Below are 121,896 nucleotides of genomic sequence, written 5' to 3' on the forward strand. Positions count from 1 at the left end.
AGACTCAGATGATACGTACAAGCGGGGTGGCCGGGGAAGGGGGGTCAAAGCCAGACTGGTCTGATTTCAAATGTGGGCTCAGGCGTTCACCTGTGACCCTGGGCAGTCACTCTTCTTCTCTGGGGCTCGATTTCCCGATCTGGAAAATCGGCTGAACGATACGCCCGCTTCGCAGACTTGTTGAGGGTTCAGTGAGATTCTGCTTCCAGAGTGTGCTGGCCAGTGCCTAGCTAAATACACAGCAGTGGATGGCTTTCATTACCTGCCTTTTCCTCCTCGCCCGCCCATCCCGAGTGCCATGGGTTGGGGCTGGGGAGGTTGGCATTAGAGGTGGGCAACGTAGCTGGAATTGCCTTAGCTACGTCTCACTGTGGCATCCCGTCTCTGGGCCTCGCTCTTCCCCTCTGCGTAGTGAGGAGTGGGGCTCAGCGACGTTCTAGTATTGTGTGGCCGCTGGATTTCATCCTGCCATCTTGGGTGGGGGCGGGCAGCCCAGTGTTTGGCATTCCAGGAGTCACAGTCTCTAGCCAGGTGGACACAGAGTGGGTTTCCAGACCCCCCCACCCCCGGCCCCAGGAGAGACCTACTACTTTCCGCAGCTGAGGGCCCCCGGTCAGCCTATGTTCTCCCCACCTCCCCAGTTTCATTTGCCAATCTGAGAGGCCAGTGCTGGGCCCAGCCTGGGCTTCTGGGCTCTTGAAGGGGCACAACTCTCTCCTCCAGGAGCTTGGCAAACACCCCTAAACAACCGGAGATGGACAGCAAGTGGCACCACGAACCCCTTGGGATGGTCAGTCAACAAATGTTCACGTGCATGTATATTTCTCCTTCCTTCCTTCTTTCCATTATCCATCCACACACCCATCCATCCAACCACCCATCCAACCACCCACCCATCCATCCATCCATCCATCCATCCATCATTTACTTCCAGCCTGACCCTGAACTTGACACTGGGGACACAGCAGTGAGAAAGCAGACTATCCCCACTCAGCCTGTTTGGCTGCTGCCCATTCTGTGCCTTTCCACCAAACTTGTCCCTAATATCTGTAAGGCCTGGGTTACGACTACAAATGGGAGCCCTGGCTTCCAGCCCGCCCTCCTTTCTTTTTACCTCCTTCTCTTCACGAGTATGGATGTGGGCAACGCAGCCCAAATGCCCAAGCTCTGCCACGGCCACTCCCTACACACAGCCACTGTGCCCATCTTTTAGGTCTGGAGGGGCTTCTACTAGTCACGCAGTGCCCCCGCTGGAGGGTGGGACAGGAAAGAGCCCCATGCAGCCTCAGGAGGGGGCTCAGCACACACAGGGCAGGGAATTCTGGAGTCCGGGTACCCAGAGCACGGACTCGGGGGACGGGTACAGGCTCCACGTCCCTTTGACCTGCAGCTACCCTATCCCGGGGGAGGAGCACAACTGGAAGAGGGCCAGAGAAGAGCCATTAATTGTGGGGCCTGAACAGGGGTCCCCATTGCCCGAGTCTGAGAGTGACACTGCCCTCCACGGCCCTTCACAGCCTCTCAGGATGGTAACCCAGGGCGCCTCCCGCTCTCATTCTCTCTCCGTGCCTGAGCAGCCTTGCCTGCCCCTCTGGTCAGGAATGAGTCAGTGCAAGAGCCCAGCAGGTTCCGTCTGCTTGGGGGTGGGTGGGGTGTCTTTGGCTCCGCGGGTTTGCCCAGAAGTAGGGTGAATCAGCGGCTGCCCCAGCTCTGCCTGGCTGCCTGGGGTTTGTTAGGAGGACAGATCGGTGCAGTCGGTCTGACGGGAATCGCTGAGACACCAGGCCGGTTTCCTGTCTCCGCGGGTCAGGATGTGACCCCGGGCCCCCTCCCGGAATCCAGGCTCCGGCCTGCCCTTCGGGGACCCGGTGAGATAGAGCCCCTGCCCAGTGGCCCCCTTGTCTGTCTGCCGCAGACCTCTCTTCCCCGAGCCGCTTGGCTCCCTCAGCTCATCGGCTGTCCACCCGCAGGAAGTCTGAGGATTCAGACGCTGCGCAGGGGTGGACGGGACAGCCGTTTCTGCGTGCCAGGGTTTGAAGAAGGCGGCCACAGGTCGGGAGGGCTCGGGCTGGTTGCTGAGATAGCCGCCCCCCCCCCCCAGCCCCCTGCCAGCTCATGTTTCTGGCCTCTAGGCCTTTGCTCCTGTGGGGCCCTCTGCCTGCAATGCCCTTCACCCCCCCTCTCTGTCTGGCTAGACGCCAGGAGCCTTTCACTAATGCCCCTTTCCCTCCACAGCCCCACGTACCCCTCGTTGCCGATCCCATTACTCAACACCCGGGGGGCTGATGCCCACCTCTGCCTCTCCTGGCTTGGGATTGGCTCGATGGCAGGGGTCACGTCTGCTTTCTCTCTGCACCATCAATGCCCAACGCTGGCTGGGCACAGAGCAGGCACCTGTCGACGGCTGGTTGTCGGGCGGTGGGGCGGGGGGGGGGGGGGGGGGGAGCTATCAAGGACCCGATCCCTGGGGGCCTCCCCAGGGAGAAAGGTGCCTTCTGGGTCACAGCATGGGGTCTGGTGGGATTCACGGCCCCTACCTCAGCCACCTGGTAGCAATAACCTTTGGGGATCAACTTAGTTGACTGACGGGACGATATTCTGGAAACCATAGCATGCCCGGCAAGATTTTTACAGGTGAGACACGGAGGCCAGAGAGAAGACATTATAACAACAAGCAGTGCTGCTGGGCAGGCCTGCACTCAATATTTGCCTGCCCCACCCCACTGGATTCTCACCGCCCCCAGAGGTGCTGTCATGGGTCCCGTATTTCCCATGGAAAACCAAGGCCTTAGAGAGGTAGCCCGAGGCCATGCTGCCCTGAGCTGCGAAGCCGAAGTTCAATCTGAAGACCGGTTCCAGAACCCGCGTGCTTCACTGTTGCATCAAGGTCACACAGCAGTGCGTGCATTCATTCATTCATTCATTCAATCATTCATTCACTCAGCAGTTATTTGGAATCTGTCAGGCCCTGGGCCAGAGCCTGACACTCTGATTCTTCGGTGAGTCCCTGAGCCCAAGAAATATGTGTGAGGGGCTCCTGGGTGGTTCAGTCAGTTAAGCATCTGACTTTTGGTTTTGACTCAGGTCACGATCTCACAGTTCGTGAGTTCGAGCCCCACGTCGGGCTCTGTGCTGACAGCGTGGAGCCTGCTTGGGATTCTGTCTATCTCTCTCTCTCTCAAAAAGAAAGACACAAACATGTAAGAAATAGGTGTGTGGGGCACCTGGGTGGCTCAGTCGGTTAAGCGTCCGACTGCAGCTCAGGTCACGATCTCGCGGTCCGTGAGTTCGAGCCCCGCGTCGGGCTCTGGGCTGATGGCTCAGAGCCTGGAGCCTGCTTCCGATTCTGTGTCTCCCTCTCTCTCTCTGCCCCTCCCCTGTTCATGCTCTGTCTCTCTCTGTCTCAAAAATAAATAAACGTTAAAAAAAATTTTTTTTTAAAAGAAATAGGTGTGTGTGTTGGAGAGTGAGGGGAAGGGGCCCCCTCTGCAGTCCAGGCACCGTGTGGGGTGCTGGTCAGTGACATCCAAGGCTGGAGTGCCAGTCTCCTGAGCCCCAGCTGTCTCCACCACCCCCTCAGACAGACATGCCTGGCAGTCCCGGGGCTTGCAGCGTGGCTTCTTGGATTAAAAGCCAGACGCCCCAGGGACTGAGTTTTCTGAAAGAGGCAGAGGGTGACGGGAGATTCTGTTGCCGTGAGCTCTAGGACGGCATGAGTGACCCTGGCATTCTACCGTACCCCTAAAAACCCTCCGATGACTGTCACTGCCCACGGGATAAAGACCAAACTCCTTAATATGGTGACAGGGCCTTCTCACCCCCGCCCCCATCCCTGCCCCAAAGGTGGACAGCAAGCTCCCACCACGGCGAACCACATTTGGACCCTAACCACGGTCCTTACCTGCCTGTGCATTCACTCTGCTCTGCTCTTCCCTAACGCCTCCTTCGCTCCATGAGCTCCTGACCATCCTTCGTGTTGTTGCTTCCTCCAGGAAGCCCTGACTAATCCCACAGCAGTTGGAGTATCCCTGCCCTGCTCTGCCCTCCCCAAGAAAGCGCCAATCACCCGGATCCTGGCTGACTGTCTACACATCTGTTTCCCATAGACCGGGCACTTGGCAGGGGGCTTTTCTCTGACTCTGGCCCCTCGTTGAAAGATTAGGGTTGGGGGAGCCCAGTCACCCAGAGGAGGTACAGAGACCTGATCATCAGAACAAACAAAACGAACTTCTAGAGGGCAATCTTATTTTCCATATCATCACCAAACTTGAAAAAAATTACAATGGCTACGAAAACCCTATAACATGTGCTTGGCGCTATCTTGGCTTGGGGATTATCGAGGCCCACAGTCCCGGTGGCAGGCAGGGCGGTGGGGAGCAGGCCCCCCCCGATATTGGTGGTCTGGGCACCCTCTTATCACCACACAAATGCAGGGCAACTTAACAGTTTCAGGGGCAGCTTGGCCGCAAGTTCACTGAGCTGACACCACTAAATCGCTTTCAGGACCTGAGGCCACATCAGCCAGGTGTGGCTACCAGCCCAAGCAGGCCAGATGCCCACTGAACGCACACCCAACTGGGGAGCCAGGCGACAGCCTAGCGTGGGGGCTCCCAGAATCTAGTGTGAACTGTGGCCTGGGGCATGTTGCTTTGCCTCTCCAGGCCTGTTTCCTCCTCTGAAACGTGGGGGTAATAACAGACTCTGACAGATGGGCCCTTGGGAGGCTTAACACACATAAGATGTTGAACTCAGGTCCTGGCTCTTAGTAGGTCTCTAACAGTACCTAGCACACAGGAAGCCTCACACAGAGTCTGGCACAGAGTTTAGCGCGTAGTAAGCATTCGGTCGGTGTGTTATTATCATTAGGAGGGACTTAAGCTAATGCTGGACCTCAGGAGGGGTCTCAGGAGGGACGCTGGGCTCCAAGGTGGCATCACCGGCCGTCCAATCTCTGTGGGCTGCCTGGCCAGGTCATAGATGTTCAATGAGGGACATTCCAGGGAGGGGGATTTGGACTCCGCGGAGGGAAAGCCCTTCTCAAAGCCCAAGCTGCCCGGAGGGGAGCTCAGTCCACCGAGAAGCGTCAAGATCCTCACCGCTGCAGGTGCACAGGGGGTGGCTCACCTGGTTCGTCTCACTGCTCACGTGGTTCTTCTCCACTCAGTGGCCAAACCCCCCTTCCCACCTGGGTCTTGTGGCATCCAGCAGACCTCTGTGATGCTGGCCCCAGAAATGTCATCCCTTACCCACCCTGTGAGATGCCCACGTGTCCCTCCTGGCAGGGGCCCTGGTGAGGATGTGACCCACTGCTCCAGGGACAGCCGCAAGGAAGGCTCCCCTCATCCCCTTGGCCCCGGGCCTTTCTCTGGGGCCCCACCCAGCCCTGCCAGCAGGCGCTTACCCTTGAGGACTCCAGGAAGAGAATGTGGACTTGAAGGGTAGCATTGGGGACCTGAGCCACGCAGCCCTCGGGAACCCGACTCGTGACGTATGTCACCTCGGCATCCACAGGCTGTAGGTCACAATGGACAGTTTCTGCAAGACCTGTTGGGGAAGCAGAGCCAGAGAGAGCCCCAGATAAGAATAAGGTGGTGACAATGTTCCCACTCTCTGAATGCCTACTGGGTGCTTGGCACCGGCTGAGGGCTTTATTACCTTCTCGCAGCTACCCTACGAGGTGGATGTCATTATATCCGTTCCACAGATGGAGAAACTAAGGCTCAGAAAGGAAAAGTCTCTTGCCTGAGCTCACAGTGCTACTAGGGGTTGGGTTGACGGAGAAAATGCAGGATGCCCAGTTAAAGTTGACTAAAAAATGATTAAGTTTTAGAAGTATAAGCATATCCTAAATATGATAAAATGGGACACATATTATTATTATTTTTTAATGTTTATTTATCTATTTTCGAGACAGAGAGTGAGTAGGGGAGGGTCAGAGAGAGAGAGGGAGACAGAATCCCAAGCAGGCTCTGCGCTGTCAGCACAGAGCCCGATACAGGGCTTGAACTCACGAACCATGAGATCATGACCTGAGCCGAAATCAAGACTTGGACGCTCAACCGACTGAGCCACCCAGGCACCCCGGGACATATTTCCACTAAAATTTTTTTCATTGTTTACCTGAAATTCAAATTTAACTGAGCCTCCTATATGTTCATTTGCTACATCAGGCGACCCTTGCTATGTGGAAGGGCTCACACATGCACGCAAGCCTCCAGGCGGGCTCGCTCCAAAGGGAGACAAGGCCCGAGATCAGGAGAGGAAAACCTTCCCTCCCGTGCCTCGAGGAGGCTGGGAGGAACGAGGCAAGGAGGGTTGAGAGTCTCCTGGCCCCGAGGGACAGAGGGAGCCAGAAGGGCGGCCCAGGTTCAGACGGCGGCCCTGGGAAGTAGGCCTGGGCCGCAGAGCCTGCCTCTGGGCCGCCCGGAAACGCAGGTCCTGAGGGAAGGGAATGGAATTTCACCCTGACCCAGCAGAGGAGGAAGAGGAAATGAGGCCCCTACACCTCGTCCTAAGGAATGTGCCGGGGAAGGGGGGGCTCCGGAGGAGGGAAGGAGGACAGAGAAGGGGAGACTGTTTGGAAGTTTGTGTCTCCATCTTGTCGCGCTCACTTCCTGTTTTCTTGGAGATCAAAGATGGGCGCGGAGGGACTGGCCGCACGTCCAGCCGTCGCCAGCTCAGAGGAGGGGGGCTAGGGAGGCTTCTTCCGAATCCCAGGCTATTGGACCGTCTTTGTCTAAGCCAGCCTTGCTGGGCTCAGGACCCCCAGGGGTAAGAGAAGGACTCAAGATGGCCGTCCCTGGTCACAGCAACACCATCCACCGGCAGCACGTTGAGAAGGAGAAGCTCAGGACGAGGACGTTTGGCTGCTATGGGGGCCCAACCTTATACGTCCTTGCCCTGGCCCTGTCCTGTGTGCAAGAATCAGAACGAAAGCGTCATATGACATTTTGATTGAAGGCAAGGTCCCTGGAGCCAGGCCGACCTGGGTTTGAATCTCTGGCCTGCACTTACTGGCTATGTGGCTTTGGTAACGATTTCACCACTTTGGACCTCATTTTCCTTGTCTGTGGAACGATAATTAGAACCCACATAACCCGTAGAGGTTGTTGGGCAGACTCCATGAGACAGGGCATGTGGCACTTCTTTTGGTTATAGTTATTTGAGTGACTTCTGTCACTGGAGAAGAACGAACTGCATGAGGAGGTTGGGGTGAGGTGGAAAGGGCAGTCTGCAGGTGAGGGACCTCTGACAGGGAGGTCACTGGTGCCTCAGGCCAGCAGACCCCCTCTCCCCAGCAGATGGGAGGGCTGACCCCACCTCCTGCTGTCCCACCCCCTGGTGGCCCACTAGGTCCCTCAGTGCTCCTCAGTGCTCTCTCTCCCACTGCCTATCAGCAAACACAGACTTGGTCCAAACCCTTCCTATACAGATGGGAAGACTGAGGCCCGGAGAGGCAGGACGTGCACAGATCACATGGCACATGGCTAACCAGGCTGGGCCTTGGACCCACCTCTCCCCACAGTGACCTGGGGTCTGGCCTGCAGATTAACGCGGTGCCTTCCTCCTTTCCTTGGGACTTTCCCTGCCCCCTCCCCAGACTTCCAGGAACCCCAGTTCCTCCTGGATTGCCGGGCCACCCGGGGCCACCTCCTCCATGCCGTCAGCGGGAGAGGCCACAGGCCTGGCCATTATGTAATGATCAGATAACGGGCCAGGCTGGGAGATCAGATAAGAGGTCCATTTATTTTGGGGCCTTTTCGAATCCTGGCTCCCCCACCCCGCAGACGAGAATGGGGAGACAGGAGGGAGTATGACGCCCGGGCCTGTCTCCCGGAGCCGGAGGCGGGCCCAGACAGAGCTGAAAACAATCCCCTGGCACCAAGGGAAACGCCAGGGCCTCCCGGGACCCGGCTTGGAGGAGGCGCCACTAGGGGTCCGGGTGACCCGGCCTGAGCGAGAGACCCAGGAGCCACTTTCCCACCTCTGTCCCCTTCCTCCTCCGCCCCACCCATGAGCATAGAGCCACCTCGGCGCTTTCCAGATGGCCACCCCGGCACCTCGAAAGGCCACAGAGAATAATAATGGTCGAGAAAAGCAACTCCAGAGTCAGACAGCCTGGGTCAGACCCCAGCTCTACCCCTTAAAAAAGATGGTCACCTTGAGCGAAGGCCTAACTTCTCTGAGCCTCGGTTTCCCCGGTTGCAAAACAGCTTTCATCGTGCTTACTGAGAGCCAGGAACCATTTTGAGGCTGCCCAGAAGTTCATTCGTTGGATCCTTGCAGCAGGCCTAGAGGTGGGTACCGTTATTGTAACCACAGGACGCATGGGGAGATGAGATCCGCAAGGTGCAAGAGTTTGCCCGAGGTGGCCCAGCTATTAAGTGTCAGAGCCCTGTATTTGTACCGCGGGCGATCCGGCTCGTGCACTCAGCACCCACTTCCCAGCCGTGTGAAGAGCCTGGTGCCCCGTAAGCACTCTGAACACACTAGCTGTGATTATTTCATAATACTGGGGCAGAGCCTTATTGACAGGCTTTTCCTCTTCCTCAGTCACCCATCCACCCTTTGCTCCTTTCAGGGTCCAATTACAGCCTCACAGATTCCCCAGCTTCCAGCCCAGCCACCCCCCAGTGATGCCCCAACGCTCCCTTCTCCCTTCTCCAGTCTTTCCCGTGGCTCAACGCCCTCAGGGTCAAGTCCACACTCTACAACCTACCACGGAATTGACAAGGGCAGGGATGGGATACATGCCAACGTTCAGGTCCCGATTCTGCCAGCTCCCAGCTTCCTTTCCGTGCCTCAGTGTTACCATCTTCACAACGGGGGATGACGGTAATCACAACACCCTCCTCATCCACTTGCTGAGAAAATTGGTCAGAGGACGCCTGCCCGCTAAGCGGGCTCCTGATGCGCGGGGTTGCTCAAGACTGGGCAACTGCTCTCATGATTATTTATGCCCACTGGGGAGACGTGAGCTTTTCCTCCAAATACACCTCGTTCCCTGCATCAGCCGTGCTCTTTCCCAGACCAAGGGTCTTCCCTTATTGACCTCTTGGTCGACTTCTATTCAACTCTCAGAGCCCTTTTGTGACGGGACCAATCCAGTTACACTCTCGCTGGATGGGTCAGTGTAAGGCCAGGAAGGGAACCAAATCTCCCCTCCTCTCAGGCAGTATCGCACAGTGGTTAGACCCAAGGCTCAAGCTCCAGCTGCTCATTTCTGGGCGGTCGCATGAGCAGATCTCTCCACCTGCCTGTTCCCCAGTCTCGTCCGCTGTCAAATGGGGGCGACAGGAGTGTCTGCTTCTTTGGGCTTCTGTGAAGTTTGAGTCTGATGGGACAGATCAGGCATAGTTCAGCGTCTGGCACAGAGTGAGTGTTGAGTCAATGTCAGCAGTCACATCTGTCCCTTCACCCCTGTCCCTGTCCCAGGGATCAAGTCAGCTCCACCCCAGATGATGGTCCTCTTCAGGCTCCGGGGCTGATGTCCCAAAGCTGGGGCCGGAGCTGGATCTTAGTGTCACTGTCTGTCTGGCTGAGATGACAGAGAATCTCCACGGTCATGTCCCCAGGGTCTCGTCCTCTGACACCTGGCTCACACATCTCCTCTTTTGCCTCCCGGCAGATGGGAAGCTGTGCTGGAGTACAGGCTCTAAGGGATGGATATTTATGGTCTCTGTCCTGCGTCACTAGCCCCCTCTCCAGAGAACCCCAGATCCCCGCACAGGTGGTAGGCAGCACAGGGCTCCGAGTCCCATCTCTGTCCCAACCCTCAGTGTAGGCTTGTCCACACTTCGGAAACACTCTTTGATCCCAGCCACCCAACATGGACCTCGAATCCCAGCATCCTCGCCTCTGGGACTCTATCCAAGTGAAATACTCCAAAATACAGGAAGAGGTGCATGTACCAAAAACGTGCACGGCGGTGGTATTTATAACCAGCCTCCAAGGGGAAACCACCTAAATATTCAGCAATGAGATTCACCAAACGACGGGATGGCACATTTAAGGGGAAGAACATTCTGGAAACACGATGGGGTGGTTATGGAGTCTACATGACAACATAGAAACCTTCTGGGGCATAAGAAGGGTAACCAAGACTCCCAAGTGTTGATTCGTTTGCATGAAAATTACCTTAACAAGCTAGACAAAAACTAGTAAGCAACCCGCCAGCATGTTAACCACGCCTACATTAATAAAAGAACTCAGGAAGTGATTTTTTCCCCCTTATCTATTTTCTTTAAGGAGGAGCCCGAAGTGAATATATAACTAAATTGCCCTTTAAAAACCTACATGATGGGGCACCTGGGGAGCTCAGTTAAGCATCCAATTTTTTTGTTTGTTTGTTTACTTATCTTTGAGACAGAGAGAGAGAGCATGAGTGGGAGAGGGGCAGAGAGAGCACTGTCAGCACAAAGCCTGACGCGGGGCTCGATCTCACGAACCGGGAGATCATGAGCTGAGCGGAACTCAAGAGTCCGGAGGCTTAACCAACTGAACCACCCAGGTGCCCCAAGCATCCAATTCTTGTCTGTAAGACAATTAATTGCGTAGAGAAACCTTGTGCTGGAGAGCAGGGATGTGGGAATTTTATCCATGCATACTGTGCGTTATTACTGTTTTCTTCGTCTTTTTTTTTTTTTTTTTAAGATTTTCTTTTTAAGTCATCTCTACACTCACAACCCTGAAATCAAGAGTCGCACGTTCCACCGACTGAGCCAGCCAGGTGCCCCTATTACTGTTTTATTCTTACAGAGATGGAGTCATGGCCATTTGGACATCTAACGCTGCGTCCCAGACATCTGTCCACAACGGTGTATAGATTTAGCTTTTTCTTGGTTTTGGCTGCATGGTATTGCACTGCATAATAATTCATTTGATAGGAAAAAAAAGATAATTCATTGGATAGGACCCAGGCTGATGGACATTTGGGTGGTTTCCAGTTGGGTTTTTGTTCCAGGTACCTGTGGACCATACAGTTGATTTTGGAGTTGGACAAATCTTTATGGAGTTGGGCAAACAGCTCCATAGACCTGAAGGCTGAGCTGTTACACAAATTATGGTTTTGAGAGATTCCGCCAAGCTGTGTTTCCAGAAGGCTGGACCCATTCTTGGACTCGTTTTGGACCCATTTTTACCCTCTCTGGCCTGATTGAGGATGTGAGGGTCACTCCCACCCCATCCCCAGCATGGAGATCTGGGTTCTACACCTTAACCCAGGCCCCCCATCTGCCTTCCATGGGCCGCAGATGGTAAATGAGTTGAGCTGGATGGTTTGGAATGTCCTTGAGCCCTGTGATCACCAGCAGGGTGCTGGTACCTGTTCACAGGAGCAGAGTGATATAAGTCATCCGTTTTTCCGACTGGCTGTTAAACACAGCCATTATTAAAAATTAAATTTTGGGGTGCCTGGCTGGCTCAGTTGAGGGAGCGTGTGAATCTTGATCTCGGGGTTGTAGGTTTGAGCCCAGTTTGGGTCCCAGGTCAGATTCTTGGGGTTGGGATTCTCTGCTCCCCCTCTCTCTGCCCCTCCCCCACTCGCACTGTCTCTGTCTCTGTCAAAATAAACAAATAAACTTAAAAATAAATAAATAGGGGTGCCTGGGTAGCTCAGCCAGTTAAGCATCTTGACTCTTGATTTTGACTCAGGTCACGATCTCACGATTTGTGAGATCGAGCCCCACATCAGGCTCTGTGCTGACATCCTGGAGCCTGCTTAGGATTCTCTCTCTCCCTCTCTCTGTTCCTCCCCTGCTTGTGCATGCACCCTCTCCCTCTCTCAAAATAAATAAACTTTAAAAATAACAATAAATAAAAATAAAATCTTAGGGGCGCCTGGGTGGCTCAGTCGGTTAAGCGTCTGACTCTTGATTTTGGCTCAGATCATGAACCCGAAGTCATGGGATTAAGCCTCGAGTTAGGATCCTCGCTGAACATGGAGAGTGTTTAAGACGGACTCTCTCTCTCCCTCCCCCTTCTGCCCCCCCCCCACCTCGCGTGAGCACGCTCTCTCAAAAAATAAAAATTAAAAAAGTAAAATCTTAAAAAAAGTAAACGTTATAAGCTTACAAATAAATTATGTATTTTAAATGGTAACAAATAGCAAAACTCATTACTTCCTACTTATTTTACTCCATTTTGCTAGATCCACGCTCTTGAGGTTATCTCTGTCCGTCCCATCTTTGGCGTGCCAGACAAAGGCACTTCTGGACCTCGCATCCTAAGTTCAAGTTTGGGGAGTTGGGAGCTTGAGTTCAGCCACGTGGGAACATTTACACCCTGGACATTGACAAAATGCTATCCCCCACACCCTCCACCCCTGTTGTTAATTATTTTCCAGCACACCCCTGCCTTCCATCCAGTAAAACCAGAGCCTACATGGATCTTTCTCGGACGATCACGAAGAAGAGAGTGTTATCAAGCTAGAAAAATGTGGGGGAGGCGGGAGAAAGACAGGGCAGCCTGGGGACCATTGCGCAGCTCGGGTAGGCTTCTGTCTGGGCTGTGTGAACTTGGCAGGTCACAGCCTCTACTACCTCTCCTGTAAAATGGGGAGATAAAGGCGGCCATCTTGCAGGGTTGCTAGGAGCTACATGGGGGGGGGGGGAGCTTGCTTAGTACACGTGGTTAGGAGCCACAAGCCCGAGGTCAAATTCATGCTAGGTCACTTAATGTCTGAGACAGTTTTCTGTGATCAGTGAGGCAGTGGTAGGCGTTAGGGGGTTTAAAATGCCACAGGTGGAATCAGGTGGGGGGGGGGGTCACTGCTGTGCTCTTCCCTTATGTTCTCCCCACCACACCCCCAGATCTTCTAGGGAGTTCCTAGATGCACCATGGGTGAAGGGGTGCCCACAGGAGCTGTCCCCTGGTTTTAGGCGGGCACAGAGAGGCCCACATGAGTGGGATGAGGGGCTGGGAGCCCCCAGCTTCTCACGGCCACTCATCTGGTCAGTTTCAGAAGGCCAAGAGCCAAGACCACCTGGAAAACCCCCAGGCTGAGGAACAATCACAAAACCCCTAGTCCGGGGTCGTGCCCCCACCCGGCAGCATTTCAAGGAGGCGGGGGTAAGTAGAGGCAGAGGGAGAGCGCTAAATTCAAGAGCATTCTGGGAGCCACTCACAGGCCCCGGAGAGGCGAGGGGCAGGAATTTAAAGCTAATCATACAGCCACAGTAAACAACACAGGACCCTCCAGCCTTCCCGAGAACTCTCTCTACAAGACTGGCCTCACCACCGACCATCCCCACAGCCCAGGAGGAGTTCTATTCCCACCCCCACTTCGCAGTCCCCCAACATCACACCGCGAGGAAGCAACCACACGAGATGCGAACCAAGTGCCCTAGTGCTGGGAATCCACACACCCTCCTTTCCACGGATTCTTCAGACAGGAACCTTAGGCTCAGAGAGGGCAGGAGACTCTCCCAGGGCTGCACAGCAAGCATTCTGGGACCTGGGCTTCTTGGGGAGAAACCGGACGTAGCTGGGAGGCTAGAGGCCAAGGTTGAGGTAAAGGTAAATAACTCATCCCTGTTTGAGACTTTCAGGGCTGAATGTTCGTCGTCTTGCCAAACCAGGATGGTTTGTCACCCTATGGTGTCCATCTGGGGCTGTCCAAACCCCCTCGGACGGCCCCACTGGGCATGAGCTTGGGACCAGGCCAGAGGCCGGGAACACTTGGGGCCAAGTCTCCCCACCCGGGGTCCCTGGACACCTACTTGTCGGTCTGAGGCTGCAGACGGCCAGCAGCAAGGCGACAACGGGGAGAAGCGTGCCGCGGTCCATGCTGTCCAGCTGGGGGTCTGTGCGCCGGGCCTTATCCGGTGTCCAGGGGCAGGGCTGCAGGCGGGCGTGGGGGCCGGCGTGGGCGCGAGCGGGGACCCAAGGGGAACAGGCGGCCGGAGCGGCGGCGTCCCTGCTCCAGCCTTCTGAGGTGGCGGCCGAGGGGTCAGGAGAAGTGGGCACAGGGGCGCAGGGCCGGGGGTCGCTGGCTGAAGGATGAACGGGGAGGGGATGCTGGGCTCCCGTGGACGGCAGCTGCGACACAGCCCTGGCCCGGGGGTGCAGATAGGAGCTAGGGTATGAGCGGCAGCGGTGGGGAGCTCCCGGCTCATCCAGCCTGGCCCGGGGAGGCAGGAAATGCGCTTCCTTAGAGAAGGGGCCGGGCCAGGCGGCCTGCCAGGCGGGGAGAGGAAGTGCCACGGGCTGTGTCGCTGGGTGGGGGGCCCTGAGGCAGGGGGGAGGAGGCAGTGGGGGTGGGAGGGCCCAGGCTCCAGGCTTGTCTCCCCCACACACCCCCCTCTCCCATCCCACCCTCTCCAGGGCTGGTGGGGCGCCTCCGGCAGCCCCCCGCCGGCAGATGAAAATAATCATCCTGAAGCCTACCCAGAAGACCTTTCCGGGGCCGGGCCCTGGCCAAGGAGGCTCAGCTGGAGCTCCTAGTCCCGTGAACTCCGTTGTTCCCATTTTGCAGATGAGGAAACAGAGGCCTGATGTGGTGAGATAACTGGCCCAAGAAGATGGTGGAGGTGGGATTCACACAGGTGTCACTCAGCACCAAAAGTGGCTTACATATAAGCCTTGACACTGGCTCGTCATCCCCTGTTTTGCAGGCAGGGAAACTGAGGCCCAGGATAGGGAAGGAACACTCTCCCAAATGGCGGCTGGGGCTGCCCCCTTCCACGGGTGGAAAAATGCTCCAGGGACAAGAGATAGCCCCAAACGAAAGAGGGACCCTCTGTAATGTCCTTTCTTTTTAAGTTTTTTTTTTTTTTTTTTTTGAGAGAGAGAGAGACACACACACACAGCGCGTGAACAGGGGAGGAGCAGAGAGAGAGGGAGATACAGAATCGGAAGCAGGCTCCAGGCTCTGAGCTGTCAGCCCAGAGCCCTATGCAGGGCTTGAACTCACAGACCGCGAGATCGTGACCTGAGCCGAAGTTGGACGCTTAACTGACTGAGCCACCCAGGTGCCCCTGGAATGTCCTTTCTGAAGTCAGATGGTCCTGGATTCAAAACCTGCTCTCCTTGCTCTGAGCTACGAGGCCTTGAGCAAGTCTCCACAGCCTTTACCCTGTTTGTAAAGTGGACGCAGCCGTGCCTTCCTCACCAGCCTGCTGTGAGATTTTGGGAGGTCAGGGCACTACAGCGCTGAGCCTGGGCCTGACTCAGGAAGTGCTCCCCCATCGGTGCTCCCTGAGCCTGGGAGACAATCCCCAGAGCAGTCCCTTTTTCATCTTGCAAATAGTAAACGCCAACTGTGTGCTCCCCATGGTTTTAGTCACAGGTAGCCCCTAGGGTCAGGCCAAGGGAGCTCAAAGAAAGCCTGAGCTGCCTGGCCTTTGAAGGACTGGGGGAGTAGGGGGTAGGGTGTAGAAGAAATGGGTAAAGAGGGTACATGGGGCAGGGGACCAATGGCAGAGAGGGGCACAGAGGCAGGAAGTGGTTGGACAACTTGTGGGACAAGCAGGGAGTGTGGTTGGGACAGGAAGCCTGGAGAGGCAGGCTCTGAGGGGGGCAGTGGGGGGGGGGTGCTTGAAGGCCAGGACTTGATCCTGAAGGGTAGGGGGAGTCATGGAAGGTTCTGGAGCAGAAGGTACCGGCTTTGAGAAGACAAATTGTGGGGTGTGCTGGCAGGACCCACAGAAGGGATGGGGCCAGGAGGCCTTTCTGTTTATACTTGTCCTGGGTCACAGATGGGGAAACGGAGGCCCCGGGAGGGAGGAGAAGCCAGGAGCCCTGGGGGCCTCTGGAGGGAGAGAGCAGGAGTGTGGTTGTCTCTGAGGAACTGACACAGGGGCGTGGGGAGTGTGGGCATGGCTCCTTGGGCAGGGATAGGGGGAAGGTTCGCTGTCAGACCCCTGTAGCTGCCCGGCCCGTTTCTGGTGACGCATAGGTGTGGGGTCATGGGGGACCCATCCGTGCCCAGCAGGCAGGAAGGCTCTGATGGGGAAGATGGGGCCACCCCGAGAGTGACCACTCCTCTGCCTGTCCCGGAGGGTGCGGAGATGGGGAGGTGGGCACCACAAGGCCAAAGGCGGCTGCGAGGTTTCCCCAGGCCCTCGGAACAGGAGTCTGTACCCCAGGGACAGTTAGTTAATCCAGCCCCAGGGGCTGAATTCCCCAGGGCCCCAGGCTCCGCCCTAGGCGGTCACCTTATCAGCTCTGAATCCTCACAGCCACCCCTGGAGGCCAGTGACATCAGACCATTTACGGAGGAGGAACCCAAGGCTCCCTGAAGTCTGCCTGACCCTCAGCTGGGAAGTGGACACCTCGGGACCGCCTGGCTCACCTCCTCCTTCGCTGAATGTGGAGAAGACAGATGTCGCTGCGGCTGTGGGTGTCACAGGGCGATGGCCATCCCAGGCCGTAGCAAGGACCCCAGGGGAGGCTCTCCCCAAACCTTCCTCCTTCTCACTTCCTCCCTTCGCTACACAACCCATCTCCACCCACTTTATAAACAAGACCCACTGGGTTCTCTAGAAAGCAGGAGAGGCTGCAGGCAGACACAAGGAAGGACTTACAGGAAACTTCCAGGGACAGAAAAACCTACAGGCGGTTATGGAAGGGCCTGGAGCCCTGGCCCCAGAGACCTCGTGGAGGAAGGAGGAGATCGGGACCCCCAGCTGTGGAGAGGAGATCACCCTGAAGTTCCCACAGCACCCCGGGCCTCCCCACCACGCCCTAGTCTGTGTGGGATTGTGTTGTCTAAGTCTCTGCGCTTGACTAGAAGCCCCTTGTGGGGGAATTTTGATGCCTCTGCACTGCTGTGTCCCCGGCACAGAGCCCAGGACCCTTTGGGCCTTCAGATATATTTATTGAAAGCCCGACGTATCCAGAAAGATAAGGCAGGGGCGGGGGCTGGGGAGGCATAGGGAAATTGAGGTACAGAGAGGCGGGCCTTGCTTCCTGTTCCTCAGTGGAAGAAGCCAGTCCTCAATCTGGGTTGCCTGTCCCTGGAAAGCTTGACGGTCATATGGTCTCACACCTGGGGACAGACCTTGGGTTAGCCATCCTCCGTTTGCCCCCAGATGTGTTCTCCATCTCGACGGACACATCTGCTGCCTCCTGTTCCCCTCAGCCCTGCACAGATCACAGAGAGGAAGGCAGAGGGGGCCGGGCGGGTAGGATTCATTCCTCGGACGTTTTCCCTGCTGGATCACTCCGCTGAAGGCCACAGCGCTGACCAGGCCCTCTCCAGGCCGAGGGTGGTCATGGCCCACACTGCCGCCAGCCCTGGGCTCTGCCCCGTCCCTCGTGGTTTCCCCACACCCTGTCTACACCTGCGTAAACAGACCCTCCATTAAATTCTCAAATTATCCCATTGGAGCGTGCCATCTGTTTCCTGCTGGGGCTCTGACTGACACAAATGCGTTCAGGTGCCGCCTAGCCACACGCCAAAGAGACATGTGGCCAATGGCCAGGCCCCTGTGCCTCAAGCCTACAATGGGCAGGTGCACAAATTCTGCTGCTTCCTCCTCCTGGCTGGCTGGGAAGGCCAGAGCTGCAGGAAGGGATCAGCACGTCTGCCTTGGCCACCAGCCACAGGAGGAATTTTAGGCAATCCCCAGGGACCCCCCCAGGCGGCTGTCTGTCTCCAGCATCGGCCGGGAGCCAGGGGCTGTTGGAACACCCGGGCCAAACCCACAAGGACAAGGGAGAAAGTGGGTGCACAGGAAAGAGAGCACGGGACTGGGGTCAGGGTGTGCAGACTCTGTCTCCGGTGGCCTCGGGCAAGACTTTTCTATGCTCTGGGTCTCAGTTTCTTCGTCTGCACAAGGGGATGGCTGCCTGCCGGCCTGGAGAAGCTTGAAGCCCGGGACAAGAATCAGAATCGCTCTCCCATTAACAAAGCTTGCCCGGCCCCGTACCAAGTGCCAACCTACTGCCACCTAACAGGCTGAGACTGTCACGTCTCCATTTTACAATGGAGGAGACGGAGACTCAAGTGCACATGACACCAGGGCTGGGGCAAAGCAAATCTGGGCCTGTAGTTCCTCCCTTGGCTTCTAGAACATTCCATCCTGGTGTTCTTCCCATCTCCCTGGTCGCCTTATCTGCCACTTGGCTGGTTCCTCCTGATCCTTACTCGGCCTTTTCCCTTCTCTGTTTACCCTCACTTCAGGGTCAGGTTTTCTCAAACCTTGGGGACCATGGTGTTGTGTCCCCACACAAATCCTGGGACTCGGGCTCAAACAATTCCAGCGTTTTGTGAACATACGTATATGCCCTTATGATACGCGTCCATCTTGTCTCGTTTTCTTTGAAACACTGATCACAAGCCACTCTGTTGGTTTCATTATCCACCAGCAGGTCTTGGCCATAAAAGATGATGCCTTAGATCCCCGCCTGTCAAGTGCGGCCCTAATATCTCCTGAGAGCTTCTCTCTGGCCCTGACCCAGACCTGCTGACTCAGAACCTGCATTTTATCGAGACCTCCAGGGCACTCATGTGCACATTAAGCTTGAGAAGGGCTGTTCTGGGCGCCCTCATCCCGACAAATGGCTTTAAGTACCATCTATATACTGATGGCTCCCAGCTTTCTATGTCCAGCCAGAACTCTCCCCCGCTCCCCCCCCCCCCCCCCCCCCCCCGCCCGCCGCCACGAGGCTCCAGGCTCCTGGATTGTGAATAAGCAGCTCAGACTTCCCGTGTCCAAAACCACGTTCTCCTGATTCTCTGCCAAGCGCTCCTGCCTCTGTGTCTCCATCTTCAGAACGTGACGATTCCGCCCCCCTCTCATTGCTCAAGCTTTGAGGTGAACCTTGACTCTCACACCTCTCGTCCAACCTACAAGCAAATCTTGGTGGCGGCGCTCCCAAATTCCCAGTGTTTGGGGGGTTCCCACTACCCCACAGCTACTGCCCCGGTCAGGACCAGAACCTCTTAGAATATTGTAGTCACCTCATGGAGCTCCCTTGCCCCCGCCCCCCCCCCCCCCGCCCCCACGGCTTACCCCAGGCCATTCTGCACACAGTAAAGGGAGGCTGTTAAAGTGAAGCCAGATTCCAGCCCTTCTGCTCCGCCCCCTCAAATGGCCAGCGAGGCTTCCCTGTCCCCTCTCCAACCTCATCTGCTCTTCTCCCCCTAGCCCCCCACACTCAGCCACCCTGGCCTCCCGTGCTGTTCCTTGAATGCGCCAAGCACATGCCCACCTCAGGGCCTTTGCACTTGCCATTGCCTCTCTCTGAAACACTGTTCCCCTAGATAAGCCCAGGGCGCTCGCTCCTCATTCTTAAACCACAGATCAAATGTCGACGGTCAGTGTGACACACTATACGGTGTTTACTTTGTCCGTCTCCCTCCCGAGAACACAAGTTCCATGAGGGCGAGGGCCTTGCTCTGTTCGCTACCAAACGCCCATCACTTCCATTAGTGCCCGGCCCATGGGAGGTGTTTGGCTAAGTACTGATGGGAATAAATGAATGGGCTGTGCATACGTTGTGACCCTCAGGTGCCAGGGGGTGGGTGCTGGAAGCATTCTGAGCCCAAGGACAGGGTCTCTGATGAGGGGGAATGACCCCCCCAAGGGTACGTGGTGGTCACAAGGGTCAGTGGTCCCGCCAGACGCTGTTGTGTTCCAGAAGACAGAAGTCCCTCAGAGTCTCCCTGTCATTCCCCAAGTACAGGTTGGCTTTTCTGATGAAACCCACTCCCCGTAGTCTGAAGAGCCCACGAGGACCACCTAGGAGGCGAAAGAATTCTGGGCCAGGATCCTAGAACCTCTAAGTTATAGGGCTCAGGGTTCATAGAAAGAGAAGCTGAGGCCCACGAAGGGGAGAGACTCACCCAGCACCCCATGAACCATGGAAGGCACCACAGGCAGGAGACCCTGAACCAGAACCCTAGGAAGAGGGAAGAAGCAGGAGAGGCAGGTGAGGGTCTAGCCCTGTGCCTCTGCTTTGCTGTGTGGCTTGGGACAAGTCACACCGCCTCTCTGGGTCGGCTTCCCCAACGAGGAAGCCCTGTGGTCACAGGCTGCACATGTGCAGTAGGGCTCTGGCCTCCCACCCTTGCAAAGCCCCCCCACTGTGGAGCCGCCAGGCCTTCCTGTTTACTCGAGGCCCCTCTCGAGGCTGGGAGGCCTCAGCCTTGGCCTCCTCTGCTCCCCGCTTCCTTCCTCTCCCACTTCAGCGCCTCCGGCCAGGCCCTCAGGGCCCTTGAGGCCAAGACTTAGGGGCGCAGTCCAGCAGGGGGGGCATCTGAGGCCACCACCCCCGCAGAGCACTCTCTCTCTGAGACCCTGAGGTCTCTGGCTGGTCATAATGTTCCGGCACTTTGGGACAAAGCTGTTGCCTGGAGCGTCCCTAGAGACGTGAAGAGTGTGACAGCGGCGACTGTCTCCTGTCTGGATCCAGTGCCACACCCACCTCCCTGCCCACGCTAGCGGATGAGCACTCGTGCTCCCTGACCCCAGAGACTCTCTCCTCCCCACCCCCAGGGTCCAGGCCTCCGCCGAGCAGGTTCTCCCTGAGCTACCCAAAGTGTGGGCCACGGACCAGGAGCTGAGCCTCGCTGCCCAGACCAGCCCTGCTGAAGCAGAATCAGCTTTTTAACCAGACCTGGGAGATTTGCTCGCACAGGAAGCCTGGGTGCACGCAGTTCTGGTCCCCTGCCTGTTGTTGTTGTTTTTAGTGTTTATTTATTTTGAGGGAGAGGGAGAGAGAGAATCCCCAGCGGGCTCTGCACCTGTCAGCACAGAGCCCGACATGGGGCCCGATCTCATGAACCACGAGATCATGACCTGAGCCAAAATCAAGAGACGCTTAACCGACTGAGCCAGCCAGGCGCCCCCACCATCCCCTCCCCTCCCCTCCCCGGGTTTAAAGTCCTTCCTGGGCCTCATCCCTTAGGTGTTCTTGTCTCCGAGGCTGAGCCTGAATCTATGATGCCTTTACAACTAACTTCCAGTTTCCAAGAAATTTAGGGGATGGACGAGAAGGTGGGACGACACCAGAAGGAAGCAAAGGGTGAATCTGGAAGGAGTTTTCTGCAGGACAACTGGTCCCGCCACGGGCCTGTGTCATCACCAGAGCAGGGCCATCCTGGTTAACAGAGGCCTGACAAATATCGCACCCGAATGCGGCGTGGGGTCCTGGGTGGCACCCTGATTTGAACAAAGATGCGTTTTGGGGACCATTGGGGCAAGTTGCATGTGGACTATTATATATTATGATATTAGTGTTAACTTAGTGTTATTGAAGCTCTGAGTTGTGGTTGGGTAGGAAGATGTCCTTGCTTTTTAGAGTCATACTGTAGGGGTGGAATTTTTCTCATTTGTAATTTACTGTAAATACGTTGTCAAAAGTAAAACAGTAATGAGGAAATATAGGGAAATGATAACAATTACTGTATGTTGGTGTTCACTGTATTATTTCCTCCAATTTTCAATTTGTTTACAATTTTTCATTAATGGGGCACCCGGGTGACTCAGTCGGTTGAGTGTCCAACTTCGGCTCAGATCATGATCTCACGGTTTGTGGGTTCGAGCCCCGCGTCGGGCTCTGTGCTGACAGCTCGGAGCCTGGAGCCTGCTTCCGATTCTGCGTCTCCCTCTCTCTCTGCCCCTCTCCTGCTCACGCTCTCTCTCTCTCAGAAATAGACATTAAAAACAAAACAAAACAAAACAAAAATCCTCTTTCTGAGACTCCCATTGCCCCTAGAGGAGAGACTGGATGCTTGGGTCGGCATTCAAGGCCCTGCAAACCTGGCCCCTCCGGGCTTGTCTCTTGCTACTGTACCCCCTTCTCGCCCGTATTCCATCCAACAGGCCTCTGTGACTCGGCAGAGCTGTTCCCTCTACCCTTCCGTGCCCTTACAGTGAAGAGGGCTCCTAGGAATGTTGAAGGCCCCACTAGAGAGCTCCAGCTCAAGGAACCCGCTGCCACCAGGGGACCCCTGTGCACTCAGCTGCTGAAAACTGATCTCAGTTTTGTGAGCACGGGCCCCCTCCTGGCACTGGAGGTGGGGGGGGGGCACATCCCAGCAGGCGGCGGCTTATGAGCCTGTCTTGCCAGCACGGCCCGGTGCTCTGGAAAACACGCACAGAGGACACCCTCAAAAGGAGTGTCTGTGGTAGCAGGGACCGGGTGATGGTCACTGGAGCTTTTACATTTCTGTGTTTTTTCAAGCCGCTTCTTGTTTTAAGCGCATAAAGTGATTCTGCGGCGAACAGTAGTTGGGGTCAGCCTAGATTGTCATTCACCTGGGACACACCTGGAGTGACGGTGCAGTAACTAGAAAAAAATACGCATGACGAAGATGCTTCTGTCAGGTGATCTCCGTAGCGCCTCGTCATCTTTGGAGTGTTTTCCCCGCTCGTTTTCGGCGTGTTTTCTCCGCGTCTCTTCCCCGCTGATCCCCGCAGCCCTGTGCTAGGTGCGTGTGTGCGTGTTAGCCCGCTTGGTCGGATGTGCCCGCTGCCGGAGGTGGAAGGTCACAGCGAGATCGAGGCCCCCCCCGCACACCCCAGCTGGCACGGGGAACAGAGGCCAGCAGCAGAGACCTGCCCTCCCGCACCCACCCGGGGCCAGAAGGCTCATCCCCCCACGACGCCTGCCTTCTCCTACCTCCCCTGTGCTGGCTTTACTTGTGCTGTTATTCTTTCAATAGACTCACCTTTCATAACTTAAATATGTTTATTTTAAAGGAAAGTTTAAATAACTAATGCAGAAGGGAGACCAGCCACGCTTGCCGTAAATAAAAGGGGACACACCTTGGGCCCAATCAGCCCCACGTCGCCAGGTGTGGCCCGCTGAAGGTTCTCTTGGCTCTAAAGGGAGTCGGTGGGGACTAGGACGGGTGTTAAGGACACGTGAGCACCAAGTTGAGCCTTCCTCGGTGAGGAGGTCACAGAGTGAAAGAACAGAAAAGGGAAGGTGCTTCTCCCCCAGGGATTTCTGGGGCGCCCCCGAAGCACCCCAGCCCTGCACCATCCCCAAGGCCACTCTGGTCTCGGCTCCCGCAGGCCCCAGTGACTCCCTCCCACACCCCCGTTCAGCGTGTTCTCGTCCTACCCTTGGGAGGGGAGGGGTGCAGGGGGCACGGACCCTAACTCAGATTTGGAAATGGGCTCAGAAAGGGCAGGCTGTGACCCGTCCGGGGAGGCACCGGTGGGAGGCCCTTCGTGTCTCGCCTCCTCAGGGAGGTGCCGCGGACCCTTCCATCCCGATGCCCTTTCCGGACGCTCAGAGCTTCTTACACGCAGGAGGCCAATTACTGCCCCCCCAGCCAGCTGACATGTGCCACCCCCACTGCCCAGGAAGCCCCCCACAGCCTATAACCTCACTGCCTACTGCACACAGGCCCCAGTGGGGTTCAGCATAGAAAACATGCTCAGAGACATGAGGGGTCAGGGCCAAGGCCGCACAGCAAGGGTTCAGAGGAACACAGGCCAGGGCCCAGCTCTGCCTGACCACAAGTCCCTGAGAGCAAGGACCCTGCCTCAGTCACCCGGGACCCCCAGACCCAGCATGCCCTGGGTAAGGAAGGGCCCTGGGTCTTCCTTCCCCTGGTACTAGGGGAGGGCAGCTGGCCGAGGCGGGGTGAGGGGCTTGAGGAGGACTGGGAGGGTGAGGGGCTGCTGGAGGCCACATCACGTGGATCAACTCCAGTGAAAGCAAAGAAAAAGGAATAAAACCGAATGTCCTTGGAAATTCCTTTAGTGCTTGGCTGTCCATGAAAACAGGATAAAGTGGCTTCCTCTGTCTGTGCTCCAGCCGGGCAGGGTGGAGGCGCTGAGCTCAGGCCAGGACAGCCTCAGGTCAGCACGGGGTGGGGTGGGGGGGGCAGCAGGGGAAGGGGCTCCAGTGCTGCTACTTGAGGGCATCCAGGTGGGTGCAGACTTGGGAGAAGACATTGTCCACGGAGCCTTCGGCATTGACCTGCAGGGAGACGGCCGGGAGGGCAGAGATGCTGGGGAGGGCCATGCGGGCCTCATTGGGGCAGGGGCTCACTTCCCCCAGAGGTGTGGCCTGACTCTCTGAGCCCAGCCACAGGGGACAGCAGCCCATCACGGAGCCAGCGGGGAAACCAAGGCCCGGAATGGAGGGTTGGCCCAGGGTCACGGGGATTTTGGCCAACCCAGGCAAAACTCCAGATTCCTGGGGCTACCCGCGGCCTGCAGGGGGCGCACCTTGCGTACGATGCCACGTTTCTCATAAAAGGCGATGACAGGTTCCGTGGCCTTGTAGTAGGTCTCTAGTCGCTTCTTGATGGTCTCCTCATTGTCATCCACACGCCCGCTGGTCTCTCCGCGCTTCAGGAGCCGCTGGGTCATGGTCTCAGGGCCTGCGTCCACATACAGCAGCAGCGTGGGCTGTCCGATCTGCGGGTGGGGCGGTAGTCACAGGGGCCCCATTCCTGTCCCCCGGGGGCCATCTCCTCCCCATCCTCCCATGCCCGAGGCCTCACCTGAGACCCACTCAGATCAGACCATCAAGCCCTTCCCCAGGGCAGCCTAAAGGACCTTCCTAAAACTACTCCTCTCCTCCAAACTCTCCCATAGCTCTCCAGCGCCCTCAGAGAGGGCCTCCCGCCTTCCTCACCTTGTGTTTCCCACTCCTTTGCTCTCCTGGCTTCAGTCACACCGATTCTCTGAAGTCTAGGCTCTCGTCAACCTCCTCCCAAGCCAGGCCTTCGCTCATGCCAAGAATCCTCATCCTCAATCCCAAGTACTTGCCTTCAGATTTGAGCTAAAATCTCATTCCTCTGGGGCAGTCTGCCCAGATGCAACCCACGCCCCCCCCACCCCGCCCACCGTCCCCAGCCCTCTGGGGCACACTCTTGAGTCCCCTTTACTTCTCTGCCCAGAATGTCTCAGGAGGCCTCTGGTGATTCACTTAGTGTCCCTCTCCCCTGCCAGTCCAGGAGCCCCTAAGGACATCAAGGCATCTGTCTGACACAGCAGGGCTGGACAGGACTTGACTGAGGGGTGACGGGCTGCCGAGCTCTGGGGGCTTCTGAATAACGTCACTGTTGTTGGAATAAGCCGGGAAGGGCAAGGAAGGAGGCTGACCTGTCCTCCTTCGGTGAGGCCCTGATGCCCCCTGGTGTCCAGATCTGAGAAGACGTGTTGCCGGGACCCCTGGAGCCCATGGCAGGGCTGGGCCTTTGCGCTGAGCCCACCACCCACAGTGGCGCCCCCAACAGCCCCAGGAAGGAAGGAGACTTTTAGTAATCTCATTTTCTAGATGTGGCCCTGAGGGTCAGAGGTGACGTCACACAGCTGGTATGGGTGGGTCATGACAGGACGTGCCTTGAGGCTGCCTAGCACCTGACTACAGGGTCCGTGGCCTCCCAGTCTGAAGGAAGCCCAGACCGCTTCCATTTCAAAGACAGGGCAACTGAGGCCCAGAGCAGGGTAGACACTTTCTGGAGGTCCTGTGGGCACTTCAAGGTCAGGAAATCCAATCTCCTTCCACTGGAGGAGGCTCAAAGTTATGGAAGCCCAAAGGTGGCCCCAGCCTCACAGGCTTGGGAAGTGGGGGTTGGGGGTCTGGTCCTGCCCCAGCCTGTCGGGATGCCTGGTCCTCCCCACAAGGCCAGGGAGGAGTCCCTCTGCCAAGAAAACTCCTTGAGCCCAGCCCCCACCCTTGCACTTGCTTGCAGCCCTGTTTCCCTAGTATGACCTGTGACACCGGAGGCGTGGGTGTATGTGTGTGTGCCCACGTGTGTGCGCATGTGTATATCCCTGTGTATCAGTGAGCTGTGTCCGTGTACGTACACGTATGTGCGTGCATGTGCGTTGCCAGACGTGTGTGCACATGTATGCGTGCCTGTGTGCATGTGTGTATGTGCCTGTGGCTTTGTGCTGTGTATATGCACGCACACGTGCGTGTGCTTGGGGCCTGTGTGCATATGTCTGGGAGAGGTGCCCCCACCCTGTTTTCCTGGTGGGAAGCTGTTCAGGCAACTCGGGGCCGTCATCCTCAAGGCCTACTTTTTCTAGGCCTTTCACAGACTCCCCGCGGCCCACGTTAGGAGACTGGACTCCCCACCCTGGCACTGGAGGCCTCCAGCCAGGCCTGAATCGCCTCTCCCACATCATCCTGGTTGCCCTGCCCCATAGATTCTCTTCTCCCCATGCCAGCCGGAGCCTTCCAGCCCTGTCCCTCCCACTCCCTGGCCCTCTGTGTTTGTAAGGTGCCAAGCCCCACTTTTGGAGGGTACGTTCTCTCTAATCTCCATTCTGCTCCTTAAGGCAGCTGCCAACTGTGTCTTCCCATTTTGCAAATGGGGGGGACACTGAGGGTCAGGGAGGCAGAATGATGGACCTCAGGCCTGTTGAGCTGGAACCTGAGCTCGGGTTTGTGAGCTCCCCAGCCTGTGCTTCCTCCTCTTCTAGACTTTTCTTCTAAACTTCTAGAAAGACTTCCAGAAAGTCTTCTCCAGTTTCCCTCCTTACCCCTCTCCCCACCCCAACCCCACAATCAGTGTCTCTTTGCCCCAAACTCTCTCTGGCCATCGTGGCAGCCCTCTTTCCACCCGACCACCCCACATCACAGCTCCCAAATGCACCCACCAAGTTGCACTTACCTTCCGCTCAAACTCCTCTCCCTGCTGTACTTCCCGAGGGTAGCCATCGATCAGGAAGCCTTTGGAAGTATCTACCTTGGCCACCATGGCATCTCGGAGCATGTCCAACACTGTCTCCTGGGGGCACCGGAAAAGATGGCGGGGTCATGAACCCCTCTCCCTCCACCTTCCTCTAGGCCTCTGCCCTAATAAAGAAGTTTCAAACAAGCCTCTCTCTCCAGGAAGCTTCCTTTGAATGTGAAGGCTTGACTGGCTGATTAAATCATTCATTCACCCATTCATTCATTCACTCAATAATATCGATGGAGCCCCTGTTCCCTGCCAGCTCCCGTCCAGGGATCTGAGGACACCACTGTGAACAAAGCAGGCCTTCCTCAAGAAGCTCACAGTGTGGTGAGGCCGGTTCATCAATTTCCAAACATGGCACAGGTTGAATGGGCAGAGAAGGGGTTATAAAATTAGGGGGTCTGAGCCCAAATCTGTGGAGCCAGGAGAGTCTGAAAGCTGAGGAGGAAAGAACATTCCAGGCAGGAAGGAATATAATGAGTTGGACGGGACAGAAAGGCCAGGGCAGCTGGAGGGCGGAGAGCTGGGGAGAGGGGGGTTGAGTGGGTGGAGTGAGGCTAAATGGGTCAGCAGGGCAGGGTCCTAGAGGCTCTGGGAGCTTCTAGAAGGAATTTTCTGCCAAGGGCCATGAGGACCAAAGCCAGGAGTGTTTGGAGCCAGGGAAGGTCAAGGCAGAGTGTCATGGGCTCTGCTGGCTGGAGCCCACTCAGGGCCACCATCACCCCCCACCCCACCGGGCCCACTCACCAGTGGCACCAGCTGTCCCTTCTCCATGATTTCCGACAGCATCTTGCCCCTGGCCGAGCCCGAGCTGACCTCGGCCCGCAGGAGGTCCCCGGTGGAGAGGTGGGTGTAGCCGTACTTCTGGACAATCTTCTCACACTGGGTGCCCTTCCCCGAGCCGGGCCCTCCTGCAAGCGCCCACCCGTTCAGAAGCCCCAGGAAATGGGGCCGCCGCAGGGATAGGGTCACCCCGCAGAGAAGGGGCAGCGCCCCAGGGTGCCACCCCAGGCCCAGGCTCCCACCGACGCCTGCAAAGAGCCTCCCTGCTGGCCGCCTTCCCCGCCTGCCTTGGACTCACCCACCACAAAGATGATCTTGGTTTTCTTCAGCTTCTCTGTGGGAGAGAAGAGGGGAGCAGAGTTCAGTCACTCGCTTGGCAAACGGCACCTCGGGAGGGACAGGCCTGGGCCGGGCCCTCTAAAGCCTGGAGCCTCTGAGGGGCTGGGACACCCACCCTCGCAGCCCCTCCCTGTGGGCGGCTGGGCAACGGCGGGTCACCTCTGGCCTTACAGTCTTCTGTGTTGTGGAGGTTTCTCACGCAGCAGGCCCCCATGGTTCCCGTTCTGCTGTGTCCCCTACCCTTTCCCTCCCAGACCCCGGGCCTGCCCATCGCCCGCCTTCCCTGGGCGGTACAAACGTGGAGTCGGCAACCACAACATACGTTGCCCCGGAGACGGTTGCCAGGGAAGCCGGCTGCGGTGGGCACAAAGAACCCTTGCCCAGAGTGGGAGGTGCGCTGATGCTCCCGCCTCAGCCCCGCCCTTAGAACTCAGCAGGACCACAGCCTCACCAGACCGAGGGAAACTGAGGCCTGCTCCAAGGGCTCCAGACCCAGAACCGGAAGCTGGGCCCTCTTCCCAGGCGGCCTGGCCTTCCCCTCTTCTCAGGGAGAAGAAGGTCCTCACTGTGTAACCTTAGGAAAGGAGTCCCTGGCCCTCTCTGGCTCTCTGTCCCTCCCCACTGACGAAGGCCTGGCAGCTCCCAGGGGCCCTCTGGCCCCGAGGCTGGAAACCCAGAGGAGTTATCTGTAGAACAACTTCTCCCGAGGGCTCCCATCAGCTGCCTGCCTTGGGCCGGCTACCACCTGGAGGTGGGGGAGGCCACAGCCCGGTGGCAGCTGCTGTTCGGAGCCCGAGGGGTGGCAGGGTGACCACCCGCTCGGGCGGCAGCAGCGGGCTCCTTTAAGGGCCACCCAGGCTGAGGCACAACGCCAAGGATGGGGCCGTGATGCCGCCAGGAGGCGGGCCTGCCAGGCTCCCTGCTGGCCCCATATCTCCCTCCAGGTCCCAGCCCATAGCAGCCAGGAGGGCCCCAGACATCCTCAAGACCCACCCTCTCTGGACAACGGGGAGACTGAGTCCCACAGAGGCGTTGGGCGCTGCCTCGTCCTTGTTAGGCTTGGCATTTACACACTTGGGGCCTCTCCCCAGGGCTAGCCTCCCCTTGCTAGCGCCCACCCTTTCTAGAAAGAGGCAGGGATTCGGCTCTATAAATACCGGTGTAGGAGGTGAGCTGTGGGGCCCTCAGGAGCCTCAAGGAGGCCTCATCGCTTCTAAAATTAATCCTGGAGCTGGCGCATCCCGTGAGATGCCTGAGGAGGATGTCGGAGGCTCCCAGACGGGCCCCTCTGGCAGCCCCAGAACCTCCCCCACCCCTTCCCAGAATGTCTCCTGAAAGCACACCCCCTTAACAGATGGGCACACTGAGGCCCAGACAATGAGCAGCAAAGAAGAGAATCACTACCTTCCATCCTGCTGAGGTCCGGGGAGCCGAGTCAGCGCTCTGCAAGACAAGGGCACAGGTGGGGCCGGTGAGGGGGGCTCTCCTCCATCCTGCCTCTGCTCCTGCCCAGCCCCACGGTGTGCCCCAGGCCCTGATGCTCCCAGCGGCACCGGGCAGCGAAGGCCCCCGGCAGGTTGGGTGACCTTGGGAAAGTCACCTTTCCTCCGTGTGTGTCCCCTGCCTCACCTGTAACAAAAGGGCGGCAGCCCCCTCCTGTCCACCTTTTCCCGCTGGAGGAGCCGGGTGGTGAGGGAGGTGCTGAGGGATGGAAACAGTGACATCAGCACCTGCTGGGCCGCTCCCTTTGTGAGTCCCAGAAAACAGGCGTCTGCCCAACACCTTGGTGATGCTCCCCCGGGGCCAGGAGGAAAGACTTGTGGAGGCCAGAGAGGGGGGACTTGAGCTGCAATACATCCCACCTGGGGTGGGGTTTGGACAAGGATGCTTAAAGGGACATCACGGAGGCCCGAGGGGGAGGAAGCTATAGGAGCTGCTCATGGGGGACACAGCCCTGTACAGCTGTCATGGGGGATCTCCGGCTCTCACCACCCTCCACATGGCCCCTGCCCCCTCACCCCCTCGAGGACCGTGTTCCTCAGCATGTGAGTCCACCCCGACCCCTCTGGGGACCCCACTCTGCTTCAACGTCCCCTCCCACCTACAGTTACCACCTACCCACCTCTGGCCTCCGTTCCCCAACCCCCGGCGGCCCTCCCCAAGGCTACCAGCTACCATCACAGCCACTCTTGCCTTGACCTTTGACGCCCGCCACAGCATTCCTCCCGCCTGGCATGCCCGCAACCCCAGGCCCTTTACTCCTCGCTCTCACTTTGGCTTCAGGTTCCCAGGACCCCTGCCTCTGCCCAGGCAGCCCCGGCCTCCCTTCCCAGCCCCGTGAGTCTACAGCCCCTGGACAGGCCCCAAGTCCCCACAGACCTTCCCACGTCCCCAGCTCCGTGCCCTATTACCCAGCCAGAGGCCCTGTCTTCTCTCACACCCGACTTCCACCCTGCACACCCACATCCCAACCCTCTTGCTCCCGAACCTCTCTGCAGTCTGTGTCCTCAACACCACTTCCTTGTTCCAAGCAGGGCACCTGGCCACTGCCCCGGCCTCCCGTGGGTCTCTCCATACCCCACCAGGCAGTCCGCAGGATTTTCTGTGAGAAGCATCAGACCACATCGCCCACCTGCTCAAAACCCTTCCACGTGTGGCTCCTTGGCTCCCAAGATAAAGCCTGGGCCCCTAACATGGCTGACAGGGCTCAGTAACCTGGCCCCCCCCCCCCCCCCCCCCCCCGCAGGCTTCACAGCCACCGCTTGAACCGCTTGGAACTTCCTCACCCACCATGACTGCGTCCCACCTCCAGGCCCAGCTACTGTTGCACCTGATGCCTGGATGCCTCTCCCAGGTGCTATTGTTTAGGACCCAGTTCAGGTGTCACCTCCTTCAGGAAGTCTTCCTGGACTCCGTCCTCCGCTCCCACACTGGCAGGTGCCTCCTTTGAACGCCCCCAGCATAGCACATACCACACGGTATCGGACCTCTCTGTGGAACTGCAGGCCTGTGTGCCCCACCAGACCGGGCCTGGCCCCAGGCTGAGCATAGGGCTGGGGGCCTCACTCCACCTCCCAGCTGTCTTGGAATGGATTTGAGGCTCGGCGAGAAGGAGAAACCTGCTCCAGAGCCAGGCTGGGGTCAAGCTCAGGGGTGCATTTTCTGCTGCTTTAGGCCTGGCACCCAGTAGGTCTTTCAGCAGGTTTATTGGCCGTCCTACCACTCATGGGCCATGAGTTATAGCCTTTTTCCTGCTGAGTGTGCTTAGGGAAGGGCAGATGCTGCCAATGGCCCGCGGCAGCTGGCAAGGGAGGAGGAGGGTCTCCAGTCCAGGGAGAGCCTGCAGTGACCCTGAGGAGTGGCCTCCAACCCACCTTGCCCTGCCTCTTCCCAGTAACCTAAGCCCCTCTGTCCTGCTGGCACCTGCCACTTCCTTCGTCCAAAATAACTTGAGTCGTGAGGAGGCATCACAGAGGCCAGGGGTCCAGGACGGAGTTGGGTTACAGGCTCAGCACCCAGACCTTATAAGGCCCCCGAGCCAGGCTGCAGCAACTCCTCTCATGACTGGGTGGTCTGCCGAGGGGCCTGGGGAAAAGGGGCCCGGGGGGACAGCGACCTAAGGGCTCATCGCTCAGCTGTGTGACCTTGGGCACCTGGTGTCCCCTCTCTGGGCCTGTATCCCTAGGCCGTGACCCGCTCCTGCTGGAGAGTCCTGAGTGGATCTCTGAGCGGTGCTCAGAAAAGGTGCCCCTAGGGCTCCCTTAGAGCCCTCACCAATCATCCGGGGGGCTTCCCGTCCCCCCCAGCGCTCAAAATGACATGGCAGGACAGCTCCTCCAATCACAAAGGCTGCCCCTGCCAGATCCTCCGGGGCAGGGAGTCAGGCCACAGCCCCCTTCCCTGGGCCCCAGCTGGGACGTGCCAAGGGCAGGGACCTGGAGCCCCAGCCCCAGGAGTGCCAGCCGGGACAAAGGGGCGACTGTCTAGGAGGCTAGGAAGGACGGCAACACACAAATCCCCGCCCCCCCCCCCCCCGCAGGGGCACACGCAGGGTGGCACAAACACCCAGAACAGAGCCTGGGGAGAACAGACAGGCAAAAATACACACGGATCATAACCACGGACACAAACACACAGCCGCACAAACCCCAAGGATGCCCCGACACACACAGGCTGGCGCCCGCCGGGCGCGCGCGGCTTCCCCACGCCCCGCAGAGGCGCCCCCCGCGCGCCCAGACATGCACACGGGCACACACTGACCTGGGGGAGGGGTGCGGCGGGCGCCGGGGCCAGTGGTGCCCTGCCCGTCCTCGCCGGCCGCCCGCAACGGCGACTATTTATAAGGCTGTCAGCAGCGCGCAGCATGCCGGGAGCCAGCGCTCCGCCAGGGCAGGGAGGGGGGAAGGAGGGAGGGAGAGCGGACCGGGAGGGGGGTGGGGGGCCGGACCGGGGTGAGCCCCGATGGGAAGCCACCAGAGCAAGGCCGGCGCCTCCCCGCCGCGCATCCCCCCCCCCCCCCTCGGTGGCTGTGCCTGCACACAGCACGGCACTTAACAGTTTGCAGAGGGCTTTCCGTTCCTGCCTGACCTCCGGTGTGCCCACATCTCGGCAGGGGAACAGGACCCGGCTTCCTGTAGGACAGCTGGGGAAACTGAGACCCGGAGAGAAGAGGCTCTTTGTGTAAAATCCCACAGCCGGTTGTTGGCAGAGAGAGGCCAGACCCAGCGCGGGAGGCAATCATTGCGTGGATTCTGGGGGCTTTGCCGGCCAGAACAGCCCTCCCCACCCCCAAGTACCTGCCCTCCTCAGATCCTGCCCAGGGACCCCTGGGCCAAGACCCACCTGGAACTCTCCGCCCCCCCCTCCGTTAGAAGGGGCCCAAGAACCCCCTGGAACTCGAACTCTCTCGGGACCCCCCAAAGACCGTCCATGTACCCATTTCCCAGCTAGTGGTTGTGTAGATTATATATATCAGCTCTGCCTCTGCAAAACTGCCAGGCAGCTCCCATGAGGTGAGCACGAGAATGTGGGACATTCAGAATGCTGAATGGGTCGTGGGCACCCAGATGGGGGACCACCAATCCTGATAAAAAGGACAGTTCCGGTTAACGAGCACTCACTGAGTCAGGCGCTGGGGCTCAGACGGGGTCCCTGAATCCTTAAGCACGGAGGAAAGTGAGGGTCATCCCCTTAAAATAGCTTGCCTGAGGTCCCCAGCGTGAACCTGAGAAAAATCCCTGAACACGAAACCTTATTTGCGGCTGAAAACGTCCTCCAGCTTTTCACACAGGAGCTACTGAACTGTTAAACTAGACAAAGGCATATGACTGAACCCAGAACTGTTGCACCCGCGTTCTTGAGAAAAACTGGATATTTTCCTAGTAACTGTCGTAATGCACTAGAAAATTGACGCACTGTAAAATGTCGTTCTCTCTTCCAATCGTAATGTTTGGAAAACAACTTGTGTGGTCTTCCTAATACTTCTACAATTTGCTAATAAAGACCCCCTGGCTTTTATTCCTCAAAGGGACACAATTTGGGTTGCTCCCTGAATCTGCGCTCCCCAAATTGCAATTCTCAGACGCCCAATAAATGCTTTTTATTTTGATTCTTCCTCTTTTCTCGGTCAAAACAGGTAGAAGTGATGTTTATTCATGGAGACCGGCACATAGCAGTAGGTGCTCAATAATGCAGCAGGGCAGAGACCGGGACCGTGCAGTGGCAGAACTCATGACCTTGAAGGTAGCAGCCCCAGATGACGGTGAGTGGAATTTAGAATTTGTCTCATAGGCACTAGGGAGCCATGGAAGGTGTTGGAGCAAGAGAGCGAGAGTACCAGGAGACTGAGACTGCCTCCGGTGGGTCATTTCTGAGCAACAACAGCCAGGATAATAAGGCCTGGGTCTAGTCCCAGCTCTGCCACCTGTGACATGAGACAAGGTCCTTGTCTCTTGCAAGCTTAGTTTCCCCATCTGTGGGAGGGATGGGTGCTGGGCCAGAGGTTCTGTCTTCAAAGTTGCTTGAAAGGCCCTCTCAAAAGCTGTCGGTGGCTGACTGCACCGGCACAACCTTTGGGGAAAGCAAACTGACGTCAATCAAAATTTTAAACATCCTCCTACTTTTAGGAATCCCACACGTGGGCACGAAATGTGTACACATGGGCACGAAATGTGGGCATGAAATGTGTCAGGTGCCAGAAGGGCCTGACTGATGGGACGGTGGTGCAGCCAGGCAGGGTGGGGTCATGGTCCTCGGTAGTGTCGGCATGAGAAAGGAAGCCAGAGGTCCGTGTGTCTGCCGAAGCAAGAGAAACAGGCAAAGAGCCCAGTGAAAATAATTCTAAACATGCAGGGGCGTGTGTGTGTAAAATCTATTCCTAGGGTTTTGTTTTTTTTTTTTTTTTTTTTTTTAACTTCTCTGAAATCGTGTTGTCTTATAATCAAATTGATGGTATCTTTAAGTTGATGAAATGAAGCAGAACAGAGGGGCCGGGGTGTGCACATGACCCTCCCTGGTGGGGGGGTGGGGGGCTTTCACTTTGAAAAAATTTACTTGTTTTTTTTTTAATGTTTATTTATTTGTTTTGAGAGAGAGAGTTGGAGCACGGAAGGTGCAGAGGGAGGGGGAGAGAGAGAATCCCAAGCAGGCTCCGAAGCTGTCAGTGCAGAGCCTGATGTGGGGCTTGATCCCATGAACCCTGAGATCATGACCTGAGCTGAAATCACATGTCAGACACTTAACCAACTGAGCCAGCCAGGCGCCCCTGGGACTTTCACTTCTTACTTAAAAGCTTCCATGCTTGCTTGCTTCCTTCTTTTTTGTATTAAAACAACCTATTACTTTACACATAAAACAATTTTAATATGGATGTACCTTGAGGACACAATGCTAAGTGAAGTCAGTCAGTCCCCAAAAGGACAAATATTGTATGACGCTACTTATGTGAAGTATCTAGAGTATTCAAGTTCATAGAAACAGAAAGCGGAATGGCAAACGGGGTGGGGCGGGATGGAGAAATTCAGAGTTGCCATTTAGCAGATTTTTTAAAACTTTTTTTTTACATTTGCTTATTTTTGAGACACAGAGAGAGACAGAGTACAAGTGGGGGAGGGGCAGAGAGAGAGGGAGACACAGAATCCGAAGCAGGCTCCAGGCTGTCAGCACAGAGCCCAACACAAGACTCCAACTCACAAACCATGATGAGATCATGACCTGGCCATTTAGCAGATTTTGAGTTTCGGACACGAAAGATAAGAAAGTTCTGAAGATGTTTTACGACAACGTAGATGTACCTAACACTACCCAAATGGATAAGTGGTAATTCTTCTGTGGTTTTTGCCACAATGAAAAAAATTCCATAATCTTAAAAATTGGGGAAAGAAATCCAATTTTAAGTACCTGTTTTATTCTGCATTCAAGTCTAAGCCATATTTCAGTCTATGTGAAAACACAAGTTTGCCTTTTGTGGAAGTTCAACGAGCTTTCCAACCTACCGAATTTCTGTATTTGAGTACCTGTTTTAATTATTCGTGTATGATCTGTGGATTTTCCACCAATGCTGGGATATTAAAGTGTCGGGATTTCTTCCCCCAGGTAGAACTTAAAGAAAGAAAAATGGAGGCAGAAAGGAAGAGAGGGAGGAAGGAGGAAAGGGGGCGGGGGGGGGGGCGGCAGGCAAAAATTGCATAAGGGAAAAATCTGGAAGATTGTTAACAGGATATGGGACCAGGAGATGCTATCTTGTACATTTGTATGGCTTATGTTACTTTGTAACATGAAAAAACAAAAAAAACCCAAAAAACATATAAAATGAAACCAGTTTTTATTTGTTTAAAAATATTTTTTTTAATGTTTATTTACTTTTGAGAGAGAGAGAGAGAGAGAGAGAGAGAGAGAGAGAGCAAGCGGGGTAGGGGCAGAGAGAGAGGGAGACACAGAATCCGAAGCAGGCTCCAGGCTCTGAGCTGTCAGCACAGAGCCCCGACACAGGGCTTGAACCCACGGACCCTGAGATCATGACCGGAGCTGAAGTCGGACGCTTAGCTGACTGAGCCACCCAGGCGTCCCCATGAAACCAGTTTTTAAAATATTTAAAAAATATTTTGGTTAAAGAAAGAATTCCAAGGCAGAAAGACAAGCCTGCTGGGGTGGGGCGGGGCGGGGCAGGGGGTGGAGTAGAGGAGGACTCTGGGGCAGCTTCCCGCAGAGGCTCACGCATACCCCAGCTGCCCCAGGTGGGCCTGGCTGTCCCCACTGGCCGAACACGGCAGGAAACGGCTGGAGTGGCTACTTCAGGAAGCACATGCCAGGTCTACAGCTGGTAAGAGATGGCCCCACGCCCAAGGAGGGGTGAGAGGTTGGGGCCTCAGTGGGGTGACTGGGAAAGGAGAAGAATGGAGGTCGGAGGGCCCTGAACCGCAAAGGAAGAGGTAGGTTTGGTCCTGGCACAGTGGGGAGCCGGTGAAGCTTCCAGAGCAAAGAGGACCGTGATGGGGTGGCTTTAGGAAGTTGGTTCTGGCAACGAGTGTGGACCGGTCTCTGCTGGGTCCCATCTCGGGGGGTGAGTTGGTGGAGTTGAGAGCCCCACGCCTCCTGCCCTCCGCATCCTCCGAGTCCTACCGTCTGATGCGAAGCTGAATGGTCCCAGGGTCCACCCCCAACAACTCACCCCCTCCTGATGCTTTCCTACTGCACCTCCCTTCATGCCCACCAGTGGGCAGACAAAAGGGCCTCAGTGTTCTGGGAGAAAGTCTACCTAGAAACCTCTGCCCGGACCCAGATCCCCAGCAGCCTTCGCGTGGGCTTGGAAGTAGGTGGTATTCCCATCTCCCCATTCTCATGCGGGGCCTTAGGCTCCCCACATAAGGACTTTGCAAGGGATCACTATCCCTCTGACAGGCCAATCACCACCATTACTGTACCTGGTCGGTCCCAGCCTCCTGCCCATCCTGCTGCTGCCACAGGACTGTGGCTTTGCCCCCCTCTCACGGGCACTCGTGGCCTTTTCCCAGCCAGCCCCGGGCAGTCTCCTCTCCCACCGCTCCTTCCTTCTGTGGACTCACTGTCTACTGAGGCAGGCTGTGGGTCGCCCCCAGCAGGCTGTCGTTCCGGCCGTTCTTCCCACCTGACATTCCCTCCCTGGCCAATGGCACCTAACACGGCACACGGCACGTGGCTACCCGTTGCGGGAGCGTGTCCGTGAGCGAGCTCTCGCCTCCCAGCTCCGGGGCCCACCATCCCAGCTGGCCCCGTGCCCGGGGAGCACTCTCTCCCGTCCCAGCAGGCCGCCCGCCCTTGTCTTACACGGTCACCCTTTGTTAGGCCTCCGCTCCCAAGGGCATCTTATCTGCCTAAACAGGTTGTAATCTGCCAGAGTCACCGACCCCCGTCCTCCTGCCAACCCGGAGTCAACAAACCCTTTTGCCGAGAAGGCGGCGGCTGCCTCGTGCGGTCTAGGACTCACCAGGCCCCTCCCAGGGCTGCAGCCCTGTGGCCTTCTTCCCACTGGGCCTCGCGGGAAATTTCCACTCCCTGCCCTCAGTGTCCCCAGGCCCTAGAGTCAACCTCTGAGCCCCGTCTGTCCTCTCCCCTTCAATGTGCTCTCTCTCTCCAGTGCCCCCCAGCTGCTCTCTGTGACAGATGTCATTCTCCCCCCCCCCCCCCCAACTTCTCCCTGCCAGAAGCACCTCCCCCAAACTTAAGCAGGTCTCTTCCTCCTCCTCCAGGCCTCAAAGGGAAGGGAAGGGAAGCACGTCACCTCTTCAGAGTGCCCTGTGTCATTGTCTCGTAGTCCTTACCACCCTCCGCGGCCTGTCTGGGACAGAACTGCCACACGGCCCCTCCCCTCCCTAGAACGTCAAGAGCAGTGTCTGGACCTGTCGCACCCATGAGGGAGCCAGGGCTCTGAGAGGGGAAGTGATGTGCCTGAGGTCACACAGGAAGGGAGAGGAGGGACTGGAAAAGCCAGGTGGGCTTAGCTCCAGGAACCCCACACACCTCCGGGGCTGCCAGGTCTCCACCCAAGCTGCAAAACGCATGACTCACTGGCCGGTTGAAGGAGCTGGCCATCCTGTGTATGAACTTCCAGGCTGGCTGGAGGGTGTGGGCACTGTCCTGAGGAAGCCCACAGCCAGGCCAGAGGGAGTCAAGCTGGATCTGAGAGACACAGGAAACGGAACCAGAGCTTAGGTGCATTTATTCTGTACAAATTGTTACAAAACCAAGTCTGGGGTAGTTGCCGGTCCCCAGCCCCCACCCCAATGTGCAAAGGCTTGCTGCTGGCCTCTTCCTTCTCCCCCTGACCCCTCCCACTCCACAGCCTCCTCCAGGAAGCCCTCCAGTCTTCCCTTCCAGGCTCTGGAAGAGCAGGGGCGAACCCACCCCACTGAGGTCCAGCAATAAAGTGCCTGATGTAGAGTGAGGGGACAGAACCCAGGCAACACAGCTCCTGGCCCCCTAGAGCCCTCCCAGGCCCAGCGGAGGGGAGGCCCTCGGACAACTACAGCAGCTGCAAAGGGGCTATGTGAAACCCCAGTTTGGCTGGGATTCCCCCCTTCTCAGCCCCAAAGTCTCCTCCAATAGGTAGAAATCCTCACTGCTGGATGGCAGAAAAGGGAGCCTGGCTCTTTAAGAGCCAAACTAATGGCAGCTGAGTGGAGGGACTAAGAAAACAGCTGAAGGTTTATCCCTTTCCTGTTAGATTCCCCCCAAACTCTGTGGGAGTTTGCGCAAAAATACCCTTAAGTTTCCAGAAGGAGGTGAGGAAGGGAACCCCAGTCCCCCAGGGAGCTGAGCCCCCCAGCCAAGGGTGGTGGCTGGAGGGGTCCAGTCTCAGGGAGGACAGACCCAAGGAGGTCAATGGGGAAAGTGGGAGGGGGTCTCAGCCTCCACGTTAGAACCTGACACGGGCAGAAGGGCGACCAGAGAGGGGGCAAGGGTTTTGTCCAAAGCCACTCAGGGCAGAGCCAAGACCCGGATGCTGGCTCCCACCTCTAGGATCCCCCACAACCCCCCAAATGGTCTGGCCTGCCCTCCAGACAGCCCCACTCCCATGCAGCTTCTCTTTCTGGCTCTGGGAAGCGAGGGAGCAACACAAAGTTCCCAGCTTCTCAGGACAGGACCTCACCGTCCCAGCCTCAGGGAGTGACTGGAGGTCCATCCTGGGGCTCCGGACCAAGGACTCATGGGAAAGCACATGTCCTTAGCCTCAGATAACTTCAGAAATACCCTGATTGACTATGCTCAGACCCTGACTGGACGAGAAATACCCCCAACACCCCTGATTAACCACATAGAAGCTCAAATCCCTGATTGGTCAAGAGATACCCCCGGGCCTTGGCTGGCCAGAGGATACTACCCCCGACAAGGCCCTGATTGGCCAGAAGACGCTCCGACCAGCCTTGATTGGCCAGGAGACGGCCCTTGGTTGAGTGGCTGGCAGGAGAGAGGCCTCTCCTGTGTCCCTTAGGAGGGGTCCACAGGCAGGGCGGCCTAGGTCCACGAGGGGTGGGAGAAAGTGATTCCATACAGCTGGGCCCAGGATGAGAAGACCCTCTTCTCCGTGATGAAGCGGTGGTGGTTGCCCTTGCGGCTGTGCTCATTCTGGATGTAGGTGACACACTCATCCGGTCCCTTGGGCTCATAGTAGTGGTAGGGCATGCGTTGCAGACGGGGCCGCTGGCTGGGGCAGAGCAGAGAGGGGCTGTAAGGGCAGGGTAGGCACTGGCACAGCCCTCGCCCTTTCCAGCCCCTGACTTGCTATAGGATTTCGGGGGATGGGGGGGGGGGGGGGGTTGGAATCCCTGCCCCTCCCTGGGCCTCAGTTTTCCCATCTGTAGAATGGATGTAGGGTGGACTAGGTTTATGACCATCCAACTTTTTTTTTTTTTTTTAATATGATCCAAACGTTTCCTTTCCTGAAGAGGGAGGCAGTGTAGGGTAGCGGTAAGAAGTATGGGCTCCGGAGCCTGGCCCCACTGCTTCCTGTCTGTGGGGCCTTAGGCCACTCACAAAACATCTTCCTCAGTTTTTCTCATCTATGAAACAGAAAGAGTAATGCAACTATCCATGTGGGTCACCATGAGGAGTACATGAGATAATGAATGAAGCCACGCTTGGTACATGGGCTTTTCATGTGGTCATCTCAATAATAGTGGCTATTAATATACAAAATCTGGACTATGGTTGAGCTGGGGAGAGGCCCCTGAGGCAGCTAGCCCCAAGGAGCTTAGATCTCTGCAGAGCAGTCTGAATACCCTAAGACCGAGGCTTCAAAGGCACCCCCAGCCAATGTTTCTGGGTTCCAAGCTGCAGCTAGTGACTGGGCGTTGTGTGGGGTGGGGGGCTCACCTGCAGTAGTCAGGGGGGACCATGCCATAGACGTGCACGTGGTCACACAGCTCCACTGCAATCACCATGGTGAACCAGCCGGTGCTCAACCACGAATGGGACTTTTCCCTGCGGGCAGAGAGGGGGCATGATGAGGGGTCAGGCAGGCAGGGAGGAACGGTCAACCCACCTGGGGTTTCCCAGAACTCCTCCCGCCATCAGGGCCCTCCCCCAACTTCAGTGACCACCCCAGCCCCCGCCCCGCAGCCCAGCCCCACTGTGGGAACACGTGCGTGCTGGCAGAGGACTTGTCTGGGCAGAGATGAGGGGTGTGGAGAGAGCGCCTTTGAAGGAACAGGGCACGCTGGGAATAGACTCCCGGGGAGACTGGTCACAGTAGGGCAGGTTGCAAGTGACCATGAGCTCACTAGACTCATGGCCTTGCTTGATGGAACTTGCTAGGAACAGCTGTGCCCACGCTAGGAGCAAACGCCTAAAGGGAGACTAATCAGAGAAGGTCATGCTGAGAGTGACCATGGGTTCACAGCAAGGCACGGGAGGTAGCCAAGGACCTGGAGCCTTCGCTGTCCACTACGGCAGCCAGTAGCCACATGTGGGCACACGACGTGTGGTTGAAATGTGCTGTCGGTGTAAAATATGCCTGGGATTTTTTTAGTATGAGAGAAAGAACACAGAAAATGTCACTGGTAGTTTTTGATACTGATCATATGTTGAACCGAAAATAGTTTGGATATATTTGATTGAAGGTGGTTCTTTGGAAAGTTTGGAAAGAAAATAAACCTCTCACAAGACTGACCAAGAAAAAGCAAAGATACAAGCTACCAGTATCAAGAATAAAACCGAGGACATCATCGCAGATCCTGTAGACATGAGGACAATGAGAAAACCACAAACAAGCACATACGTAAATTTCACAACTTCAATGAAATGGACCAATTCCTTGAAAATCAGAAACTACTGAAACACAGCCAAGACGAAACAGATTAACCTAAGTGTCTGTGACTATTAAGAAATTGAATTCATTGTTCAAAACCTTCTGAGAAAGAACTCTGCAGACCCAGAGAGTTTGGCAAATTCTACGAAATATTTAAAGAAGAAGTAACACCGGGGTGCCTGGGTGGCTCAGTCGGTTGAGTGTCCGACTTTGGCTCAGGTCATGATCTCGCAGTCTGAGGGTTCGAGCCCCGCGTCAGGCTCTGTGCTGACAGCTCAGAGCCTGGAGCTGCTTCAGATTCTGTGTCTCCCTCTCTCTCTGCCCTTCCCCTGCTTGTGTTGTCTGTCTGTCTATCTCTCTCTCTCTCAAAAATAAACATTAAAACATTTTTTTTAATAAAATAAAATAAAGAAGAAATAACACCAATTCTATACATTTTCAGAGGCCAGCATTACCCATACTACCAAAACCATACAAAAACAGTACAAAAACCAAACAAAACTACAGATCAAGATCTCTCATGAATACAGACACAAAAATCTGAACAAGATATTAGCAAGTCATATTCAGCAGTATATAAAAAAGAATAATACACCACAGCCAAGTGGAGTTTATTCCAGAAATGCAAGTCTGATTCAATATTCAAAAATCAATTGGTATAATCCACCATAGTAATAGTCTTAAGAAAAACCACATGATCATATTAATTGATGCATAAAAACACTGGATAAAACTCAATATCCAATAATGATAAAAACTCTTAGCAAATTAGTTAGAAAAGAGAAATTTTTCAACCTGATAAAGAGCAGCTAAAAACTCTATAGCTAACATCATATTCAATGATGAAGGACTGAATGCTTTCCCACCAAGACCGGGACCAAGGCAAGATGTCTACTCTCACCACTTCCAATACAATTTGACCTTGTATTGTCAGTCCTAGCCAGTGCAATAAGGCAAGAAAAAGAAATAAGATGCATACATATTGGAAATTGTGCTTACAACATGATTACGTATATGGAAAATCCCAAAGAACCTAGAAAAATTTCCCAGAACCAATAAGGAAATTTAGCAGGATTACAGGATATAAGGTCAACCCACAAAAACCAACTGTATTTCTATCCACTAGCAATGAACAGTTGGGAACCCCCCAAAATTTTAAATACAATTTACAACAGCACCCTCAAATTTTAAATATTTAGGGATAAATCAGGGGCCGCCTGGGTGGCTCAGTCGGCTGAACTTCTGACTTCGGCTCAGGTCATGATCTCACGGTCCGTGAGTTCGAGCCCCGCGTCGGGCTCTGTGCTGACGGCTCAGAGCCTGGAGCCTGCTTTGGATTCTGTGTCTCCCTCTCTCTCTGCCCCTCCCCTGCTCACGCTCTGTCTTTCCCTCTCTCTCAAAAATAAATAAACGTAAAAAAAAATAAAAATAAATACTTAGGGATAAGTCAAACAAAATAAGCACAGGGTCTATATGTTGGATGGATTGGGTTAATTGGGCTACTACAAAAATATAAATTACACATACAGCTTGCGTTATATTTCTACTGGATAGCATCGGCCTAGCTTTCCTGGGGAGATTAGCCAGAGAAGGACATGCTGGGAAAGATGTATCCTTAGGATAGAGTACGCTGGGAGCAACCGTGTGCCTAAAGCAAGACATGCTGGGTACAGTCAATACCTTCCAGAGGCAGACTACGGGGAGCAGAGCATGCTAGGAGCCCTGTTCCCTCAGAGCAATGCAGGCTGGGAAGCCTTCCCGGGGGAGACGAGACCATGCAGAACCATGGAAGTGACTCATGCTAAGGGCTGGACACAATGAAAATCCCCTAGGAAAACCTGAGCAGAGAGCAGCAGGAAGTGACCACACCCTCAGAGTAGTGCATGCCGGGAACAACAGGCCCCCTGGGCAGAGAATGCTGATGGGGAGCACAGGGCCGGCCGGAGGGGGCAGGCAGGAGGCTGGTACCTGTCCTTGCCCGTCTCACCCCGGAAGAGGTCGTCAAATTGGCGCATGCGGCCGGGAGAGACGGCATAGGCCTCCATGTTGGGGAACACCAGGCCTGCCCGCTGGATGACACGCACAAGGCTGCCCTGGGGCTTCTGCATCTTGTTTGGGGGGCCCCAAAAGATGAACGCAGTTTCGGGGGTCCGGTTGACGAATTCCTGGGGCCTCCGCAGCACACGGAATACGCTGGAATGGGCTACCACACGGAATGTGGTCTTGTTGCCTACGTCGGCTGAGTAGCCTGTGGTGGGCGCGTCGTTCATGCGGATTGTGCACTCGGCTCGCTCGATCTCGGGGCCCAGCTTGGTTCCCAGCAGGTGGCTAGAGCTGGTGACAATCACACACTGGTGGCACCGGGAGGGCAGCGTCTGGGGGGAGGCAGCAAGGAAAGTCAACACTATCGCGACCATTTGGTGCCAGGCCCTAGGCTCTGTACAGCCAGGCCTCCAGGAGGCAGGAATTATTTTCCCATTGTAAAAACAGGGAAGCTGAAGGCTGTTCGCTCGACATTCAACAAACACTTCCAGCAAGCTGGCTAATGGCTAAATACCAGGGACAGAGCTATGAGAAAAAGGGCCCCGTCCTGCCTTCAAGAGGCACAGTTAGGCAGAGAACAAGTAAAAGATAAAATGATGCCAGGCGGTGAGCAAAACGTACCACGAAGACAATACAACAGAGGCAAGGGATCAGGAGGGACAGGAGTGGGGGCTCCTCTAGAAAGATCATCCAGTGGGGGCCTGTCGGAGCCGAGAACAGGAGGATGAAGAGGAACCACATAGGAAAATAATTGAGGCGGGGGAACAGCAAGACCAGAGCTGCTGAAGTGGGAATGGCCACCGTGTGTTGAGAAGCCAAAGGCGGCCACTTGTCCGGAGCCGAGTGAAGGAACAGGAGGACAGGACAGTTATGCAGGGATGTCCCCAAAGTCACCCAGCAGAGGAGTGCAGTGCTGGGGTATGAACCCAGGTCGATATGGCCACAGAGCCCCAGGCTTGGTCCAGTTCTCCTAAGAGGGCAACCTCCCCAGGGCACCCATGACATCTCCACACCATCCACATGTAAGACACCACCTGTCGAAAAGGAAAGAGTGTGGAAGCCCGTCTGGGCCTGTTTCCCCCACCGGTGAATGAGTTGAAACCACGTGTTCTCTGGGGCCTGTTTTCTGCCCATGGAATTCCTGTTCGCCCTCTAAGTGTGAGCTCAGGCGCCACCTCCTCCAGGCAGTCTGCTCTGAGCCCTCACTCCAAGATCTAACAACAGCTCCCATGGACCTCAACGGATGGCTTTTCCAGCTTTCCCGAGCTCTACTGGCTTCCCCTGTCAGGCTGGTGTCACCCACACTCAGGCTGTTCCACTTTCTCCCTGGTCCCATTATTTGTGTTTCTCTTTCAAGGATTCTTAGGGTCTCAGTTAGGTGTCAATCCATCTCTGAACACCTGCCAATGGGCCCTTTCCCAGCAAGGGTGCATTCAGAGCCCCTGGTTCAGGCTCTAGACACACGACGTGTGCAAAGACCCTGAGGGATTTAGGAGGGGGTCGTTGTTGTTTTTAATTTTTTTTTAATGTTTATTTTTGAGAGGGGGGGATGGGGAGAGGAGAGAGATGGGGACAGAAAATCCCAACCCAGCTCCGTATTGACAGCAGAGAGCCCGATGTGGGGCTTGAACTCAGGAACTGTGACAGAGCCCAAGTTAGCCACTTAACCAACTGAGCTGCCTAGGTACCCCTGGGGGGGTGGGGTTTGAGGGAGGGGAAGGAGGCAGGCAGGGATTGGGAGACCACCTTCTCCTGGGAGGCGGAGTTCATATTCCAGGCCAATGATTATCTACTTGGCCTCCCAGAAAACATCTAGGGCTCAGAGGATTATGGGGTGAACCCCAGAAATACAACCTGGGTTTCACGGCTACCCAAGGCAAACAGAAGCCCCAGGAATGATTTCTGGCTTCTCTCTACAGCTACAACTCCAACCCCCAGGGGTTGGGGCAAAAAATACCCTGGCTCCTCCCCTCCCTTGCTGTGTGGACTTGGACAAGTGACTTTGCCTCCCTGAGTCTTGGTTTCCCCATCTCTTCAAGGCGAATAACAATGCTGACCTTACAGGGTTGGTATGCTCATTACTGCTAATCACAGTGCCCGGTACACAGCAGGGAACTGACAAAGGACAGCCATTATTAGGACTGTTTTTGTGTTGTCAAATACTTGAGCCTTCTGCTCTCAAACCTTGTGTGGACTACCCAGCAGAGATGGAGATCCGTGAAAACCAGAGACATCTCTCCTTAGGAATTCTGACTCAGGAGGCAGTAGGATATCAGCACTAAAAATGGAACCCTGAAGACAACTGAGGCCCAGAGAGAGACAGGGCACTTGTGCAACATCACACAGCAAACAAGGGGCCGAAGGGGGCGCCTGGGTGTCTCAGTCGGTTACGCATCCGACTTCAGCTCAGGTCACGATCTCGCGGTTCGTGAGTTCGAGCCCCGCATCGGGCTCTGGGCTGATGGCTCAGAGCCTGGAGCCTGCTTCCGATTCTGTGTCTCCCTCTCTCTCTGCCCCTCCCCCCGCTGAAATAAATAAACATTAAAAAAAAAATTAAAAAACAAACAAACAAGGGGCTGAAGGCACTGGAAGCTATGGCCTTGACTCCTGGGGTCCCCCCTTTCCTTTAGAAGGAATGGAGGCAGCAGAGGGAGGAGGAGGAGGAGGAGGAGGAGGAGGAGGAGGAGGGAACAGTGACAGCGGGCAATGGGAAAGACCAGCCCCCAGCCCGGTCTCAGGGAGCGCCCCGAGGTGGTCATGCTACCTTGTTGCCAAGAATTGGGACGTAGCCGTCGCTGATGCTCCATGTCTTGAGGTTGACAGGCCTGCGGGTGCGGCCTCGCAGGGAGCCGTAATGGAAGACCTCATTGGCACTGTTGGAGCTGTAGAGGATGAGGATGGTGATGAGGGCAAAGAGGATCACGAACACTGCTGACCGCTGCTCCTGGAGAGGGGAGAGGCTGGTGAGCGCCCGGCCGCCCGGCAAGCCCCCGCCTCATCCTTGCCACCCACCACGCCTGGCTCACTCCCGCTCTTCGTTCCAGACCGGCTCAGATACCACCTCGTCTGGCCCCCGAGTACCCCCTATCACAGCGCCGGTCACACTGTTCAAACTGCAGTCCCCCCAGTGAGGCCATGAGCTCCGCGGGCGGGGACCGAGATGGCCTCGATGGCCACCGTATCCCAGCTCCCAGAGCACAGAAGCACGGAAGGTTCTCAAAGAAGGCTTGCTGGATCGGACTGGATGTGGGTGTCAGAAGGACCCCTCCAGCCACAGCTGGAAGGATGCCTGGAGACAGGTGGGACATTCAAAGGAGGGGATCCAGGCCTTCCCCAAACAGTAACCCAATGTCATGTTTGTCATTCATTAAAGCTGGAGGGGACAGATCTGGTCAGGAAGCGGGATGCACGGGACAAAGTGGGATGCATTGTCACTGCCAGGGCAGGAAAGCGAGATCCAAAGTGTCCCTTGGGATTCATCTGCCCAGGGTCGGCACAGCTAGGCAAGGCCCGGAAATCCTGGCTCCTTGCGCTAACCGCCCCTCTGTGCTGGTTATTCGTGTATCGCTTCTCAGCTCCAAGTTCATCCTTTTTGCCTGTCTGTGCAAATGGACCTGGGCCCTTAGATGCACGTCCTTGGCAGCTTAAACGCAGATGAAGCTTTGTCAGGAAAGGACGCTGGAGAGGCAGTGCAGGAGAAAAGGAGTTTGCTTCCTGCTTCTGGTGGCTTTGACGCCTGGTCCCGGTGCCTTTGCTCCCCCAGAGCACATGGCTTCCACAGCACATGTGGCCAGCAGCTTCCTCCTGTACGTGCCTTCAGGCACTTTGGGAGCAGAGTGTCTCTGGCCCCTTCTATGATCACAGCCTCTCTAGAGCTCAGCGGGTGTAATACACTCAACCACACACAACACCCAGAGACCATGAGCTTCCCCGGAGCAGTTTTGTATGAGCTCTGAGTGCCTCCTGGGAGTGGTCTCCTGTGAGCAGCCTTCCCTGTAGCCCAGGGAGTGGTTTTGTGACGACTTCCACCAGCAGACCGCCACAGTGAGTTCTCTGCCACCCGGTGGGCCAGAGCTGTGCCCTCTCCCGCAAGGCCTGGGTCTCGGCCCTGCCGGTGGTGGCTGTTCCTTGTACTGGCTATTCCTGTATTTCTCAGAATGGCCATCCCTCGTGACTCCAATGCCCGGCTGTAGCTAATGATTCTTTATGTTAAACTTTCCCTGTTCAAATTACTGTGTGCTTTCTCTCTCTCAGTTGGACCCACACTGGTAGGTCCACACCACACCACCCCCAACCCTCAGGCTCTTCCAAAGCTTCGCTGCAGTGGATCCCAGGAAAGGCGTGTGCAGGGCCAGGCGCATAGTAGGTGCTCAGGAAAGCAGGAACGAATCGATCACTCTGACAGCCTCAGAGTGACGCAAACAACATTCCGTCACCTTTGACTCTGACCACTGCTCAGAGCAGTACCCTCCGTCCGGCACATCCCAGTGCTGTGTCCATCACATGGGCCAATCCTTTACCACAGATGGACCAGTCAAACCTAGGAAGACACAGGTGGATACAGGCCCAGAGAGAGGTAGGAGCTTGCCCAAAGCCACAGAGATCACTGGCCACGGCAGAGCTCCAGCCAGGGCCTCCGGGGCATCAGGCACTTCCTGGCTGGAAAGAGGCACTGGTGGTTGTCTGGGTCTGGGGCACAGATCCAAAGGAGCCCATTTCACTGGGTAAATAAAAGGCCGGGATGGGGACGAGAAATGAAGGGGGACTTACTTTGCTGCTACTCATCTCTCTCCGGCGTCTGCTGAGGGGCAGGGGCCGGCGTCCTGCAGGTGGCCCAGGGGGCAGGGATGTGGGGTCACACCTGCAAGCCACAGAAAGGGTTATGGCCACAGCTGGTCAAAGGCTACACCCTCCCCACCCCGCCAGCTCTCCTACCCACCCATGACTTCAAGGCTCAGGGTCATATGCATTTTGCAGAGAGAGACACTGAGGCCTGAAAAGGGCAGGAACCTGCCTTCAGGTCACACAGCCCGGTGGTGCAGAGCCGGACCTCTCTCTCTCCTTGCTCTCTCTTTCTCTCTCCCACTCTGCTTCCTGAGCAGGGACCTTCCCACTCATTAGCTCTCCTAGGCAGCTGGAGGGCCTAAAGCTGGCTCCCAAGCTGGGGGGCTTGCCCCCCACTCAGCAAGAGCCCCACTGTATATTCCTACTCTGACTTAGGTCCCTGTGGGCTTGGAATAAAGCACAGGCAGCCCTCCAGAAGTTGCATCAACTGTCCCTCTGTCTAGAACACCCTGCCCTCTTGGACCCTGCTCATGCCCTCTCAGCGTCCAAGCCTAGGCTAGACCAGGAACTTCCTCTGTGTGTCCCCTCACGGCTAGGCTGAGAGCTCTCGGAGCGTGCAGCCGGCACAGATCCTCACTCACATTCTCCACTGTGCCTCCAAAGGCGTGGAGGTGGGTGCAGGAGGTTCGCTGAGTGACTTCGTTAATGAACAACAAGCCCTTAGGAGTTAAGGGCACAGACTGGACAATCCGCTATAACCACAGCCGCACCCTCAGAGGGTAGGTGGGGAGCCTCAAGTAACAGCCCTTCCTTCCTGCCCCAGTCGGCCCTTAGCAGCTGCAGCTGCGAGGGGACCTCCTCACAGGCCCTAGCTCCTTTCCGACCTCAATTTCCCCACCTGTCAAAAGGGAGTAAGGGCTTGCATCCAGCCACCTCCAGCAGATTCAAGGCCAAAAGGCACTAAGGGAGGGAGGGTGTGCAGAAGAGAAACGGAGGTCCAGGGCTCCCCAGCTCGGTCCTCCCCTCCAGGGGCCTCCCGGCCCCGCCACTATCCCCACCCCTTGACCTGGCGGCTGTTTACTCCTACACAGCCACCAGGAATAGCCACGGCACGACAGGCCAAAGGAGGCTCCCCCCACATGCCGCTCCTGATTGGTTGGGCCATGACTCCGCCCACTGCCCAACCCCACCCCCTTCTCCGCGGAAGCCCCCCTCCTCCCAAGCCCGGTTTCAGATTTCAGATTTCCCCCAGGCCGGAGGGCCAGTCAGGGCGCACTGGGGACTCTCACTGGGTACAGTGCCTGCCACACAGATCAGGAAACTGAGGCTCATTAGAAGAGAAAAGCAGCTTGTCCTAGGCCTTACAGCCCTTTGGGGAGCAAGACGGGTGTCCAGAATCCCAGGGTCGCGCTTATGAGCACCGATCCTCTGGCTGGCAGTCCAGGCCATCTCGGTCCAGCTTCCCCTCTCGCTACCCTTTCCTTCGGATGCCCCAAGCTCCAGACACACCAGAGCACTCCAGTTCCCAGGCCCACCCAATACTTTCCCACCTTTGCCCGAGCAGTGACCTCAGCCAGGACCACCGACACCCTGGTCAGCCCCGTCACCCTCCTGCTCTGGGAAGGTCCTGGTCATACAGCATCTCAGGTGCCAGTGCGAATCCCGGTTCCACCACTTACTGGCTGAGGGGCCTCGGGCAAGCCATGTGACCTCTCTGAGCCTCAGTTTCCTCATCTCTGAAATGGGAATAATAAGAGTAGGTGACTTACGGGGTTGTTGAAAGGATTCAAGCAGCTGCGGCAAGGGAAGCAAGGAGCTTGCAAGTGCTGGGTCAGTGCCTGACAGTAGCTGTGAGTCTTGTGGGTATTCATTGTTGAAGGCCTGCCTCACCTTCAGCTTAAATGCTGCCCCTTGTTGGACACCTGGCTTAGCCACTTCCCTCTAATATCGAGGAAGGCGTGCAGGGAGCCACACTATGCATCACGCACTCACCCAATCCTCCTGGCCACGCTGCAAAGGAAGGGCTCTTACTTCCCATTTCACAGATAAGGAGAGTGAGGTTCAGAGAGGCCAAGCTCCTTGCACAGCTGCCCAGAGTCTGCTGGGGAGCCTTGTTTACAGCTTGTTTGCAGGGAGCAGCCCAGGGCTGAGCCTGCCAGGATCTCCTTCCAGGATCTCCTCGCGCTGGAAGGGGCCAGAGGGCACCAAGTGTGTGCCCAGCACCTGGCCCAGCACCAGGGAGCAGGCCTGCTGGGGAGCAACTTGCTAAGGCTGGGGAGGCGACAGCCCAGAGCACCGGGCCAGGAGCGTGGCCTCAAGCCCCGAGGCTGGTCGTTCAGGAAGAGGGCTCAGTCGTGGGCTCAGGGTGGGGGCCACACCCTGCCCTCTGTTTGGGGGCTTTGCCTCTCTCAGCCGGGGGGCTGGGGGAGGTGGGGTCCTCCTGCAGGGTCGAGAAGCCCCCACAAGCCGCTCGGGAGGAGGGCTCCGGGGAGGAGGGGGAGGGGGCTCCTAACGTCTAGATGGGGGAGGGCGCTGAGCCCGTGGGTCCACCAGTGGGGGACGACTCACTCTCTGCGCCCCCTCTTGCGCTAAGCCCCCCGATTTCCGCACTCGGGGGGGTCCGGAGCCCTAGCGCCAGCTGGGACGAGGAGGGAGGCAGGACGGCGGCAGGTCCCCGAGCTCTAATGGGGTAGTCAGTGGCAGGGGCCCCGCGAACCCCGCGGCAGCCCTAGGGCGCGAGGACCGGTACCTCCAGGCGCCACCGCCGGGAGAGAGCGGGTCTGGAGGAGCCCCGAGGCCCCGCATCTTCCCCATCCCTGGCGACTCCCTGCCCCCGCCCCGGGGCGCAGGCAGAGCCCCCCCCCCCCTCCCGCTGCCCGCCTCTGCGCGGCGCCCGCTCACCTCCCCCGGGGAGCGCCCGGCCCCCCGCGGCCCCCGAGCCCCCTCACATGGCGCCGGGAGCCGAGAGCCGGGGTCCGCGCTGCTCCGGCCGCCCAGGCCCCGCCGCAGCCCACGCCCGCCGGGTCCTAGCGCCGCCGCCGCCGCTCTGGCCCAGGCCGGGGAGGCGGGCGGAGCCTGGAGGGGCCGCGGGTGGCTCCGCCCCCCGGGCGGCGCCGGCGGGGAAGGGCGAGGGGCGGGCGACCCCGGGACCCGGCCGCGCTGGCGCGTCGCTTGCCCCTCTGGGCAGCCGGTAGGGGCAATGAAAACCGCAACAGCCTTCTGGAAACCTTCAGTGTGGGTCGGGCCCGCTTCTATCTCGCTTTACTGCCGCCACGACCCGGATGGGGAAACTGAGTCCCGGAGCACGCTGAGCTTGGAACCAGTTGAGTTCCTCTCTGGGCCCCCTTCCCCAGGACCTCCAGAGCCCTGCATCCAGGAGTCACTGTGGGTGAACTCACCGGTCCTCCTGTGGATTCAAGTCCAGCTGTGTGCCACCCCACCAGATGTTGGGTCGTGGCACATTACTTACCTTTCCTCTGCCTCTGGAAAACAGGAAGAACGACCTCATAGGGTGCTTTAAGGATTCAAAATGTTATGTTACTTATAGGTACTGGGGTATACATGACATCATTTCATGTGATAACGAAACATAACAATTTAAGTAGCCATTCTAGGAGCCTGGTTAAATAAAGGCACAGCCCCGCTAAAATGGATGATGCAGGGTCCATATGCACTGACAGGAAGGCATGTCCAGGATATTTACAGGCTATTTAAGTGAAGAAAGCAACTTAAAGAAGTTAATCATGCTAGAAAAGGAAATTGTAAAACTTTGCTTTCCCCTCCTGCATGTGTAGTCTGGAGAAATTCTTTCACGTGTACACAACAAAATCCTGAGTGGCGGTCCTTGAAATAACACCAAACTGGAAACAGCCTATGTATCCATCAACAGGAGAATGGATTTGTTTCCTTTGCAATATGCGGCGGTGAACTATTATATAGCAGGGAAAACGAACAAGCTACAATGGCAAGGATGGGTTTTAGAGACACGAGCGGTGAAAAAGACAAGTCCCAGAAGACAAAACTACACACTATATTAAGCATACAGCTGGCAGCAGGCTACTTCTCCCAGCCAGGGAGGGGGTTAGCTTTTGCCTATCCGAATGATTAAAGTTTTACAAGCAAAAGTTAGTTAAGAACACAGTTGTCTCTGTGGGGTAGACAGGGATGCAGGAAAGGGGAGGGAGGAAACAGAGGCGGGCATTTCTAGTACCATTCTGGTCTTTAAGTGGGACGTGGGGTTTGAGAGGTTCACTATATTGTTATGTTTTATAATTTACAAGAATGATCTATGCCACCATTTGTATGTATCACAGTAATTTTTCTTAATGTTTACTTATTTTTGAGACAGAGAGAGACAGAGCATGAACGGGGGAGGGTCAGAGAGAGAGGGAGACACAGAATCCGAAGCAGGCTCCAGGCTCTGAGCTGTCAGCACAGAGCCCGACTCGGGGCTCAAACTCACGGACCGTGAGATCATGACCTGAGCTGAAGTCGGACGCTTAACTGACGGAGCCACCCAGGTGCCCCACGTATCACAGTAATTAAAAGGTGAAAGAAAGAGGGACGCCTGGGTGGCTCTGTCGGTTCAGTGTCCGACTCTTGATTTTGGTTCAGGTCATGATCTCGTGATTCGTGAGACTGAGCCCCAAGTCGGACTCTGTGCTGAGCCTGCTTGGGATTTTGTTTCTCTCTCCCTCTGCCTCTTCCCTGCTCGTGCATGCAAGCGTACCCTCTCTCTCTCTCTCAAAAATAATAAACTTTTAGAGAAAAAAGGACAGAGATAATCAAATTAAAATAAGGAGATACTTTTTTGCCTATCAGTGATTAAAGTGTTAAGAGTGGTTATTTCTGCAATGATGAGATTATGGGCTGCTTTTTTTTTTTTTTTTTTTTTTGCTTAACTGTATTTTCCAGAAATTTTAAGATTAACAGCCACAATGTTTTTATATTTAAAAACTGAGTTTTTAACTTATAAAAAAATGAACTGCATCTATAGCATGATTCCTTAAAAAAAAAAATACAACTATCGGGGGGTGGGGTGCCTGAGTGACTCAGACGGTTAAGCATCTGACTTTGGCTCAGGTCATGATCTTGTGGTTTGTGGGTTCAAGCCCCGTGTCGGGCTCTGTGCTGACGGCTCGGAGCCTGGAGCCTGCTTTGGATTCTGTGTCTCTCTCTCTCACTGCCCTTCCCCCGCTCGCAATCTGTCTCTCTCAAAAATAGACATTAAAAAAAAAATGTTTTTAAGTATATAACTATCTATGCCTATATATTTGTAAACGTACATAAAAAGTCTGGAAGAATCCACACTGGACTACTGGCAGTCGTGTCCCCCTGGAGAATGGATGTGGGGCAGGAAGGGTGGGTGCTACCTTTATTTTCTGCTTCATAAAGTTCCAGGCTGTTTACATTGGACTCATTTGTTAATACCACTTTGTTTTAAATTAAAACCAAAGGGGGGGGGGCGTGCCCAAGGTCCTTCCTCCAGGTTGTGTAGACACTGCGGGCCAAAGGTGGATTCGAGGCTTCTTGCCCCTCTGGTGTCCACCTCCATCCGCTTCCTGAGCCGCACCCCACTTCAGCCCCAGACCTCTCACCCTGCCAGCGGGAGGACACAAAACCACAGGGCAGGGAGCAGGGCAGCCGGGTGGGAAGCTTGGTTATGGGGGTTCGGGAAGAGGAGCCCCTTGCCCAAAGTCACCCCTCAGGTTAGAGCCTCTACCAGGGGTGGGGGTGTCCTGTCCCCAGCTCTTCTTCCTGCCCCAGGCCAATGACAGGGACTAGGGAGATCAGAGTGTTGCAGAACCAGTTCCTGGACCAAACCCGGAGCTGGAGCTCCCCCCTCAGGCCTGCCGGGCCAAGGCTTATTCCAGGAAGCTCTGCTGTGGGGCTGACTTCCCTTTTCCTGGGCCCCCCCAAAAGAACCACTTCAATAATAACAAGGATAAGAAAAACAGCTCCAGTGTGTCGCATGCCAGGTGCTTTCTCCTGTGCTAAGCACTTTGCAGATACACCTCACTGAATCCTTAAAATAACCTATGCGAAGGGTACTACTACCCTCCAGAGGGAGAAAGTGCCACTCGGGGTGTGCACAGGTGCCCAGGCTGGGATTCCCCCAGGCCTGTCTGCTGAATAACCACAAGTCATTCTGCCCCAAAGCCCAAGGCCTGCCCCACACCCCCAGCAGGGCTTTCATGGACGGGTGGCCATGGCCAATTCTGGTGCTGTTCTCCAACTCTGCCCGGAGCTGGTCCTCCCCACAGAGCTGCCCATCCATGGTGTGGGGGAGATGGCCTCTGCTTCAGGCCTTCTTGTCCCGGGGCGGGGGTCCTGAGTGTGACCACCTTCCCTTTTACCCCTTAGCAATCTTTGCACTGTTGGGGTTTTTCCCTTCCGTGGGGCCCTAGAAGGAGCCCTCAGAGACCCCCTCACCTGCCACCCTAGTTCCCAATTTACACAGACCCAAACCAAGGCCCCGAGAGGGGTCAAGACTTGCCCAGGTCTCTCCCTCCTGGGTCCTGGGCACAGCCAGTGTGGGAGTCAAGCCTGGGAACTCCAGGCTCTTTTCCTCTGGACAGAGAAGAAGAGGCCAGTGAGCGTCTCTGGCAGGTATGGGCCTGCACACAGGAGCTGCTCCCAAGCGCATGTTCCCAAGACCCGGGCAGTGGGTCTGGAACCAGGAAGTAGCTGGCCCCAAGTTCCTTCTGAGAAGAGGCCCCTTAAGACACCTCCAGGCTGTGAGGCTCACCTGGTTTCCCCTCTGACCTCAGGAGGAAGTAGATGAGTCCTCAGCAGGCCTGCCGAGGGGACAAAGGAGCAGGGGTGTGGACAGGAAAACAGATCCCCGAAGGGGGGCTGCACATACGGTGCCCCACCCGGCCACACTCCTCAGAGCTGGGAGGAAGGTCCCGCCCCCAACTCACCTCCTGGAAGCTGCTGGAACTGCAGTGGCAGAGAAGAGGCTTCCTCGCAGAGCCTTCAGCAGGCCCAGAACCAGTCACCAGAGCAGCCAGGGGTCATTGTCTTTGGCCCGGAGGAAGAAACTGGTGGATCGTGCCTGCCAGGTCACCATCCCAGAAAGACACATTATTTAGGCCAACCCAGCAATAAACATCCCACCCGGGGGCAGGACCAGGACAGAGGCTCCTCTGTGCACTGGGCCCAGGGGCTGAGCCAGCATCTCCTGGGGGATGGAGGAGGAGGAGGAGGCAACCTCTTGGAAGGGGTGTGAGTTCAAATCTCCTCAGAAACAGCAGACTCTGTCCTTGAAGACCCAGGACAAGACTGTGAGCAGGGAAGCAGCTGGTCAGGGCCAAGGAGGGCAGGGCCGATGCTGAGCAAGGGAGATCCCATTGAAAATGATAGTCCCACACATCAAGGGCCATCCCTGGGGCCACCTCGGTGAATTCATACAATCCCATGAGGTAGGGACTACTTTTTTTTTTTTTTTTTAAAGTAGACTCCATGCCTACATGGGGCTTGAACTTACAACCCCGAAGTCAAGAGTCGCATGCTCTACCAAGCCAGCTGGGCGCCCCAGTGAGGACTACTTTAATATCTTTCACAGATGAGGAAACTGAGGCCAGGAAGAAGGCACTAATCTGCCAGGATCCCACGGCAGGACCCTGAGGGAGGCCAGGTCTCACTCCAGAGCCCTCCCTCCGAGCCTGGAAGTTCCCCCACCAACCCTCTGCCTGCCAGGTTACATCCCACCCTTACCTCTGCCCAATACCTGCTCAGAGACACTGGCCACTGCCAGGCCAGCAGCTGGCGTTCGGCTGCCAGCCTGCTCCTACTTCCCCAGCTCAGGGCTCTCCCCGCTCCTCCCACGCTTGCAGAGCCTTCTGGGCCTGCCTGGCACTGGGGCGGGGGAGGCCGGGCGCATAAAGCAGTGCCGTGGGCCAGGGGCCGGGTCTCCAGGCTCTCCTGAGAAGGCTGGGGGCAGCAGGGGGAGTGTGCTCCCTAGCACCCAGACTCCGTGGCACAGCTGGCCACATAGTTTGCGGGGGGCAGCGCAAAATGAAAGTGTGCAGCCCCTTATGAGAAAGTACTGTTAAGAATTTCAGGTTGACAACAGCAGAGCGTTACGCTAAGCATAAGATCCTAAATAACTGCGCAAGTCACATGCCCGTGAGGTGGGCCCCAAGCCCTGGAGCTGGGGGAGCTAGGACCCCAGGGCTCCTCCATCGCAACTGACAGCCTGAGGTCCTGGGGTCCTGGTTTTTCATTAGTTTCCTGGTCTCCAGATTAAGGAAGGAGGCAAGGAGAGAGGGAGCGGAGGAAGGAAGGAAGGAAGGAAGGAAGGAAGGAAGGAAAGGAAAGGAAAGGAAAAAGGGAGGGAGGGGTAGTTAAGTACTTTCACAGGCTCTCCCCAGCCCTCTGGTGCAGGGCCCAGGCACTCAGACTCCTTGCTCTCCTGGCTCAGCCAAGTGGCTTCTCCTTATCTGTCAAAGGTGCTAACTCTGTCCCTCTCCCCAAGGTGGCCACAGACCCTTGTTCACTGGCCCTTGCTGTTTACTGGTGAGTCTGTTTTTCCCACCCTACAGGTGAGGAAACTGAAGCTCTGCCTGCCTTTCTTGCAGTGTGACCAACTTCAGAGTTAACAGGGGATTTAACTGGCAAGATCCTTGGAATTTAACCCACGGAGCAGGGAGGTGACACGGGGTGGGGCAATTTCCTTCCCACCCTGAGTCATTTCCTCCCAAGCTCTGGACTCTCCTCCCACTGGTACAGGACAAGGGGTACCCTGGAAGCTGCTGAGGTGGGGCATTCCCCGTGCCAAGTGCAGCCAGGGAGCCAGACTTCCCGGCCTGGTGAGGAAGAGGCTTCCTGACTTGGCGGGGAAGCAGGTAGGCTCCTGGGGAAGAAACACGTGGGCAGGTTAAATGCCAGAAGTCTAGCCGGCTGTGGGCCCGGGGAGGGGCCCAAGGACCCAGCCTGCCCTCGAGTCAACAGGTTATGGGATTGTGGCAGGGAGAGGAGCCCCAATCCCCACCCCCAGACACATGACCACACTTCAGACAGGCTTCCAGAAAACACATGTTTACCCGTACACTCCAGAGGTGGCCCTGGCAGTCACAGTTCAAAGGCCCCTTCGCCCAACGAACCCCAAGCTCCAGCCTGGGAAATGTGGCACCAAAGGCAGGTGGAGGGGGGACACTGAAGAAGGACCAGGGCTGTTGAAAGATCGAAGATCACAATGCTGGTGAGTTGAGGGGCCATCAGCCCCGGGGGCAAAGGCCACTGGACAGACCCAGAGCGGGGGTGAACCCCAAAATGAAGATTTGGATTACTCAGAAAGTGGGGTGCAGGGAAGGGCTGCAAAGGTCACCACAGTCCTCCTCTTCTCCCCCTCAAGTCCGGAGGCCTAAGATGGCTCCAAGTGTCCCCAGGGTAGGGCCAGAAGGGACCTTAGGTCCACTAGGCATGTGGCAGGAGACAGGATCCATAAATTAAATGTTTCTGGTGGAGTGTGGAACAGAGGCCCGGTGAGGGCCTTGTGGCTGGCTAGGCGATGGGGCTACTGGGTCCTCCACGATGGGTGGGCAAACACAATGGGCCTCTTCTTGGCCCAGCGGGAGAACACGGCCTTCTCAGTGATGAAGCGGTGGGCGCTGCGGGGCGCCCGCTCGTGGGCCAGGTACATCTGACATTCGTCCAGCCGGCCCTTCTCAAAGTAGTGGTAAGGCACCGAGGGGTGGCTCTCCTCCCTGCGGGTGGGGAAGAGGGACAGGCGTGGGGCACCTAAGCTCGCCTGCCTCCCGCCACACCCTGCCACCTACCACGACCAGCCCCTCACCAGGGACTCCCCGCCGGAGCACCCCCATGCCTGGTCCCGGGGAAGGTCAGGACAGACAGGGGAGGCGCAGGGCAGCCCACGGATCCCACGGGCCAGGGTTCGACCCTGGCTCTGACTCTTGCAAGCTGGCCGCTTCTGGGCTGGAGACGTACTCTGTGAGCATAAATAACCCGTCTGTAAAACGCAGACGGTCACCTGAGACCACGGGTCAAAAAGATGTAAGATTGCAAAGTGCCTTGCGGGTCCTGGGCTTCCGGTGAGCGTCCCGCCAGTCCCCGCGGCTGCACCCCCACCCGCTCATCAGCACCGTGCACACTGGCCGTCTGGCCCGGGGCCACGGCAGAGGGCGCACATGGGCTGTCATCTGGCCCACGTGCTCACCAAGCAAGCTCCAAGAGAACAGAAGACAAAGACCCGGGGCCCGTCCTGTCCCTTGTGCACATGTTCCTTACAATAATACTGAACTATTGTGATATCAACAGCAACAGCTTCGACGCAGCTGGTGCCTGATGATGCCCTTCTGAGCACCTCGGTAGATTATTCTCTCTCTAAACGTTTCTACAACCTTCTGGGGAAGGTGTGATCGCTCTCTCTTTTACACATGAGGAAAGGGAGGCCCTGGGCCCCAGGGGTGTCGGAGCCTCAGCCGCCCACGGGGGAGCCCACGCACCCCCTGCCCCAAGCTCCCCCAGGGTGAGGCCAGGACAGGGGGCCCACGGTCCTCCCCGCCCCGGCCTTTCCTCTTGCCCAGGACCCGTCTGGCCTGACCTGCAGTAGCTGTCGCTGACCATTCCGTAGACCACGATCTCCTCGCACAGCTCCAGGGCGAGGATCATGGTGAACCAGCCGGTGCTGAGGAAGGAGCCGGACTGTCTCCTGGCGGGAAGGGGCACAGTCAGGGCAGCCGCGTCCCTCCCCAACGCGGGTCTGAGCAAGGAAGGGGCTGTGCGACAGGCCCAGCCTCAGCTGTCTCCAGGCACAGCGCTGGTCACCCTCCCAGCCAAGGGCCCTCACCTTGACCCCTCCAGAGGGGGCCCTGGGGAAGGCTGGGGAGGGGACAGAGCCAGCCCGAGATCAGCAGCAGGAAAGAGGTGCAGCTGGACGCCAACCCAGGCTCGTTCAGCCCCTCACCACCCACACGGGGCTTGAGCAAACCCCCAGACGATCGTGTGAGGCCACCGAGCACAGCGGGTGGGAGTGGGGAAGACCCCTGTCTGAATTCAAGTTGGTCTTCAGTTCAAACCCTACATCTGCCCTAGGGTATCAGCTTTGCTCACAAACCTCTCTGAGCCTCGCTGACCCATCTGTGGAATGGGGAGAATTATATAGGTAGTTATGGGGAGGGAACACCGTCAGCTCAGCACCTCCCCTGGTCCCCACACCCAACTGGGAGCGAGGGACTGTGTGGGCAGCCCGGGGCTCAACTCTCTCAATGCTCCCAGACGAGGGCTACTCACATCCACCTTGACAGAAGGGTTATGGGGTGGCTCACTCTTTCAAACTGGGTGGCCAGGAACCTGCCAGGGCCGGTGCTAACATTCTCAAGGGAGGGCCAGGAATGCTGAGACAAGAAGGGGACAAAGAATGTCAGGCAGGGAAGGGCACCTTCAGACGGGGTGGTCATGGAGGGCTTCTCTGATGAGGTGACATCCCATCCAGACCTGAATAGCAAGAAGGAGTCAGTCACAGGGAGGCGTGAGAGGAGAACATTCTAGACGGAGGGAAAACATGTATGAGCCCTGCAGGTGAGAGCCAGTGTGGAGATGTGAGGAGGCCCAGAGGACGGGCAGGTTGAGAGAAGGGAGATGATGAGATCACGGAGGCGGGCCTCGTAGGAGGCTTACAGGCCAGGGGAGGGGAGGGACGAGAGCCTGGACTTCATTCTCCGCGTGAAGGGAAGCCTCCGTCAGGTTGCAGGCGGTTGGCGCTCAGACTGCAAGGGGGCAAGAGTGGCGGCAGCAAGGGGCTGCTACAAGCACAGCGGAGGCTGGGGCGTAATGGTGGCTTGGGTCCAGGTGGCACCTGTGGGCACAGGAGAGCCAAGAGCCCACCATATGCCGCAGGTGATGGAATGAAAGGAGGCGGGTACAAAGCCCAGGTTTCTGGCTGGGAAACTGGAGGCTGGCGGCCGGATTTCCAGAGCTGTGGTGGGGGTGGGAGGAGCCAGCGTGTGGAGGAGGAGGCTGGGAGGAGTCTGAGTGTGAGATGAAAGGAGATCCTCAACGCAGAGGGCTTAAGGCAGTGCCTGGTGCAGGAAGAGGGCCGTTACTACTGTCGCCGTTACTTCTGTTATCTGGCAGGGACTTCAGACGCCAATTCAGATCTCAGGGAGTATCCCCTCCCGAGGCCAGAGCTCCCGACACCGCTCCCCGCGGCAGCGCTCCCCTATCCTGTGCTCGTAAGGCCGGCCGCCGTAGGGGCTTTTTGATCTATGTGCTAACTCGACGAACGACAGTCTCTCTGATTCTGTCCCCCATCAGAGGCAGGAGCACGTCTGCCTCCCTCCCTGCTGAACCCCAGCGCCCGGTGGAGCAGACCCGTGATGGACAAGAAGCGGCTTGAGAAGGCAGGTCCCCAGCCAGCAGGGAGACCCCCCGCAGGCCGGCCCCAGGCTCACCGGTTCTTGCCCGTCTCATCCTGGAAGACCTGGTCGCAGTAGGCCATCATGCGCTCCGTGAAGGTATAAACCTGCAGGCCCGGGTACATCTTCGTGAGCTGTAGCAGTGTGCGGTAGGTACGGCCGCCCAGCGCCCGGTCCATGTGCCTGCCCTGGCCCCACACCACGTAGAGCGTGTCACGGGCGTGCTGGAAGTAGTGGGAGTAGTTGCGCAGCAGCAGGGGCACACTCGTGTGCGAGACCACGCGTAGGGTGCTGCGCCGGCCCACGTCCGCCTCAAAGCCCACGGTGGGTGCCTGGTTCATGCGCAGCACGCACTCGGCACTGTCGATCTCCGCGCCCAGGCCCGAGCCCAGCATCTGGCCGGAGCTGGACACCACAGCACAGCTACGGCATGGTTCTCGGACCAGCGGCTGCAGGGAGAGGCAGAGAGGAAGAGAAAGGCATGAGCACACGGCTCCCACATCCCCGTCCCTCCACCCAGTAGCAGCCACCGCCTCCACATGGCCCCTCTATCAGCTGCAAGTACGGCGTCAACCCATTTTGCAGGTAGGGAAATTGAGGCTGGGCCGGGGGAGTGACTTTCCCACGGTCACATGGATAGCAAGTGGCAGGGCTGAGACTCTGTGTTCAGAGCCCCATGCTTCCTCATCGGCCACCTTCATGTCCCTTTTCCCTATTGCTGAGGCCCTAATACGCCCTCCATCGTGGTTTTGTTTTTTTTTTTTTTTTAATTTTTTTAACGCTTATTTATTTTTGAGACAGAGAAAGACGGAGCATGAACGGGGGAGGGGCAGAGAGAGAGGGAGACACAGAATCGGAAACAGGCTCCAGGCTCTGAGCCATCAGCCCAGAGCCTGACGTGGGGCTCGAACTCACGGACCGCGAGATCGTGACCTGAGCTGAAGTCGGACGCCCAACCGACTGAGCCACCCAGGCGCCCCATCATGGGTTCTTTATTACGGTTACGTGAGCAAACGTTTATAAAGCACTTGAAGCGGTACTTAGCACACACTGGTACTGGGGGTCATACACGTGCTTGTTAAGTAAACATGAACCTCGGCTCTTCACAATGACTCTTAGGCCACTCCCTCCTCTGCCTGAGCCCCACTCATGTTGTGCCTGGTTTGTAAGTAAAAGAAGGGTCTTTAGTCTTTAGGGTTTCACAACATTGAGAACGTCTGGCTCGGAGCCTGAATCCTGGTTCTGCCACTTCCTCTGTCTCTCTGAGCCTCAGTTTCCTCATCTGTCAAATGGGAATGAAAATAGCATTTACTTGACCAGGTTGTGGGAGGACTCAATTAAAAATGCCTGGAGAGGCGCCTGGGTGGCTCAGTCGGTTGAGCCTCTGACTCCTGATTTCGGCTCAGGTCCTGATTCCAGGGTTGTGGGATCGGGCCCCCGAGTGGGGCTTTGCACTGAGCGTGGGGTCTGCTTGAGATTCTGCCTCTCTCTCCCTGCCCCTCTCCCCCACTCACGTGCATGCTCTCTCTCTCTCTCTCTCTCTCATAAAAACATAATAATTAGGGGCGCCTGGGTGGCTCAGTCAGTTGAGTGTCTGACTTCGGCTCAGGTCATGATCTCAGGGTCCGTGAGTTCGAGCCCCACGTCAGGCTCTGTGCTGACAGCTCGGAGCTCAGAGCCTGCTTCGGATTCTCCCTCTCTCTCTCTGCCCCTCCCCCACTCATGCTCGGTCTCCCTCAAAAATAAATAAACATTAAAACAGTTTTTTTAAATAGTAATTAAAATAAAATAAAACTGCCTGGGGAATGATTAGCCCAGACCCAGAGGACAGTGAGGGCCCAACCATCTCATTATCCCCCGAGAAGCTGAAGCTGAGCCAAGATGTCTACAAACGTTCACTGGCGGTCAGGGATCCCAGAAAAAGACTTGCTCCCCACCCCACGTCTCCATGCCCTCCCGAGAGGACACGGGTTTACGATGGTCCTGTATTCCTCTCTGAGATATTTTATATCAGACCTAATGTTGATTTAGGGACTCACAGGACCATTTTCCATGCCTCCAAAAGACAGCACGATTCCTTTATTCTGCCCACAGTTTGAGCCTATCCTGCCCACTATGGTCTATTCAGATCTGAGGTCACTGCTAGCCCCAGGAGATATTCAGCTTGTCCCACGCAAGGGCTTTAAACTATTTAACTGCAATCAGATCTTTTTCCGGATATCCAAAACCTGGATTTCCGGCTTCTCTTAAGAAACCCAGAGGATCTGGCCACCTTGAGCCCATATCCGCATGAGCTCGAGTCTGAAATAAACACTGGCCACCACCACGGAAGATGGGACAGCATCTACCCGGCCCACCCCACCTCTTGTCCCATGTGGCCAAACCCCCAGTGGTTTTACATCTTGATCAAATATTTACATGGCACCTGTTGTGAACACTGGCCACGGATCACCCAGTTAGATCAGCAGAGCAACTCTACAGAGGTAGAAACTACAAGATTCTTGGGGCGCCTGGGTGGCGCAGTCGGTTAAGCGGCCGACTTCAGCCAGGTCACGATCTCGCGGTCCGTGAGTTCGAGCCCCGCGTCAGGCTCTGGGCTGATGGCTCGGACCCTGGAGCCTGTTTCCGATTCTGTGTCTCCCTCTCTCTCTGCCCCTCCCCCGTTCATGCTCTGTCTCTCTCTGTCCCAAAAATAAATAAAACAAACAAACAAACAAAAAAAAAACGTTGAAAAGCAAAACTTCCAAACACTTAAAAAAAAAAAAAAAAAGAAACTACAAGATTCTTGATTCATCGGTAGAACTTACCGATGAGGAGGCAACCAAGACTCAGAGAAACGAAGGCCCAAAATACGTCTCCTCCGAGCCAGCGTCCCTGAACATGCCTCCCTCTGACCTTTGTGCTCAGAGAGCCATCAGACTCAGAGCCGGGAGCTTTCTGTGCTGGGTGTCAGTATGGAATGCCTTTGAGAAAGCTACTACGGGGGGGCCACTGAAATCAGGGTGAGGGGTATAATGTACTCCAATCTGCACCTGACAGAGCAAGCATGGGGAGGGGGGCGTCATGGGGCAGGGGCCAAAGCTGCCTCATCACCCCTGAGCTCCAGCGTCCACGAGAGGACGAAAGGTGTGGGGCTGACATGACTTTTCTCTATCATCTCCATCCCCAGCAGCGATCATCAGCACAAGACAGGGCGCATCCAAGGCACCAAATACACACTTGCCGAATGAATGGATTATGTGCAAACATAGTTACATCTAAAGACAGGAGCACCTGGGTGGCTCAGGCACTTAAGCGTCACGATCTCACAGTTCGTGGGTTCGAGCCCCGCGTCAGGCTCTGTGCTGACAGCTCGGAGCCTGGAGCCTGTTTCGGATTCTGTGTCTCCCTCCCTCTCTGCCCCTCTCCTGCTCATACTCTGTCTCTGTCTCTCTCTCAAAAACAAACATTAAAAAAAATTTTTTTTTAAATACATACACAGAATGATACACAGATCACCACGATGTGAAGGTGTCTGTCTCCCCCACCAGACTGGGAGCTCCAGGTGGCCAGCCACCCTGGCTGACTCACCTAGTTTACCTCCAGCACCCAGCTGAGAGCAGCCAGACAATATTTATTCAATTAAAAAACAAAAGCAAAAACACTTCTAGAGCGCCTGGGTGGCTTATTTGGTTGAGCATCCGACTCTCGATTTTGGCTCAGGTCATGATCCCAGGTCCACGCTGAGTGTGGAACCTGCTTAAGATTCTTTCTCCCTCATCCTCTGTCCCTCCCCCCTGCTCGTGCTCACTCTCTCTCTCTCTGGAAAAAAAAAAAATGACAAAATAAAAAAAAAATAAATCCACTTCCTCTTAGAACTTGGGACTCACAGAGGTGTAGTGACTGCTCAATGTCACACAGCTGGTGAGCAGAGGGGCCAAGCCTGGGGTCCAGGCTGGCCTGGCACGCGCCTGGTTCTCACTTATGCCCAGAGAGTAGGGGGCACCCTGGCCGGCCCGTCTCGACATGTTGTCCGGCCAGCTCACCTTCCCATCTGGCACGCTGCTATATCCGCTGAAGTGCAGGGGCCCTGGCACAGTGGGCCTGGAGTTGGTGGACGGGTGGGGGTCCAGGCAGGGGGCCAGGCAGAAGGACAGGCAGGCCCAGCAGCACAGCAGGATGTAGGCAGCTAAGAAGCCCGAGGAGCACAGGATGACAAGCAGGAGCCGACCCTGGGGGAGACAAACAGTCATGGGGTATGTGCGGGGGGTATCCCTGGGGCTCCTAGAAGCTTATGCTGGGGTGCCATGCTCCAGCCCCAGCTCAGTAGCTTCCAGAACATCAGCAGAGCCCAGAGTTGACCAGGGCTTCCTCTGGGCTGCTCAGGCCCCGGAGACAAGCCCTTTTATTCTTCCCATGTTCTAGATAAGGGATCCGGGATGAAAACCCGAGGCCGCACAGCATGGAAATAGGATGGGCCCTTCAATCCAGGCTGCAGAGCCCATACTCTTAACCAGAAGCCTAGGTGCACTCTGTAGCCCTGGGTGCAACTCTCCACCCCTCTGGACCTGCTTCCTCTTCTAAAAACTCAGGGCCCGTAGCACCTGTGAGCTTACCGTGAGGCCAGCGGGAACAGTGCTGTGTAGACTATAATGTGCACAAGAAGACGCAAGAGTGGCCCCTCAGGAGGGCAACCCCTCCTCCTGCAGACCTTGGACTGAGGCCGCCAGGGTGCCCATCCCCTGTCCCCTCCCCCAGCTGACCTGGTGCCGGATCTGGATCAGCAGCCCAGGTGAGTAAGGAGGATGGCAGAAAGGGAAGTGTCACTCACGAAATGGTTTCAGTAATTGACAGCTGCTGGTTCAGAGGCTCCCACCTCCAGAAAACATGCGCCAAAGGCCACGTGAAGCAGGACGCCCTCCGGAGGCCCGCTGGGCCTCTTAGGGAGTGCCCCCACCAAGCCTTTCAACGAGGAGCCCCCTGACAGGGGGGCACGGCCTGCGGCTGCCATCATGTGCTGGGCCACCCTGGTCACCATCTGTGTCTCTTTGGGCTCTAATATTCTCCCAGCCCACCCAAGGCAGAGGTCCCTCAGCTGGCCCGCAGAACCCACCCAGCAGCTGGCTGATACTTTTAAAATCAGAGGTGGCAAATGCAGCTCCCCGCCCCCGCCCCCCTCCCAGGGCATATCCTGCCGGAGGCCCACCCTTCTCTGCCCACAAGCCACATCAGCTTCTAAAAATAAATCTGTCTGTGGCCAGCTGTGCGGGGGAGGGGGTTCAGCCCCTGAGGCCTCAGGCTCTGCAGGGCATCTGGTCCCCTGCCCACAAGGGGCCCAGAGACCCGGATTTAGGCAGTGGTGGTGGACTCCCCACAGCATCCAGGGTCCTCTCCCACAACCAGCGGCTCCTAAATAAAGTTGAGAGCAGCTAAACTGAACTTTCGCACCATATCCCCCTCCCAGGTGGATGCCTCACCTGGGTGACCTAGGGGATACCCACAGAGGTAGTACTGTTATCTCCTCAGTACAGGGGAGACGCACAGGGCACTGAGACCAGAGAGGGAACACCACTTGTCTGAAGCCACACAGCCTGCCAGATCAGGCAGGGCTGTGAGGCCAGTCTCCCCTTCCCAGCTCAGGAGCAGTGGGTCAAAAGTGAGTCAGTGCTGGGGTGGGAGAGGCTATGAGGCTGCTGTGCCGGAAGTTCCCCAAGAGCCTTCCTCCTTCCACCACTTACCGGAGCCTTCATGCTGTTGCCGCTGCTCAGCAGCCTGGGGGCTGCCGTCTCCAGGGCTCAGGCTGGGAAGGGGTGGCAGCCAGGCACCTGCCAAGATCCAGAAACTCAGAGCTAGGTCCCAGGCCCCTGAGGAACCTGCCCAGGGAAACTGAGGCAGGGAAGGGTATGGGGCCAGGGTCAAGGCAAATGGCTTTCGGGAGTCAAACGCCTTAAAGTCCCCAAACACCGGACAGCGCTGTCCGCATCCTAAAAGAGCTGGTATCAGGTGACCTTCGGGAAACCTCACACCAACCCAATCCCCATTGTGCAGATGGAGAAAGAGAGGCAGGGAGGGGGAGCCCTCGGCTCAAGGTCACCCATCGAGTCTGGGTCAGTTAGAACCAGCAGCCTGGAGCCCCGACTGCCTCCCCATCCTTCCTACCTCCCTACGGGCGGGAGAAACGGAGAGGCCTGAGGCGGGATAGGACGAGAGATTTCCACCCCTCTCCCAGATTCCACCGCCCCTTCCCCCGGCCGGGAGCTAACCAGACGGGTAGGCTGGGGCGCTCCGGCTGTTCTCGATCCACTGCTCGGAGCTCCATGGCCCGCAAACCGGGCGGGCCGGGCTGGAAGCCTGAGCCCCGGGGCGGAGGCGGCACCGCGGCCGCGGCTTCTGGAGACTGGAAACCGAACGTGCGCCGCCGGCAGCGGGGGCGGGGTCTAGGAGGACGGGGAGGAGACAGGCGCGCTGGGGGCGGAGCCCGGGAGGAGGGAGGCGGGACCTACGAGGACCGCCTGCGCGGCTGGGGAGGGAAGTGCGTGGCTGGCGGCGGGGCCTCCGGGATGGGGGCGGGGCCTGCAGGCCGTGGGCGGAGTCGGAGCCTCCGCATCTCCCCTTTTCTGCCCAACCACGTTTCTCCCAAGCTCCTGCCGGGGATCCGAGAGAAAAGGCTGAGCGGGGGTGGGAACCAGGGCGCCTCCGTGGCTGCCTAGCCTTCCGGACTTGGGTTTCTCCATTTCTGAAATTGGGGGGTGGGTAGGAAAATTAAGCAGGGTCTTGGGGTCAAGCAGCCCTGGGTTTCAGGCGGGTAGGGTTGCCAGATTTAGCTAGTAAAATACAGGACACTCAGTTATATTGGAATTTCAGATAAACAGTGTATAATTGTATTAAAAATCTGACATTCCGGTGTAACGGGTCGTCTTATATTTTCTCTGTCGACCCTAGCTGGACTGTCTCTGGTGGTGTGACCTACACCTGAGCCTCAGTTTTTCTCCTCTATGAAGTGGGGATAATAACAGCACCTACGTGCCAGTGATACAGTGCAGGGCAGCTGTGACACTGTTAGGATTCGAACCCCGGGCAGTCTCACTGCCACGCAGTGGCCACCTATTTTCACCTCCCAAACACCCCCTCCCAAAGTGTCCTCCAGACCCCAACCAACTCAGTGTTGCACCCCCACAGAGGCTGCAATGTGTCCCATTTGAAGGCCCAAATGGGGTCCCTTGGGGATTTCAAACTCTAGCACGGTCAGGAGCCACAAAGGGTCGAAAGAGCAGATATGGGGCAATAGGGAATAGTGGGCCTGTGGTGAAGGAGAGGGCACATTTTCCATCTGAAGCATTTTTTTTTTTTTTTTTTTTTTTATATAATGCTTTATGGGCCAGCATAAAGGTCTTACCTATGGAGGTCTTACCACCTCCACCACACCCACCTCCCTCTGTGGGGCCTTCCCCTGAGATCCAGGCGAGGTTCCTTCTCAGACCCCATTTCAAACTCCATTCACCTTTTTCTCAAAGGCTCTGACGTGGGCACGATGCCAAGGTATCCACGTTCTGATCCACACCCAGATCAGCAACTTCCCAAGGCCACCTGCTCAGGTGCAAAACCAAGTCGGCCATGACTCTCCCCATCCTATTGCGGGGAGGGCATGCTGAGTCAAGCCCTGTCCCTGGGCCTCCTTTGAGCATGGGCCTACTTTGTCCCTGCACCCTAGCCTGGGCATAGTTCAAGGGTGGTGGCCCAAGTTCAAACTCTCTCTGTGGTCTCATTCACACAAGGCCAGGCACACAAAGCCTGAGTCCTTCTGCCCCTGACCCCCAGTCTTCATCCTTCCCGTTTCTCTTCCTCATAGACTCAACCCTAAGGGGACAGTTGTGAGGAATTCCCCACAGATCCATTCATTACCCACAATGGCTGGTGACCTGATGTGAGGAGGATTCTTTCTCTAAAGAGGCAACACCCTCCTGGCCACATGGAAACAAGGATGTGCCCAAATGTCCTGGGCTCCCAGAGCAGATGAGAATCATAAATCCACAGTAGAACTGACACCGGGAAGTCCTGCAGGCTCAGATAACGCTCTTCAGTTTGGTTTTTGCAAAAGTCCACTCTTTATCCTGACCTACCAGGCCCTGTACAGTCTGAACTCCTGCTTTCTTCTTAATCACCATCTGCTCACCCTGGTCACCCTTCTGACCCCCAATCACACTGAGCTCATTCCTACCTCAGGACCTTTGCACTTGCTGTATCCTCTACCTGGACTGCTCTATTCACATAGCCAGCTCCTTCTGGCCAGCTCCTTCCGGCCATTCAGCTCAACTGTCATGTCACCTCTTCAGAAAGGCCCTGGCCAACTACTCTATGTGACAGTGCATGCCCATCCCTCTAAGTTTCACCTTGATTGGTCTTTTTCATAGTAATCATCCAGCACGATGTGCTAGATCATGTCTGTTGAATGAGCAATTTAGGACAACCAGGAGTCCTGGGCCCTGTGAGATCTCCGATAAGTCATGTCCCTCTCCAGCCTCAGGCTCTGGCTCAGCCCATTGTGAGAGACCCCAGCTAGGTGAGGGGCTGAGTCATGCTCATCTGAGTGCAGGACTCTCAGGCTCCAGTCCTGTCAGACCCAGACCCTGGGGAAATGTAGGGCCAAACCTTCTGTGCTGCCCCACGGCCACAGTTTCCTCAACCCACCCACCTCCTGAGTGATGACCTTAAGGCCTCCATGTCTCAACTTCCTGCTGAGCCCAAACAAGAAATTCTCTGTGGCTTGTGCCAGTTCAGAGAGGTTGAATGTCACCCAAGGTCACCCAGACAACTAGGGGTGAGGACAATTGTACACACATTCCAGAAGCCCACACTCCAGGGCGGTGGCATTCAACTTCCCTTCCCTCTCCCTTCCCTCCCCACCATTTTTCTTCATTTCCTCTAAAGGCTAGTGGAATGGCAATGTTTGGTATCGGCTGAAGGGCTTTCCCAAGCTCAAGCTCCAGTCCTGAGGGGTCAGCTCTTGGCCCACAAAATCCCACCACCAACACACTGTCCCTCCCACAGTGAGATGTTTCTCTCTCTTAAGTGTCAGGCGCTCTCTCTCACCCCAGACCTTTGCCATGACCTTGGCCTGACTCCCAGGGCTGCATCGGACTCTTCTGGTCTCAGTTAAAACGTTAGAGTCAAGTTGTTAGGTGGAGGCCCCTTCCCTCAGCACCATGGCCCCATGCTCCCTCATGAGGCTCTGTCACACTGGGCTGCTTTTGTCACAATCTCTCCCTAGACTGTGAGTTCTGTGAGGGAGAGAACTGTGGAATCTGTGGAATCTGTGGATCTTGCTCCCCAGGTCCCCACCACCCAGTAGAGGGCCTGCCACATAGTAGGTGCTTAATAAATATTTAATGAGTTAACGAAGTCCACTTTCATCCTTTCCATTTTACGGATTCGACCACTGAAGCACAGAGAGGTTTAGCACCTTGCCCTGGTCACACAGCCAGGCCCCAGAGCAGCTCTAGAGGAGAGGCCCACTTGGGCATGGTTGGATTGGGCCAGGGTCAGAGGCCAGGCTGGAGGTTCCTGGAGGAAGGAGAAGGGATGATCAGGGGCTGTGCACGCACTGTGCTTCTTTGCTGCTGGTATTGTCTGTGCGGCCAGGCCCTTGGTCTGACCACCAACCCCTGTCCCCCTTTTGCAGATGAGAAGAGCGACTTCCAGAGGAAGGAAGAACTTACTCAAGATCAATGGTGGGTCCTAACATAGTGTCTTCCAGAGATGCAGCCTGCCCCCAAAACCTCCCCTTCTCCTGCCTGCATCCCTAGAGAAGCAGGAGCCACAGGAACCACCCCAAAAGGCCAGTGGACAGGAGGTAAGGAGACCTGGGGTCTTGGGCTGGCCTTTCCACTTACCCATGGGTAAGCCCATTAAAGTCTCTGGGCCTCAGTTTCCCCATCTGGACGACAAAGGGGCTTGGCTGGAGCCTTCAGCCTACACCATTCCCCAGAGCATGAAGACAGGGCTAAGGGAGCTGGTGGGTAAGAATACAGGCTCCTGAGTCCAAAAGGCATAGTCGAGTCCTGGTTCCAGCATTTATTGCTGAATGATCTTGCTCAGTACCTTCACCCCCTGAGCCTCCAATTCATGGTCTGTAAAAAGAGAATAATAGCAGTTTTTTTTTTTTTTTTTTTTGAAGATTAATCGAGCTAATGTTGGGGAGTCCCTGGCACAACGCCGAACCAGTCATCACCACCACCAAATGAGGCTGTGTTGTCATGGTATTAGTTAGGGGATGCTGCCCTCTGGAGGCCAAAAGGAGGAACAGCAGGTGAAGGGAGGCCGACCCGCCGCCGGGGCCAGACTGGAACCCTGGTTCCCGGCGTGTGCCCATTGTCCAGATGCGAGAGAGCGACGGGCGCGGGTCACTCGGTATGAGCCTCCACCCACTGGCAGAGGCGACGGGCGTAGCGAGCGGGGCTGACGGTGGAGAAGGTCCGACCTGGGTAGCGCAGCGTCTTCCATAAATGCTCCAGCCGCTTGCGGAGCCCGTAGACCGTAGCGAGATCCACGAGGCCCAGGAAATAGCGTTGCTCCGGCCCGTCCAGGATGTGTAAGGCGTTGGGGGAGTCGGGCAGCAGCCGGCGGTTCTGGGATCCCGGCTCCTCCGGGCTCTGTACCCCTCGCACAGACCTGGCGGCCGACAGGTGGGTGAGGCTACTGCCTCCTCCAGGGGGGCCCCAGCCAAAGGGTTCCCGCAAGCCTAGCCCCGGCGCGCCCGCGGTGATTCTGCGCTGACCCTGCGCTTCCTCCGCTCATTCCCACAACTCCTGTGTGCCAGGCCTATGACGTCAGATGAACTGGGAGGCCGAGTAAAGTGTGGATGATGGTCTAGAGTTGCACTGTCCAATACGTAGCCACTAGCCATACGTGGCCATTGAGCATTAAACTGCGGCCAGTCCCAACTGAGATACGCTCTAAGAGTAAAATACAGACTGAATTTCCAAGACAGTATGAGAAAAAGAATGAAAAATACCTCATAAATGTTTATATTGATTAGATGATGAAACGATAAAATTTGGGGTGTATTGAGTAACAAATATATTCTTACAATTAGTTTTACCTGTTTCTTTTTACTTCTCTAAAGAGGCTGCTAGACAATTTAAAACCACATGTGTGATTCGCGTTACATTTCTGTTGTCTAGAGCATTTGGGTCACGCAGACCCTGGCTCTGCATTTTATTCGCCGGGTCACTTTGGGCAAGTCTGGTGTTGGGGTATTTCCCAAACTTCTGTTTGGGGTCGTCCATCTCTGGAGGTTTCGGGTGGCAGAGCTGAAAGAAACCTTGTGAACAAAGTCCAATTCCGGTTTATAGATGATGTGTGTGTTGGGGGATGGGATGCCTTCCAAATGTATTCCAAATCCGAAGATGCCTTTGGCTGGGTCCCAGTCACAGCCCAAAGCAGGTTCAATTCCCTATTTCGTCCCCTTGGAGGTGGAGGGAAGTTGGGGAAGTGTCGCGGAGGGAAATAAGCCAATGAAAGACAGGCCCTGCCCAGGCATCGACCAATCAGAACCCAGTGGTGTGGGAGACTGGGCAAACCCTAGTGTCCTTTGCATTGCGATGCCGTGCGGTGCTGGGAGGGGGCGGGGAGGGGTCTTTCTCTGAATGGGGGGCTGGGAACTGGTAGGGGTGGGGCTGGAACATGGCAACTTACCAGCTAGCAAATTTCAATATGACAACAACCACTATATGCAAACTAGGGTTTACCGGCTGAATGACAGCTGTAATCTAAGCCCCAGATGGGGGCAGAGGGCAAGGCAGAAGCTGACCTAGTTTGGATGCGCAGGCTTGGCTGGGGGCCCGTCTGCGCCCCATGGCAGGAATTTCACCCTCTGGTCAGGATGTGGTCAGGCCAGCCACAGGACTGTGGGGAGCTGTTAATCTGGGTTCTGCCCAAGCCTCACCCATCCCAAGGTCTTCCTCCAAAGGGTGGGTTCGGAGGCCAGATGAGAGGACATCATCTTTCACTTTTCTTTTCCACCCACCAGATGGTTGGGCTTCTTTCCTTAATGTGCCTTCCTTAACCCCTACTTAATCCTGTTCGGTCACAAAGGTGGGCCTTGGAGGATTGAAATCAAAGTAACCAACCAAGGACTAACATGAATCCTCAGAAGTCATTCTACAACCTCACTTCCCATCTCTGAACCTCACTTACCACATCTCTAAAATGGGAAGGAGCCCACCTTAATGAGGCTCGTGGCCAGCATGCAAAGAACAGTTGCTACTACAAGGCAGGGGAACACCGTGACGATGGTGCCCATGGTGATGACCCCAGGGTCCTAGAAGTAGAATTACGGGGTTAAAGGGCAAGGGCTCCTTCTAAAGTAAAAATTAAATAGGTCTGAAAACTGTTCTGAAGTCTTCCATGGCTCCACACCCCTTCAGGAAAGTGGGCGGATTCTTTAAATCAGCACCGAAGTCCTTGTCCAGCTGGATCTCCCCTGTTCTGTCCTCGGCTGCTCTCCGCATGTGTCCCCCCCACCCTGCCAGCCAGGCTTCTCCAGCCCTTCACCCTACACGTGGACACACGCACACGTGGACACACAAACGCTGCACTTTCCGGTCTCTGAGCCTCTGTCTGTACCGTCTTCCCACCCCACCACCCATCGCTCTCAGGCTCCCGTCGCCTCATTCTTGCCCTTGCCCTGTAGGGGGGCCCACCTGGCCGTGCGGAAGAGGAGGCTGCTGCCCGGGCCCCTCTCATCCTCGTGGAGGCGCTGGAAGGCCATCAGAAGGCTGTAATCCAGCACGTTGAGCTCCCGGAGGAAGGCGGTGTCCAGTTCCATCTGGTGGAGGAGCCAGCTCCGCTGGGGCCCTGCCAGAGCATCAGTGCCCCCCCTTGAGTGCTCATCGTGTGCCAGGCAAGGTGCTGAGGGCTCCACACACATCTGCCCCAAGAGGGCAGGTGTCATTACTGTCCCACGTCACAGATGAGGAAACTCATCTGTAATTTGGCCCTGGTCACCTAGTTGGTAAGTCGTGGAGCTAGGATTTGAACCCTGCTCTGCCTGACTCTAGACCCCGGGCTCTTAATGACTCAGGCAGAGGGCAGTGCCAGGGACACCCTTCTAACTTCACCCAGAATGGAGAAAGAGCAGCCACTGACTGTCCCCATGGCTCACCCAGGTCGATGGTCTTGCCTTGAAAGTTGAGGTCCTTCAGCACGAGGACAAGAGGGCTACCCTCAGGGGCTGGCTCCACCCATCGGCTCACCTCACAGCCCTTTATATCATACCTGTGAGGGGGTATGACAGAAAGGGGATGACAGAATTCAGGTTGACACAGACTGACACACACAGGGAACCAAGAAACAAGAGCTTCCACCGGGTGGATGTTCAAATCCTCAGCACAACCCCATTCCATTATTGTCCCCATGTCACAGATGAAGAAAAAGGCCCAGAGTTTTCTTTGGCTTGCCCACACAGTAAGTAAAGAATAGAGCGGGGGTGGGGGTGGGGCACCTGGGTGGCTCAGTCGGTTAAACATCTGACTTCAGCTCAGGTCATGATCTCGAGGCTTGGGGGTTCAAGCTCCGCATCACATTGGAGCCTGAAGCCTGCTTCAGGTTCTGTGTCTCCCTCTCTCTCTGCCCCTCCCCGCTCTCACTCTTTCTCTCAAAAATAAATAAAATATTTTTTAAAATTAATAAATAAATAAACTAAGAAAAAAAAAAAAGAAGGCAGAGCAGGAATTTGAACTCAGGCCTTTGGAAGCCCAGTTCAGGCTTTACCCCTGCTTGTGCCTGCCTCTCAGCACCCTGTCATCCCTGGAGGTGTTCCAGACACAGGCATCCAACCCTAGACAGCAGCACCAGGAGGGCTTGAAGGAAGGCCGTGGCCCCAGGGGAGCACTAATGGAGACCCTGCAGGCAGAGTCGGGGTTAGGAGGCACAGAGGGCATGTGCAATAAGAGGCTGGGTTCGAATCCCTGTTCCTCGCAGAGTAGCTGGCCCTCCTTGTCCTCAGCTTCTCATCTATAAAATGGGCATGATAACCACACCTGCCCCTCAGAACCGTTCTGGGAATAAAGAAGGCAATGAATGCGAAGACTCGAGTGCCCAGTGCATCCTGAGTGCTCAAGAGACGCTGGCCGTGCCTAGCACTGTCTCTGATCCATTAGGAGACCTTGGGGATGCCCCTTCTCCTCCCTGGGCCCCAGTTTCGCATCTATCTAGGGGGGGATGGGTGCTGCAGGTGGCACGTCCCGCGTGGGGCCGGGGCCCTGTGAGGCGACTCACCTCTCAGAGATGCGGCCGGCGGGATAGAAGACGCTCTGCATGATGATGAAGAATTTCTGGGGACGGGGGTAGGGAGTGAGGGAGGACAGGATCTCACCCTCCAGCCGCCCCCTCTGACCCGGCCCCCTCGCCTCGGCCTCACCCACCTTCTTTCCCCGAGCCACCCGCAGACTGTGCACTCCTGGAAGGGGAGAGGGCGCCAGGTGAGGGGCCCCAAACTCGACACCCCTGGGCCCATCCCGCCCTAGGCCCGGCGTCAGGCCTCGCCTCCTTCTCGAGGTCCACCGCCTCCCGAGCCCGCCCCTCCAGGCCGCGCCCCCAGACCTCTTCCTCGGCTTGGGTAGAGGTCCCGACTGGGCCCGGCTCTAGGCAGCCCCAGAGGTGCGCGGTCCTCAGGCGTGACTCCACCCACATACCCTCCCCACAAGGGACTGTCAATCGACACCGCCCCCTTTAGGCCCCGCCCATCCAAACATCACCTTTCCCCTACAGGAACATCTAGGACACGCTCCCCACGGAACTATCCGCGGCCGGCGGATCGGTTCCCTCCTCCCCGCTCGGGCTCAGATCCCCTACACCCCCCATCCTGGGAACCGCCACACTCCCTACCCTCCTCCTCTGCTCTCTCTTCCCTCCCCCAGCCCCGCAGTCCCTGGTTCCTGGCCGGTCGTACCCAGCAACCGCGCAAGCAGCGAGTGCGGGTGCCGCTGCAGGTGCTGCACGTAGCGGGGCAGGTGGGTGAGCAGCGCCCGCACCTCCCGGCGGCGCTGGGTCTTCAGGAAGAAGCGTTGATCGTGGCTGGGGTGGAGGGAGAGGTCACTGGTCAGGCAGGGCTGGAGCGGCCCCCATCAGGCCCTCTGCCCGAATGTGTATCTGTCTCCCCAGGCCCAGGTTGGAGGTCTCCCCACCTCCACCCTTGTCACCTCCCGTCCTCCCTCTCCTCCTCCGTCTGATCTCTACCTGGCCCTGGCCCTCCCCGACCTTGCCATCCTGTTTCTCTTCTCCGCCTCCCCCCACTTCACCCAAGAACAACACTCCCACCCCTTCCCCACCCCTGCTGCCAGCTCACGACAGGAAGAAGCTGGCCTTGCTCTTGGAGGTGCTGAGGAACTGCAGGTAGGGGCCACCTGGGCCTAATGCCGCCTGATAGTCTCCCTCAGCCAGGCCTAGGGAGTGGCGTAGCCAGGCGAAGGCCGGGCCGGCCAGGGTGCCCAGCTCGAAGCCCTGCAGGGGAGGAAAAGCAGGCCCAAGAGTGTCCACGGGGGCCAGGTGTGTGCAGTTGGCCCTAGCGTGGGAGGGTCAGGGTAATCACATCCTTCCCACAAGGCCCTGAGGCAAGTCAGCACTCCCACCGCACGAAGGGGGAGACCGAGGACAGAGAAGGAACACCAGTACACGCCCCTCCCATGCAGCAGTCTTGGGCTTCCTACCTCATGAACCTGGGTCAGGACCTCAGAGAAATCCTCCTCGGTGGGTGGTCCCTACAGGGAGGGGTGGAGGGGTTCAGGGCAAGTCTCAGCCCCAGGATCTCCAAGAGCCCTGCCTCTGGCCTCACCCTCTTTCCACAGGCTGATTGCTCCAGCCAACGAGCACCAGAACTCAGAGCCTGGTCCATTCACCCAGATGCACGTGTTGGCCAAGTGAAGCCGGAGGCCATCCCAGTGAAAGGGGATGGCCTTAAAGCCAAGGGACCTGCCTGACTCAGTGTGAGAGAGGCAGGATCAGGGAAGGCTTCCTGGGGGAGGTGACCTCTAAGCTGAAATCTGAAAGGTGGTGGAGAGGACGTGCCTAGTGCTCACAGCAGGGGGAACAGCACTGGTGGCCACCGGGAAGAGCAAGAGGGCCCAAGTGGTTGCAGTAGGTAAAGGAAGGATGGAGTATGGATGCAGCTGGACAGCTGGCTCTTGGACTTGAGCCAGCAAGGTCCTGAGGCCATGCTGAGTACTGGGGAGCCATGTTAGATTGGCAGCAGGTGATGAGAGTTAGAGGACCTCTTGTCGGGCTCCAACACTCTTCCTGGACCTCTAGGTCCATGTGCCAGGACTTGGCCTATGGGCTGTGGTCACACTGTGCACATGTGTGCACACACACAAACAACACACGTGCTTGCTCGGGCTCCGTCCAGCTGCTGAGCTTGCAGTTGGGCGACCCTTTCTGCTGAGCCAGCCTGGCCCCAGCCTGAGCTCCAGGGAGGATGGGCCAGGCTGGCAGGGTGGGGGTGGGGTCCTTTCTCAGCCACGCACCCTAGCAGAGCTAGGAGGGCCTCAGAGACCAAGGAATACAGTTCCCCCTACCCATTATACAGATGGGGACTCTGAGGCCCAAAGAAGAAGAGGCCCAACTAGATCACACACCAACCACCTGGGTTTAAGGGGGCCTTTGCCTCCCCAACACACACTGGGCTGTGTGGCTTCCTGGCCTCAGCCCCCACCCCAGCATGTCCCTCCCTGCACCCCAAGCCCCCGATTTCCTCCTCTCATAGCCCTCTCATCCCCAGTCCTGCAGTATTAACAAGACAGGGCATCGGCGCAGTCTTGCCCTTGGTACTGTTGAGGTGCATGGCACAGATCAGCCACTCACTGTGGGTGGGTGGTCCATGGAGACCTGAGTGGCAGCCCACAGCCCTGCCTGCATCATACATGTCAGCTGGTGCAGCTCATGCCCCGGGCCGATCTCAAACAGGCCAAGGCGAGCCTGCTTGTCTCGTAGACGCCAGAGGAGGCCACAGCGGCCAGAGGTCGAGGTGGCTGGTCTGCATCCAGCCTCTGGGGAGGGGGCCAGGACCTGGCAGCAGGAAACACAAGAAGCAGTGAGCACACAGAAGCATTCCAGAGGGGAAAGACCTGGGTTTGCGTCCCACCTCTAGTACTCGTGAGCCCTCCTGTTATCACTCTCTGCCTCCGTTTCCTCCGTTGCAAAATAGGGAGAATGCTGGTACCCACCTCACTGGGTGTTGTGATGGGCCGCCCAGTGCCTGGCATGCAGTCAGCACCCAGAATAGAACGATGGTTATTATTATCAGTAGGTAGAGAATGCTTTCCGCAGACAAACCTGTCTCTCACCAGCTGTGTGATCTTAGGTAAGTCACCTAACCTTTCTGCATCTCGTTTTCTCCTCTGTAAAATGAGAACTATAATAACTCCTTCGTGGCAGTTTGAGCTCCATGCCCAGGAACCCTTGATAGTGGGAGCTGTGACGCCAGGGACGGGGGCATCTATTCGACTGAAGTTCCTCCAGGCCGAGCGGAGGGTCAGCATGAAGCTGAGCTCGCAGCAGCTGGCCCATTAGTAGTGGGCACCCACCATGTGCCCAGCACTGGCTGAGAGTCTGACTTCCTGACAGCCCTATGAAGGAGGAGCTTTTATAACCACCTCCATTTTCGCGATGAGAAAACTGAGGAAGTTCTCTGGGGATAACCGCCAGACTTCCCCTGCATACCTGCGGCCCCCTGTGGGGCGTGTCCTGGTCCCCGCCCAGGGCAGGACCCCTCCGGGGCTTGGATTGGGGGGTCTGTGTCCGCGCTACCCTGGGAGGGGAGGCCTGGACCCTGACCCCCAACCCTTTCCTCTCCTGTCCTCTTTTGGGTCCGCACCTACCTCGCGGGGCCCCGGGCTCGGCGCGGCCATCACCCCCGCAGCAGCTTCCCGGGCTCTGGCCGTGTCCCCGCCGCCGCGCTGCGGGAGCGGGTCCCCGCCCCTGCTTCTGGACCGACCAATAGCGCGGCGCCGGTCACCGCTGCACCCAATCCGCACGGGAGGCGCCGGCGATCGCCTGCGGGTCCCGCCCCCGGGGCTGCAGCATCCTTCAGACCGCGGTCCAGGCCCGGGCGGGGCCGCCGCGCATTGCTTCAGGTCGCCAGGAGGGAAGATCCTCCCCCCCCCCAACCTTAGTTTGTCTCCTGAAGTGGGGGATTCGGGTCTTGGGGCCGCATGGGGAGGCGGGAAACCTAAATCCACTCCGACCCGCTCACTCTGGCGTGAAATCCCCACCGACTGCCTCTCGGGTGAGAAAACTAAGGTCCGGAGAGAGAAGTGAGTATCTCCAGGTCACACAGGAAGTCCGGGGCACGCATTCATTCAGGGCATATTTTGAACACTCCCTTTGGGCCAGGACTAGTGCTAGGCCCTGGGGATTCAGTGGTGAGAGGGAGGAACACAGCTGCCAGCGTGATCTTTTAAAAGCATAAATCGGATGATGTCACTCTCATGCTTAAAACCTCCAGTGGCTTCCCCCTGCACTGGAACAAAATCCACACCCCTCGCCCCGGCCATGGCCCCAGGCCCATCTCAAACCACTCTCCCTACACCCACCACACAGCCACACGCCCCCCCCCCCCCCCCCCCCCCCCCCCCCCCCCCCCCGCCAACCGCTGGTCCTTAGGAATAAAATTCTTCCACACCTGGGGCTTTTGCAGGTGCTGTTCCCATTGCTTGAAATCCTTTCCCCTAGGCTCTCATTTGCCCTATTCTTTCTTGTGACCTTGACTGACTCAAAGTGTCCCCAGCTCTCATGCTTTTCACATCACCTAGTTTTAATGTTCTTCATCACACTCAACACTGTAGGAAATTGTCTTGTTCATTTATTTCTTATATCTCCCCCTCACCATCCCCAGAATGGGACGACCAGGAGGGCAGGAACCAGGCTGGGTCCGTTTCTTGGCTTGGTGCCTGGCACAAACCAGTGTTTCACAATTATGTGTTGAACCAATGTGAGTAGGATGTGCAAAGGGCCTCAGTGAATCCCAGCCAGGGTAGCTGGAATGAGAAGGAATCGAACAAGCGACCATGCAGGCTCTCTTAGGCCATCTTAGGAAGGGGAGTGAAGAACCCAGACAAGCATTCTAAATGTGTATGAGAAAGACGCTCAGATGTTCTAGAAAGGCCATGGTTGTCATGCATAGTCACATTGGAGGGAGCCAGAGTGGGTGGGTGGGGGGCGGGAGTGAGGAATCTTTTGGGTGACTTAGGGTAGAGGATGGTGTCTTTGCATCAGGAAGGTGACTGGGGTGGGGGAGGGAGAGAAGGGGAGAATTGCCAAGATTTGAGGTCATGCGGATGGGGGCTTGGAGAAGGAAGGGCAGTGATGTCTGCCAGGCTTCTGGCTGGGGTCAGGGTCACAGGATGATGCCAGTCACGGAAGGGGGCGAGGCATGAGGGGAGGTCCAGATTGCTGAGGGGGCATCTGAGAGCTCAGATCATGACAGGCTTCATCTGAGGTGCCACTACGACATCCAGTGGCAGTTAGCTGGTGCATATGCAATACACCGGGGCTTGGGAGGCGAGCCGGGATGGGGACAAGGCCACCCAGGATATGTGGGGAGAAGGCTCGTGACCGAGTCCCAAAGAGCCCAATGTTGTCTCATGGCAGAAGTGGAGCATGAGGCAGGAGTATGAGAATGGGTCATCACAGACACTGAGAGCATCTGAGGGTGCGTCCAGGGGGATGTCACAGACTAACATGGGGTCACTGGTGGTCGGAGTGGATCTAGCCCTCCAGGAAGGATGCTGATCACAGTGAAGGTGAGGAAATCCAGGCAGCAGATGTGGACCCCCTTTCCGGAATTTGGCTACGAAGGGGAGAGACCTGGAGGAAATTACTCGGTTGATGGACAGTCCTTTATATGGAGGCCTGGGGATGCTCATGAAACCGAGGTAGGACCCCAGTGGGAGGCAGTGGTTGTTCCAATGAGAGGGGGACCATCAGAGACATGATACTCCTGTCACAGCAGGGGGAGAGGACAGAACCCGAAGCCCAGGTCGTAGCTCTGCCTGGACTGGAGGACAGGGGGGAAGATGGGCCAGGGGAGGGAAGGGGAGGTGTGCCCGCAGTCGGCCTCTGTTCTCAGATGAGGGAGCCACCTCTGCTGACTAGAGTGAACATCCAAGGCGTGACAGAGCCTTAAACTAGGAACTGTGGACGGGAGCCTTGGCTGCGCGGGGGGCGGGGTTGATTACCCGGAGACAGGGCTGGGCCTGCGCCAGATCAGTCAACCTGACGACAGCCAGCCCTGCTCTGGTTCCTCCAGCTCTCACTGCCCAGAGCCATGCTAGGTTGGGCTGCTGGGTATAAGAGATGGACAATGGACTTGGCCTTCTAGGGGACTGGCCTGAGGGTCCCTAAAATACTAGTGCGCGCTAGCTGGGCTGGCACAGGGGAGGCTCAGTACAGGCCGATGTGGTTGGCATCTGGCACATTGCCATGCCCCCACCGAGCTCCCATCTGTGGGCTGCACCTGTCTGGATCCACATCTGTTTCAGTCCCCACTTGATCCTGTGTCCAGCACAGGGACAGTCTGGGAGGCGCCTGAGGCACCCTCATTGCACAAACCAGGGTCTCCCGACCTGAGACCAGCCCCTCTCCAGTTCCTGAGCAGCCCGGCTTCCCTGGTCAGGGATAGCACAGAGACAGACACATCATCAGTGTTTATTGTTCAGCTCTCCCCAGCAGGCTAGCGCCAGGGCTGGGGGACTGGGCCTTTGTGAGGAGCAGTTGGTCTGGGGGCCCCCCGTGGCCACCCTAATGTGCCCCGAGGCCTGGTGGTAACCCTAGGGCCTGTCAGTCCTCCCCTTAGGCTTTCCAGGTCCAGAAGTCCTCATGGGGCCTGGGGCTGTGTCAGACCTGGGAAAGCTGCCTCTGATGAGGAGCAGGACGTGTGGGGAAAGGTCACATGACGCCTCAGAACCTGCCAAGTCCAACATCAGCAGGTGACAAGAGGGACAGTGACACAAGAGGGTGGGACCCTGAGGAAAAGGTGACGGGGAGCCCGAAGGTGAGGTGGGGACAACCAGCATCTTTCAGGCCCTGAGCCAGAAAGGGGTGAGAGGGAGGCTTCCAAGTAATCCTCCCTCCTGGCTTCTGGAAGGTTGAGCAGGGGAGGAGCAGGCCTGTGTGGTCAGTCCTAAACAGCTCCATCCCACCGGGATGTGTTCAGGGCAGCCAGGCTTGAGGGGGGGCCGCGGTGCCTGGATGCGTCCCATGTGCCCCCACCTTTGGAGGGGAGGCAGAGGAAGGGCCGGCAGCCTCAGCCCCACTGGGCCTTCACTGAGCCTTTTTGGTCACTTTCTGGTTCTTCAGCATCACGTAGGTGATGAACACTCCTGGAATACACAGACCAGAAAGGCTGCGTGAGATCTGGGCTCGGGGCTGCTGGGAGGCCAGAGCAGGGCCCAGCATGGTGGAAGTGACCCGCACGCGGGGCCAAGCACCCGCCAGGCCAGGATCACCTCCCTGGTCCTTCAGCAAGCCACACGTCTACCCACATGTGTTCAACAAACACCACCAGAGCACCTACCCCGGGCAATTTGCCATGTTTAGTGTTTTTGATTCTGCAGGGAACAAACCCACCCAATGATCCGTCTACTCACCCAATCAACCACCTGTCCGCCCACCCACCTGCCTAACCCACATCCACCTCCCACCCCACCATCCAGTCGTCCAGGTGACTCATGCAAACTGCTTTCTTGAGCACCAGCTCAGGGCCACAGCCTGTTCCAGGAGCTGTTCCAGGAGCTTCAACATAATAATGATGTTGAAGACACACACTCAACCCCGGGGGAGACAGAGAGGGGCAGGAATCATGAGCCAGTGGGTGACGAAGGGGTAAGAGGCGATCGAGGTGTGCACAGAGTGATGATGGTGGTGGTGGAGGGAGCGGGGGTGGGAAAGGGAGACACCCCACTGGGGCCATCCCATTTGAGACCAATGAGCCTGAGGCATAGGGAAGGCCAGAGGGGCTACTGACTGACAGTCTTGAAGGATGAACAGGAAAATCCCAGGGGATAACTGGGGGAGGGGGGCGCAGCAAGGAGCCTCAAGCAGGTGGACAGCAACTGGCAAAATGGGGAAGCATGTTCAGGGATGGGAGAGGGTTGTGGGAACTCCCAGCAGACGCCCTGCTCAGCGTTGAGGGAGTGATAACTTACCCACAAACAGGAGCAGCAGGAGGCCGGCGGCCAGTGGGATGGCGACAGCGTAGGCCCGGGGCAGGAAGTACTTGTGGACGACATGTTGGCTGTCAATGAACGGCTGGTATCGAGGGCAGAGCTCTGGTGAGCATTCCTTGTCTTGCCCAGGCCTTCAAGCCCAAACACCACCACCCCCTCCATCTCCGGGGCTGACCCCAGTCAGTGCACTGGTATAGCACCTGCTTTGCTTTAAGATGACGGTATTTGGGGAGTTCGGGTTTGTTTCCTTCATTCACTTACTGAACAGTTGTTCCGTGGGCACTTGCCTGGTGCCTGCCCTAAGTTGGTGCTGGGGACCCGGCAATGAACAGAAGAGGAGGGACTTGCCCTAAGCCACTCACGGCCCAACACGGGCAAAGGCACGTGAGGAGTTCTCAAGCGGGCTCCAGGTTTTCTTTACTAACATTTCCCTCCAAAGTTCTGCAAGATTTTGCCTTCCAACCACACTGCGCTTCTTAAGCAGTAACCAACCAATTTTCCAACAAGAAAAAGAAACAAAAACAAAAACCTAAAGGCCCTCACAAAATCCGCTGGCATTCATCATGCCCAGGGGCGAGCAAGATAACCGGAAGGACTAGAACTCCAATCAAAGGCAAAAGCAAATCAGTAACAGGGCCGTACAGTGTAGTGGTTAAGGGCCTTAAGGGTAGCGGTCCTCGCCGAGCCTTAGCTCCCTCAACTATACACTGGGACACCTCTAGCATCGTCCTCATAGCGCTGTTCTGGAGATTTCACGAGACGAAGCAGGTAAAGCGCCTAGCACCGTGCCCGGCACACAGCAGCTTAAATGGGTGCTAGGGGTCGGCTTCAAGATCCGGGGGTGGAAGGTAAGACGGAGGGCGGGGGCAGCACACATACCAAGAGAATCACCCAGGCGGTGTAGTAGGTGAAGATGATCAGGCTAATGGCGACGAGGCCGAGTCCCACCACCTGGTCTGTCCCCGTGGCCTGGAGAAAAGGAGGGCTCAACTGACGAAGTCACTCCCCCTTTAGGTGCACTACTGGCGGGGTGGCGTCGCAGCCTGCTTACGCCAAGCTTCCCATTCACTCAACAGCGCAGACAGGCCTGACGAGTATCACTTTGCGGGCTGGGCGACTGCCGGGCCGCGGGATTTTCACTCCTTCACTGGGCCGGCGGCAGAGCGAGCCATCCCGGCTCCGAGCGCCCAAGCCCCCGCTCCGCGCCAGACCCCACCCCCAGCCGCCTCCCGCCCCCCGCCCTCGGTCCGGTGCTCACCATCTCGCCGGCGATCCCTCCCCGGAGCCGCAAGCCACAGCGCGCTCCGGGTCCGGGCCCTTCTGGCCTTGGGCCGCGGGGCACGCTGGGAGTCGTAGTCTTTAAGCGGGCCCGGGACTACGTATCCCAAGACAGGAGGGTGCCGCGCCCCCCCCCCCTTCGCATGTCGGGAAATGTAGTTTCCAAGGGCATTGTGGGACACGCTGTTCCCAGACGCTTTCTAGTGAATGGAAACGAGTGGGAGGATCCAGACTGGCTGGTACTCATCCCATCCGTCCTGTCGAACACGCCCCAGAAGAAAAACTCCATCTCTAAATATCCCAGGATCCCAAACCCAGAGCGGGGATGGCGTGGGAGGTCAGAAGTCCCATTTTGCAGATGGGGGAAATGAGGCTCAGAAGACTTGCAGATCACAATTCGAATCAGTGGTGAGGCCGAGACCGGCACCCATTTCCTAGTCCCGAGGCCCTAATTGTCGACAGGGGTGCAGAGGGTGTTCATTGCCCCACCTGGGGTGGGAGGAGGAGGGAGGGTGGGTGAGCCCGCGTCCCCAGAGATGAGGAGGATTCTCGTTGGCTGTGAGGGGAGTGCCCCCTTCCCGTCGCCTGGCTTCCCAGGAGACCCTTTCTGGTGTCTTCTCTTCACTGCGGGGATGAGGTCAGGGTGATCCTCCGTTTCCTCACCATTTGCCTGTTGGGCCCTGCGTGTCCCTGCAGCCCAAGCAGCAGCACAGACAGGTCTTGGGCTGAGCCCCCACGCAGGTCCTTCCCCAGTCTGGAACACTGTCTTGCCACAGCTCGAGGGGCTGGCTACCTGCTCCTCACCCATCGGGTCTCAGTGGGATGCCACACGTCCTAGGGAAGCCCCTTGACAGCCGGGCAGGGGTTCCCTCCCCTGTGCTCCACAGCCCCCCGTGTGTCTCCGAGCTAACGCTTGTCACTGAGTTTTCGTTCGCTCATGTACTTGTTGAACTGGCCCGTGGGCTCCCTGGGGATGGGGTCTGTGGTCACTGCTATATCCCTAGTGCCCAGAACGAGGGGCGGGAGGATGGGCAGACAGACTTGCAGAGATGTGTCTGAACCTGGCGTGATTTGCTCCTGCTGGCGGCGTGACTCCTCGGGTCACCTGAGCCGGTCCCTGTGGGGGCTGCACCCTTCGAAGATAGGAGCAACTCTTCTTGGCCTACAGCCCAGGGACTTCCCTCTCCATCTCAGGACAGACTTTGGCCTCAGCCAGGGGCCGACTCTTCCCTCCCCAGGTGTGCCGTGCAGAACAGACGAAGAGACTCAAAATCAGCCTCCAGGGTTTAAAGGGGCCATGAGTGGGGGTCAGCCCAGAGAAGGGGTGCAGACGAGGTCATGCTGCAGCGGGGAGGAGGCCTGGTGGTCTGGTCCCTTCTGGCCTGTCCACGGCCGCGGAGGCTTCCTGCCACTTCTGAGCTAATTAAAGGCCAGGGTGCCTTGCCCTTCTCAGAGCTTGGCCAAGCTGCTGGCTCCTGTGTAACTTGAGTGTGGGGGACAGGAAGTGAGGGGCCTGGGCCTGGAGACAGTTGTGGCCTGGGGCTCGAGAGGAGTTGGGAACAAACTCAGTACCTCCCGTGTCAGGCTGTACACCCATTTTCATCCGCCAGCCCATTTACAGCTGAGGAAACTGAGGCACAGACAGTTATTTGTCCCTCAGGCTGACTGCTGGGGAAGTCCAGTGGTTAGAACTTGTGCCCTGAGATCAGAGCTGCCACTTAGTAGGTGTGAGACTGGCAAGAAACTGCCTTCCTGGGCCTCAGTTTCCTCCCCAGGAATCTGGAGTAATAAAGGTGGTAATAATTTTGATGGCAGCCAGGACAGGGAGAACCCAGGCCACCTACACCTTCCCCCATTCCCGGATGTCCACCTGCACATCTGGCTTTCTTCTGATGCTGACCACGTGGTGAAACAAACAAAACCCAACATGCCATAACAAACAAAAATTGCGACATTTAATTTTTTTTCCCCCAACCAAGACACTGACACTAGGCTGATTTCCCCTTACAATGTGATTTTCTACAACAGAAGCCGGGAGACAGAGATACAAACACAGCCTTCTGAATAAGGGGCGGTGGTGGCGGCAACATTCTGTTAGAAAGGAGGGGATTAAAAAAAAAAAAAAAAAAAAAAGACCAAAAGAAAAAAAAAGATACCCCCTCCCACCCTCCCATTTCCCAGCTCAACCCTCTAAGAGAGAGGAGAACACAGAAGATCTCCATCCCAGCAGACCACACCATGTGGTCAGTTTGGGGTGACCACAAAAAAAAATAACCTAAAAATATTGTAGACTTTTATTTTCTTTAAATCTCCTAGTAAAAACGTTAAACTGTCTTTCAAGAAGATTCCAAACTGGCATTGCATAGACTGATTCCTTTCCAAAAATATCTTTAATATAGTCTTTCTCTATATATAGCATTTTACGTCCAGGAGCTGTGGGTGCCTGGCGGGAATTCACCGAGCTTGAGAAGACCAGAGATTGAAGAAAGGGCTCCAGGCCTCTGGCTCCAGCTAGTGTTAATTTGGATGTGGCCGAATTCTCAGTCCAATTACCCTGGCCCAGAGACTGGCATGGAAGAATGTGGCAGGCTCTGTCTGCTTCTGGGGTGTCTGTCAAGCCCAGACCTCGACTTGGGTGGGGCTGGGGTTTGGGGGAGTCCCAACAGCACCAGAACTGGCTGTTTTATGCCTGAAGCCCGGAACTTTGAGCCAGACCCCAAATACACCCTGAATGCGCTTCCCCATTGGGCAGAGGTCACGCAGACACAGAAGGGAAGGAGAGGGCTCTCCCGTTTTCTGGGGGTCACTTCACCTGGAGACTGCACAGCCGGCTTCCTTGTAAAGCGCCAGGTGCCTGCGGGGCAGGAAGGGACCCGCAGGGCTAACCAGAGCCCTCTCCAGCCACAGCAAGTACTCTGTCCTGTCTTAGCAAGAGCCTCCTCACATTCAGTTTCTAAGAGTTAGGGGATTAAAAACAATGACAGCGAATCCTAGAAATGCTCCCCTCCCAAGGCCAGGAGGTTCCAAGACAAAGGCTCCAATTCTTGCCAGCTGGAGCATAAGGGCAAGGAGCCCTCCCAGCCCGGGGAGGACACCCCACTGGCACCTGCACCCCACCAGGGAGAGAACCAGTATCCTGCCCCCCCTCCCCCCATCTAGATCCCTAGTCCTGCTGGGACCCAGCCAGCAGGTAGGGCAGAGAACAGAACCACCTCCCCTCACCGGGGGGAGGAGAAAATACCAAACTGTGAACTCAAAAAAAAAAAAAAAAAAAAAAAGGAAAGAGAAAGAAAGAAAAGAGGAAATGAAATGTTAAAAAGAAAAAAGGTATAGGAGTACGTAAACACCAGCCTGCTGGGTTCACACAAAATAAGTGAAATTTCAGGGTGGCAGGGAAGTCTGTCCAGGGACTGGCTGGCAGCCAGAACCCATTTTCAAGCAAGTAAGGAAGACAGGAGGGGTGGGGTGCAGACAGCAGAGGCTTTAGCGAGGGGTGGGGGCAGGGCCAGACTGCTCCCCACCTCGCCTTCGCCCAGAGAGAGGGATGCTTCCAGAGGAGGGCTGAGGCTTTTCTGGCCAGGAAGCCAGCTCCGGGCCAGTCCGGTCACAGCCTACCTGCCTCTCAGCATCGGCCCCAGCCTGGGCTAGCTGACCCTGCGGGGAGGGAGAGGGGGCTTTGCTTGCCAAGCCCAGCCCAGCCAGACTCTCAACCTCTAAGGGTTTGGGAGGCACCTTCCCTGGCTTCCTACAGGAAACCAGCCGCTCAGGATCCAGCCCCGAGCAGAGGTGAGACACCATCGATGCTCAGACCTTTCTCGACATGGGCTCAGGCCTGAGCTGGAGCTAAACAGGGGGAGAGGCGGTGCCACGTTCCAGCCGGACCGCTAGAGGCAGGCGCTGGCTGCACAGCAGGCAGTGCCAGGGAATCCTTGCGAAGGGCTCAAGGGAAAGGCAGGCAAGGGCCAGGGGGGCTGTGCTGGAGACGAGCATGTGCAAAGTGCAGGCTGCCGGGGCAGCAGGAGAACATTCGTTGGGGGAAGGGGGTCTCAATGTGGAGCGTGGGTGGTCTTGGTTCCCAGGAGAAGGCCGCCAGCGGGTCCCCCAGGACACAGGGAAGGGACAGCTGAAGCACTAAGCAGTCAGGGAGCCATGGTGGCGGGATTCTGGGGGTGGACCGGCCCTCCCAAGGGCAAGGGGGTGGTGGAGCAAGGCCCTGCCAGGACACGGCTGAGCCAATGCTCCCGGGGTGAGCAGGGACACGGGGCAAGAGGCCCTTCAGCCACAGGCATCCCCGCGCGGAGATGCCACTGCATGTCCCCACTGAGGGGCCCAATTGGTCTCCAGCGGGGCAGTCCCGGCCCTCTTGGTCTTGTCCACCTGCTTCGTGGGCCTGCATGGCCTGCCCCCCTAGTGGTTCAGAGGAGAATATTCACAGTGGTGCCCGGGGCCTGGCAGGCCAGGAGGGTCCCGGCATGGATGGGAGGACAGTGGAATGATGCTTTGGGGCAGGAGCGGGGCTGGAGTGCACGGAGGAGGCACAGATGAGATGTGGCGCGGAAGGTCCCTCGTGGAATGCTGCAGGCCTGGATGCCCGCGAAGGCAGGGCCCTTCTCCAGGCTGGACGCCCGCTCCTCAATGGCTTTCGATTACGACAGGCTCATAGACCCCAGAGGAGACCCTGCAGGGGAGGGGAGGGGAGAAACAGGTCAGCTTATCCTCCTAGACGCTCTTCCGGGGCAGGCCCTTGTAAGCACCCCACGAGTTGGCACTGTAACTAACTGGCCCTGTTTCACAGAGGGGTAAACCGAAGCTCAGGGAAGTTGAGTCACCTGCCTAGGGCAACACAGATGGTGAGTATCGGAGTCTGTGGGATCTCAGAGCTGCTACGGGCCGCGCCTGAGCCTTTCCTGAGGACCAGTGGCTTACACTCGGGGGTGTGCTGCACCCATCCTCATAGCAGCCCTGGCAGGGAAAGACTTCACTCCACCCCACTTGACAGATGAAGGCACTGAGGTGCAGAGGGATCATGAGGCTTACCAAGAAGACAGCAGAAGGTCAGGGAGCCTGGTTGGCTTTTTTTTTCCCCCGCGGAAGCCAGGCCCACCCAGCCACAGGGTCGTGGACATTCAGGGCTTGGGGTGCAGCTCTGCTAAGACCTTGCTCCTGATTAAATTGGTTTCTCCCATCCCCCATATCCTCACTGTCATAGGGGGTTAGGGGGTGGTGTTTACAAACCTCCAAGGAGGCATCCTGTTTTCCTCTTGCCCACCTTACCCGGGACAGCCCAGGAAGCCACCAGGAAAGGCAGCTGCAATTTCAAGCCTCAGCCAGCAGGTGTCAGCATAGCAGCACCAGAGGGAAGGTGCCGGGCGCCTGGGCAGCTCAGCCACGTCCCCCCACACCCCGGAACCTAGATGTTAGATGTGCACTTTCCCATCCGGCCCACAGGAACGGGGGGAAAGGCCTCAGGACGACCCTGCACACGGGAAGCTCCTCTGCTCATTCATTCAGTGAGCCAGTAAACATGCTACGAATAAATAAATGATCACAAGAAGGCCCTCTATAAACTGCAGACCTGAAGCCCAAGTTTGGTCCTACCACCCCCTCATATGTAAACATTAGGCAGGCACAGATCTGTGCTGCTCACTGTTGCATCCCCAGCACCTAGCTCAGTGCTTGGTGCATAGCTGGTGCTCAATAAATACTTGTTCAATAAATAAAATGAGTCAGCAGCATCATTTTTAGGGGTTCTCAGATCCAGAAGGAAGGGAAAAGCAGAGGGCAAAATAGAGACGGATAAAGCCCCTGCTGTGTGCCAAGCCCTGTGCTAGGCACTTTCCAAGGCTATCCTTGCAACCCTCAGAACCAGCCCCTGCAGGTTGTCCCAGGTTTCTAGGTGGAGACGGTGTGGTCCACACCATTTGACGGATAAGGAAACTGAGGTTCAGAGAAGTGACTGGTCCAAGGTCACAACGTGGTGATAAGAACCGGCATTCAAAGCCAGGTCAGTGTCTGCAGAGACCTTGCTCTCACCCCTGTTCCCCATGGCCACCCTAGTGACCCATCCCCAAACTGTCACCCTTACCTGTTGGCCAGCTGGATGCCACTCAGCGTGGTAGAGCCATCACGGCTCACAAACAGCCGGAGGTTGCTGTCTGTGGGGACACAGGGGAGGATGGAGGCTGAGTGGGGCAGGAGCAGCCAGGGGACCCCTGGAACAGGTGACATCGTCCCCCGGTCCTCCCCGTGCCGGCAGCTCACCCTCAGTGTTGCTGCCGTCCGTAAAGTCTTGGCTTTGCATGATCTTCTCCACGATGTCATCTGCGTCGATCCGAGTGTCATCCACCCAGGTCGGGTGACTCTCCACGGAGTCCTTCTTCCGCCTGGGGTGGGGCAAAGCAGGGCAGAGTCACAGCAGTCCGGCCAGCGACAGGCACAAGGAGGACACCGGAGCACCTGCAGCACTGAGGCTGCTCTGAGTGCACGTGAGGATGTGATCTCAACTGTGTTCCTTCAGCCCTCACCTCGGCCCGCAGGGCAGGTGCCATGACCTGGTTTTATGGATGCCGACCCGGAGGCTCTGAGAGGTTACCTAACCTCGTAGCCTCCGAGAGGCTGCACGGCGTGTAGACCAGGGACCTAGGTACACCAAGGCACACACGACAGCACGTGCATGCCAGGCCCAGGCCATGCCTTGCATGTACATCCACTGGCTGAATCATCACCATCCAACCCTCTGGGGTGGGGGACCCTGCTGTCCCCGTGTCACAGGTAAAGAAGCAGAGGTTCAGGGTGCCCCTGAGACGGGTATGCTCTCCAGGAGCGCTGTGCTCACCGAAACGAACGGTCAGACAGATGCGGGGGCCGGGGCGGCCGCGGCGGCTTCTCGGGGGGCCGGTGCTCCCGCTCCCCGCCCTCGGGGCCCTCCACAGTCATGCTGAGGCCGCCCGAGGCGCTGCTGCTCGTCGACGTGTTGCGGCGGTGCGTCAAGTCCGAGAGGCTGGAGGAGCGCGAGTGTTCTGTGCTGTAGCCTGGTGGGCGTTTGGGGAGGCTCGTTACAGGGGCCAGCCAGGGAGGTGGAGGGCCAGGGGCACGGAGCCAGGCGGGCACTCACCAGAGATCTTGGACTGCTGACTGGCGTAGCTGGAGTTGCGGGAGTGACCGGAGTGGAACACCTCCTCGGGGCTGGACAGGTTCTGTTCGGCCTCCTCTGGCACCCCTGGAAGGCGGGGAGGAGACAGGCTTACCAGCGGTGCCGGCCCCTGCCATTCACACACGTCCTCTCACTGGGTCAGGGTGGGGGGTGGGGGGCGCACTGAGGGTTTCCCATTTAACAGACTGAAAAGCTGAGTTCTACTGCCGCCACGGTTCACCGCTGGAGCCCAGGTCTGTCCATTCCACAAACATCCGTGGGGACCACCTCTGCACAGGGTTCTCTACTGGGGGCCGTAGATGGGAGATGATATCACAGGCCAGTGGGAAGGGAGAATGTTGAATAATGACCCACAATTAACCACAACTGAGGTGCGTGTTACAGAACAGGGAGCAGTGTGTGCGGGGGTCTGACCCAGTCTGGGATCAGGGAAGTCTTCTCTGAGGAGAGGGACTTAATGGGAGGCCTTCAGGAGGCATGGGAGGGAACGAGCCACATAAAGCATCAGGGAAAGAACCTTCCACACAGAGGAACAGCAGAAGCAAAGGCCCCGAGGCTTTAATGAGCCTAGGTCAGTAGAGCCAGAGTGGAAGGAATAAGGGGAATGGGGAGTGGCTGACAGTCCTGTCACAAGTCACCCATAAGCCCAACTTCGGAAACAAACTTGTCGGCACTCGCCAGCAGGAGGCACAAGGGGCCCAGGCGGGATCCACTCAGGGCTCCACGAGTGCCTGCCCACCAGTTCTGGTCACAGGAAGGAAGGACTCATCTCGTCCATCTCCTCCTCAGAGAACAGCACACCAGGCCACAGGCTGGACCCCAGTCCTGCCTGTGTCCCCACCCAAAGCCACAGGGCTTCTCAAAACAGGTGCTCTGCAGATGGGGTGGGGGTTGCAGGAGGAGATGGGTAGAAAACCAGTTAAGAGGCACGTGGGGGCTCAAATCCCCGCCCTGCCTGGGAGAGGCACCTCTTCTACTCGGTACAACAGGCACCGTCTACACTGGGGTGACCTGGTCCAGAAGCTGGAGAGAGCGATGGCACAGGGAAGCCCTTAACCTTGTGAGCAGTTTCCAGCCCGAGGCGGGCTTTCAGTTCTAGGCCTTACCTGACTGAGTCTACAGGAAAAATGGGAGCGGAAGAAAGCTGGCCCTTGAGGTCAGGGCCCTCTCTGCTCCCAGCCGCCCTGGGGGTAGAATCACTCAGCAAACTTCCGCTGAGCTGCTGGAGGCCCAGCACCCTCTCTAATTGCTCTCATGGTGCAAATGAGGGCGGCAGGTGCTGCCCTGCTCACTAATCTTAGTCTGCCTCCCAGCTCCGGGCTCACCCCCAGGGACGGGGTCCTTGTACAAGGCTGGTACTCAGGGGCCCCGCTTCACCATGCACAGCACTAGACACGGGGTGGCGGGGGAGGCTGGAGCCTCCTCTCCCGTAGCCCTTCCTTATCCTAATGGCCAGGCTGTCTCCTCTGGGGATTCAGGCATCTGCACTTTTTATGACGTTAGTAATAACGGTAATTTAATAGAAAGCCAGTGCTGGGAAATATATAGAGTACCTACTGTGTGCCAGGCAAGGCTAATCTTCAAAGCAACCCAGGATGTAGTTACTATGGCTGATCCCATTAGTCAGGGGAGGATGCTGAGACTGCAGAGGCAAAATGGCCAGTCCTGGTCAGGCAGCAAGCGGGAGAGAAGCGCTCACGGCACATCCCTCTGCCAGGAACATTGCCCCGCACCCCACACCTCGGATTCGGCTCAAATGCCACCTCTTCAGGGAGGCTTCCATGATTGTTCCCAGGCAGATGCTTCCAGTGCCCGTCACAGCTCTTGTCACACCTGAAGGTGACATGGACTTATTTACCGCCGGACTGACTTCTGTCTCTCCTGAAAGACGGGGCCTCGAGGTCAGGACACTGCTGCGATCCTGGGGGGCCCAGCACAGCGCCCGGCATGCAGGAGGGGCTGAGACTTCGGCCCACTGGAAGCATGGACCGGTGTAAACGCCATCCCAACACCTCTGTCTTCTCAGCAAGCGTCCCCCTTGGGACCTGGGGAGACTGAGCTGAGCCTTGGGCCACAGGGAGGAGGAGGGCAGGTGGAGAGTGGCACCTGAGCTGAGGATGGTGGGCCTCGCCTTGGGGGGCCGGGATCCCGTCAGGGAGTTGGTGCCACCGCCGCCGCTGCCGGTCCCACCACCCTTGCGCGTCAGCTGCAGGGAAGAGTCCTGGCCCGGGACGGAGATGGACTTGGCGGTGGACGGCGGCCTGGGGAGGAAAGATGGCTGTGACTGGGGTGCCCCATGTTCGGGGTCAAAGACAGGGGAGCCCAAGAGCCCCGAGGTGGGAAGAGTCCCCGTGTGGCCCCCCACAGCCTGTGCCCACACTCACGTCTTAAAGCAGGGGTCTCCGGAGAGCAGGAGCATTCCGATGGTGACCTGCACAGAGGGAGAGATCAGCCACACCACGGCCACCCCCCGGCCCAGGGGCCTCCCTGCGGTCCACCTGCTCTGGCTTCAGATGGGCTGGCCTCCGATCCCGTCTCTGCCCCTCGCTGGCCCCGGCGAAGCCACCGAACCGCACCGAGCCCCCGTTTCCGTGGGTGGAGGACAGAACCGCTCCTGACACCCGTCTCCTGAGACAGTGGAGGGGACTCAGGGAGATGAGGCTTGGCATGCTTTGGCACCAGGCACACAGTGAGGGCAAGCAGAAAAAGTTAGCTACTGTGACTTTAACACTGTGACGAGGAGGGGGCTACAGTCCCTCTCCAGCCTCAGGGCCTGCTCATGGCCTCAGTGTGGGCAAAGGTATGCGAGCTCCACACGGCAGGCAGGCAGGCAGGCATGAGGGAGGCTCACGAAGCCCACCTGGTAGGGAGGGGGTTCACCAGGCACAACATGGTGGGTGGGAGTGGGAGATGGGGTGCCCACAGAGCCCAACGCGGACGGCGGGGGCTTGGTGAAAGCGTGTTGAGTAAAGGAAAGCAAGAAGCCATCAGAAGTTCGACATCAGGCACCTGGGCAGAGATCAATGGACCAAACAAGGCAAGGCTGGGTCCCCAAGTCTGGGCTGAGATAGAGCGACGGGAAGAGGGAGATGGGGTAAGAAATGGGTACTCAGGGGCGCCTGGGTGGCTCAGTCGGTTAAGCATCCGACTTTGGCTGGAGTCATGATCTCACAGTTTGTGAGTTCAAGCCCCGCGTCGGGCTCTGTGCTGACAGCTCAGAGCCTGGAGCCTGCTTTGTGGATTCTGTCTCCTGTTCTCTCTGCCTCTCCCCGGCTCGTACTCTGTCTCTCTCTCAAAAATAAATAAAACGTTAAAAAAAATTAAAAAAAAAAAAAAAAAAAAGAAATGGGTACTCATAAGCCCAGTGCCAACACTGACAAAAATGGAGATCGTTGGGCTGAGGCTTTTTGTTGTTTTAAAATTTTTTTTTTTCAACGTTTTTTTTTTATTATTTATTTTTGGGACAGAGAGAGACAGAGCATGAACGGGGGAGGGGCAGAGAGGGAGGGAGACACAGAAACGGAAACAGGCTCCAGGCTCCGGGCTATCAGCCCAGAGCCTGACGCGGGGCTCGAACTCACAGACCGCGAGATCGTGACCTGGCTGAAGTCGGACGCTTAACCGACTGCGCCACCCAGGCGCCCCGGCTTTTTGTTGTTTTAAGTAAGCTCTACACCCAATGTGGGGCTCGAATTCATGACCCAGAGATCAAGTGTCACATGCTCTAAGACTGAGCCAGCCAGGCACCCCCTGAGACTGTTTTTCTTTTTTTTTTTTTAATGAATTATTTCATCTGGCTGTGATAGTGCCTACAAAGTAGGTGATGGCCCCAGGCTGTAGGAGAGGGAAGCAGGACCCAGACACAGACTCAAGGGAAGTAAGGGCCCAAAGCCCTGCAGACAGGATGTGAGGCAGCTGGCTTTGCAGCCACCTGCAACCCCCCCCTTAGGCCCCCTGGTTTGCCTAAGGGTGCACAGGGCCAGTGGGGTGAGACTGAAAGGTCCCGGCTCCCATCACAACTAGCCTGGACCTTTTTGGGTACTTCTGGTTGTCTCTGCAAAGGGCCTAGGGGCTGCAGCACCCCAGGCCACCACCTCTGCCTGGCTCTGCTTTGAGCACAACACGTTCCCGCTGGGTCAGCTCGCAGAGGTGTGGTTAGGACAAGACTGTTTTCTCAATCGGGTGGAAGGGTGTGGGGACGAGGAAGAGAGGTGTGCTGGCCGTGGCAGATGCCCAGATAGCTCTGTCCTGAGAGGCCAGAGAGCCAGCTGCCTGGAGGGAGGGAGCTGCCCCGGCCGCCGGAAACCTGCCTGTGGCTGGGCTCTCGGAGGAAATACCTCGGTCTGCCCGGCTCAAGGGATGGCAAGTTCTTCCACACTGACCCTCCACTGCGAGCTCAGGCAGTCTGGTGTCACATGGGGCAATGGTTGGGAGCTGGACCGTGGAGTCAAACAGCTGGGGGCCAAGCATCAGTTCTGCCTGTGACCCCAGGCAAATGATCTGACCTCTGTGCCCTGACCCCCTCCTACGCAAAACTGGGACCAAACCACACCCGATGGGGCTGTCAGGTGTCATGAGATGCGAGGTGGCAAACACCTGGGGATGCTCATCTCACCAAAAGTGCTCATCAAACCCTTAACGAGACTGCTGGGGTCCCCCCCCACCGGCCCCCCAATTAAAGATGGGGAAACTGAGGCCAGTGGCAGAGCCAGGCTTCTGAGGGTGGTTTCCTGACCCTGGGACCACGTCTTCCTAGCGTCTGGGCTAGGAATCCGTATTTTTCACAACCCCCCAGAGGATGGGGGCAGGTCTGCCGGGCTCCTTTAGTAAAAGAGGCAGAAGAGGTGGTGGGGGACCCTGGTACCTTGAGGATGGAGTTGTCCTGACGGGTGTTCTTCGTGTCATATCCCTCCAGCAGGCAGCAGCGCACTGTGGAGCCTGAGCCTGCGAACTCGGCCAGGTTCAAGTCGGCGAAGCCCAGCTGGGAGGGACAGAGGAGAGTGTGGGAAGCTGCAGGGGGTGTGGGCGCACAGCGGGCAGCACAAGGGTTAACTTGTCAAGGTTGGGGGGGGCAGGCAGATCCCCTGGGCCCGCCCCACAGCCCAGACTGAGTGTTGCATAATGGCACCCAAGGACAGAGGCTGGTCTGGGGCTCACATCCCTGAGCCGCACAAAGCGCCCTTTGTGCCACGTCCCAGCGTGCACTAGGGCAGCGCCTGAGATGAAAGGACATTGTTGTCTGTGACACAGAGGCATTGTTCCCTGGGAAACAAGGCTGTGCTGTGGGAGCCGCCAGGCCAGCACGCAGGGGGGAGGAAAGGCCCATGGGAACTTGGTATGGGGGGGGGGGGGGGGGGGAGGGCAGGAGTCCCTCATGGAGGTTGGAGTGGGGGGCTGGTGGGAACACCTGGCTGTTCTGGGACGCAGAGAGAGGCACCAGAGACACAGAGGGAGGTGGGAGAACGTTTGAGAACAGAGTGTAGGAGTTAAGAAAGCCTTCGATAGAAGCCAGGTCTCCAGACCTGTGGGCAGGAAACTGAGTTAAGGCAGGGGGTGCTGGGATTAGGGACTTGGTGGGGGGGGGGGGACAAGCAAAGCAACAAGTGGCATTTACTGACCACCTGCTACATGCAAGTCTCCACGGCAGAGTTTAGGGGCACACATGCTAGAATTAGAAGTTTAGTGGGTTCACATCCTAGCCCTGCCATCAAGTCACAGGGACCCCCGTTTGGCAGAGAAGGAAACTGAGGTTCTGGATAAGTGACTTCCCCAGGGCCCCACACCGCCTAACCCGCAGAGCCAGGCCCAAGACCAGGCCCTACCAGCACCAAGTCCAGCCGCCCCTCTGGGCCCCGGCTTCCTTCCCTGGAGAACGGGAGCAGGGCCTGGCGAGGGCGTTTGACTACAGGACAGAGGGGAAGGGCCTGCAGGTCTGACACGCGCCAGGTACCTGCTAAGCGTCTGCCAGTAGTTCCTTCTGGGCAGCTGTCCCTGCCCATGTGAATTAGTGGCAGGAGAAATTTCCACTCTGGTGGCACCTTCCACAGCCCAGTTCTAGCCACCCTGCCCAGGGCAGAGTGCACAGCCCAGAATGCTGAGCTTCCTGAGCTCTGGTCAGTGGGAAGGGACACGCCTTCCACGCAGGGCGAGGTGAGGCAAAGGCATTTCCCCTCCGGACTGAGCCCATCCCCTGCTACCAGGCCACCTCCCAGGGGCCACAGAGGGTGGGCTGTGAGTCCCCACCACGAAGGGGGTCGAGGGCAGAGCAGGCTTATTCAAAGCCAGAGGTGACCCTTCCGGAGCCGCCTTTTCTCACTTTTCCCAGGGGGTGCCATGCAAATGGCAACAACACAGACGTGCGACAGCGGGGGCTGGCGGAGTACCCAGCACCCAGCCGTACAAGGGGATGCTGCCTCTGTTAGATGGCAAAAGGAATTTGTGAGGATGTGAAAACATGCCCATGGTGTACCAGCAAGCGGAAACCACGCTGTCGAATCTGTTTAGAACAAGTCCCTTTTGTGTATTTAAAGATCCCACTGTCTGCGTGCACATAGGTACACGTACGGGGAGCTCATTCCATACTCCTCTGACCCACACGCGCGTATGTTTTATTCGCTGCTCTGTGTATTTCCTAACTTTCTTTTCCTTAAATGGTCTGGAGAGACCTTAACGAACCCAAGGATGGGATCTGGGGAGGAAGCCTACAGGGGAAGGGGGTGGAAACTTCCCTTTTCACTCCGAACTTCTGTGCCATTTGTGTTGTGACAAGCACATGGGACCTTTATATTAAGTGCAAAGACAATCAATAAAGACATTTCCAAAAGACAATACATCTCATGCAGAGCTGAGTGTCTCCTGTTCGGGGCAGAGAAGGGGCTGGAAGTTCTTCTGGGAGCTTCTCTTATGCCTGTTCCACCCCACTATCCCTTCACAGCCCCACTCACCTTGGAATAAGCCTTCCCGCCTTTCAGCTCCTGCACAGAGAGACAGAGACACAAGCAGCAGCGTAACTGGGGAATCCAAGTGATCTCGGGCATCTCCCCAGGTGCCTCCCACCCCACACCAAATCTGACTGCTGCGGGGAGAGACAAGCCAAGGGGCAGAGCGACTCATTCCATGCTCTTTCAAGGGGACAGGTCAGGGGATGGGCCTAAAGCCACTGGACCAGCGGCCTCACACCCGCTGCCTTGGCCTTGGGCCCGCAGCCCCCCGCCCCAGCCCGGAGCCCAGTCTCACCTTGCGCACCGACACACGGAAGATGCAGGGGTCCAGCAAGCCGGTGGCCGGGTTGGCGCTCATCTTACACACGAAGGTGAACCTCTTCCGCCACCGCACGCAGTTTTCCCGCACCTCCTCCCTGCAGGGCAGACAGACAGGTGAGCACAAGCAGGCAGGTCAGCACAGGTATCAGGGACAGGGCTGGCCTTTAGGGAGTAGAGGGAGGAGGGGAGCTCTGGCTTTTTACTTTGTATCAGAGAGTGACTGTGTTTTCCTAACAAGAACATGCTTGTGTAAGTGTTGCAAAGACAAAAATAGTAAGTGATAAAAAGTGAAAAAACACAAGGTAGGGGTGAGGTCAGGCTGGAGGCAGCTACTCCTTGTCCCTGCTCCCAGCACTGCCCCTTCCCCTTGTCCTGTGGCTCCTTCCTCTGCCATTACCTCCCACTGGCCCCTGACCATTCTGTTCGGCCGACCCTCACAACAGTCTTCCCCAACAGACGAAAAGCGAGGTAAGCTGCCCAGTGTCGCCCAAACAGGAAACAGTTGGCCTTCGGAGACCATTTCTTTGCCACTAACAACAACGATAGTAATAATAGCCATGTCTAGCGCTCGGATTGCACTTCACACGTGCTGGGCAGCTCTCACGGCACTTTAGTGGGGCTGCTCCCAGGGTCAGAGACCCACGATCACGCCCGCCCTTCCAGCAGCTGTCTGGGACGGCTACTACCCTTAGCCCAATCCCACATTCACAGACGCCGGAGCTCAGGGGGCTAGCATGCTGGCCCGAGGCCCACCGCAGGCACAGCAGAACAGGGACCTGACCTTGAGCAATGGGCCCCAGGGGCTGCATGCGTCACTCTCACCATACCGGCCTGAGACACCACCTTGGGGTCCTCGGCTTCCCTGACACTAACTGGGGGTCTGGCCTTCCAGCCCACACTCCTGCTGCACCTGGGAAGTATCACCACACCGAAACCCGCAACACACCCTTAATAGGGAAATGCTTCGTGCCCTGGGAGCCAGAGCAATGCCAGGAGCTCCCCCAGCCTCTCCCAGCTGACCGGCAGGACCTGGGGTGGCAGTGGTGAGTCTGCATCCCTGCACAGCTCCCCGGCCCCCTGCAGCCCGCCTGGCAGAGCCCGGGCTCAGGAAGGGGTGGCCACGGAAGGGAAGGGACGGCATGAGAGACATTATCTCCTGCTTCATCATCCCATCTAACAGGAACAGCCACGTGGACAGATGAGGAAGTGACCGCCCTACACCCCGGGGGACCCGAGGATCACAGGTTAATTGTCACGCTGGGGCCTGAGGTTGGAGGGTCAGCGCGAGCAGAGCATCATCGGAAAGGGGGCGTGTTTGCCTCTCGCACGACCTCAGACAGTAGGCTCTATGCCACCCCCTTCTACCGCTGAGGGCACTGGGACCCCAAGAGACTGCCCCAGATCACATCCCCAGTGACTGACAGTGCAGGATTTGAACCCAGGACTGTCTGACTGCAGTCAAAGCATTTGGCCATCACCTTGGTTCACAGGCCCCAGAGCCGGGGAAGGGCTGGCAGGTGGAACCCACCAGGGTTCTGGGGCCAGCAGTGCCCTGCGATGTACCTGAGACCCCACCAGTGTCTCTGACTGACAAGTATGAGTCAGGCACTGAGCCTGTGGTGGACTTTATTCACAGACCGACAGTGACAGTTACCCCGGTGATGACTCAGTGTCACCAGGAGGGGGTGGAGGGAAGGGTGAGTCAGGGTAGATGACTGACTTGCAGGGGGGTGACATTCAAGCTCAGGCAGGAATGAAGAGAGGGGAGTAGCCAGTGGGGGAGACAGTTCCAGGCAGAGGAAACAGCATGAGTGAGGAACAAATATACTTTGGTTTCCTTGGCTATGAAAACCCCTGCGCCAAGCGTCTCTGAGGAGCCCCCTCCGGACTCTACAAGGCTTCTCCTACATCCTGTCGGGGCCGTGACAAGGGACAACAGGACTTGGGTCAGGCAGACCTGGGCTCACGGCCCTCAGATCACTGAGTGACTCAGCGAGAGCTCGACCTCTCCACCCTCATGGGCAAAACAGGCACGCCACCCGCTGACTTGTGGGCACCAGGAGGCATCAGTAGGTCCCTCAAAGGCCCCAGCCTGGGGAGGTCCGTGAGACGTGTCTTGCGTGATGAAGACACTGGGCATCCAGAGGGACTGTCCCCAACGTGCTCTGACCTTGTTAGGAAGGGGAGCTCCAGCGACTCCCTGCAGCCCCAGTACTGGCACAAACAGAAAAGGTTGGGGCTAGAGACGAAGGGGAGGGAGAAGAGTGCCCAACCCCCAGCGGACGTGGCAGGGACCTTCAAGAAGCGGGTGCCACAGGGGAAGCAGAGGCCCTGGGCTGGGGAGCAGCCCCTGCCGCAACCATGCTGGTTCCACCCATTCATTCAAATACGTGCCAGTCCCTGTCCTACACACTGGGACCACCGCAGTGACCAGCTTACATTGTGGTGGGACAAAAACGAGGTCAAGCAAACTAGAAAAAGAAATGGTAGTGGGCGGAAAGAACTAGAATTACCTTTACTGGCAGATAATTTGAGCTTGTATGTAGAAAATCACAAAGAATCCACTAACAACTATCAGAATACAAGAGTTTAGCAAGGTTTCAGGATACAAGATCAGTAAACAAAAATCCATTATTTCTATATACTAGTGAACATCCACAATGAAATGAAGGAAATAATTCCATTTACAGAAAAGCCAAAAAGAACACAATAAATAGAATCAAATTTAACAAAAGAAGTACAAAATATATTCTCTGAAAACTACCAAACATTATTGAAAGAAATTCAAGAAGATCTCAATAAATGGAAACACATCCTATAGTCACGTTTCAAAAGATCTAATCTTGGTATGACAATACTAGCAAATCGATCTAAAAATTTAACACAATCTCAGCTGGCTTCTTTGTAGAAATTTGACACATTGGCCCTAAACCTTCGAAATTTAAGGAACCAGAATAGTCAAAGCATCTAGAAAAAAACAGAACAGAGCAAAATCAAAGGATTCAATGTCTTTGACTGCAAAACTTCTACAAAGCCACCATAATCAAGAAAAGATGGTTCTGGCCTAAGGATGGACACATAGATCATCGGAATGGAATTAAGAGCTCAGAAATAAACCTTCACGTTTATGGTCAATTGATTTTCAGCAAGGGTGCCTGCCAGTAGGGGAAGAGGATAGTCTTTAACAAAAGTTGCCGGGACAATGAGATATTCCTGTGCGAGTGAATGATGTAGGACTCGTGTCTCACACCACATACAGTAACTAACTCAATATGAATCAAAGACCTAAATTTAAGAGCTCAAACCCTTAACCGCCTGGGTGGTTCGAGATGGTTAAGCATCTGACTGACGGGCTCAGGTCATGATTTCATCGTTTGTGAGTTTGAGTCCTGCATCGTGCTCGGTACTGACAGTGTGGAGCCTGCCTGGGATTCTCTCTCCTTCTCTCTGCCCCTCCCCAGCTTGTGTACCTGCTCTCTCTCTCTCAAAATAAATAAATAAAAACTTTTTTTAAAATGCCCAAATTATCAAATTCTTCAAAAAAAATATAGGATAAATCTTTGTGATCTGGAATTAGGCAAGGGTTTCTCAGATAGGACACCAAAAGAACAGGCAAAAAAAAGATAGAAATACTGGATTTCAGGGGCACCTGGGTAGCTCAGTCGGTTGAGCATCCGACTTCAGCTCAGGTCATGATCTCATGGTTCGTGAGTTCAAGCCCCGTGTCAGGCTCTGTGCTGACAGCTCAGAACCTGCAGCTTGCTTCAGATTCTGTGTCTCCCTATCTCTCTGCCCCTCCCTTGCTGACACACACTCTCTCTCTCAAAAAGAAAATAAATAAATATTAAAAAAAGAAACAGCTTTCTCAATATTGAAGACACATTTAAAAAAATGTGTAGACACATAAAAAAAAGAAATACTGGATTTCATCAAAATTAGCCTTTTTTGTGACTCAAAGGGCACCATGAAGAAAGTGAGACAGTGGCTCAGTCAGTTAAGCATCTGACTTCAGCTCAGGTCATGATCTTGTGGTTCATGGGTTCAAGCCCTGTGTCGGGCTCTGTGCTGACAGCTCAGAGCCTGGAGCCTTGCTTTAGATTCTGTGTCTCCCTCTCTCTCTGCCCTGCCCCCACTTGCGCGCGTGCGCTCGCGCGCGCACTCTCTCTGTCAAAAATAAACAAACATTAGGGGTGTTTGGGTGGCTATCAGTTAAGCGTCCAACTTTGGCTCAGGTCATGATCTCACAGTTCATGAGTTTGAGCCCTACATTGGGCTCCGTGCTGACAGCTCAGAGCCTGAAGCCTGCTTTGGATTCTGTCTCTCCGCCTCTCTCTGCCCCTCCCCTGCTCTCTCCCCCTCTCTCAAAAATAAACATTAAAAAAAATTAAAAATAAATCAATAGTGAGAAGGCAACCCACAGATGAAGGAAAGTATCTGCAGACCAGATACATCACAAGGGAATTGTCACCAACCAATATGTAAAGGGCACTTACAACTTAACAGTAAAAAACAACCCAATTTAAAAATGGGCAGAAGATCTGAACACACATTTCTCCAAAGAAGATACGTAAATGGCCAACAAGCACATGAGCAGCTGCTCAACATCATTAGCCATCAGGGACACACAAATCAAAACTGTAACGAGTTACCACTTCATACGCACTGGGAAGGCTATAATCAAGACCGAAAATAACAAGTGATGGCGAGGGGGTGGAGACACGGAACCCTCCTACACAGCTGGCGGGAATGTAAACCGGTGCACCCCCTTCGGAAAACAATCTGGCAGGTCCTCAAAACATTCAACTCAGAGTTACCTTATGACTCAGCAATGCTACTCCTAGGTGTATATCCAACAGAAATGAAACGTATGTCCACAAAAAACAGATTGCGCATGAATGTATACAGCGATATTCGTAACAGCTCAAAAGCGAAAGCTACCCAAATATCCATCAACCGGTGAATGAATCCATAAAACGTGGTCTATCCATTCAGTGGAATTATTGCTCAGCAATCAGAAGAAATTAAGCACTTAACACCTGTTACCCCGTGGCTCAACCTTGTGATACGCTTAATGAAGAAGCCAGTCACAAAGAACTGCATGTTGTGTGATCCCACTTACATGAGACGTCCAGAATGGGCAAATCGCTAAGAGATAGAAAGACTAGGTTGGTGATTGCCAGGGGCTAGGGGATTCGGGAGAAAATAGCGAGGGGCTGCCAATGGGTATGACGTTTCCGTTTGGGGGTGATGAAAATGTTCTAAAATTGACTGTGCTGATGGCTGCACAACACTGTCAAGAGACTAAAAGCCACTGAACTGTGTGCTTTAAACAGGTGAAAAACCAAAAAACACGGTAGGTCGGATAAAAAGAGAAAAATGGAGAAAACAGAGGGGATGTGGTTGGTGAGGGAGCAGGGGGTTAGGTGTCATGAGGGGCCTCAAGGGCCCGGGTGAGGTCTTTGAATCTTATTCTGACGGTGCCTCTGTCTTGCCACGATGGCTTTAGGCACAGGCAGAGAGCAACCCTGGAGTAGGCGGGTGGAAGGGTGGAAAGCAGCCAGAGGCCCAAGCCTGAAATGGGAAGCTGGGGGCCGGCCATGGCTTCCACGTGGACCCTCAGATCTCCACTCGCCCCCCCTCCACTCAACTCAGCCCGGGCATTGGAAGCAGCTGCTGGAGACCTGAGGAGAACGCTCACAGTGTCGGGCATGTTGAAACACCCCAAGGAATTAGGATTAGTGTCTGGGAACAAAAGCCGATATTGGATTGTAGGCTCTCTCCCTGCCCCTTTGTGAGTCTGCCCTGGGAACGAGCGGCCAGGAAGCCTGAGGCCCTCTCCGGGTTCCTGTGGGCCTGCCAGGCCAAACCAGAGAAAGCCACGTGGTGCCCTCCCAGGCTCAGGTAACAGGCGCCTTCCTCTCCCTCCGCAGGAAGGTGGGCCAGGACAGGGCTCACCGGAATCAGTGCTGGGCCACCCCCTTGTTTCCACAGGGCTCTAAATACACACTATTAAATGCCACCACTCCCACGGGAGAGGCTCACACCTCCGCCCTGGCCCACCCCAGGAGGGCACAGGGAGGGTAAAATAAACACCCAGCAGCGGCCATTTCCCGAGGGCCTGCCATGTGCTACCTGGAGCCCTTCGACACTGAAAGTTGCATGCTATCGTGGCCAATCCTCACTGAGTGAGGCTCAGAAAGGTTGAGTCACCCACCCACAGTCACAGAGCTGTGAGGAGCACGTCTGTGTCCAGAGCCCATGTCACAGAGCTAGAGATGGCCCAGCCAGGACTCGGCCCTATGGCCACCTCTGGAGAGAGGGACTCGGGCACCCCTAGTCGGGTGGAAGGGAGTCACAGGTTCAGAAGAGGGATGATGGAGGGAGATGAACACAGGCTCAGGGGCAGGGGAGGGCTGTTCATAAAAAAGGCAGGAATGAGGATGTCAAGCAAGTCAGTTGCCATGAGCCCCAGGGGGGAGCTGGCCGGGCTTGTGGAAGTCTCAGGGACTTGATTCACTCATAAACCTTTTATTAAGCCCTTGGTAGCTGCCAGGTAGAGCTGAAGGCCCTGGGGATACGAACAGCGAACGAAACAGAAATTCCTGCCCTCCAGGGACTTACAGTCTGGCAGTGGGTAGTAGGAGACCGACAAAATGGGGCAGACACATATCGGGTGGTGGCATAAGTGCTGCGGAGGAAAAAGGGGACCAGGTGAGGAAGCAGGCAGTGCCCAGGCGGAGAGAGCGTGAGAGAAAGGTGACCAGGGAAGGTGACATCTGAGCAAAGAGCTGAAGGAGGTGAGAGTGACCCACGCCCTGGGGACAAGCCGTCCAGGCAGGAGGAAGAGCTTAAGTGCAGAGACCCTGAGGTGAGAGCGTGCCTGACATGTTTAAGAGACTTTTTAAAAATGCTTATTTATTTATTTTGAGAGAGAGAGAGAGAGAGAGGGAGAGAGAGAGGGAGAGAGCACGAGCAGGGGAGGGGCAGAGAGAGAGGGAGAGAGAATCCCAAGCAGGCTCTGTACTGTCCGCGCAGAGCCCGATGTGGGGCTCGAACTCACGAACCGTGAGCTCGCGACCTGAGCCGAAATCAAGAGTTGGAGACACCCAGGTGCCCCTTGACATGTTTAACGAAGCCAAGGAGGCCAGTGTAGCCGGAGCAGAGTAAGCAAGGGGGCCGGTGGGGGCGAAACTGGAGAGGGCGTCATGGCCCCAAGCTGCCATCGATCATGGACGTCCACGTGTGCACAGGTGGGTAGGGAAGGACAAAGAGACGACATGAGGGGAAGGGCAACTGTGTCCTTTTCTTTCCGAACTGGAAGTATCAAGGTGGCTTTTTTTTAGAAGCGCAACTAGGGGGAAATGAACTCGTCTGGGAGTTCTCAGCATTGCAGTGACGTCTGAGGCCACAAAGCCACCGTGGCGAACGAGCCCCGGCAATAGCAGAGGCCCCATGCGAGACCCCTGATGGGTGGCTAGGACCCTGGCAGGTGAGCGCCACGTGACACTGCTATGACCTCGATGGACTGTGGGCCCCGGGGACAGGGACCGGGCCTGGCTAGGCACCCTTGGCCTCCGCGTACATGGGCAATGACAGGAGGCACAGTGAGCGCCTGTCTCGGAAAGATGGGGAGTGTGAAAGAATTAAAACCAACGAACATCTAGGGAGAAAAGTCAAAATAAGATGTTCGTTAAGAAAACAGGACTGGGGCGCCAACTCTTGATTTCCGCTCAGGTCGTGATCTCAAGGTTGCAAGCGCCGTATCGGACTCTATGCTGACAGTGCGGGGTCTGCTTGGGATGGTCTCTCTCCACCCCTGCCCCCCCCCCCCAAATAAATAAATGAACTTAAAAAAAAACAAAAACCATACAGGACTGCGCGTCCCCTCCGCTTGTCCTGCTGACGTGGCTCAGGATAGGTGGGAAAATGGAACTAAAAAGACGATGAAGCCTAGAGAGGAGACTATCCAGAAGCCTGGACTCCGGGCTTCCGGGCAAGGGGCTCATTCCCATTCATCTGTGTGCTGGCATGAGGGGACAGGTTGAAGGAAGGAGAGAGCTCATAGCAGGTCTGGCTGGGGTGGGATGAGGGACCAAGACCGTTTTCTTCATTTCTGTCCAAGAATCATTTCTATAATCGAAATGCAAACCGAGAAATGCGAAAAGGGAGTGAGATCAGAAGGGGCGGTCAAAAGCACAATCATCTCCCTGATTCAAGGTCTGGGCCCACACTCGCCCTCCTTCAGGACCAGGTGCCCCTCACCCCCCAAGCCTAGGGTTTCAGGCATGAGTATCCAGAGCCATGCTGCCAGGGATAGGTAATTACAGAGACTGGGTTTTCAGGGGAGTTTTGTTTTTAGCTTTAAGATATACAATTAGATGTCCAAATCCCAGGAGGCAGGGTGAGCCCTCCACCCACCGCAGCCCACTGTGGCCATCCCAGTGGCAGAATTCTGTTATTTCCGGGTTGTCCTGAAATAGGACAGAGCACCGCACCAGGCTGCTGTCATCAGGCCAGCAGAACTCCCTTGGAGCCCCCCTGGCCCCAAATCCCAGGGCCTCTATTACGTATCCACAAAGACTTACTGTGGGTGCTGGCTTGGCACGAGGCCCCGGGTGGGTGTGGGGACACTACGGGAGCAGTCTTCCTGAGGGAGTCCCCAGTTGAGTGGGGGAGACAGACAGTACACAAGTGACCGATAACTGCCACCAGCCTCCGAGAGTGCAGACAGGGGCCTGACCCGGTCTGGGGCAGTGACACCAGAGCTGGGACCTCAAGGTGAGGTTGGCCAGGTGAAGATTAGATGAGATGTCCTAGGTCATGGGAACGGCCCAGGAAGACCCAGAGGGAAAGGGGTGGCTTCCAGGAAGAGATAGGACAAGGCCAGGGAGGGGCAGGATCAGGTTGGTGAGTGACCCCAGGAGGTCTGTCTCAGGGAGCCCAGGCTTCTTCATCTGCAGAAGGGTGACACTGCCCACCGCCTGAGGCTGTCACAGGGTGACTCCGCGGTGCCGTGTCCAGCTCCTTCCTCCTGATCAGCTGGACGGGGAACACAGAGAATTCTGTCAACATGGTGCGTGTGGCTGAGTCTTCCTAGTATCTGCCTTGCCGTGTGTCAGAGACCAAGGCAGCTGGCCACCACTGGGGCCTCACGCAGATGATGATGGCATTTCATCTGTCACCACTATCTCCCCAGAGCCCAGGACAGAGCTGAGCAGAGTGCGACTCTCACTCTAGACCACTTTCCCCCGCACCCTTCCAGGCTCATCTTTAATTTAATCAATAGTAAAATCAGATCCTGTTCACTGAGCTTGTTCTACAGGAAGAGTGTTTCTTTTTTTTTTTTTTTAATTTTTTAAAGTTGTTTTTATTTCTTTTTGAGACAGAGAGAGACAGAGCATGAGCAGAGGAGGGGCAGAGAGAGAGGGAGACACAGAATCTGAAGCAGGCTCCGGGTTCTGAGCTGTCGGCACAGAGCCCGACGCGGGGCTTGAACCACAAACTGTGAGATCATGAGCTGAGCCGAAGTCGGACGCTCAACCGATTGAGCTACCCAGGCGCCCCTAGGAGAGTGTTTCATATACATGACCAACCGAATTTTACCACAATCCCATGAGGCGTGTGCCATTATCATTGCCAATTTACAGATGAAGAAACGGAGGTCCAGAGAAGGGCAGGATAGGTCCCAACTCACAGAACAACAGGGTGGGATGCTAGTCTGAGGCGGCCTGAGATCACAGCACAGATTCACTTCTTCCCCGTGTCCGTTCCCCTCAAAAGCAGGAAGTGGACCTGGGAGGCGGGAAGTGCTTCTTCCCGGGCCCCAGCCACTTGAAGGCTGTGAGGAGTGGCGGGCCAGGTTAAAGTGAGCCCCCATCCTCGGCCCCTCAGAGAAGTTCGGGACTCCCAGCAGGAGACACCTCAGAGGCCAGGCTCCACGGTTCCCCAAAGTCGGCTCACTGCCGCGTCCCTGGCACCCGGCCTAGACCAGCATCACGACCCAGGAAGCGCAGCAAGATCCCAGAGCCTTAGCAGCCCCGGCGTCCCCGTCACTCAGGTGACGAGGGATCGGTGCGGTGGGAGCCACCTCCTGACCACAGGCTGTCCATGGTCCCCAGGGTCCTTGCAGATGGGAACCGGTTAGGCCCTTCGGTGCCTCTCGCTGGAGTGGAGCAAGGATGCGGCACGGCCAGCAGTCACCAGAGGAGCAGAGAGTCGGGAGAAGGGAACCCGGGGTATCAGTGGGGCAGCCCATGGAACAGCCTCCGGTGTGACCCCACGCCCAGCCTCAGCACCTCGCCCTCCCAGCCGCCTGGCCTCATCTGCGCCTCCGGCTCGTGACCACCGCCGCCCGCCAGCACGGAACCCCAGTCTGGCAGGGAGTGGCTCAGTCGTGGCCATAGGCAAGGCCCCGTAGGACAGGGCTTCTCGGGCTTGAGTGAACACCGCAAACTCCTTGGCTCGTCACGCAGATTCCCAGGCCCTGCCAGAGCTACAGACTGCAGGGTGTCTGGACCTCAGCACCACTGCCATCCCGAGATGGAAATTCTGGGTTGTGGGGGCGGGGGTGGGGGGGTCTCCGGTGCATCGTCGGATATTCAGCAGCACCCTGCCGGGAGTACAACGCCAGCTGGGACCACCAAAACTGTCTTTAGACATCGCCAGCTGTCTCCCCAGGGACAAAGTCACCCCGTGAAGAACCACTGCTGCGGGCCTCGGGCCGAACTTTTGGAACACGCCCTCCTGTGATTCCGATGCAGGAGCTGGGCCCCCACCTAAGAGAGGGCACATCCGCAAGGACTGAGTGGGACCCCAGGGACCCCTCAGCCCCAGCTGTGCTCCTGGGTTCCTGAGAACGCTGGCCCCTGGATTCTTCCCATCTAGCCCCTACAATGACAGGTAAGCAGAGCGAGGCTGCACCCCCTAAGTCCCTCCCAGCTGGTCCAGCAGCCCCGGGGAAGGGGGTGCTGTCACGGTGCCCAGCCTGCTCCTCCTCAGCCACACCCACTCCATCATCTCCAGCCCTTGGCTGGGTTCCCGGAGGAACGAGCGGTCGGTCGCAGTGATGCAACCCAGGTTCCCGGCTGATGAAACCCAGCCCAGGCCGGGAGAGGCGAGAGTCTAATAAGGAAACAATTTAAATCCACAACATCTGCCTGCGCTTCCCCGAAGAGAAGAGAGCACAGCCGCCCGGGGAGGGGCCCACCCCAGGGAGCAGCCAAGGCGTCCATCCAGGGGCTGTGAGGCGCTCGAGCTCCCATCCCAGCAACGTGGCCAACGTGGCAGCCCAGCGGCATCGGGCTCCTGCCGGGAATTCAGGGCCGCGTGCAGGGAAGCAGCTCGCTGTGGCTCTGACACTGCCAGTGACAGGGTGAGGCGGCAGCCAGTTCCTGGAAGCCAGCCACTCTGTGCTGACACCGGAGTGCTGGGCGGGGGCGGGGGCGGGCGGGTGGAGGGAGGGGGCCCCCGGCCGCCCCGAGACCTCGTCTCTGCTCCCCTGCCGATAGGAGTCCTGCTGCTGGCCCAGGAGCAAAGGCTGGCATCAGCAAGTGACCCATGGAAGTACAGAACGGACAGCCCCCTGGGGGCTTCAGAAACTCCACATCGGAAAAGGGGTAGGGGGTCAGCCAAACCACTCAGGCTTAGTGGGGAAGCGTCAGGGTTAGGAGTAGGATTCTGGAGTCACGTGCACCTGAGTTTGAATCCTGCCATTCATCAGCCCCACAACCCTGAGCTGGATCAAAACCCAAAAGCGGGCAGGTGCCAGCTTCCCCATTTTGCAGACACAGGCACATAGCCTCTCTGCCCCAGCCTTCTGCACCCAGTCAGGCCATGTAGGTGGCCTCCCCACCACTCAGGCGAGGGCCTATGGACGCTCTTCTCAACTGACAACGGTGGGCCATTCCCTCTTGTTCTTAGAGCCCAAGAGGAGAGCGGGCCATTGAAGGGGTCCAAAGTAGACCGCTAGCTTTGACCAAGTGCTGATCCAATCCCACGCACCCCACTACCCAGTGTGACCCAGCCTGGCTCCTGTTTCCTAGGTATCCAGGCACACGTGCCAGGTGCTACTCAAGCATTAACTCTCTGCAGGCACGACCTCCACCTACTTCACAGATGAGCAAACTCTCAAGAAGTCCTCTGCTCACACGGGAGGTGCTTATCTGGCCCACCAAGCCTGACCTCACAGCCCACCCCCAGAGGGCAACTCACGTGGAATGGGGGATGTGGCTGCAACCGTCGGAAGCAGGAAGCCAGGCTCCTCCCTGAGCCTCCCCTTGCCCACCCCAGGACCATATATCTGGATATTTCCCCAGGCCTTGAACCCGGCAAGTGGCCCAGGCTGCTCTTGGCTGACTCACATCTGGGTGGCGTTTGAATCATCCAAGGAAGACAAACAGGGGGGAGGGAATCCCATCCCCAGAGTCCTGTTCCTTGAATGGCTGGACGTAAGTGAGTCACGGGTGTGTCCCTGTCCTCTGAGCCCCTATCCAACCCCGCTAGGCCTTCAGGTAAGCACCCTTCCCCCAACTACTGTAGCTGGACAGATCACTTCCTCTTCTGGGTCTGGGTCTTAGGTGAAAACAAAACAAGGCTCCTGTGTCTCAGAGCGTGGGACTCCTGGACGCAGGGCCTCTGTCTCACTCACTGCTGCTGCTGAGTCCTGGGATGACACCTGGCACATAGCAGGTACTCAGTAAGTATCCAATGACTAAATCAGTGACCTTCACAGCCCTGCTCTCAACAAGGGCTGCCATGGGCCTTCTTGCAATGCTCTTTCCGTCTCCAGGAAGAGGGCCTCCCAGCTGTGGCTGGGCCATGTCCTCTGGCTCTCCACAGAGTCCAAGGGGTCGAGAGTTATCGCTACCTCTGGATCTGTCCCCAGCTGTTCCCACTGCCCCGCACATGGCTCCCTGGTCTTCTGAAGTGACCGAGGAATACTCAGAGACCACTCAGACTCAGAGTCATGTCTCCTCACAGACTCAGACCTGTTTTACCAGCCATCTTCAGCATTTCTCCGAGATTCCAACCACAGGACAGAAAGCTCAGGGTCAGGTGGGACCATGAGGCCATCACTCACCATTCTCTACCTCCTCCTTGACACCTGATTCTCCTACAGACTCATGCTCTGACCCTGGGCCGATCACTGCCTCTGTCATTCACTTAGGCCATATACATTAACTGAGCATTAACTACACTGAGCTGGGCCTGAGGGGGACGCTGAAGATACCCCCCGAATAAGCCTGGGCATCAGTCTTGTCTGCATCCAAACCAGGCATGGCCATTCTCACTCATGTCCATGTGATTCCTCTTCAGCCAACTCAAAATCTTCAGAAGGGGCTGGAGCCTTCTCTTGGCATTCACAGAGAGTACCCAGTCGGTCAAAGGGCCACTCCCAAAAAATGGGGCAGGGCCAGAGCAGGAGGGAGAAGCCAATGCCTCCCCTCCCCCTCGGTGCTCAGTACTTCCCTGAGCATGGTTGCGACTAATGGTCTCCCCCGGCTCATGGGCCCCCAGGTCAGGGGCCATGGCTGTCTTGGCCACTGCTGGGCCCAGTGCCCAGTGCAGGGTCAGGGCAGTAGCCTGGCTCGAATCACAAATGTTTGCTGACTGGGTGAAAAACAGGAAGAGAGAAGAGAAACAGTTAAAAGGAGAAATGGAGGAACGTGGATTTTTCCTTTCTGTCCCACCCATGGATCCCCTCCAATAACTGCCCTGGATTAATACCAATCACTGCCAGCCTTCCCTGAGCACATACTCTGTGCCAGGGGCTATGCTGGGTACACAACAGGTGTTAATCTACTTAATCCCACACCAAATAGCTTATCACCCCATTTCACAGATGAGGAAAGCAAGGCTTAGCGAGATCCCGTGGTCTGGCAGCCTCAAGAGCCACTCCTCCCTCTGAGCTGCCAAGCCCTGCGGTCCAGAAGCCCCTGCTAGGGTTTGTGAGCAGCAGAAGGAAAATCTGCAGCCGGAGAAGACCGCTGGCAGCTGCCAAGATGAGTTATGGCCTCGTAAACAGGAGAGATGCTTATCAGGTCAGGACGGTTCAGACCGCCCTTCCAGCAAGACTGAGGACCTCCTCCAGGCTTCCAGGCACCCAAGAAGGAGGTTCAGTTTTGTCTAGAGGCGCCCAGCACTCCCGAAGGCGTGGGAGGTCTCACGGCTGTTGCTGACACACATGTGTGCACACACATCCTCAGTGTTCAGCTCCCAGAGTCTCAGCACAGCCCTGTAACCAGCCCCCAAGGAAGGGGACAGGCCTCAGAAGTCCCTCCCAGGCATGACTGCCACCCGGGAAAGATAACCTCATCCTGACCTGTATCAGGTGGGTTTTGAATCAGATGGTTTTTGAACTTTATATAAACAACATCACACAACGTGCTCCTGTCTGCTTCCTTCCCTCAATGTCGCTTGTGACGCCCGTCCTGGTTGTGAGGGGCAGCGGTGGAGGCTCGAGCCTTGTTTTTGAACCACTCCATGATGACCGAGGTGGGAAGCTGCCCTCTCAGCTGAAAGCCACCTCCCCTTCTGCAAACTGGAGCCCCAGGCTGCCCCTGGTCCTAAGCGATCTGACTCCTCCACCGGCTCCCCACCTGGGAAAGGTCCAACCCCCTCCTCCCATGGCCTCCTGCCACTCCAAGCCCCCAGGCCACTGGCTCCTCCCTGCTCAGCACTCTTGCCCTCACCCTCCCTCCACCCCAGGGTGCTCTTCTCCCCACCACCTGCCCACTCCTCCCTGGGACCAAACCCAGCACCGCTTCCTGTGTGTGGCGGGGGAGGGCTGTGATTGTAGGACTTTGCCCCCGGGAGCCACCACGGGCCCTACACACAGAAGGTGTTCAGGAAATTATCCCTGAGGGACTGAGGGCCGCAGGTGTGCTGCCCCCGCGTGTCTGCCTGCAGAGAGGAAGCAATGGGAGGAGAAGATGCCGGGCCTGCGAACAGGACCCAGACTTCTGCCTTCCTTCCCAGAGCCCTCCCGAGCCCTGGGCTATATGCACCTTCTCCCCTCTCAGCAAGTTTCGTCTGTGTTTGGCTGCCAGGTACGTGGCCCTGTGCTGAACAGGTAGCCCCCCGCCCCCGTATGAGCACCCCCACACCATGGAGGAAGAAACCAAGACCGAGAGGACAAGGCCTCTGGCCACAGTCACAGAGCCAGCGAGCAGCTGCCAAGGTCCAACAGCAGAGCCCGGGGCGGGCCCCAACCCCCTCGTCCTCCGCATCCCCCCAGGAGCATTCCCACCTCCCACAACCCATCAGTGCCCCCAGCTGCCTCTCCATCACACCCTCTGAGCCCATGGTGGTGCCCAGCTGCCCGCTAGGCGGGTGAGGGCTGCTCCTGACACGGACTGATACCTCTGGCCCCGGGGTGGGGAGGGGCTGGACCCAAGCAGCTGGCAGCGGCCGGCACACGATCCGGCACACGATCCGGCACCATCAGTGCCCACGCTGGTTTGGTGCCAAGAGAGAAAAGTCCCAGCCCCGTGCCAGCAACGACCAACAGCAGCAAGTCCCAGGACTAAGATGCAGTGGAGGCCGCTCCTGCCCAGTCCGGGGAAGAAGCGAAGAGACAGGGACACAGCCTATAGTGTCCCAAGATAAGGGCCCATAGTGGGTGTACAGGGCAAAAGAATCCAGGGGGGGCTTCCCAGAGGAGGTGGCTCTTGGGCTGAGCAGGAGTTTAGCTGAGTAAAGCAGTGGGGGGAGGGAGCCTGAGGTCAAAGTAACTGCAGAAACAAATAGGTAGAAGAGTGAGGTCCGGTGGGAGCCAGGGGGGCGCCAGGGGCCTCCCATCCACTGAGGGGCCCCTGGCTTCCTCACCCGCTCCCGCCTCCACAGAGTCTGACACCCGGGACCTCCACCTCGAGTGGGGGGGCTATCTTCAGCCTGTCAGAGTGGGTTCCAAAGCTGGCCGTGGAGAGGGTCCCTTCCCGCAGGCAGCAGCCCACCCCACCCCAGCCCAGGCCCTCCTGGGGAGAGTGCCCCAGCTCTCTCTGGCTCAGAGCCAAGCACCCCAAGGTTCTAACCAATGGGGCCAAAAAAGCACGGAGACCCACTGGGGCGCCTGGGTGGCTCAGTCGGTTAAGTGTCCAGTCTTGATCTCGGCTCAGGTCATGATCTCGCAGTGCTTCTGGGTTCGAGCTGCACATTAGGCTTGGTGCCAACAGCGAGAAGCCTGCTTGGGATTCTCTCTCTGCCCCTCCCCTGCTCTCTCTCTCTCTCTCTCTCTTAAAAAATAAATAAACTAAAAAAAAAGAAAAGGCACGGTCACGGAGACCCACCGGAGACCCTGTGCTCCAGCATGCTAGCAAGCCCCTTAGACACTAAATGTGCTCCTCGCCCACTCCCCCACTTCTGGAAGGCAGAGAGCCCCCTGGGGAAAGTGCGCTCTCTCCACAGCACTCCGGTCAGTTCTGGCTCACAAACAAGTGCCAGCTGCCACAGGACCAGTGGGCAAAGGGGGTGGGAACTGAGGTGTGCACCCAGCCCACCGCTGTGACCCAGTCCAGGGACGGGAGGATGGACTGCAGTGTGCCCTGTGCTTCTAGCATGTGCCAGAAGCCAAGCTGGACGCTTGACAGGCATTATCTCACTGCGTCCTCCCAAGAACACTGCGAGGCAGGCACAACCAGCCCCACTTGGTAGGGTCTAAAGAACTAAGTCCCTTGCCCAAGGTCACACAGGCAGCAAGAGGCAGGACAGGAATGTCCTTCCCAGTCCTACAGCAGGGGCAAGGCACCAGCCTGACCGAACACGCAAAGTCCTCCATCAGAGCTGCTTCCTCCCGACCGCTGAACCAAGTTGGCCGAGGGGGCTGCTGGCTGGCCACTCTCAGTTGACATCTGGGTAGGGACGGGGGGATGGCGACTCCAAGCCTGCACGTGGGCGCCTTTCCAAGCCCAAGGTGCCAAAAATGGCTCAGAGCGGAGACCACAGGTTTGCAACCACAGCCCTAAGCAGACACCATTGCCAGGCACAGACTGGGCAGTTTAAGGCCTCACCAAGGCCACCAACGGCATGGTATGACCTCACGGAGAGCCAGAAGGCCCAGGAGATGACAGACGTCGGGTCACAGGGCACATCTGAAGCCCTGGGAGAAGCACTGGCCAGGCAAGATGGATAATGAAGAGAGACGCCCCCGCTGCCCCCACCTCGTGTTAAGTTACAGGTCACTTTCTAAGCAAATCTGATGTCTGTCGCCCGCTCAAACCTTGCCGTGGCTGTCTGTCAGGATGAAGATAAACGCGTACTGGCTGCCATGGTGTTGTACTGCCCATCCCCGGCAACAGGCAAGTGACCGCACGGTCGCCCCATGGCAGTCACCAGACTCCATACGCTGAGTCCTCAGGCTCCTGAGACACATGAGCAGACAAGCCAGTGGCCGTCACAAGGCTCAGTAAAGGCTTCCCAAATGCAAGTCAGGACTTCCAGGTACCGAACAAGCCGAGTTCAAGGGCACTCAGGGCACTCAGACACACGATGTCATCGCTGCCAAGAACGCCTGGCCAGAGTGGCTATCAGGACAGAGCCTGAAGTGAGGAACAGGCCTCAGGGAATAGCCTTGGCTCCAGAGACTCAGATCGCCTCAGGTCAGGGCTCTGCCACTGCCAGGCCGGGAGACAGGCGGCAGGGCTGCCAGGGTGGCACCTGCCAAAGGTGTGGCCAGCTGGCAGCAAAGGCCAGGTCCAAGGAGCAGACACCAAGGCCAGGCACAGGCTGGACAGGTTCAGGCTTCACCAGGGGCACCAGCAGCACGGTCTGACCCTGCAGGGACCCAGCGGCTGGCCTGGTGCCACAGCCCGGCTGCCTGGGGTGGCCTTTATGGCTCGCCAGCAGGACCTCTCTCCGCAAGTGTCTGCCTCCTCATGCCCCCCAGCCCGCACAAGGAAGGCCTTCTGCAGAGTTCCCGGGGACCAGGCAGGACCTAGTAAAGTGAGGGAGACAGACTATGGCAGAAGTCCAAGGGTGTACAGTGGGGTCAGGAGCCTAGAGCAGGCAGCCCGTGGAGAAGGCAGTCGCAAAGCCCCTTGGGCCAAATGCTGCCACGCGGCACTGTTGCCAGATACCCAACTTAAACCGGAAGTCTGGATTTTTACTCTGTCAAAAACTATCAGAGCACAGTATGGGGCAGCCAAACCCCAGCGATATTTGGCCGCTGTGCACCCTCTGAACTTCCACCTTCTAGCAGCCACTAAGCAATAGTGGTGCCAGTCACTTCAGGACCAGGAAACCCACCTGCCCACTCTGCCTGGCAACCTTCTCTCCAGTCTGCCCACTCTTCTCTCTCTCTCCCCTCCACCACGCAGCCGGGCCAGCAAAACCCGCTCGGCCAATTCCAACTGGCCCTTACGGGGTGCTGGTCAGGCCCCCTTGTGTCTTCTCCACTCAGCAGCCAAGAGCCATCATCCTAATGGGCAAACCAGGCCGCACTGCTCCCCTGCCCCTCGGCTGGGCCCTCAAGGCCAGGAGCAGTCAGGCCCGGCAACTCCTCCTCCTCATTTGCACCAGCCCCCCAACCCTTCGGCTAAGGAGGTGCTCTCCTCCTGAGAGGACTTGCTATAAGGTAAATCAGCGCCTCCCTCTCCCTCCCTCCCCTGGCACCGCCAGCACGTGCATGGGCCGGGCCACAGGACCCGTGCCAACCGGGCACGGAGCCCTCTCGGGATGTTTGGGATTCTTCTTGCCTGAAGGATAGATTGGCTCAAGGCTGGAAGCCTGCACCCTTGCCCTGGAGAGACCACGGCCCAGCCTGCTGCCTCCCAACTCACCAGACTTGGCTGGGACCTCTGCATCCCCCCCAGGACCCCAGGAAAGCCTTCCAGATGCCATTTGGATGCATCTGCCTGGAAGGCCTCCAGGCAGGGACCTTGGCAAATGCCTACTCTGCCCCAGTGCCAGCCCATGCCTGGCCCCAAATCCACAGCAGCGATTTTAGCTTCCCCCCTACCTATGGCCCTAGGGCCCCTTTTCCTCAGATGTCACAGGACCTAGCTTGGTGCCTAGAAAGTATCCAAATCTGGACTTTCCCAATCTGGACCCAGCCCAATAAAAAGAACCTTCTTCAAAAGTCTGAGGATATCACATGGGCTGTAGCTGCTCCCAGCCCTCTGCTACCAAGGCAAGGCAGGACTTCGGAGCTGGGCCTGCCCGATTTAAATCACAGCCCTGCCACTCCCTAGCTGAGTGACACGGGCCCATCACTTCAGGTGTCCTGACCCCAGTTTCCTCATCAGCTCATGGAGCGGTTCCAGGGCTCAACCGATCACACATCCAAGGTGCTCGGCAGGTCCCTGGCACACGGTAAGTACACATCAAAGGCAGTTTAAACCCTAATGATAAAGGGGCGCCTGGGTGGTGCAGTCGGTTAAGCGTCCGACTTCAGCCAGGTCACGATCTCGCGGTCTGTGAGTTCGAGCCCCGCGTCAGGCTCTGGGCTGATGGCTCGGAGCCTGGAGCCTGTTTCCGATTCTGTGTCTCCCTCTCTCTCTGCCCCTCCCCCGTTCATGCTCTGTCTCTCTCTGTCCCCAAAATAAATAAAAAACGTTGAAAAAAAAATTAAAAGAAAATAAAAAAATAAACCCTAATGATAAAAAGGTTATCTTCCCAACTGCATTACCAGATGGGTGACTGGCACGTGACTTCACCTCTCCGGCCTTGGTGCCCCTCCGGGTGACCAAGAGGATTAGCGCATATACCGCTTGCAGAACACTGAGCACGGCACCGGGCACGTAGCACCGGCCCTCGGAATGTGGTAGCTGTGAGCGTCACTGTTCGTAAGGAGGCCTCAGAAGGCTGAGGCTGGGGGACAGCGCGACATACCACCTGTTCTACCTGCTCAAATTGGGTCAGGCTGGAGCTGTGTACCCGGCTGTTGCCATGGTACCCAACATAAGGAAACACTCCAGCTAGGAAGGTGGGTGCTGCAGGGGTGGGGCCTCAGGCCTGCCTCACTCACACAACCCCCACGCCGCCACCAGCAGCCTCTGGGCCATCCCAGGGGTCCCTGGGGTTGGGAAGCGTATGCTGTTGGATCTGGGCCCAGGATCTGAGCAGGTCTCATCACCTCTGACCCTATTCCAACTCCAAAACAATGGGGCCTTGGCCATCTGGAGGGGTGGGCTGTGAGGCAGGGCTCCCAGACTGCAGAACAGGATGGGTGGGATGGGAGTGGAGGTGAAAGGAGCCCAGGAACCCCTATCTCCTGGGCAGAAGCCAAAGCAGCTCTAAAGCAGCCTCAGGTCCCAACATCACTGTCTGCTCTCTTCAGCCACACCTGCCCAGCAGCAGACAGGTACCCAGAGCTCACTAAGCGTCCAGCCTTGGGGGCTCAACGTCAGCTCCTCCCTCCACAACCGGCTCGGGTTTCATCCAGGATGAGGGCTGGGAAAAGCTGTTTGGGCTCGGCTGGGTTCAGGGAATCCATGGCTCCTTGCCAGGAGGGAAGAAGGGGAGGCAGACGGTGAAATCCGCATGCTGTGGGCCAAAACCTAGAACTTTCTAGAGCTTCCTAGATGAGGAGGCAGCTTTATGGCAATGGAAAGGCTGACGGGCCAGGTAGGGTGACGGTGGCCCCAGTGCCTGGGAGGAGACCTCAGTCTGGGGCTGAATACCGGTTCCTCAACGGGATCCAATACCCTGCTCACATCTAGACCCTCTGCTGACTCCAGCTGGTCCCTCCAAGACACAGGACGGCTGGGGCCTAGGGCCTGGACCCCTCCCTCTGCCATAGTAACTACAACTGCTGCAACAACAGGCACAGACATTACCCACGATCCTCACAACTCTAGGGACAGGTGTGACTTCTCCCACTTCACAGACAAGGCAACAAAGGCTCAAAGGTAGAAGAGGGTAGTGGTTAAAAGCACACCCCAACTCTGAATCTGGGCTCTGCTGTATTTGCTCAGGCAAATCACTCTTTCCCTGAGCCTCAGTTTTCACCTCTGTAAAATGGGGATAATAATCCTACAGCGCCCCCTCCCCACCTGGCCCCGGCTCCATGGCATGGTCAAGGAATTAAGGAAGAAGTGTTAATAAAACAGGCAGCACAGCACCAACAAATGCTGGTTCTTGGAATCCAAGAGGTTAGGTAACTCGCCCAAGGTCACCCGGCCGTGAGTGGCCGACCCCAGGCCCTAGCTCTGAGCACAACCCCATCCCCGAAACCTTGTGCTGCTACGTGGGTGGCCACGGGATCACAGGCTTCCCAGGCAGCGGAGGGCCGCCACCAGCCCCCACAGCAAAGGGCAGCCCTTCTCTGAATTCCTCAGATAAGCAATTCCTGGCAGACTGGGGAGCCTCCGGGCCTAAGTGGGCCCAAGTGCAGAGAAAAGGCACCCCACCCTGTCCACACCGGAGATTCCTAAATCTGGGTTGGGCTGTATGCCCACCCACCCCCCACCCCACGCCCCGCACCCGTCCTCCCAGATCACCAGATTCATCCAACAGGTCTCCTAATAGGCCAAGTTAAGTTCACAACTACCTCCTGTGAGGTCCCTGGAAAGACCTTACTTCCCCTTTCTGGGCCTCAGTTTCTCCATTGCAGAACCATGAAGCAGCTCCAGCCAACTGGGCCCACAAGGAGGCCTGAGGAGCAAAGGGACAGACCAGGGAAGGGAACCAGCATGGCTTAGGCACACGTCCCAGGCCCTGGTACTGCATTCTATCTACTGAAACTTCTCCACAACTCTTACAGAGACCTGCACTGGGCCCAGAAAGTGACAGATCCAGGACTCAAACCCCCATCTGTCAGACTCGGAGACACTCTCCCCACCACAGGCCCAAACTATGTAATCCCAGGTGGGCCCATTCAGTGGGGGCAGCTTGGGAACTCAGTCACCCTCAGCAATGAGCTGGACAGCTGGACCCGCAGGATGGGGAAGAACACAAAACCAAACTGGATTGGGCCTCTTTCTGAGAGAGTGGCAGCCTCCTTAACAAGGGCATTTGCAATGCAAAACAACCCAGCCCCAGCCAAAAGAGGACAGTCACTCAGAGAGGGCTGGGCAGGCCAAAACCTAGCCACCTCCCTCCATCCAGACCAGGAGTGCCTGGGAACCTGTGGCTGGCCCAGTCTCTAAATCATATGACAGCCCAAGCGGCCAGCTGGGTGCAAGGTGGCCTGGAATACTCCTGATTGCCTCAGCCCTTCCAGGCACAAATCCTGGTGGGCTCTTTGTGCAAGTCTGAGGAATGGGCCGGCATGCAGGGCCCCAAGACGGGCTGAAAGAATGAACCCCCACCTAACCAGCTGGTCACCTGCAGACGGGTGCCCGGCACCCTGCCAGCTTCTCAGGCCCAGACCTCCCAGATCACTCAGCCCTGCCTTGTGCAAACCTGCCCCAGACACACACAATCCCCAGAACTCTCTGGGCCCACAAGGGCGCTTCCACGTGCCAAGTGACTAGATCTGGCTCATCATCCCCCTCCCCTGCAGGCGCGACTGCCCCAGCTCCTACCTTGACGACAAGCTGACAAAATCCCCGCCATCCAGCAGCCGGACTTTGCAGAAGAGGACTCCGTTCACGAAGGGGACCGCAGTCAGCTCCTCCAGGGTGAAAGTGGTTTGAAATTTGAATTTCTTCTTCTTCATCAAGAAAGCCATGAGCGAGTTCCCTGAGTCTGAAGCCTCGAAGGCCAAAAAAGGGGGGAAGCCAGAAATCCCCAGGATTCCTTTCCCTACACCACACCCCCTCCTCAAAACATCAGAGCCGGATCCCGCCCAGATGGTGGCGAAGGCGGCCGAGCGGGCGGGGATCTGAGTCCGGAGGGCCCAGGTCTGAGCGACCAGTCCAGTTCGCGGGCCGGCTGGCTTCACCGTCGGGGAGCCGGGGCTCGGAGGGGCTCGGAGTGGCCGGGGGCTTCACCGGCATGTAAACAGCGGGGCATGGCCCAGGAGGCAGGGGTAGGGGTGGCGGGCGGCGAGAGACCGGCCGCGCTGGAGGGCAGCATCCCGCACCGCGGTCCCTGGGGAGCTCTCAGCCGCGCTACCGGGCGCGGCTGGCGGACCGGGGAGGCCGAGGGCGGCGGGCGGCCCCGCCCCCGCCCCGCTGGCGGCCGGGGGAGGCGCCCTCGCCGCGCACACGCCCCCGCACCTGGGAGCCGGGCGGCCCTAGCAGGTGAGTCCGGGGCTGCTGAGGGCACCCCCAGGGGGCGACCGGGAGCTCTGGGGGCCTCTCCGGGAGGCGCGACGGGGACACTCCCGGCCGGGAACGGCCGGCCGCGGCCCCCTCCGGGCGGGCACCAGGCCCGGGCAGCCGGGGCGCCGCCTCCTCTTCGGTCCTGGGTCCCGCGCCGCGGGCCCCGGCGGAGCTGAGGCGCCTTTCCGGCCGGCCGGTGGCACCCGCCTCGCTCGCCAACTCTGCCCAGCACCCCGCGAGCAGCAGCGCCGCCGCCTGCGCTCCGGACGCGGCAGCCGGAGCCCGACGCTGTGCGGCGCTACTCGGAGAATGCTGAGGCCCAGCGCGGCCGCCCGCGGAGCCGCAGCCGAGCGCGGGAGGGGCGGGGCACCGGCGGCCCAGGCTGGCCGCGATTGGGCGACCCCGCGGGGCGGGCGCGGAGCGCGATTGGGGCACGGCAGCGTGGGGCGGGACTTGCGGGAGGCAGAGGCGGCCCAAGACGCTTGGATTGGTGTGCCGCGCGGCTGGACCCGCCTCCTCGGACTAGGCCGGGAGAAGGGAAGGGGAGAGGGCCCCCGAGAAGGCGGTGGGAGGTCGCGGGGCGGGAAGCCCAGGCTGGTCCGGTGAGGAGGAGGGCGCGAGCGGAAGAAAAGAAGAAACAATGAAAAGA

General features: G+C 57.1%; 7 protein-coding genes and 1 long non-coding RNA gene across 15 annotated transcripts in view; 1 reads left to right on the top strand and 7 right to left on the bottom strand.

Annotated features, from left to right (window-relative positions):
• ENG (endoglin) overlaps positions 1–14,163 on the bottom strand; it is a 31,689-nt gene extending 17,526 nt beyond the window's left edge. The window contains exons 1-2 of the mRNA XM_049629155.1: positions 13,719–14,163; positions 5,402–5,544 (exon numbers count right to left, since the gene is read on the bottom strand). Coding sequence (XP_049485112.1) covers positions 5,402–5,544; positions 13,719–13,785 — 210 coding nt within the window. The 5' untranslated portion in view covers positions 13,786–14,163. The remainder of the gene's footprint in view (positions 1–5,401; positions 5,545–13,718) is intronic.
• Positions 14,164–23,645: 9,482 nt separating this feature from the next.
• On the bottom strand, positions 23,646–32,045 carry AK1 (adenylate kinase 1). 3 transcript variants are annotated; one of them, XM_049629163.1, is made up of 8 exons: positions 31,985–32,045; positions 29,354–29,425; positions 29,129–29,167; positions 27,684–27,719; positions 27,350–27,513; positions 26,537–26,653; positions 24,135–24,326; positions 23,646–23,883 (listed from the first exon to the last, which is right to left on the bottom strand). In XM_049629163.1, the coding sequence occupies exons 3-8, from the start codon at positions 29,133–29,135 to the stop codon at positions 23,815–23,817; spliced, it is 585 nt and encodes a 194-aa protein (XP_049485120.1). In that variant the 5' UTR covers positions 29,136–29,167; positions 29,354–29,425; positions 31,985–32,045; the 3' UTR covers positions 23,646–23,814. The 3 variants fall into 3 exon arrangements, with proteins under 3 accessions (XP_049485120.1, XP_049485123.1, XP_049485116.1); XM_049629166.1 differs by lacking the exon at positions 29,354–29,425 and having other exon boundaries at positions 31,985–32,033; XM_049629159.1 differs by lacking the exons at positions 29,129–29,167; positions 29,354–29,425; positions 31,985–32,045 and adding an exon at positions 27,884–28,015.
• Positions 32,046–37,412: 5,367 nt separating this feature from the next.
• Positions 37,413–50,938, bottom strand: ST6GALNAC6 (ST6 N-acetylgalactosaminide alpha-2,6-sialyltransferase 6). Of its 5 annotated transcripts, XM_049629195.1 has the most exons (7): positions 50,736–50,887; positions 49,514–49,570; positions 47,820–47,910; positions 45,814–45,993; positions 42,975–43,381; positions 40,073–40,180; positions 39,124–39,404 (listed from the first exon to the last, which is right to left on the bottom strand). In XM_049629195.1, exons 2-7 carry the CDS (start codon positions 49,537–49,539, stop codon positions 39,215–39,217), a joined length of 1,002 nt encoding a protein of 333 aa, XP_049485152.1. In that variant the 5' UTR covers positions 49,540–49,570; positions 50,736–50,887; the 3' UTR covers positions 39,124–39,214. The 5 variants fall into 5 exon arrangements, with proteins under 5 accessions (XP_049485129.1, XP_049485147.1, XP_049485142.1 ...); XM_049629172.1 differs by lacking the exon at positions 49,514–49,570 and having other exon boundaries at positions 37,413–39,400; positions 50,736–50,938; XM_049629190.1 differs by lacking the exons at positions 49,514–49,570; positions 50,736–50,887 and adding an exon at positions 49,604–50,616 and having other exon boundaries at positions 37,413–39,400.
• A 5,922-nt stretch (positions 50,939–56,860) lies between these two features.
• ST6GALNAC4 (ST6 N-acetylgalactosaminide alpha-2,6-sialyltransferase 4) lies at positions 56,861–69,389 on the bottom strand. 2 transcript variants are annotated; one of them, XM_049629199.1, is made up of 9 exons: positions 69,284–69,389; positions 67,623–67,780; positions 66,457–66,630; positions 65,932–66,018; positions 64,240–64,425; positions 60,251–60,663; positions 58,402–58,509; positions 57,634–57,786; positions 56,861–57,544 (listed from the first exon to the last, which is right to left on the bottom strand). In XM_049629199.1, the coding sequence occupies exons 4-9, from the start codon at positions 65,941–65,943 to the stop codon at positions 57,355–57,357; spliced, it is 1,062 nt and encodes a 353-aa protein (XP_049485156.1). In that variant the 5' UTR covers positions 65,944–66,018; positions 66,457–66,630; positions 67,623–67,780; positions 69,284–69,389; the 3' UTR covers positions 56,861–57,354. The 2 variants fall into 2 exon arrangements, with proteins under 2 accessions (XP_049485156.1, XP_049485159.1); XM_049629202.1 differs by lacking the exon at positions 57,634–57,786 and having other exon boundaries at positions 69,284–69,386.
• Positions 69,390–69,506: 117 nt separating this feature from the next.
• Positions 69,507–70,648, top strand: LOC125921630 (uncharacterized). Its single transcript, XR_007457449.1, has 3 exons — positions 69,507–69,557; positions 69,873–70,043; positions 70,368–70,648. It is a non-coding gene; the product is annotated as an uncharacterized LOC125921630 (long non-coding RNA).
• PIP5KL1 (phosphatidylinositol-4-phosphate 5-kinase like 1) lies at positions 70,592–78,096 on the bottom strand. Its single transcript, XM_049629203.1, has 10 exons — positions 78,067–78,096; positions 77,051–77,254; positions 75,901–75,951; positions 75,540–75,694; positions 75,144–75,268; positions 74,617–74,651; positions 74,471–74,526; positions 73,356–73,468; positions 72,895–73,048; positions 70,592–70,861 (listed from the first exon to the last, which is right to left on the bottom strand). The coding sequence occupies exons 1-10, from the start codon at positions 78,094–78,096 to the stop codon at positions 70,594–70,596; spliced, it is 1,191 nt and encodes a 396-aa protein (XP_049485160.1). The 3' UTR covers positions 70,592–70,593.
• A 2,781-nt stretch (positions 78,097–80,877) lies between these two features.
• DPM2 (dolichyl-phosphate mannosyltransferase subunit 2, regulatory) lies at positions 80,878–83,770 on the bottom strand. Its single transcript, XM_049629211.1, has 4 exons — positions 83,672–83,770; positions 83,293–83,382; positions 82,393–82,495; positions 80,878–81,567 (listed from the first exon to the last, which is right to left on the bottom strand). The coding sequence occupies exons 1-4, from the start codon at positions 83,672–83,674 to the stop codon at positions 81,509–81,511; spliced, it is 255 nt and encodes an 84-aa protein (XP_049485168.1). The 5' UTR covers positions 83,675–83,770; the 3' UTR covers positions 80,878–81,508.
• Positions 83,771–85,624: 1,854 nt separating this feature from the next.
• On the bottom strand, positions 85,625–121,569 carry EEIG1 (estrogen-induced osteoclastogenesis regulator 1). The gene is made up of 11 exons (XM_049629218.1): positions 120,567–121,569; positions 98,081–98,201; positions 97,789–97,818; positions 95,709–95,825; positions 93,229–93,275; positions 92,951–93,105; positions 90,806–90,910; positions 90,527–90,722; positions 89,953–90,074; positions 89,777–89,846; positions 85,625–88,369 (listed from the first exon to the last, which is right to left on the bottom strand). Exons 1-11 carry the CDS (start codon positions 120,710–120,712, stop codon positions 88,324–88,326), a joined length of 1,155 nt encoding a protein of 384 aa, XP_049485175.1. The 5' UTR covers positions 120,713–121,569; the 3' UTR covers positions 85,625–88,323.
• Between the last annotated feature and the right edge of the window lie 327 nt (positions 121,570–121,896).

The sequence above is a fragment of the Panthera uncia genome, chromosome D4 (assembly GCF_023721935.1).
Source record: "Panthera uncia isolate 11264 chromosome D4, Puncia_PCG_1.0, whole genome shotgun sequence".
In the NCBI taxonomy this organism is placed as follows: domain Eukaryota; kingdom Metazoa; phylum Chordata; class Mammalia; order Carnivora; family Felidae; genus Panthera; species Panthera uncia.

Excerpts from the sequence above, each read along its gene's own strand:
- DPM2 (XM_049629211.1), bottom strand. Across the intron at positions 82,496-83,292 it reads CCGCCTGGGTGATTCTCTTG|CCGTTCATTGACAGCCAACA; the intron begins GTATGTGTGCTG and ends CCTCGATACCAG. Across the intron at positions 81,568-82,392 it reads CCTGCTGCTCCTGTTTGTGG|GAGTGTTCATCACCTACGTG; the intron begins GTAAGTTATCAC and ends TGTGTATTCCAG.
- EEIG1 (XM_049629218.1), bottom strand. The coding sequence starts at position 120,712 with ATGGCTTTCTTGATGAAGAAGAAGAAATTCAAATTTCAAACCACTTTC. Across the intron at positions 98,202-120,566 it reads TTTGTCAGCTTGTCGTCAAG|GGAGGAGGTGCGGGAAAACT; the intron begins GTAGGAGCTGGG and ends TCTGCCCTGCAG. Across the intron at positions 97,819-98,080 it reads TCCGTGTGTCGGTGCGCAAG|GAGCTGAAAGGCGGGAAGGC; the intron begins GTGAGACTGGGC and ends CTCTCTGTGCAG.
- AK1 (XM_049629159.1), bottom strand. The coding sequence starts at position 27,995 with ATGGGCAGGCCCGGGGTCTGGGAGGGAAAGGGTAGGGGACACAGCAGA. Across the intron at positions 26,654-27,349 it reads AGGGACAGCTGGTGCCACTG|GAGACAGTGTTGGACATGCT; the intron begins GTGAGTGGGCCC and ends CGGTGCCCCCAG. Across the intron at positions 23,884-24,134 it reads AACGTGGCATCGTACGCAAG|GTCAATGCCGAAGGCTCCGT; the intron begins GTGCGCCCCCTG and ends GTCTCCCTGCAG.
- PIP5KL1 (XM_049629203.1), bottom strand. The coding sequence starts at position 78,096 with ATGGCCGCGCCGAGCCCGGGGCCCCGCGAG. Across the intron at positions 75,952-77,050 it reads CCATGGACCACCCACCCACA|GGACCACCCACCGAGGAGGA; the intron begins GTGAGTGGCTGA and ends CCCTCCCTGTAG. Across the intron at positions 75,695-75,900 it reads TCCTGACCCAGGTTCATGAG|GGCTTCGAGCTGGGCACCCT; the intron begins GTAGGAAGCCCA and ends CCTCCCCTGCAG.
- ST6GALNAC6 (XM_049629172.1), bottom strand. Across the intron at positions 43,382-45,813 it reads TCCCAATTCTTGGCAACAAG|ACGCTGCCCTCCCGGTGCCA; the intron begins GTAGCATGACCA and ends GCCTCCCCCCAG. Across the intron at positions 39,401-40,072 it reads GTCCCCCCTGACTACTGCAG|CGGCCCCGTCTGCAACGCAT; the intron begins GTGAGCCCCCCA and ends TGCCCCAGCCAG.
- ST6GALNAC4 (XM_049629199.1), bottom strand. Across the intron at positions 58,510-60,250 it reads GATGAGACGGGCAAGAACCG|GAGACAGTCCGGCTCCTTCC; the intron begins GTGAGCCTGGGG and ends CCTTCCCGCCAG. Across the intron at positions 57,545-57,633 it reads GCTCCGGCGGGGAGTCCCTG|GGAGGAGAGCCACCCCTCGG; the intron begins GTGAGGGGCTGG and ends CCCCACCCGCAG.